The sequence below is a fragment of the Bufo bufo genome, chromosome 6 (assembly GCF_905171765.1).
Source record: "Bufo bufo chromosome 6, aBufBuf1.1, whole genome shotgun sequence".
NCBI lineage: Eukaryota > Metazoa > Chordata > Amphibia > Anura > Bufonidae > Bufo > Bufo bufo.
Genome location: NC_053394.1, coordinates 154963884 through 155108062, shown reverse-complemented (window position 1 = coordinate 155108062; position 144179 = coordinate 154963884). Strand labels below are relative to the sequence as shown.

Below are 144179 nucleotides of genomic sequence, written 5' to 3'. Positions count from 1 at the left end.
TGAACACCCTTCAATCCAGTAACTGTCCTCTTGATATCTTAGCCACAGATCTCCTGAGCCAGAAAAACATGAGGTGGTGCAGGTGAAGACAGCACAAAGCGGCCATGACCACCTGTCAATTTTGCATAACCCCGTGTCATCTCACCAATAGTTGGGGAGCCCTGGATGGATACACCTCTGGCGGGCTGCTAGCTGTAAAAAGTTTCCAACCATTATTGATATCTACTGCATTTGCACCTTTCTCTGAACTTGGTATAAATGGTGACATCACAAGAGTAAGCCATGAATTGTGACCCCCTTCTCAATGGCATCTTGGGCAGCAACTCACTGTCCTATTTGGGTTTCCCCGACCACATTTTTTCACCTTTGCTCTTGTTCAGCTATTGTGTTCTGCCACCCTCTAGTGGACATTTTCTGGTGTTGCTTGTCATCTTCCATGAATCTAATAATTTCAGTGGAATTATAGTTAGACATACGGGTTGAGGCCACTGTTTTTGCAGCAGATTAGAGCAGGTACATCTGCAGTGACCAGGGCTGCAGGGGCATGTGTGTGGGTGGGTGGCCCAATGTGTGCAATAGTCATACTCATGGTTTTATGAAGCTCCCTGGGCCAGTGTGCAATGAAGGGAAGGGATCACTAGTTCTTCCCTTCAGGGAACACTCTGGTTCTGGGGTTCTCCTGCCTGATGGCGGGTTGAGGTGCCCTTGATGTTTTACGGTGCGAGGCAGTGTCCTGGTTGTCGTGATGCCAGCACCTTGCGGTGCAAATGTAGGATACAAACAATGAGCCCAGTTTAACAGCAAACAATTCTTTACTGAAGCTTCGGATTCAGACAATTCAGGACAGGTCTCGCTTGTTATGGACCGCCTAATGTTACACAGAATGCAGTCTCCTCAGATGGTACAGGTCTCACAGCTGCACAGATAACCATAGGCCAAAAAAGAAAGAAGACAGACACTTAGAATTACACCCAGTATACAGGACAAGAGAAGTGGTACTGTGCAGTGTCCATATATACAGAATAAGAGCCGATACTGAGAATTACACCCAGTATACAGGACAAGAGAAGTGGTACTGTGCAGTGTCCATATATACAGAATAAGAGCAGATACTGAGACTTACACCCAGTATACAGGACAAGAGAAGTGGTACTGTGCAGTGTCCATATATACAGAATAAGAGCAGATACTGAGAATTACACCCAGTATACAGGACAAGAGAAGTGGTACTGTGCAGTGTCCATATATACAGAATAAGAGCAGATACTGAGAATTACACCCAGTATACAGGACAAGAGAAGTGGTACTGTGCAGTGTCCATATATACAGAATAAGAGCAGATACTGAGAATTACACCCAGTATACAGGACAAGAGAAGTGGTACTGTGCAGTGTCCATATATACAGAATAAGAGCAGATTCTGAGAATTACACCCAGTATACAGGACAAGAGAAGTGGTACTGTGCAGTGTCCATATATACTGAATAAGAGCAGATACTGAGAATTACACCCAGTATACAGGACAAGAGAAGTGGTACTGTGCAGTGTCCATATATACAGAATAAGAGCCGATACTGAGAATTACACCCAGTATACAGGACAAGAGAAGTGGTACTGTGCAGTGTCCATATATACAGAATAAGAGTAGATACTGAGACTTACACCCAGTATACAGGACAAGAGAAGTGGTACTGTGCAGTGTCCATATATACAGAATAAGAGCAGATACTGAGAATTACACCCAGTATACAGGACAAGAGAAGTGGTACTGTGCAGTGTCCATATATACAGAATAAGAGCAGATTCTGAGAATTACACCCAGTATACAGGACAAGAGAAGTGCTACTGTGCAGTGTCAGCATATACAGAATAAGAGCAGATTCTGAGACTTACACCCAGTATACAGGACAGGAGAAGTGGTACTGTGCAGTGTCCATATATACAGAATAAGAGCCGATACTGAGAATTACACCCAGTATACAGGACAGGAGAAGTGGTACTGTGCAGTGTCCATATATACAGAATAAGAGCAGATACTGATAATTACACCCAGTATACAGGACAGGAGAAGTGGTACTGTGCAGTGTCCTTATATACACAATAAGAGCAGATACTGAGAATTACACCCATAATACAGGACAAGAGAAGTGGTACTGTGCAGTGTCAGCATATACAGAATAAGAGCAGATACTGAGACTTACACCCAGTATACAGGACAAGAGAAGTGGTACTGTGCAGTGTCCTTATATACAGAATAAGAGCAGATACTGAGAATTACACCCAGTATACAGGACAAGAGAAGTGGTACTGTGCAGTGTCCATATATATAGAATAAGAGCAGACACTGAGAATTACAGCCAGCATACAGGACAAGAGAAGTGGTACTGTGCAGTGTCCATATATACAGAATAAGAGCAGATACTGAGAATTACACCCAGTATACAGGACAAGAGAAGTGGTACTGTGCAGTTCCATATATACAGAATAAGAGCAGACACTGAGAATTACACCCAGTATACAGGATAAGAGAAGTGGTACTGTGTAGTGTCCATATTTACAGAATAAGAGCAGATACTGAGAATTCTTATTTCATTGGTCACTTGGGGAACATACTACTTGGGGTACCATAGGGGTCATTGGTAAGGGAAGTCCAGGTAGCCTCTTCTTCTATCTATATGGACCCACCTTCAACATGGGGGCCATGTTCAGGTTTTTTCCAGGGCTACTTTAAAGGGATTCTGTCATCAGAAATTAGTCCTATAAGCTAAACATATGGCGATGTCCCTTGTAAAACACTGAATCCTAAAGTGAGTTTATCAAATGCCCCTGTGGCTCTATATTCATAAAAAAGAGGTTAATATCACCGGTCAATCACTTCAAAATGTGTCCGAGGGGACGTCTCATGGTGAAAGGTGCCCGGCTGCAGCCATATCGTTTAGGTGCCCAGCGCCGCCTTCTGAGCTGAAATCGCCGCCCTCCCTTTCATTCGATCCGCCTACCTCAGGTGACTAACCTTCCTTGTGCCCAGCCACGCCCGCCTGTGAAGGAGCCTAGCACCGCCTATGTCTCCTCCTTTCATCAACGATAGATAGCCGCGAGCTCGCGCATGCGCAGTGCCGGTATAGTGTTCCTTCCCTGTGCTGGCATCAGCCTCAGGGAAAGAACTGCGCATGCGTGAGCTCGCGCATCGCGAGATTACGGCTATCTATCGCCATATGTTTAGCTTATAGGACTCATTTCTGATGACAGAATCCCTTTAAGTTCCCAGTCCACCCTGGGGACTGGACAGGATTACCTCCCTTTGTACAGTTGCAAGAAAAAGTATGTGAACCCTTTGGAATGATAAGGATTTCTGCACAAATTAGTCATAAAATGTAATCTGATCTTCATCTAAGTCACAACAATAGATAATCACAGTCTGCTTAAACTAATAACACACAAATAATTAAATGTTACCATGTTTTTATTGAACACACCATGTAAACATTCACAGTGCAGATGGAAAAAGTATGTGAACCCCTAGACTAATGACATCTCCAAGAGCTAATTGGAGTGAGGTGTCAGCCAACTGGAGTCCAATAAATGAGATGATATTGGAGGTGTTGGTTACAGCTGCCCTGCTCTATAAAAAAACACACACCAGTTCTGGGTTTGCTTTGCACAAGAAGTATTGCCTGATGTTACTGATGCCTCGCACAAAAGAGCTCTCAGAAGACCTACGATTAAGAATTGTTGACTTGCATAAAGCTGGAAAGGGTTATAAAAGTATCTCCAAAAGCCTTGCTATTCATCAGTCCACGGTAAGGCAAATTGTCTATAAATGGAGAAAGTTCAGCACTGCTGCTACTCTCCCTAGGAGTGGCCGCCCTGTAAAGATGACTGCAAGAGCACAGCGCAGACTGCTCAAGGAGGTGAAGAAGAATCCTTGAGTGTCAGCTAAAGACTTACAAAAGTCTCTGGCATATGCTAACATCCCTGTTAGCGAATCTACGATACGTAAAAAACACTAAACAAGAATGGATTTCATGGGAGGATACCACAGAGGAAGCCACTGCTGTCCAAAAAAAACATTGCTGCGCGTTTACAGTTTGCACAAGAGCACCTGGATGTCCCATAGCAGTACTGCCAAAATAATCTATGGACAGATGAAACCAAAGTTGAGTTGTTTGGAATAAACACACAACACTATGTGTGGAGAAAAAGAGGCACAGCACACCAACATCAAAACCTCATCCCAACTGTGAAGTATGGTGGTGGGGGCATCATGGTTTTTCGGGCTGCTTTGCTGCATCAGGGCCTGGATGGATTGCTATCATCGAAGGAAAAATGAATTCCCAAGTTTATCAAGACATTTTGCAGGAGAACTTAAGGCCATCTGTCCACCAGCTGAAGCTCAACAGAAGATGGGTGTTGCAACAGGACAACGACCCAAAGCATAGAAGAAAATCAACAACAGAATGGCTTAAACAGAAGAAAATACGCCTTTTGGAGTGGCCTAGTGAGTCCTGACCTCAACCCCATTGAGATGCTGTGGGTGGCATGACCTCAAGAAAGCGATTGACACCAGACATCCCAAGAATATTGCTGAACTGAAACAGTTCTGTAAAGAGGAATGTTCAAGAATTACCCCTGACTGTTGTGCACGTCTGATCTGCAACTACAGGAAACGTTTGGTTGAAGTTATTGCTGCCAAAGGAGGTTCAACCAGTTATTAAATCCAAGGGTTCACATACTTTTTCCACCTGCACTGTGAATGTTTACATGGTGTGTTCAATAAAAACATGGTAACATTTAATTCTTTGTGTGTTATTAGTTTAAGCAGATGTGTGATTGTCTATTGTTGTGACTTAGATGAAGATCAGATCAGATTTTATGACCAATTTGTGCAGAAATCCATATCATTCCAAAGGGTTCACATACTTTTTCTTGCAACTGTATATGTGAACACTGAACAGTGTCACTGGCTTTTTGTCTCTATATTTTAGAGGTTTTCTGAGACTTTTTAACTTATATGACCTATCTTCTGGAGTCACAGTACCTGATCGATGGGAGTCCGACACTCAGGACTGCCACACAAGCAACTGTGTGACATCACGTTAATCAGTCACATGGCTTAGGCCTTATTCAAGTGAATGCAGCTGAACTGCTATACCATGCACAGTTGCTATACAATGTACAGTGCTGTGCTTGATAAGCTGCGAGAAGGCCGCGGCTCTCAGGGTTGCACCAGTGCCTTCTCAAACATTTGAACAGTGGGGGTCCCAGGTGTCGGACTCTCACTGATCAAATACTGATGATCTATCCAGTGAATAGGTCATCAGTAAAAAAATGTTGGAAAACCATTTTAACAATGGAAAGTATTACATGTCCTCTACAGTACATCATGTGTCACCTCTCCATATACTGCACAGAACCACTTCTCTTCTCTGGTATACTGGTGTAATTCTCAGTATCTGCTCTTATTTTATATATATATATATATATATATATATACAGTACAGACCAAAAGTTTGGACACACCTTCTCATTCAAAGAGTTTTCTTTATTTTCATGACTATGAAGGCATCAAAACTATGAATTAACACATGTGGAATTATATACATAACAAACAAGTGTGAAACAACTGAAAATATGTCATATTCTAGGTTCTTCAAAGTAGCCACCTTTTGCTTTGATTACTGCTTTGCACACTCTTGGCATTCTCTTGATGAGCTCTCTCTAACTTTCTCGAGTACCTCGTAGGGCCCCTCCCACCTAGCCAGGAGCTTACTGTCCACAGTCGGTACCAGAACCAAAACCCGATCACCCGGTTCAAGTTTCGGACCCGAGCCTGCCGATTATAGACCCGACTCTGGGCTCGTAGAGCTGCCTCCATATACACCCTAAAAAGAGGCAACACTGTCTCTATCCGTTCTTGCATCTGGGTAACATACTCAATAACACTTTTATACGGAGTGGGCTGTTGTTCCCATGCCTTTTTGGCTACATCCAAGAGACCGCGAGGGTGTATGCCATATAGCAGTTCAAAGGGCGAGAACCCAATAGAGGTCTGGGGTACATCTCGCACTGCGAACATGAGATAGGGCAGAAGAAGGTCCTAGTCCTTCCCATCTTTAGCCACCACCCTTTTCAACATATTTTTTAATGTTTGGTTTAACCTTTCTACCAGACCGTCTGTTTGCGGATGGTAAACGAACGTCCGTAGCTGTTTTATGTGCAGCAACTTACAGAGTTCCCTCATCACCTTGGACATAAAAGGGGGCCTCTGGTCAGCCAGGACCTCTTTAGGTAGCCCCACTTGGGAGAACATTTCATTAGCTCCTTAGCTATCAGTTTAGCTGATGTATGTCGCAGTGGCACCGCCTCCGGGTACCAAGTGGCATAGTCTAGGACGACCAAGATGTGTTGGTGTCCTCTAGCCGATTTCTTTACTGAGCCTACGGTGTCCCTAGCCAAACGCTCAAACGGTACCTCGATGATCGGGAGAGGTACCAAGGGACTACGGAAAAGGTGCTGGGGCTAGTTGCCTGGCAGGTCGGGCAAGACTTACAGTATTCGTTCACCTCCCTAAACACAATGGGCCAGTAAAACTGTTGTAGAATCCAGTCCTGTGTTTTCTGCATTCCCAGATGACCCCCGAGAACATGTTGGTGGGCTAACTAACACAACTTTGCGATAAGCCTGGGGCACCACCAACTGTTCATTGGGTTCACTCCGCAGCTGGTTTACCCGATACAACATATCCTGCTGAACCACAAAACGGGGGAACACTAACTCTGCCCCAGCTTGTTGTGGTTCACCATCTACTATTAATACACCTTCCCAGGCTCGGGATAGGGTGGGGTCCCGGTGTTGTGCAGTACCAAAATTATCCCCGGAGACATTGAAGTCTGCCAGCTCAGGCCCTGGCGGCAAGTCCTTTACGTCTCCCATTACACTCAGTGGGGTTGTCTCCCCCTCTTCCACTGAAGTGGCGGTCACCCCTACCGCTGGCCCTTCGGCCTCAGGTTCCCAGGGTTCTGGCCTTCCCTCGGAGCAAAGCCACTCTGCTGGGGTTACCCCTGTCTCATGGGTATCAGTCACTTTCATAGCAGGTCACAGTGCCGGGAAGCCTCTCCTTATTATAAGTTCGTAGTGTAAGTTTGTGGCAACTGCCACTTCATGAGTCCACCTGACGGCCCCTGTGGTTAGAGACACCAGGGAGGTGGAATAGTCTTTTAAGTCCCCATGAATACACATGACTCCAACTTTCCGGCCAGTATACTCAGCGGACCTTACCAGTGGAGCCCTTACTAGGGACACCAGACTCCCTAAGTCCAGCATGGCCTCCGCTGGAGTGTCTCCCACTTCCACCTGGAACAAGTGATTTAGAGTTTCTGGGGTACCCGCTGCACACAGCTTCCTGGCATATAATGACTAACGGAAGCTATAGTTCGTGTCCATGGGTTCCACCTGATGTGGACAGTCAGCTCGTACATGGCCAGGCTCCCGACACCACCAGCAGACTATCAGCGCCTTATCCATAGGGAGTACATCCTGGGCGGGTTTGGTTGACACAAGTTGCCTGGTCTGGGGTGGAGATTTACGGGATTTGACTGCCCCTCTCCCAAAAGAACCCCCCTGTAGATTCTGGGTAGCCTCATAGCATTCCACCGGGTCAACCATCTCAAGGGCATTACCTGGAGAGACCTGACCGATCCATTGCTCGAGAGGGGGGTGGCAAAGCCCTCCAGAACATATCAGCCAATAGTCTATCCAGCATGGCCATGGGACTCAGCACCTCAGGCTGTAGCCACTTTTGCAAAAGGTGGAGTAAGTCATAATACTGGGGTCTCGCGGGCTCAGCCGACTTAAACCCCCACTGATGTACACACTGGGCCTGGACCAAGACATTCACCCACAGTCTTGCCAAAATCTCACCCTTCACTTTTTGGTAGTCGTCCGGCAAGTCAAAATACACCCGCTGAGAATCTGATGCCAGGAACGGAGCGACGACCTCAGCCCACTGGTCTCGGGGTAGCTTCTCCCTTGTTGCCACTTTCTCGTACATTGCCAGGTAGGTTTTGATGTCGTCTGCGGGTGTCATCTTAGGAATTGCTGCAAGGACTGCCTTCCGGGCATAGTGGACGCTCGGGGTTGCTCCTGCTGTCCTCAAAGCCATCACGTGTTGTATTAGCAACTGGTTGGTCTCTTGCTGCTGCTTGTTAGCCTCCTGTTGTTGCAGGTTTGTCTCTCGCTGCTTCAGATTAGCCTCCATGAGGGCCTTCACAACAGCCTCCATTTTGTCATGGGACATGGGTTTTAAAATGCGAATCTCAGAAGTTTAGTAGTTGTTAGAAGGAACCGGCAACAATTTGATCTCCCGTGCAATCTGGTAGATTGTAGGAAGCAGGGTGATCAAAGTCGATAGTGTGTGTAGTGTCAGTACTTGTTCCGATTGACCGCTGGTACCTGATCCCGGTCTGATCAGGTACTGCGACCTGGGGAATCAGGCAAGATCGTGACACAGCCCAGCACAAGCCTCAGATCCCAGCACACAGACCTCCTGAGCTCCACTGTCAGACGGAGGTAATCCTTTCCACCTGGCAGTGCTAGCTGGTTTTTATGCCTGACAAAACTCGGCCTGGAACGTGGGGAGTAGTCACCCACCCAGCACTTTGACTACTCCCAGTAAGAGCCGTCCCGGATCAGCTATTACAGCCATGCTAGGTACCAAGGTGTCAAACAGCAACTTTTAAAAACCGGCTCTTACTCCATCGAGTCCAGGAACCTTGGTGACACGTACCTATCATCCACGATGATTCCTTGTACCTTCTTACAGATCTTATTCTATATATAGACACTGCACAGTGCAACTTCTCTTATCTTGAAGGCTAGGTGTACTCCTTAGTTTCTGATCTTCTTCTGTATATTTGGACACTGCACAGTATTACTTCTCTTTTCCTATATGCTGGGTATAATTCTCAGTATCTGCCATTATTCTGTGTGCATGGACACTGCAAAATACCACCTCTCTTATCATGTGTGCAAGGTTTGATATCTTTGTGGAGCAGATGTTTTTTGAGGCGTCGGGTGGAAATGAATATTCCAGATTAATTTCCTGTGGGAAAGAAAGCAATTCAGCCCAGATATCTTTGATATTTGGGGGAAATAGATGTGACTACATATTAGATTTTCCCAAGACGACTGTGAGAAGCTGCTACTGCTCTTTATGCTTTTATTCGTGGGGATCACATCCATCAGAATGTCACATCTGTACCTTTATTAATGGGATATGACTAATCTTGACACAAATTAATCACAGACTGATCACTGACAGTTACAGGGGGCAAATACTTATATCAAGCAGTTAGTCCTATTATACACTCAATCGATGACATAATCTAAAGAAAAAAACAGTAGTGCCCATACTATATTCTATCCAACATCTCCAGGTGTCCCAGTGGTATGTAGTTCACTAGATCGAGGGGGCTTTCACTGTTATGTAATGCAGTAGATCCCGTAATCCCAGTGGTTTGTGGTGTGCTACACTCCCAGTTGTATTTTGTGCAATAAACCCAGGGGTGCACCGCTAATGAGGCGAGGTGAGGCGATTGCCTCAGGCAGCACCAGGTGGGGGTCCGAGGGGGGCAGTGGAAGAGCCATGGGCCATTGTGGAAATGCTCATCTCTACATATTCAACTGCATCGCTGTACTCAGGACAGCAATACAGTTGAATGTCGCAAAGGGGCACGGGAGTGATGTCTCCCTGGCCCACAATTTCCTCTAATAGGCTTTAGTCCTGCCATATAGTATTGAGGAAAACAGTGGACACAATGTTAGAGGTGGCAGGATAGGGTGTTCAGAAGGTGGGAAGAGGATGGAAAAGTAGGAAACTAAAATGTCTGTTTGTCAAACTCTGCAGAGACAAGAGATGGCTGAAAGAAATCATTATGGTGGTCTGGTCTGAATGGAGAAGATAAAGAAAGAACATCTACATCAGATGACATGTCACTAGATGTAAGAGGTACAGGCCTCTGCCAGGCCTCTACTGCAACTGACTTCAGTTCCTGCTTGTTTTTGGGGCATTTTCCCTTCAGTTTTGTCTTCAGCAAGTGAAATGCATGCTCAATCGGATTCAGGTCAGGTGATTGACTTGACCATTGCATAACATTCCACTTCTTTCCCTTAAAAAACTCTTTGGTTGCTTTTGCAGTATGCTTTGGGTCATTGTCCATCTGCACTGTGAAGCGCCGTCCAATGAGTTCTGAAGCATTTGGCTGAATATGAGCAGATAATATTGCCCGAAACACTTCAGAATTCATCCTGCTGCTTTTGTCAGCAGTCACATCATCAATAAATACAAGAGAACCAGTTCCGTTGGCAGCCATACATGCCCACGCCATGACACTACCACCACCATGCTTCACTGATAAGGTGGTATGGTTAGGATCATGAGCAGTTCCTTTCCTTCTCCATACTCTTCTCTTCCCATCACTCTGGTACAAGTTGATCTTGGTCTCATCTGTCCATAGGATGTTGTTCTAGAACTGTGAAGCCTTTTTTTAGATGTCATTTGACAAATTCTAATCTGGCCTTCCTGTTTTTGAGGCTCCCCAATGGTTTACATCTTGTGGTGAACCCTCTGTATTCACTCTGGTGAAGTCTTCTCTTGATTGTTGACTTTGACACACATACACCTACCTCCTGGAGAGTGTTCTTGATCTGGCCAACTGTTGTGAAGGGTGTTTTCTTCACCAGGGAAAGAATTCTTCGGTCATCCACCACAGTTGTTTTCCGTGGTCTTCTGGGTCTTTTGGTGTTGCTGAGCTCACCGGTGCGTTTCTTCTTTTTAAGAATGTTCCAAACAGTTGTTTTGGCCACGCCTAATGTTTTTGCTATCTCTCTAATGGGTTTGTTGTGTTTTTTCAGCCTAATGATGGCTTGCTTCACTGATAGTGACAGCTCTTTGGATCTCATCTTGAGAGTTGACAGCAACAGATTCCAGATGCAAATAGCACACTTGAAATGAACTCTGGACCTTTTATCTGCTCATTGTAATTGGGATAATGAGGGAATAACACACATCTGGCCGTGGAACAGCTGAGAAGCCAATTGTCCCATTACTTTTGGTCCCTTAACAAGTGGGAGGCACATATGCAAACTGTTGTAATTCCTATACCGTTCACCTGATTTGGATGCAAATACCCTCAAATTAAAGCTGACAGTCTTCAGTTAAAGCACATCTTGTTTGTTTCATTTCAAATCCATTGTGGTGTTGTATAGATCCAAAAATGTTAGAATTGTGTTGATGTCCCAATATTTATGGACCTGACTGTATGTGCACTGTATTACCCTATATATTTGTAGCTCTGTATGTAATGTTTTCCAAGTATGTCTTTAACAATAGGGCTGGAAGGAAAGTTCAGGCAACAGAAAGGCTAGGTGCGCCCCGGAATAAACCCAGGGGTATCAGTGATATTTAGTAGCTCAAGTCACTACACAAAGTGGTCTCAGTGCTAAGCAGTGTTTTAGACCCACAGATTTCAGTGGTAGCAGACCCAGGTCTCCCAGTGGTACAGTAAATAGCAAACTAGACTTGGAGGTCCCAAAAGTAGGTAAAGTACTAGCCTTAAGTGTCCCTGTGTTATCTAGTGAACGAGCATATTGGAGGTACTGAGATAGGTAACCAACCTAGATCAAAATAATGGAAACTTTGCTCTCGCAATAATATTATACAGTCAGGTCCATAAATATTGGGACATCAACACAATTCTAAAATTTTTGGATCTATACAACACCACAATGGATTTGAAATGAAACGAACAAGATGTGCTTTAACTGCAGACTGTCAGCTTTAATTTGAGGGTATTTACATCCAAATCAGGTGAACGGTATAGGAATTACAACAGTTTGCATATGTGCCTCCCACTTGTTAAGGGACCAAAAGTAATGGGACAATTGGCTTCTCAGCTGTTCCATGGCCAGATTTGTGTTATTCCCTCATTATCCCAATTACAATGAGCAGATAAAAGGTCCAGAGTTCATTTCAAGTGTGCTATTTGCATCTGGAATCTGTTGCTGTCAACTCTCAAGATGAGATCCAAAGAGCTGTCACTATCAGTGAAGCAAGCCATCATTAGGCTGAAAAAACACAACAAACCCATCAGAGAGATAGCAAAAACATTAGGCGTGGCCAAAACAACTGTTTGGAACATTCTTAAAAAGAAGAAACGCACCGGTGAGCTCAGCAACACCAAAAGACCCAGAAGACCACGGAAAACAACTGTGGTGGATGACCGAAGAATTCTTTCCCTGGTGAAGAAAACACCCTTCACAACAGTTGGCCAGATCAAGAACACTCTCCAGGAGGTAGGTGTATGTGTGTCAAAGTCAACAATCAAGAGAAGACTTCACCAGAGTGAATACAGAGGGTTCACCACAAGATGTTAACCATTGGGGAGCCTCAAAAACAGGAAGGCCAGATTAGAATTTGTCAAATGACATCTAAAAAAAAGCCTTCACAGTTCTATAACAACATCCTATGGACAGATGAGACCAAGATCAACTTGTACCAGAGTGATGGGAAGAGAAGAGTATGGAGAAGGAAAGGAACTTCTCATGATCCTAACCATACCACCTTATCAGTGAAGCATGGTGGTGGTAGTGTCATGGCGTGGGCATGTATGGCTGCCAATGGAACTGGTTCTCTTGTATTTATTGATGATGTGACTGCTGACAAAAGCAGCAGGATGAATTCTGAAGTGTTTCGGGCAATATTATCTGCTCATATTCAGCCAAATGCTTCAAAACTCATTGGACGGCGCTTCACAGTGCAGATGGACAATGACCCAAAGCATACTGCAAAAGCAACCAAAGAGTTTTTTAAGGGAAAGAAGTGGAATGTTATGCAATGGCCAAGTCAATCACCGGACCTGAATCCGATTGATCATGCATTTCACTTGCTGAAGACAAAACTGAAGGGAAAATGCCCCAAAAACAAGCAGGAACTGAAGTGAGTCGCAGTAGAGGCCTGGCAGAGCATCACCAGGGATGAAACCCAGCATCTGGTGATGTCTATGCGTTCCAGACTCCAGGCTGTAATTGACTGCAAAGGATTTGCAACCAAGTATTAAAAAGTGAAAGTTTGATTTATGATTATTATTATGTCCCATTACTTTTGGTTTCTTAACAAGTGGGAGGCACATATGCAAACTGTTGTAATTCCTACATTGTTCACCTGATTTGGATGTAAATACCCTGACAGTCTGCAGTTAAAGCACATCTTGTTCGTTTCATTTCAAATCCATTGTGGTGGTGTATAGAGCCAAAAATGTTAGAATTGTGTTGATGTCCCAATATTTATGGACCTGACTGTACATGACTTATTTTATTAAAAAGGAACATCGGACAATCCCTAAAAAAGATGAACACTTTCAGTAACATCACCTTCTTTGACCAGCTGATTTTCAAAAAAGCCACACCATTAAGAGGTCTTGCTGGGTGCTAGCTATGTAACATATCAGTGTGCCTCATGCTAAGGGCCCCCTCAGTGCACTAGACTCAGGGGTCTTAACAGTATATATTACACTAAATCCAGATTTACCAGTGGTTATTTCATGCAATAGTCCCACAGGTCCCAGAATAACAGTTCTGTTTCTGAAGATTACTTGGAGCCAGCAACTCCTAAAGTCCTAACCTGTGACATTGAACATAAAAAATACCAATAACCGGTCCCAACACTGCTCCATTCTTGGCTGCTTCCGGTCACTACTGGGAGTGGCTTTGTCCTGTGACTGCTGCTTCCAGTCACAGGACTCAGTAGTCACAGTGGCTTGTACGCTACACCACTGCGACGTAGCGTTTAAGTTCTTGTGACCGCCAAGGGGACCAAGCCTTTTCCTGGTCCTGTGATGAGTGGAGCAGCAGCAGGACTGCAGATAGGAGAGCTGGATTTTTATGTTCAAGGGCAAGGTTAGGACCCCAGGAGGTATCAGCTCCAAGGCCAGGCAACCTTTTTAACACCCCTTTGCAAGTGAATACAATACCTCCAGAATCACATTCTGACTCAAGGGAAATGTTTCCTCCCTCAAGCTTTAATTTCTTTCTTTACAATCTTGTTGTTACAAGCTTCATGAGGGAAACTGTTCTGGATGTTTTTTCCTGAGATGCTCAGATTATTTTAGTGCGTTGACTCCATCCTGCTGGTTCAACCGTTGGCTGACATTATTGGTTGTTCTTGTGAGTATATGAAAGACTGAACACAAAAAAAGGTCCAGGACCAACTCACCTAATTATTACCTCCATAGAGGCTCACTGGCATGGATCCATACTGGATATGAGAAAGGAGAACCTTCAAAGTCTGATGCACCAGACAGAAAGAGTTATTCCGTCCATGTGTCTTCTGCTAGCTACATCACCATTTATATTTCAAAATAAGTGAAAAAAAAGTGGGTGATTTAGGGACAGCAACGTTTCAGCTCTCTCTATGGAGCCTTTGTCAATAGGCCTTTGTGAGTGTACCACGATAAATTTGCATACTGTATAAGGGCTGTGAGTGAGGGTGAAGGTAGTGATCCGCTATATGTCCAGTTCACAATTTCAGCCTGCATTCCCCTATGGGGTTAACAGTATGGAGGGAATAATGATGGAGTGAGTGGTGGTCATGTGCCGCGATCATGTGATCCTGAGAAGCGCATCCACCTCTCTGTGGGCTGGAGTGTGCGCAGTACTCCTTTACTGCCGGGTTGCCATCTTGGTTGTGGTTTCGTATGCCCCTTAGGTGTAACACTAGTCTCGCGGGAAGACAAGCATTCGACGCCCACGCAGTACGTTTTACATAACGCCGACCAGGTCCTGCCGCCTCGAGCTACATGTGAGAGTTTGTAATTCCCCTTTTTTTTTTTTATCACATAATCATGTACACTTGTGGTTGGATTTATGTTAGTGAAGGTTTTTTCATGACATGGATCGCACTAACTGTATTTTTATATGGAATATTAGCACTTTGCACTTTATATATCACTTTTATGAAATCATGTACACGTTTATGAAATTATTTTGGAATCATGTATTTTGACACTGATTTTAATTATATTGAGATCTAATTATGTAATTATTATATTTAATTATGTATGCTATATAAGCACTTGATTTTGCACATTGTAACATGGCTTGACAAATGCTCCATAGAGAGAGCTGAAACATTGCTGTCACATGGGTTAATAAATTACCCACTTTTTTTCACTTATTTTGAGTGCTGCCTTTTCCGATACATTTAGTGAGACCGTGGTCCCTGGTCTTTTGAAGGTATTGCACCGTCAATTTGTTTGTGTGCTGCTCTTTGATTTTTCTTTTGTACATCACCATTTAGCTTTCCGTTCTTCTAATCCGTCAGAAGAGAGAGAGAGAGAAAAAAAAAACAACAGGATCTTGTAAAAAAAAAAAACGGATCCTGTTGCATCAGTTATGCATAGGATTGCATAGGATCCATTTCTTTACAAGATACAGTAAAAAAAAAAAACTGATCCTGTTGCATCAGTTATCATCCGTTTGAGCCATTTTCATCTGAGATCTGTTTTTCATGTTTCAATGTGATATTTATTGAAAGATTTCTGCAAGTAATTGATATCAATACAGAATAAATTATGTTGTAAAAAACATAAGAAAAGGATACAACATTATTAGGCGGTATTCCTATTGAGATATATACATCAGTTAAACAGAAGTAAGTAGCATCAGCAGTTTACATAGCCAAAATGAGAGACAATGTTATCCGCTAAAACATCAAAGAAAAACTCCCAGTGAGGCGGACATCCATCATAAAGTAATGCAATAACGAAGATCTGTGGAGTGAGAGGAGGACAGCCATGGCTCCCAGAACTTTTCAAAAGTAATGAAAGTATCCATACGAATAGCTGTTAGCCGTTCATATAAGAGGATCCTATTAATCCTATCTAAGACTGCTTGATAACTAAGTGAGGAAGATCACCATTTGAAAGCTATGTGGATTCTAGCCGCCAAGAGTATGACTTGTGATAATTTAAATTTGGCATATGTTAGCCAAGGGGGTTTGTCTCCTAAGAGACAAATGGAGAGATGTAGGGTAGACACAACCCAATATGGACGTTAATAGGTTGCTAATTTGGCTCCAAAACCTCCTAACTATCGGGCACGGCCACCAAATGTGGAGCATTGTGCCATCCTCCTCACAACCCCGAAAGCATCTGGGAGACACCTCAGGGTAAATACGATGCAGTCTTGTTGGGACCAGATAGGTCCTGTGTAAGATTTTTATAGATGTCTCTGTTAATGTGGTTTGCCACGACCCCTTCGTAAGGGTCTGCGAACGCTGGCACCCTGGCACCATCTGGATAAAGAATATTCCATATGTATGTCCTCCTCCCACGCCCTCATATAGGGTAGCTTGGTCCCTTCTGGTAGTGCATTAAGCACCCCATAAATCTGGGACAACAGCCCTTGCTTGTATAATGAGTAAGTAACTCTCAACTCAAAAGGTGTGAAGTCTATAGTTTGATTATTTGCCTGTAATGAGTGTAGGAAAGAAAAAATTTGACTGGCAGTAAATTGATCCCGCTCAGGAGGAGAATATCTTTAAAGTTGGTTAGGGAAAGCAATTTACCTCTAATTAAAAAACTATGGAGAGTACACAGCTAATTAGAGATCCACCATGCGAAAGCATGTGTCTGAAGGCCAGGGAAAAATGCGGGATTAGCCACCAGGTATGTTAATGCTGAGAGTTTAGATTGTAGTGAAAACTTAAATCTAACAGATCTCCATAGGAGAAGGGAGTAATGTGACAAAATAGAATTAGTGCGGATGGCATCCGGCAGGGGGAGGGTAGACCAAGTTAGGGCCCTCCAAGTATAAGGAGCAATCTGGGATTGTTCTAATGAAATCCACGATGGATGTGTTTTAGGATCTAGATGGGTTCGGAACAATTGAGCCAGTCTGGCTGCTTTGTAATATTTTATGAGGTCTGGAACTTAAAATACCTCCTTGGGTTTTATGTCGGCACATCGTTATCCTAGATATTTGGGGGCGTTTATTTGCCCAGATGAATTTCATGATAACCAACTTGGAGAGCCCGTAGGTCGTTGGTAATGATTGGTACGGGGAGGGTTTTAAATAGGTAAAGAAGTCTAGGAAGAACTACCATTCTTATTATATGGATCCTTCCGACCCAGGATACTGGGAGAGCGTTCCAAGATGCGAGGTCTTCTTTAATTTTGCAAAAGTAAGTAGTTGGTTTTGTAAACTGAGTCAATTGTCGTGGGCACTTGCGTTCCCAAATGGGATATGATGAGATTTGTATTGGAATGGAAAGTTTTGTAATATGAGGGATTTACAGTTGCAAGACAATGTATGTGAATCCTTTGAATTATATGGATTTCTGCACAAATTGGTCATAAAATGTGATCTGATCTTCATCTAAGTCACAACAATAGACAATCACAGTCTGCTTAAACTAATAACACACAAAGAATTAAATGTTACCATGTTTTTATTGAACACACCATGTAAACATTCACAGTGCAGGTGGAAAAAGTATGTGAACCCCTAGACTAATGACATCTCCAAGAGCTAATTGGAGTGAGGTGTCAGCCAACTGGAGTCCAATCAATGACATGAAATTGGAGGTGTTGGTTACAGCTGCCCTGCCCTATAAAAACACACACCAGTTCTGCTTTTCAAAAGAAGCATTGCCTGATGCGAATGATGCCTCGCACAAAAGAGCTCTCAGAAGACCTACGATTAAGAATTGTTGACTTGCATAAAGCTGGAAAGGGTTATAAAAGTATCTCCAAAAGCCTTGCTGTTCATCAGTCCACAGTAAGACAAATTGTCTATAAAAGGAGAAAGTTCAGCACTGCTGCTACTCTCCCTAGGAGTGGCCGTCCTGTAAAGATGACTACAAGAGCACAGCGTAGACTGCTCAATGAGGTGAAGAAGAATCCTAGAGTGTCAGCTAAAGACTTACAAAAGTCTCTGGCATATGCTAACATCCCTGTTAGCGAATCTACGATATGTAAAACACTAAACAAGAATGGATTTCATGGGAGGATACCACAGAGGAAGCCACTGCTGTCCCAAAAAAACATTGCTGCACATTTACAGTTTGCACAAGAGCACCTGGATGTTCCACAGCAGTACTGGCAAAATATTCTGTGGACAGATGAAACCAAAGTTGAGTTGTTTGGAAGAAACACACAAGACTATGTGTGGAGAAAAAGAGGCACAGTAAACCAACATCAAAACCTCATCCCAACTGTGAAGTATGGTGGTGGGGGCATCATGGTTTGGGGCTGCTTTGCTGCGTCAGGGCCTGGACGGATTGCTATCATCGAAGGAAAAATGAATTCCCAAGTTTATCAAGACATTTTGCAGGAGAACTTAAGGCCATCTGTCCACCAGCTGAAGCTCAACAGAAGATGGGTGTTGCAACAGGACAATGACCCAAATCATAGATGTAAATCAACAACAGAATAGCTGAAACAGAAGAAAATACGCCTTCTGGAGTGGCCCAGTCAGAGTCCTGACCTCAACCTGATTGAGATGCTGTGGCATGACCTCAAGAAAACGATTCACACCAGACATCCCAAGAATATTGCTGAACTGAAACAGTTCTGTAAAGAGGAATGGTCAAGAATTACTCCTGACCGTTGTGCACGTCTGATCTGCAACTACAGGAAACGTTTGGTTGAAGTTATTGCTGTCAAAGGAGGTTCAACCAGTTATTAAATCCAAGGGTTCACATACTTTTTCCACCTGCACTGTGAATGTTTACATGGTGTGTTCAATAAAAACATGGTAACATTTAATTCTTTGTGTGTTATAAGTTTAAGCAGACTGTGATTGTCTATTGTTGTGACTTAGATGAAGATCAGATCACATTTTATGACCAATTTGTGCAGAAATCCCTATCCTTTCAAAGGGTTCACATACTTTTTCTTGCAACTGTAGTTGGGGGTGTAACATTGCATAGAAAAAGTTCTGATTTAGTATGGTTAATCATAAGGCCTGAGGCAGTTGAAAAGGATTCCAACATCTTCATTAGAGAGGGAAAGGATATAACAGGGTTAGTAATGGATAGTAGGAGATCATTTGCAAAAAGGTTCAGTTTATATTCCTTCCCTCCAACTGAGATACTGGTAATATCCGGATGGGCTCTTATGTGAATAGCTAGGGGTTCCATTGCTAAAGCAAATAATGCCGGGTTGATAGAGGGCACCCCTGACATGTGCCTCTGTGAATCCGAATAGGAGAACTATGTGTGGCTGGTAGTTTAAGGCTTGCTTCGGGTGTATAATATAAAGATATAGAGATTGGACCGCGGTCAAGAAGGGCCCCCAAAGCCCATGGAGGAGAGAACCTTGCATAGATAGTGCCAAGTCACAGTGTCAAAGGCCTTTTCTATATCCAGAGCTAGCACTGCTAGTGGGGTATTGGTTCTGTTAGCTCTTTGTATTAGATTCAAGATTTTTCGGGTGTTATCTGGGGCTTCTCTACCAGGAATGAAGCCCACTTGATCTTTATGTATGAGGTCAGCCTGTTAAGGCGGCGCGCTAGAATAGAGGTGAATATTTTGTTATCTAAATTGAGGAGGGAAATAGGTCTGTAATTGGAGGGCGACAAGGGGTCCTTGTTCGGTTTGGATATTACAGTGATTTTGGCAGAGAGGAATTCTGTCGGGGGCTTGGAACCCTGCATTAAATGGTTACACTAATGGGTGATGTGCGGGATTAGTAAAGGGGCAAATTTCTTATAGTACAGTGCAGAAAACCCATCAGGACCAGGTGCTTTGCCAAGTTTTAGGGTTTTGGTCGTAAATTCTACTTCCTCCTCCGTAACATCTTCGCCTAAACACGACGCTTCAGGGGTGAGTTTCGGAAGTGGGATAGAAGACAGGAATTCCTCCCCATTCCATCCAAAGTGCATCCCAGGATTGGAATAGAGTCGCTTATAGAAAGCATGAAACGTATCGTATATAAGGTCGGGGTTTGATGTGGTCTGTCCTGAGCGTGTATGTATTTGGAATACCTGATTGATTTTCTGTCTGGCTTTAAGTTGGCGGGCAAGCATCTTGTCAGGTTTGTTAGCATATTTATAATAGTAGGAAGCTGTCCAGCGGAGGGCTTTTTCTGTATTGTTAGAGAGTAGCATATTTAGTTGCAATTTAACATCTTTTACTGTTTTTAGAAGATAAAGTGAAGGGGATTGTTGGTGAGCTCGAACCAACCTGGCCAATTTAGCTTCTAAAGCAATTTGGGATGAATTCCTTTCCTTTTTTAATCGGGAAGCTTACCCTCATTAACCTCCCTCGCATAAAGGCTTTGTGGGTTAGCCACAACATCATAGGGTCAATGTCAGGGGAAATATTCTCAATAAAGAAATGTTTTAGTTCATCATGGAGCTGACCATACAAAGCAGGGCGTGTCAAGAGGGATTCATTCAACCTCCAAGAGTAAGGAATGCTGTACTTGCCCGCAGAGACAATCTCTGTCATAACCATGTCATGGTCCGACCATGATGAGACAATATGTCTGGAGTAGGAAAGATATGGAAGACAGGATGAAGTGACCAATATCATATCAATACGGGTGTATACGTTATGAGCCGGGGGAGTAATAGGTATAGCCCCTTTGTGGGCCGTTGTGTTCTCTTCATGAGTCAGCCAGAGACAAGGATTCTAAGACTTGACGTATTTTGGCTGTATGAGTAGATGGGCGAGGATGGCCAGGGGAAGATGAGCGATCCAATATAGGATTGAGGACAAAATTGAAGTCTCCGCACCATAAAAGCTTATGGTAGGAGAGGGGTTCAATTATGCAACTCATATCACTGAAAAAGGTAATAGGTTCGTCAGTTGGGGCATAAACGTTAACTATACATAAGATTTCCTCTTTATAATTGCCCGTTAATAATACAAATCTCCCATTTGGGTCAATGATAGATTGGGTTAAGGAAAACGGAAATTAGGTGATAACCCCTCTGCTTTTAGTGGAATACGTGGATGAGAAATACCTTGTATATTGCTAGTGGAAGTACTTCGGATGTGATGTAGGAGTGAAGTGTGATTCCTGTAGGCAGATAACTTCAGGTAGATGTTTAAGGTATGTAGAAAAAGCTGATTTGCGTTTTCTGGGAGAATTAAAGCCCCGTACATTATGGGTCAATATTTTACACATAATGAAGTGATATAGGACATTGCTAAATTTAACTGATCCTGCGGGAATCTATAGTGACAACAGGAATAACCCCCTTGAGTAACCGTTAAACAATAAAACATTAACAATGTTCTTGCAAGCACTACATAACATACAATGTGGCTGTGCCTAGCAAAGCCAGCAAGTAGTAGTGGGTTAGGTGAAGGGAGACGGTGCCCAAAAAGGGCAGACGGCTCCACTCCAGTCAACCCTGGTGGAGGAAGCAACATGAAAGTCCGTTGTGCCAAATCCCTGTAGTAAGAAGAAAGTGGAACATAAAAACAACAAAACTGGGGCAAAAGGACCCCCAAAGATTTATAGAAAAGGTAACACTTGCGTCCAGATCAGTAGATGAGCGCTGTCTTCTATCCCTGAAGAAAAGTAGAGACCATCTTGTAGTTGCATAGTCTCAGTTATCTGTCGATCTGGTTGTACGATGTGAAGAGGAGGGGACCTTGGTCCAGACCCTAGCCGGTCGTTGTGGCCTTGGTGAGACAGCTGGAATTTCTGAGCGCTCAAATGGGATTCCTGCCCGTTGCACAGCTTCAAAGCCTTCTGCCGGAGTATGGACTGTATGATTACGGGAGTTCAACTGGAAGGATAAGTTAAATAGGAACCCCCATCTATAGCACACCTGCGCATTCTGTAGGGCTAATGTCACCGGCCTCATCTCGTTGCGTTTGAGAAGTGTGGAAGGTGCTAAATCCGCATATAAGTGCACAGAGGAGGGGAGCCCCGGTAGATCAGACCGATTGCGCGCGGCCGCCAATACTTGGTCTCTCACCTCTGGATGGTGGAACTTGAGGACAACGTCCCTTGGTAGATCTGCCGAGCAGGTTTTATCCAAAGCTCTATGCACTCTGTCCATCCGTAACTGGGTCGGCTCAGCCTGGGGTAGTAGGGCCCCAAACAGAGTGTTCATGGTGTTTTGTAGATCCTAAAACGTTTCAGGGAGGCCTCTAACTCGCAGATTCCCTCTTCTGGACCTGTTTTCCAGGTCTTCTATTTTTAGCTCAAGCGCGGCCAACTGTGCAGCATGGGAGTTGATTTCCTCCCTGTCAGCGCCTAAGGCATCAGATATTATCCAAAAAGCGATAACGGAGGCAGCATGTCTGGTGAAAAAAATCCCTTTATTGGGAACTGCTTACATGAACAAACCTGTTAAAAGAGTTGCTACGTTTCGGCTACTGCATAGCCTTTCTCAAGCACCCAGATATGTCATCAGCCCGCGTCTCTAGCTCAGAGACTCGACTCCCCAGGTCCTGGATTTGACAGGAAAACTCCTCCACCGCCTGAGAGAGTTCTGACCTAAATAGGGAGGCTATGTTTTTGTACAACAATGCCTGGCCTGGATCAGGGATGTTGGGGTCAGACGAGTGTCTACCATCAGTGGAGTAGGCGGGACTGACCGGAGACGGTCAGGGTCCACCATAATAGTTTGTCTGATGTGCCGAAACATCTCTGGTAAAATCTGCGACGGGGCAGGCGTACCTGAGGTCTTAGCTCTACCTTTGGTGTAGGTCATCTTCGGGGTCCCCTGCATGTATTTTGAAGGCTGTTGGAGCCGTGAGGACGGCGCTAATACCGGGATGTTCTCGGCGCACAGAGCGGAGCTCACAGAGGCATGTCCTCTCTGCAAGCCGCGCGCATGCGCTCTGAGATCCGTTTTTTAGACAGAAACAAAAGTACTGCATGCAGGACTGGTTTGTTTTTTTCCCCCCGTAGTTTCACAACGGCGGAAGCCTTCTCCGGCACACTGTTCCGGCCGGGGAACAGCCTGCCAGATCCGTGCTACCGCTAGTGCACCGTGCCGCCGGAAGTCCGCTCTGACCCCATTCACTATAATGGGGGTGGGCCGGAGGTCCGGCAGCAGCATGTGCAAACATGCCAAGAGGTGGCTGGAATAAAACGACGACATGTTCCTTTGCAGGATGTCTGCTTTCCCGTTATCAAATCCTGAACATGTGCTTTTGCACTGGCTGGTGTAACAATGCTTTGGAGAGCGAAGAGAAATGCTTGAGGAGGAACCGCGGAGGGAGAGGATGTGGGTTCATCCTATTATTTCGCAGAGGGCTTGCAAAGGTCAATTTAGGAGTCTGCATGCAGACCTACAGTACATGAGAACCCTGCAAAATGTTATAATTATTGTCCCATGTCGATCACTACTTTTGATCGGCTTTTGGCGGAGTTGAGGCCTGGCTTGACCTTCATGGACACCAACATGCGGCGTATTGTTTCAGCTGAGGAACGGCTAGTTATGACTCTGAGGTATATAAATATTTGTGCACTTATAACCTCAGAAATGTCATTTATTTCCGATATATAGATGATTTGATTTTGCATATTAAATAAAAATAGTGGATGGTGATAGTGTTTTGACTGTTCCCTGATTGTTTTTATTTTTTGTTCACAGATTTTTGGCCACAGGAAAATCTTTTTCCTCGTTACATTTTGAATTTCGAATGGGGACCTCCACAATTGCTGGGATAGTGAGGGCAAACTGTGTCACCATTTGGTTGCGACTGCGAGGTGCTGTGCTGCCTCAACCAACAAGGCAGCAGTGGCTTTAGATTGCTAAGGGCTTCCTGGAGAGGGCACAATTCAACTGTATTAGTGCCCTTGACAGGAAGCACATACGGGTGAAGAAGCCACCGAACTCAGGGTCCCAATTCTATAATTATAAACAGTTTTTTTCTGTAGTTTTGTTGGCCTTGGCTGACACAAACTACGGGTTTATAATTGTAGATATCAGGGCCTATGGAAGTTCGGCTGATGCTCGCATCTTCCGGGCTTCCAGAATGGGTCGGTGGCTTCAGTCCAACCAACTGGACATTCCCCAGCCAGCAAATCTTTCTGGCTCCTCTGGGCCACCTGCACCATATGTTATAGTTGGCGATGAGGGGTTTGCCCCATCACCAAACCTCTTGCGTCCTTTCCCCAAGCAAGGATTGGATGAGAAAAGACGCACATTCAACTATCGGTTAAGCAGGGCCAGAAGGTTTGTGGAGTGTGTCTTCGGGATCTTAGCCAGCAAATGGCGTATATTTCTTTTGGCCATCCAGCAGGCCCTGGAAAATGTTAATCATGTTATTAAAGCGTGTGTAGTTCTTTATAACTACATTCGCATGTATGAGGCCACTCCTGATGAAGATGCGGACGTCATTAGAGCAGCAGCCCATGGAGACCCTCTCAACTTGGAAGAGCTGGTTCAGCAGGACTGAGAGTGAGTGAATTATTTTCAGACTATTGGTTCATTCCCTTTTCAGCAACAGCACTCTTCACGTGGAGCAACATATTTTTTTTTCTGTCCCCTCAAGCTGACTATACAGTGTATGTATCCTGTATGGATAATTTTTTTGTTAGTATTTTTGCTTTTTTTTAGTTAGGGACTCGCAAAACGATGAGGACCCTTGACGTGGGTTGTGAGCTTACATATTTCACATGCATAATGTAAGTTGAATTGTGTGTGAAATATAAACTAATCCGTCATTATTACAATATAAGAAGTCATCTTTAGAACTATATTTAAATCAAATTACAGTGTATATTACTTTAAAGAAAAAATAAAACCAATAACCTTTTTTGTCCTTTTTTTTTTTTAATAAACAAATAAAAACAATAGTCTGGTCGACAATGTAATGATAATTTATTACACTATAACCAACATAATTACAAATTATAATAACGTCCTGGTGTGGCCGGGGGACCTTGACATTGGGAGGGCTGGTAAGTGCCCTGAGAAGAGGGTCCTAAGTGCTGGAGTGGAGCAGCCTGAGATGCGAATGAAGCTTGGTGCATATAGGATGTCTCACCAATGTATTGCTGGCCATATTGTTGGGGTGGAGGGGAAAATGTTTGGTGAGGAGGAGGGCAGTGGGGAGGCTTGATGGGTATCTGTGGAGGAGCCCTAGGTGGTGGCCCATTGATGTTCCTATATAAGCGCCAGTTTTCTAGGGCCCGAAATACATCTGTGGGGTCATTTGGAGGAGTGGCTGCCTCCAGAACAATCCTAACTGCGCCTTGGGTCCGCATGTACAGATCTGGAAGCACTCTCTTCAAAAGAGGGCCCAGACTGCGACCATAAAGTACATAATGGTCATCCAGGCGGGCTTGTGAAAGATAGTTGAGCACCCGACTATTCACCTCCACTTCAGCTGATGGCAGTGACCGTTTTCGACATGGCGGCAGCTGAAGTGAAAGGTGCCGACTCCACTGCAGGAGGGATGTTGGGCATGGAGACGGTGGAAGGTCCTGCTTCGGCCATATCTTCCTTAGCCTGTGAAGGGGGATTCTCTGTCTCAGCTGCGAAAGAATGCTGCTGGACAGCCTGGTCACTCTCCTCCTCCAGGTTGTCCTCCGTTCTTCAATAGAAAAAGCATTAAAAAAAATTGATTTTGGGCAATCCGAGAATTTCCTATACATTACCAAGCATATATAACTATATATATATATATATATACACAGTACAGACCAAAAGTTTGGACACACCTTCTCATTCAAAGAGTTTTCTTTATTTTCATGACTATGAAAATTGTAGATTCACACTGAAGGCATCAAAACTATGAATTAACACATGTGGAATTATATACATAACAAACAAGTGTGAAACAACTGAAAATATGTCATATTCTAGGTTCTTCAAAGTAGCCACCTTTTGCTTTGATTACTGCTTTGCACACTCTTGGCATTCTCTTGATGAGCTTCAAGAGGTAGACCCCTGAAATGGTGTAACGGTCACGTACACACACACACAGGGGGGAGGGAAGTGACCACTGCGCTCCACCCTTACCCCTGGCCCTGCCTACTTGCCTTGCGAGTCCTAATGACAGGGGACAACTGGACGGCAATCCCTAACTTGGAGTAAGTGCAGGGATGACAGACAGACAAACAACAGGACGTGAACGGACCGAGTCAATACCAGGAAAGCTGCAAAGTACAAATGGAGCAAGCAGAGAATTGTCAGGAGAAGCCGGGGTCATAAATACCAGGAGAGCAGAGAAGTACAAGAGGAGTCCTAAGAGAGTAGTCAGGTGGGAGCCGAGGTCACAATACCAGGACGGATGCGCAGTACAGGAGGATCAGGCAAAAGGATGGTCAAGGAACAGGATCAGGTAAGTATTCAGCAGTCCAACAAATAGCCAGGAACCTAGAAATTAACAGGCAACCTGTAGCCAGCAGGCTGCCTGTATTTATAGTGGGGAGTGAGGGTCATGTGACGTGGCCAGCGTCACATGACCGACAGACCAACCAGTCGAGCACCGAGTGATCAGCTCGGCGCTCAAGGCAGACTTAGGAGCAAGGAGCCACCCAGCTAGTAAAGCCGCCCTGGGAATGAGGTCAAACACAGAACCTCATTCCAAAAGCTAAGCAACAGTTCTGCGGGCAATGGGGGACTGAGTGCACCTTCGGAACCCCGTGACAGTACCCCCCCCCTTTTACGAGGGGCCACCGGACCCACGACTTCAGGCGATGGCTTTTCAGGGTGTTCTAAATGAAATTTACGAACAAGTCTAGGAGCATGAACCTCCCTGGCAGGTACCCAAGATCTCTCTTGAGGTCCATACCCCTTCCAGTGAATCAGGTACTGCAAGGAATTACGCACCTTCCTGACATCCACTATTTTAGACACCACATACTCGACAGCATCATTAACAAGAACTGGCGGAGGCGAGGCTTTTGATGGTACTACCGGTTCAAAATATTTTTTAAGCAGAGATTTATGGAACACATTATGAATGTGGAATGACTCAGGCAGCTCCAACCTAAAAGATACCGGGTTAATCACTTCCGTGATCTTATATGGTCCAATAAAACGAGGAGCAAATTTTTTAGAAGTTACCTTGAAAGATAGATTCTTGGAGGACAACCATACTTTATCCCCAACCTGAAAGTTTACCCCCCTTGAACGTCTCCTATCGGCCTTGAGTTTTTGAGAACATTGAGCCTTTTCTAGGTTCGATTGAACCCGGGCCCAAACTGTGCACAGTTCGGAGGAGAGTTTATCAGCTTCAGGGTTAGAGGAGGAGACGGACGACCCAGAATGAAAACGGGGATGAAAACCATGGTTAAAAAAGAAAGGGGAGACCCCAGCAGAAGAATTGACACGGTTATTCAGAGCAAATTCAGCCAACGGAAGGAATTTTACCCATAATTGCTGGTCATCAGCAACATACAACCTCAGGAATTGTTCCATAGACTGATTAAGGCGTTCAGTCTGCCCATTACTCTCAGGATGGTAGGCGGAAGAAAAAGACAACGAAATTTTACATCTTTGACAGAAGGCCCTCCAGAATTTGGACACAAACTGCACACCCCTGTCCGAAACAATATTTTCCGGGATACCATGCAATCGAACAATTTCTTTCACAAAAATAGACGCCAGGGTTTTGGCATTCGGGAGTTTAGACAGGGGAATGAAATGGACCATCTTGCTAAACCTATCCACCACTACCCACACTACAGTCTTACCCTCCGCCAGCGGTAGGTCAGTTATAAAGTCCATCGAGATATGGGACCAGGGTCTACTGGGAATGGGTAGGGGTCGTAGGTTACCAGCAGGGCGAGTCCTAGGTGTCTTGGACCTGGCACAAACCTCACAGGCTGACACATAGGACTTGACATCCCTAGTTAGAGTGGGCCACCAATAAGATCTAGAAACCAGATCCTTAGTGCCCTCAACACCCGGATGTCCACAAAAGGCAGAATCGTGACACTCACCCAACAGCTGGAGACAAAATTGTACGGGAACAAACAACTTATCTGTTGGGGTGGATACCGGTGCCAGATGTTGTTCCGACCTAATGCGAGCCGAGATATCCTGGGTAAGAGCTGCTAAGAAGTTTTTTGCTGGTAGGATGGATTCAGGTGGTACCTCAGTAGGTTGAAAAGCCTGGAAGCTCCGAGATAATGCTTCCGCCATCACATTTTTACTTCCCGGCCTGAACGTGATGGAAAAATCAAAACGAGTAAAAAACAGAGCCCATCTGGCTTGACGGGGATTCAACCTCTTAGCAGACTCGAGAAACATAAGGTTTTTATGGTCAGTGACAACAGTTACACAATGCCTTGCCCCCTCCAGAAAATGCCTCCACTCCTCAAATGCCCATTTAATGGCCAGCAGCTCCCTATTCCCTATGTCGTAGTTTCTCTCCGTGGGAGAGAATTTCCTGGAGAAGAAGGCACATGGTCTCAGATTAGTGAGGCTGGCAGGACCTTGTGAAAGGACTGCTCCTGCACCGTCCTCGGACGCATCCACCTCCACAATAAAAGGTCTCTCCTGATCAGGCTGGATCAGAATGGGAGCGCTACTGAATGCCTTTTTTAATTTTTCAAATGAAGAAATGGCCTCAGTAGACCAATTCTCCAAATCCACCCCTTTCTTAGTAAGGTCGGTCAACGGTTTAGCAATTACGGAAAAATTCATAATAAATTTACGATAGTAATTGGCGAAACCTAAGAACCGTTGTAAGGCCTTTAAGGATGAAGGTCTTACCCATTCCTTAATTGCTAGTACCTTACCAGGATCCATCTTGAAGGCGTGAGGAGTCAGAACATGCCCTAGAAACAGAATCTCCTGCACACCAAAGACACATTTCTCTTGTTTAGCGGATAGCTGATTCTCCCTCAACAACTCTAATACTTGTCTAACATGAGACACATGGGATTCGAAGTCAGGAGAGAATATCAAAATGTCGTCAAGATAGACAATAACAAATTTACCTAAGAACTCCCTAAGAATGTCATTCATGAAGTTTTGGAACACAGCTGGGGCATTGCTGAGTCCAAAAGGCATCACCTGATATTCAAAGTGTCCTACCGGAGTATTGAACGCCGTCTTCCATTCGTCTCCCTCCTTGATTCGGATTAGATTGTATGCCCCTTTCAGGTCAATTTTGGAAAACCAGGTTGCCCCCAGGACCTGGTTAAATAAATCCGGAATCAATGGGAGGGAGTATCTATTCTGGACAGTGATTTTATTTAATCTCCGGTAATCGATACATGGCCTAAGACCACCATCTTTTTTCTTAACGAAGAAAAACCCCGCCCCCATAGGAGAGACAGAAGGTCTAATATGCCCTTTACCAAGGCTCTCCTTAATATAATCTTCCATGGCCTTGCGTTCGGGCATAGAAAGATTATAAATTCGTCCTTTAGGAAACTTAGCCCCCTCTACTAGCTCTATGGTACAATCATAAGGTCTATGGGGGGGTAGAACCGCCGGGGTTGGTGATGAGAATACATCAGAATATTCTCTAACAACAGAGGGTAAAGTATCAGACTTTACTGAGACCCCAGCCTGTACCACGGACAGGCACGAGTCACACTAAGGCCCCCATCTCACCAACTCCCCATTGGACCAATCTATAGTGGGGTTATGTAGTCGGAGCCAAGGCAACCCTAGTACCACCTCAGCAGGTAGGTTCTCCAGGACTAGAAGCGAACATCTCTCTGAGTGGCACACACCCACGGTTAGAGAAATCTCCGAGGTAAATAAGCTCACCGTACTACCAATAAGAAAAAGTAGCATCAATAGCCATGACATGGATAGGAGTTGGTAAGGCAAACATAGGAATACCCAATCTAACAGCATACTCAGAGTCAATAAAGCTAGCCGCTGAGCCAGAATCAATAAAGGCCTTACCCGGCCATTTATCTACTCCAAGAGAAATCGTAATGGGTACAGAAAGCTTACATTTAGAAAATTCAGGGTGTACCTGGTCTTTAGGTTGCCTTGCCTTAGGAGACTTGACAGAGAGGACCTTCTTAGGACACTGGTTGATCCAATGGTCAGAATCTCCACAGTAAAAGCATTCTCCACGTCTGCGGCGAAGATTCCCTCGGGTCATGCCAACCTGCATGGGTTCCTCGGTGGAGACCTCAGCATTGTCTCTGGGATAGGCCTCTGGCTGGACCACCATCTGGGAAGAGAACTGTTGTTCCTGTCGTCTCTCTCTAACCCGTCGGTCAAGTCGGACAACAAGGGTCATCATCTCCTCTAAGGTCTCTGGAAGTTGATAACTGACCAGAAGATCCTTTAATTTATCAGACAGACCTGACCTGAACTGACTCTTCAGGGCTGGTTCGTTCCATCCTGAGGGGACACACCACCTTCTGAATTGGGTGCAATAATCCTCCGCTGGTAAATTGCCCTGAACCAGTGCCTTTAGAGCCGTCTCGGCTACTAGAGCCCTGTCTGGTTCATCATAGAGGGTACCTAGGGCCTGAAAGAACCCCTCCACAGAATATAAACAACTGGCGCCAGCAGGTAAAGAGAACGCCCAGTCCTGGGGATCACCCTGTAATCGGGAAATGATAATGCCCACGCGTTGACTCTCGAGGCCAGAGGACACGGGGCGCAAACGGAAGTAAAGTTTGCAACTCTCCTTAAAAGAGAGAAACTTCTTCCGGTCTCCAGAAAAGGTTTCTGGGAGCTTAATCTGGGGCTCAAAATGCGGACTGGAGGCCTGAGGAGTGGAAGAGCCTTGCCCTAACTCAAAAGAGCTGAGTTTTTCCCCTAACTCCTGCACCATCTGCGTCAGATTAGAGACATAGTCAGTCAGGGTCACCAGAGGATTCATAATACAGTGGTTATTGGGCCTGTTAATCTGTAACGGTCGCGTACACACACACACAGGGGGGAGGGAAGTGACCACTGCGCTCCACCCTTACCCCTGGCCCTGCCTATTTGCCTCGCGAGTCCTAATGACAGGGGACAACTGGACGGCAATCCCTAACTTGGAGTAAGTGCAGGGATGACAGACAGACAAACAAACAACAGGACGTGAACGGACCGAGTCAATACCAGGAAAGCTGCAAAGTACAAATGGAGCAAGCAGAGAATTGTCAGGAGAAGCCGGGGTCATAAATACCAGGAGAGCAGAGAAGTACAAGAGGAGTCCTAAGAGAGTAGTCAGGTGGGAGCCGAGGTCACAATACTAGGACGGATGCGCATTACAGGAGGATCAGGCAAAAGGATGGTCAAGGAACAGGATCAGGTAAGTATACAGCAGTCCAACAAATACCAGGAACCTAGAAATTAACAGGCAACCTGTAGCCAGCAGGCTGCCTGTATTTATAGTGGGGAGTGAGGGTCATGTGACGTGGCCAGCGTCACATGACCGACAGACCAACCAGTCGAGCACCGAGTGATCAGCTTGGCGCTCAAGGCAGACTTAGGAGCAAGGAGCCACCCAGCTAGTAAAGCCGCCCTGGGAATGAGGTCAAACACAGAACCTCATTCCAAAAGCTAAGCAACAGTTCTGCGGGCAATGGGGGACCGAGTGCACCTTCGGAACCCCGTGACAAATGGTTTTCACTTCACAGGTGTGCCCTGTCAGGTTTAATAAGTGGGATTTCTTGCCTTATAAATGGGGTTGGGACCATCAGTTGCGTTGAAGAGAAGTCAGGTGGATACACAGCTGATAGTCCTACTGAATAGACTGTTAGAATTTGTATTACGGCAAGAAAAAAGCAGCTAAGTAAAGAAAAACAAGTGGCCATCATTACTTTAAGAAATGAAGGTCAGTCAGTCAGCCGAAAAATTGGGAAAACTTTGAAAGTAAGGGCTATTTGACCATGAAGGAGAGTGATGGGGTGCTGCGCCAGATGACCTAGCCTCCACAGTCACCGGACCTGAACCCAATCGAGATGGTTTGGGGTGAGCTGGACCGCAGAGTGAAGGCAAAAGGGCCAACAAGTGCTAAGCATCTCTGGGAACTCCTTCAAGACTGTTGGAAGACCATTTCAGGGGACTACCTCTTGAAGCTCATCAAGAGTGTGCAAAGCAGTAATCAAAGCAAAAGGTGGCTACTTTGAAGAACCTAGAATATTACATATTTTCAGTTGTTTCACACTTGTTTGTTATGTATATAATTCCACATGTGTTAATTCATAGTTTTGATGCCTTCATAGGCATGAAAATAAAGAAAACTCTTTGAATGAGAAGGTGTGTCCAAACTTTTGGTCTGTACTGTATATATATATATATATACTTAAGGGCGCAGGTCCATTAGGTCATGAAGGAACATTAGTTGTTCTTTAAACATATAGGGCCTTTTCTGAAGTGGGCCTGACCCACTACGGCCTTGATGGAGCATTTCTTTCCTGAATTGGCCCCGGCAGCTCATCCATCGATTCTTTACTTCAACTACAAACAATTTAACAAAACAATTTTTTTCGACATGAAATACGGTATCACTACCATGTGCTAACCTAGGGGTGTCATCAGTAGCATAGCACATGTCAAACATTGTTTTTGTTTAACATGTGTTATGTAATGGAGGACAACGTTAGACATGTGCTATGCTAGTTAACAGAAACTGAATATCACACATGTATATATACAGTGGCGTAACTAGAGTGTTATGGGCCCCAGTGCAAACTTTGGATTGGGCCCTCCCCCTTCCCCCAATTCATACAAAGAGGCGGCAATTTTTTTTTTTTACACTAAGCCCAATGCATGGCTACACTCACCCAGTCCTAACTAATAAAATCTGGTCCTACCTCATCCAGGGTGTCACTGGCGTTGGCGTGATATCCACTGGATCCAAGTGATGTCCACTGGATCCAGAACAAGGTCCCTGTGGTGATAAAGAAAAAAAGAATAATCGCATAAGGAAGGGATGGTGACTGCCCCTGTGAAATCACAAGCAGGGGGCGCTGTGCTGGCCTGTAAGACTTAGCCATGCCAATGTATAGCAGGGTAATCTAGGACATTTCCCCTAAGTGCTACCACACAGTACTAATGCCCACATTATTGCCCCTCACAGTAATTAAGCCCACCTTGTGGCCCCTTCACAAAAGTTATATCCTCCTTGTGGCCCCTCACAGCAGTTATACCCACCTTTGTTCCTGTCACAGTAGTTATGCCCACTTTTGTGTCCCTTCACAGTAGTTATACAATATATGTTCCCCCCTCACAGCAGTTATACCCACCTTTGCTCCTGTCACAGTAGTTATGCCCACTTTTGTGTCCCCTCACAGTAGTTATACAAGATATGTTCTCCCCTCACAGTAGTTATGCCCAGATATGTGCCCCCTCACAGTAGTAATGCCCAGATATGTGCCCCCTCACAGTAGTTATGCCCAGATATGTGCCCCTCACAGTAGTTATGGCCAGATATGTGCCCCCTCACAGTAGTTATGCCTTCATATGTGCCCCCTCATAGTAGTTATTCCCACATATGTGCCCCCTCACAGTAGTTATGCCCACATATGTACCCCCTCACAGTAGTTATGCCCACATATGTGCCCCCTCAAAGTAGTTATTCCAGATTAGGTGCCCCCTCAGTAAAGATGCCCATTTTTGTGCCCTCACTCTAGTTGTGGCTCCCCATTTGCCTCCAGTCTGCAGCTTTATGAAAAAATATATACTTACCTTCTTCCCTGATGACGTGCTCCCACACTCACATCGCGCTGCTGGCTGTGCTGGAGGCTGATTCCCGGGCTTTCAGCGCTCCTCCCACAGCCAGCAGCGCCATGTGCGGCCTGCAGGGGGAGGCCGGAGCTCAGAAGAAAAGTGAAGCTTAAAATAATAGGAGGTGACCTTAATGTCTCAGTGAACCCTTTACTAGATTCCTCTTCAAGTACTTTGACTAAGTCCCAGAAAACATTAACAGGTATCCAAAAGCTACTGCAAGATAATCACTTACTGGAGAACACTTAATACTACTGACAGGGATTATACATTCTTTTCAGCAGTTCATTGTACATACTAGGGGATAGATTACATATTGCTATCAGAGGCACACATACAGGGGCGTAACTAGAAGTGACTGGGCCCCACAGCAAATATTTGTAAGGGCCCCTCCAGCGCGCTTCGCACCTCCCTCCTCCTGTGTAAACCCCACTCCTTTGGCACAGTGTAGCGGTATACTGTATATTGTGTGGCACAGTGGATGCTATATGTGTATAACATAAACATATTTCATATGAAAACTTACAGTTACTTGACCCTTGGGGATCTCGGACGCCACTTCAACACTTGGCCGGGGGCTCTGTGGAGCTGATGTTGTGCTTTATCCTAATGAGAAAGATTTCATAATAAGGATTTGGAGAAGGGGCAGAGGGATAGCAGAGCAGGGAGAGGCTGGTGCTGCTACTAGGGGGTCATACCATGGGGGAGTAATAAAGCCCACTATAATGCCCCCCCCCCCAGTAGTAATAATTCTCCTTATAATGTGACAGTGCAAAAATACCCCCTTGTAATGCCCGCAGTTGAGCTAATGTCCTCATAGTGCCCCCATAATGTCCCAGTATAAAATACCCCTATATAGTGCCCCCAGTAAATTCCCCCATAGTGCTCCTCTCCCCCCTTCCTGCTAGTGCCCCCCATAATGTACCAGTATAAAATGCCCCATATATAGTGCCCCAGTAGATGCCCCTCAGTGTCCGGCCTCTGATAGGCTGCCGGCCTAGTGTCCCCCATAATGCGCCCCAATAATGTGCCAGTAAGTGTCCCCATAGATGCCCCCCATCACGTGCCAGTATCAAGTGCCTCTCTCCTTCCCCCCACATGTCCCAGTATCATAGTGCCATCTCCCCCTCCCATGTGCCAGTATTAAGTGCCTCTCTCCTTCCCACCCCCCATGTGCCATTATCATAGTGCCAAACCCCCCCATGTTCCAGTATCAAGTGCCTCTCCCCCCCATGTCCCAGTATCATAGTGCCATCTCCCCCCCAAAAAAAGTGGCAGTATCAAGTGCCTCTCCCCCCATGTGCCAGTATCATAGTGCCAAACCCACCCATGTGCCAGTATCAAGTGCCAACCCCCCCCCACATGCCAGTATCAAGTGCCTCTCTCCTCCACCCATGTCCCAGTATCATAGTGCCATCTCCCCCCCCCCAATGTGCCAGTATCAAGTGCCTCTCTCCTTCCCACCCCCCATGTGCCAGTATCATAGTGCCAAACCCCCCCATGTGCCAGTATCAAGTGCCTCTCTCTTCCCCCCATGTCCCAGTATCATAGTGCCATCTCCTCCACCAAAAAAAGTGCCAGTATCAAGTGCCTCTCTCCTCCCCCCATGTCCATGTCCCAGTATCATAGTGCCATCTCCCCCCCCCCACAAAAAAGTGCCAGTATCAAGTGCCTCTCTCCCTCCCCCCCCCCATGTGCCAGTATCAGGTGCCAACCCCTCCCCCCCCCCCATGTGCCAGTATCAGGTGCCTCTCTCCCCCCATGTGCCAGTATCAGGTGCCAACCCCCCTCCCCCCCAGGTGTCAGTATCAAGTGCCTCTCTCCTCCCCCCATGTCCATGTCCCAGTATCATAGTGCCATCTCCCCCCCCCCACAAAAAAAGTGCCAGTATCAAGTGCCTCTCTCCCTCCCCCCCCCCATGTGCCAGTATCAGGTGCCAACCCCTCCCCCCCCCCATGTGCCAGTATCAGGTGCCTCTCTCCCCCCATGTGCCAGTATCAGGTGCCAACCCCCCCCTCCCCCCAGGTGCCAGTATCAGGTGCCAACCCCTCTCCCCCCCATGTGCCAGTATCAGGTGCCAACCCCCCCCACCCCCCAGGTGCCAGTATCAGATGCCAACCCCCCTCCCCCCATGTGCCAGTATCAAGTGCCTCCCGCTCCCCCATGGAAGTAACAGTCGAGTATTAAAAAAAATAAAAATAAACACTTCTACAGTACTTACCTCCATGTCAGCCTCTTCCTGTGTCCCACCCTGTATGTCCATATATGGAGTCAGTGCTTGTATTTCAGAAAAGTTTCTGCTGGGATTCGAACTCACGACCTTCTGTATCAGAGGCAAAGCACTTAACCACTAGACCATAAGATCTGCCTTGCTGCTGACTGAAAAAATATGAGACTTCTACTGTTATAGCTGGCTAAGTGTACATCTATACACATGACAGCTGCTCATATATAGAGATATAGCAGAGCTGAGTGTGCTGGGACAGCTGTCATATAGAGATATAGCAGTGCTGGGTGTGTTGGGGCAGCTGTCATGTGTATAGATATACACTTAGCCAGCTATAACAGTAGAAGTCTCATATTTTTTCAGTCAGCAGCAAGGCAGGTCTAGTGGTTAAGTGCTTTGCCTCTGATACAGAAGGTCGTGGGTTCAAATCCCAGCAGAAACTTTTCTGAAATACAAGCACTGACTCCATATATGGACATACAGGGCGGGACACAGGAAGAGGCTGCATCGCATCGCTGACATGGAGGTAAGTACTGTAGAAGTGTTTATTATTATTTTTTTAATACCCGACTGTTACTTCCATGGGGGAGCGGGAGGCACTTGATACTGGCACATGGGGGGAGGGGGGTTGGCATCTGATACTGGCACCTGGGGGGAGGGGGGGGTTGGCACCTGATACTGGCACATGGGGGGGGGAGAGGCACCTGATACTGGCACATTATCAGTTGTAATGCAGCATTGGCTGTGAGGGTAAATGCTTTGCCTCTGATACACTGATACATTGGAAAAAAAGCAAAATGAAAAGTCAGTCCTGTGTCCCAACACCGACAAATTACTTGCGCTGCTGCTGGTCCCGGAGTAGTGTGGTAGGTCATACACACTGGTGAATACAATATGAAGGGTTTTGGAACCGCGCTGCTCTGGACCAAGTCTCCCGATAAACGTGGATGGCAGAGGATGAGCCCCTTTCTCCCAACACCCAAAGGATCCAATCTTCAAAAGATCTCCTCCTCTAAGGGTTTAAATGGGATAGGCAGAATAGTGAAGCACCCTTTGCAATTTTTTCTTAAAAGGTTTTATTATACTCACAAGAGTTGGTAGACAAAAAGCATATAATACAAGATATCAGAACGTCAGGTTCCTGCCCGACCCGGGTTTCGCTGTCTCGCTTCCTCAGGGGCATCTGCTGTGCATGCTTGCACTCCGGCCCTTAAATAGCCCAGCTGCTCTTAATCAGTTAACCAGTAAGGTTCCGGAACATGCAGCAGTTACTAAAACAGTTGTACATCTCACATACTTAATTTGTCATTGTTGTTCCTTTATGCTTTCACAAACACATTAGATATAAAAATAAGGAAGGTTCCTTCCTCCTTTATGAGAGTCATAAATTCATACATAAAACATATAAAACATTAATGAAATAAAAATAGGGGATCAGTTCCCTCTATTATAAATTAAACAAACCACATTTCTATCCTTATGTTGCCGCACCATTGCATATTAAATTGCAGCCTAATTCGCATTATAACATCATATAACCAAAATCTACATTACCGTTCCTAGTATCCACCCACTCCTAGTGCATAATGTCAGTATCCCCCGCCCATTCTTACTAGCGTCATCCAGGTATCCCTTGCCCCACCTCCCTCCTCTGTCATAATATCATGTGACAGCACCGCCCAATAGAACGGTCCGAATGTCATGACGTCACTCACAGGTCCTTGAGAAACCAAATAAAGGAGGACAGATGCCAACATGGGTACAGACAGGCTACTGGCTACTGATGACGCTAGTAAGAATGGGCGGGGGATACTGACATTATGCACTAGGAGTGGGTGGATACTAGGAACGGTAATGTAGATTTTGGTTATATGATGTTATAATGCGAATTAGGCTGCAATTTAATATGCAATGGTGCGGCAACATAAGGATAGAAATGTGGTTTGTTTAATTTATAATAGAGGGAACTGATCCCCTATTTTTATTTCATTAATGTTTTATATGTTTTATGTATGAATTTATGACTCTCATAAAGGAGGAAGGAACCTTCCTTATTTTTATATCTAATGTGTTTGTGAAAGCATAAAGGAACAACAATGACAAATTAAGTATGTGAGATGTACAACTGTTTTAGTAACTGCTGCATGTTCCGGAACCTTACTGGTTAACTGATTAAGAGCAGCTGGGCTATTTAAGGGCCGGAGTGCAAGCATGCACAGCAGATGCCCCTGAGGAAGCGAGACAGCGAAACCCGGGTCGGGCAGGAACCTGACGTTCTGATATCTTGTATTATATGCTTTTTGTCTACCAACTCTTGTGAGCAGGGCCGTTTCTACAGCCGGGCGAGGGGTGCAACCGCACGGGGCGCATGTCTCCAGCAAGAAGAGGGGGGCGCCGTGGCCCGTGGGCATCTATTTACTGGCTGCAGGCTCGGCTGTCCTGTAAGCTGTAAGGGGCAGGGCCTGGCAGCATGTCCGGAACGCCCCAAGACCAGTGCGCTGTGCGGGGTGACGTCATAGGCAGCGCTGCTGCGTGCGTCCATTACTTCAGGCGGGAGCAGAAGAGCGAGGCGGATGCCATTTTCTTAGTCTCTCCAGTCTGTCTGCTCAGTCACTCACTGCACTGGCACAGAATCCTCCAGGATTTCAGCCTCCGGTCCTCCACCAGCAGATTCAGTCAGGAAGTGGCACTAGGCTAGCCCAGGCCCCCCAGCAGGTTAGGTACAGTTAAAGAAGTATTAAGTTAAAAACAGACAGTATGGCAGGCCTATATATAGCTGCATAGTACATGTGCATATATATAATTATGCTCAGTGCTTTTGCTGTATATATAATTATACTCAGTCTCAGATGATACTATAGATAATATACTGAGTATAATTATAATTTATATGTACAGTTACAGCGCTGAGCATAATTGTACATATGTACTATTCATATTCAGCTGTATAAGCCTGCTATATATATATATAATATGGAAAAACGAACTGCACTCCAAAAAATAAATCAAAAAAAGATCATTTATTGACCCTTCTGGTTCAACGTTTCGGCTCTGAACCTAGAGCCTTTCTCAAGCTTGAGAAAGGCTCTAGGTTCAGAGATGAAACGTTGCACCGCATGGGTCAATAAATGATCTTTTTTTGATTTATTTTTTGGAGTGCAGTTCGTTTTTCCATATTATCTTGGGGCTTATGGTCAGTCCCCATTGAACATTGCACCCGCCTAAGCACTTTTGTCCAGTGCCGCCATTTCTCTTTATATATATATATATATACATACACATGGATGCTGCATAGCTGACACGTATATTGTCAGTAATAAATATATATATATCAGCTATGCAGCATACCCCCTTAAGGACACAGGGTTTTTTCATTTCATTTTTGCGTTTTTGTTTTGCGCTCTATGCCTTCCAAGAGCCATAACTTTTTTATTTTTCCGTTCACATAGCCATATGAGGGCTTATTTTTTGCGGGACAAGTTGTACTTTCCAACGCCATCATTTAATAATGCATACGGTGTAGTGGGAAGCGGGAAAAAAATTCCAAATGGGGTGAAATTGCAAAAAAAAAAGCAATTTCACCACAGTTTTACGGGTTTCTAAATTACGACGTTTGATTTGCGATAAAACTGACCATTTAGTTTTATTCTACAGGTCAGTACGAATCCGGCGAAACCCAATATGTATAGCTTTTCTTGCGTTTTGATAGTGAAAAAAAATTCAAAAGTGGGAAATTTTTTTTTATTTTTTTGTCGCCATGTTTTGACCGCTATAACGTATTTGTATATAAGTGTATGGCGTTGTATGGGGGCTTATTTTTTGCGGGGCGATCTTAACTTTTAGTTGATACCATTATGGGGTGTGTAGGACTTTTTGATCGCTTTTTATTTAATTTTTTTTGAGGAAATGAAGCGTCCAAAAACGGCAAATCGGCCATTTGGGCGCTTTTTTCCGTTTTTCGGTTTACCGTATGGGAAATATATTTTTATATTTTTATACTATGGGCGTTTTCACACATTGCGACACCCATCAGTTTCCACTGATCCATCCACATCACTAACCTTGGTTAGTTAGAAAATTGAACATGTTCTATTTTTTTGTGGTGCAAGAGCATGGTGAGAAACCACACAGAAGCACTCCATAGTGCTTCTTGGAGGTTCTGTGCCTCCGTTCTGCACCATATCTTTCATTTGTGATGCGTAGCACAAACTGGTGGGGCTGCAGCATTTTTAACCTGGCCAACAGCAAGCATTCATGGTAGAGCAGCTGGCTCTGTAGCCTGCATTACTAACATAGTGAACAATGGCTTAAAAAACAAAACAAAATTGTTGGTTTTTGTTTATTTGCCACCAAAGAAAGGGAACAAAAAGCATGATGGACCCCAAAATGAAAACTACACGGTGTCACTTAAAAATCAAGCCCTCACACAGCTCCGTTCTATTCTACAAAAGTGAGCTAGGTTACAATACCAGGCAAAGCCCATGGACAAATCTTGGCAAAAACGTGTTCATTTTAGATAATTTCTGATCCTAGTGGAGGCTGCTGGACTGTATAGTTCAGCGGTGGGAGAGAGAGTTGGTGGTAGCTGAAACTCAGTCTGTGGGAAGGAAGCATTTACATATCCACGTGTTCTTTCTTGTTCTGTATCAGGAGTGGAAACACAGATCTGCAGTAACCTAAGTACGCCAGCTGGACGGCACATTCTGGACTACGCCAACTGGACGGCACATTCTCAACTACTCCAACTGGACGGCACATTCCGAACTACGCCAACTGGACGGCACATTCTGAACTACGCCAACTGGACGGCACATTCCGAACTACGCCAACTGGACTACCACTTCACAGTAAGAAAAAAATCTATTGCACAAAGTGGATTTACACACTGCAACTAGCAGCAGATTGTCAGTAAGGCTGGTTCCTTCCTGACAATCTGCTGCTCATTCAGTGTGGAGATAAAGCTCTGTATTTACACACTTAGTGGAGGCTGCTGGACTGTATAGTTCAGCGGTGGGAGAGAGAGTTGGTGGTGGTAGCTGAAACTCAGTCTGTGGGAAGGAAGCATTTACATATCCACGTGTTCTTTCTTGTTCTGTAACAGGAGTGGAAACACAGATCTGCAGTAACCTAAGTACGCCAACTGGACGGCACATTCTGAACTACGCCAACTGGACTACAACTTCCCAGTAAGAAAAAAAATCTATTGCACAAAGTGGATTTACACACTGCAACTAGCAGCAGATTGTCAGTAAGGATGGTTCCCTCCTGACAATCTGCTGCTCATTCAGTGTGGAGATAAAGCTCTGTATTTACACACTTAGTGGAGGCTGCTGGACTGTATAGTTCAGCGGTGGGAGAGAGAGTTGGTGGTGGTAGCTGAAACTCAGTCTGTGGGAAGGAAGCATTTACATATCCACGTGTTCTTTCTTGTTCTGTAACAGGAGTGGAAACACAGATCTGCAGTAACCTAAGTACGCCAACTGGACGGCACATTCCGAACTACGCCAACTGGACTACCACTTCACAGTAAGAAAAAAATCTATTGCACAAAGTGGATTTACACACTGCAACTAGCAGCAGATTGTCAGTAAGGCTGGTTCCTTCCTGACAATCTGCTGCTCATTCAGTGTGGAGATAAAGCTCTGTATTTACACACTTAGTGGAGGCTGCTGGACTGTATAGTTCAGCGGTGGGAGAGAGAGTTGGTGGTGGTAGCTGAAACTAAGAAAAAAATCTATTGCACAAAGTGGATTTACTGCTCATTCAGTCGACATTGCATTTACACACGACTGTCTCTTCTCCTGATATAAGAACGAGCTATCGCTTTTTCTCTTAAGCCAGCATTGTTCTCTTTAGGCAGACGACTGTATAGACAACACTAGCTGCTGACAACTTTGATTCAGGCGTCCATACCCCTCATCATTTTAAACAGGGATTCATCGCATGATCTGTTGCAACTTTACACTGGCCGATTATCTGGAACAAGCGTTTCGATGAATGCTTGTGGCAGGTGGTTGGCCCAATGTTCAAGCAGTGTAAATACACCTTAGTGTAGCTACAGACACTTTTTAAAGAAATACCTAAAATGTCTGTCCATGAATAGAAACTCCACCGCCCGTACCTATGTGATGAAATATGGATATGATTGTAGGCAGCTCAGTGTTTTCTTATAACACATATTTGTACTAAAACAAAAATAGCAATGCAAATACAATTGTATATAATTAGGCTGCTTACACCCATTCTGTTTTTGGTGAGTGATTGTGAGCCAAAACCAGGAATGAATGTTACACAGAGATAAAGGTATAATAAAAAAAACTTTGCCTCTGTTCTATGTTTTTGACCCACTCCTACTTTTCACTCACAATCACTGATGGAAATTACAGACCAAACACTGATTTTCAGATGTTCAGAAATTGGCATTTTTATTGTTAAAACAAAAGGGCATGTACAACTGTAGTTACCAACACTTTTTGTTTTTTTCAAAAGCAACACAAATGGCCCCACCAAAACTTTCAGGAGCACAAAACAGAAAGAAAAGAAAACAACAAAAATTTGAAGATGAAAAAGCTGCAAAAACAATGGCTATGTTTTTAAAAAAAGATGCAGAATTAGCAAGTACAGATCTACAGTGTACATCAACTGAAGATCTGTCTATTCAGCAAGAATTTACTATAAATGTTCTTTCCCAACACAAAGAAGGTTGTTCTGATGTTTTACAATCTGAAGATGAAACCGTAGACACTGTCATAATACAGCCTACAACATCTACAGAAAGCCCTCAGGTTTCACAGTCTCAAGGCCATACTGAGTGTGCGCAGGAAAGTAGTGAAGAGTCAGACACCCCGGTTGCTGGGAACACTGCCCATTTGGATAGTGTGACCACATATCAAGATGTAGGACTATGGCCAAGGATAATCAACAGTAGATTAAGAGACCTTATTGTACTACAAGGACCACAGCCTCTGCCCCCTGCTAATTTTGTTTACCCAAAAGATCATAATAAGCGGCATTTTTCCGGTTTCTATGGCTTTTTAGTTTTGCCAAACAAGGAGCAGGTGCCTAGGCGATGGGTTCAATATTCTTTGTCTACCGACAGAATTTACTGCTTTTGCTGTAAGTTATTTGACCCCAGTCCAAAATCAAAATTTGGAATGGAAGGCATTAATAAATGGCAGCACATTGGCGAATATCTAACAATGCATGAATCTTCTCCTGCCCATATTTCTAGCCATCAGAAATGGATTCATGCAGAAAACAATCTGAAAAAGGTACAAGGCATTGACAAAAATTTACAAACCCAGATGAATCAAGAAACTAAACGTTGGAGAGATGTTCTTGAAAGAATTATGGCAGTTACACAATTTTTGGCAAGCAACAATTTGCCATTTCGTGGGTCATCAAACAAATTAAATACTCCGAATAATGGCAACTTTCTTGGTCTTATTCAACTTTTGGCTAAATTTGAACCAGTGATGAAAGACCATATACAAAGAATAATGTCTCAGCAAACCTTCGTCCATTACTGTGGTAATGTTATTCAAAATGAAATTATCATTTTAATGGCCTCTCAAATTAAAAACAACATATTACAAAATGTAAAGAAAGCTAAATACTTCTCTGTTATTTTGGATTGCACCCAAGATGTTAGTCATATTGAACAACTATCATATACCCTAAGGTTTTTAGATCTCGCAGGAGAAAAGCTATCAGTAGGTGAACATTTTATTGGTTACCGACCAGCTAATGATACCTCAGGTGAAGGTCTGAGTAATCTTCTCTTTGATGAGATATCAAATTGTGGCCTTGATATGGACAACTGTAGAGGCCAAGGGTATGATAATGGGGCCAATATGATTGGCATTAACAAAGGTGTGCAAACCAGAGTTTTAAGAGAATACCCTCGAGCATTTTTCAATCCATGTGGTTGCCACAGCTTGAATCTTGTAGTGGCAGATGCATCCAAATCATCTGTTAAGTCTGTGAACCTTTTTGGCACTCTGCAAAGGCTTTATAATCTATTTGCTTCTTCGTCTAAAAGATGGTGTATAATAAGTGACCATGTAAAAAATATAACACTTAAGAAAGTGTGTGCCACACGCTGGGAATGCAGAGTTGAAAGCTTGAAAGCTGTCCGTTACCAGTATACTGAGATTTATGAAGCTCTTATAGATTTAGAGGAAAACACTGATGATCCAAAACTTTCATCTGAAGCTAAATCCCTTTCACTTATGCTGCAGGACTTCAGTTTTCTTTTGACAGTTGTTATTTGGTATGATGTGCTATTTCAAGTGAACATAGTCAGCAAGGAAATGCAGTCTAGAGATATGGAACTAACTCGTTGCAACGATTTACTGAAAAATTGTACTCAGTATGTCAGAAGTTATAGGTCCTCAGGCTTGAATTCTGCAAAAATAACTGCATCAGAAATTGCTCTGGATTTGGGCATTGAAGCATGTTTCATTGTGAAGAAAAGGCCAAGTAAAAAGAAAAGAATGTTTGATTATGAAAGTCAGGATGAACCTGTTACAGATCCAGAACAGCATTATAAGGTGTCTGTCTTTTACCCCCTGATCGACAACATGACTGAATCCTTAGAGACCCGTTTTTTACAGTTATCCAGACATAATAAGCAATGGGGTTTTCTATATAATATTTTAGATTTGCCAGTAAAAGACAAACTTCTAGGTCTATGTAAGGACTTGGAGCAAATATTAAGCCACACTGCTGAGGATGGTAGACTGCAGCATGATATAAATGGCATCCAGCTATGTGAAGAGCTACAGCATATCCAACCAACTATAAGCAAAGATTCTATCAGACCACTTGAAGTTTTGCAACACATACAAGATACCCAATGCCATGACCTATTCCCAAATATATGGATTGCAATGAGAATTTTATTAACCATTCCAGTGACAGTTGCAAATTGTGAAAGGAGCTTTAGCAAATTAAAGCTAATAAAAACATACTTGCGTTCTACTATGTCTGAAGACAGGCTATCGGCTCTAGCAATCCTATCTATTGAGAGTGAGATGGCAAAATATACAGATTATTCTGCAGCAATAGATGCCTTTGCAGCAGCTAAGTCAAGAAAAGTGAACTTTGTTTAAAACTAGATATCTTGATGGAAGATCAACATAATGAAGATACCGGTAAGAGACATATCAATTCTATTGGTCTTTGCTGAAGATTGGTCTACGGTAAGCATTTTTACATAGTGTCATCTTTCCTTTATTCACAGGTTCTTGCTTGTTCTGCATCAGAAGTGGAAACACACAGATCTGCAGCAAGTTAACTACACCATCTGGACAGCACCATCTGGACAGCACCATCTGAACTACACCATCTGGACAGCACCATCTGAACTACACCATCTGGACAGCACCATCTGAACTACACCAACTGGACTACAGCTGCACAGTAAGAAAATGTTTTTAGAATAAGTTTTGCTCCAGGCACTTTGTAGATAAAGACCAAAATACCTAAAATGGTTGTCCATGATTACAAACTCCACCACCCTCACCTGTAATGAGATATGGATTTGATTGTAACTCAGTTCCATTCAACAGAACTGAGCTAGGCTGCGATACCAGGCACAGGCCATGGGCAGGCAAAATCTTTTCTGTTCTGTGTATGCTATGCAACATTGGTTAAGTCATTGTTATTTAATGTTTGGGGGGGGGGGGGGGGGGCGCTTTTTTAATGTCCGCCCTGTTGGTAAAATAACCTAGAAACTGCCCTGCTTGTGAGTATAATAAAACCTTTTAAGAAAAAATTGCAAAGGGTGCTTCACTATTCTGCCTATCCCATTTAAACCCTTAGAGGAGGAGATCTTTTGAAGATTGGATCCTTTGGGTGTTGGGAGAAAGGGGCTCATCCTCTGCCATCCACGTTTATCGGGAGACTTGGTCCAGAGCAGCGCGGTTCCAAAACCCTTCATACTGATACATTGGAGGTTGTGGGTTCGAATCAGGAGACAGTAAGATTAGATCACATTAGCGAGGGGTCCTGGTCAGCCGCTGCTGCTGTGAAGGGGCCCAGAACAGTAAGACAAGAATCGATATTTAACTAACTTGAAAATAAACTGTCACACACGCTGCCGGGCAGCCCGGGCCCCGAAGCAGCTGCTTCCCCGGTAGTTACGCCACTGCACACATAGATATGTTACGCCGTTCCACTATTAGTCTTAGATCACGCCCCAGTGACAAACTCAATCACCTTTCCTAACTTGCCAACTCAAGAATGGATATGGTGTTTAAATGAGACCCTTTTAGATACAGATAAACATTGATCAGATATCTCCTGTAAATTAACTCATTACTTTCAAGACAACAATTCCCATAGTCTGGGAAGCCCACAAGGCATTTATACGTGGGGAATTTATAGCGTTAGGTTAAAAACTTAAAAAAGACAGACAGAAAAAGCTTAACTCCCTGTTGTGTCAAATTGCATCTATAGAAACTATTCAGAAAAAATCCAAAATGACACTAGCCCAAGAAGAACTCCTTTCTTTAAGGCAACAACTGAAAGAGCTTCTTAACATAAAATGCGCAAAAGCTTAGCAATATGCCAAATTTAAGCAATACATACATACATGGAGACAAAGGAAACAAACTGATGACTTATCTTATTAAAAAACGCAATGAAACAAAATACATTCCTACCAGTAAAACAAGAATGGGATCGATTGTTTTATCCACAAAAGACATAGCAGAAGAATTATGAGCTTATTACACAAAATTGTACAACCTAGATACCACTCATCACACCTCACCAAAAAGGCATCAAGACACTGACAGAAAAATTCATATATACACGTTCCTCAACACCCTTAATCTCCCTACACTAAATGCAGACTTATTAATGCTATCACCTGGGCCAAGCGACAAACCTTGCCCCTTGTACTTTAAGTACTGATGCCGAAAAGGCCTTCGATAGGGTTGACTGGCTTTATATGCAGTACACCCTACCGGCCTCCTTTATTCAAGCAGTTATGTCCCTATACCACCAGCCTAGTGCTAGGGTGAGAGTTAATGGAACCCTATCAAGATCCTTAAATATCACTAATGGAACACGCCAGGGGTGCCCACTTTCCCCCTCGCTGTTCATACTGGTGATGGGAACTCTACTACAGGCTTTCCGAGATAACCCTCTTATAAAAGGTTTATAAGTGGGCAAAGTGGAACATAAATGTGCTGCTTTTGCAGATGACCTCCTGCTATTGATTACAAACCCTATACAGCCATTCCCACAGATTCTAGATCTCTTTAATACATTTGGCTCATTATCTCAATTTAAGATAAACTATTCCAAGTCTGCGGCTATGGGCGTTTCCCTCTCGGCTCCGATGGTCTATTCTCTTAAATCCTCTTTACCTTTCAAATGGAGTTCTGACTCTTTGCCATATCGAGGAATAGCACTCACTAATGACCCTACAAGACTATACAAATCCAATTATCTACCCCTTCTGAAGAAGATTAAAAAACAGTTACATTCTTTGGCTCTGCCATGGGTGTCTTGGATAGGACGTAAAAACCTTCTACAAACATATTGTTCCAAAGCTCCTATACTTATTACAAATGGTTCCCATTCACCTTCCAAAATCCTTTTTCACACAAGTCACCTCTGCCTTCATAACCTTCCTCTGGAAAGGTAAAAATCCAGAAAAGCATATAATAAACTGATAAAGGATCGCCCCCATGGTGGTTTTGGAATGCCTGATTTACGCCTCTACCATAAGGCTATACAATTGAAAAGGTGGCTACAGCTATGTGTCTCAAAATATAGGAGGTTAGGATCCAACATCGAGTTAGAGCTTTTATCAGACATACAAAACGCAGTACTGGGGTCTTGCTGAACCATCCGGTAGTTCCAGAGGGTCTCATTAAAGTTATATACTTAACTATACGCACCACCCACCCTGACATTCCCCTCTTCTCTAACCCCCCGAAGAACCTACCAGCAGAATTCATTCCCTATTTACTACAACCGTCCACTTCTCACGCCCCTCACTTTTGGAAACTTCTGAAAGACATCTCAATCTCATCACTTATGACAGACATCAAAGCTAAAGAGGACATACCCCTTTTTTGTTCCCATATTATTAAAGATGGTAACTTTTTAGCCAGGCAAGAACTTAGCAAGAACCATTTCACTTTTGTACAAATCACTGATTTCTATAACTGAGGGAAGTAAACCTGCATACATCAGAGCTTGGGAAAGAGACTTAGATAGGACATTTACCTCACAGGAAGTTGACCAAATACACCGAAGGTCCCATGGTTTTTCGAGATGTATAAAGATTCAAGAACATTATTACAAAACCATGACCCGTTGGTATAATGATCCAAATAAACTATTCCGAATGGGGTTGTCTGGGTCGCAGACATGCTGGAGATGCCAAAAAGATAAAGGCACCTTAGGCCATATTATGTGGTACTGACGTCTTCTACGTCCCTATTGGGAGCAGATTGAGTGAAGGACCAATGAGATATGTGGGTCCTCGATCCAGCTCTCCCCTCATTAAGTATTGCTCTGGCTTCCTTAAAAGTATTGGCAACCTACACTGTCAGACCTACCGACTCTCTTAATTCAGGCAGCTAGGTTACTGATCCCATGGCACTAGCTACAGACAAGCCCTCCCACCTTGGAACAATGGTATACAAAAGTAGACCAGATATATTTGATGGAGGAACTAGCAAGCTGGGCAACCAGAAAACACTCAAAATTTGTTCAATTATGGGCACCGTGGCAGGCATTTCGCCACCCCCACATGGGATGACTATGTACCCCACCTTTAGATCACTCTATATCCATTGAACATAGAATCCTGTGAGACCCACATAACTCGATAACTTCCTATAAATATGATTCTAGACTATACAGGGAGTGCAGAATTATTAGGCAAATGAGTATTTTGACCACATCATCCTCTTTATGCATGTTGTCTTACTCCAAGCTGTATAGGCTCGAAAGCCTACTACCAATTAAGCATATTAGGTGATGTGCATCTCTGTAATGAGAAGGGGTGTGGTCTAATGACATCCACACCCTATATTAGGTGTGCATAATTATTAGGCAACTTCCTTTCCTTTGGCAAAATGGGTCAAAAGAAGGACTTGACAGGCTCAGAAAAGTCAAAAATAGTGAGATATCTTGCAGAGGGATGCAGCACTCTTAAAATTGCAAAGCTTCTGAAGCGTGATCATCGAACAATCAAGCGTTTCATTCAAAATAGTCAACAGGGTCGCAAGAAGCGTGTGGAAAAACCAAGGCGCAAAATAACTGCCCATGAACTGAGAAAAGTCAAGCGTGCAGCTGCCAAGATGCCACTTGCCACCAGTTTGGCCATATTTCAGAGCTGCAACATCACTGGAGTGCCCAAAAGCACAAGGTGTGCAATACTCAGAGACATGGCCAAGGTAAGAAAGGCTGAAAGACGACCACCACTGAACAAGACACACAAGCTGAAACGTCAAGACTGGGCTAAGAAATATCTCAAGACTGATTTTTCTAAGGTTTTATGGACTGATGAAATGAGAGTGAGTCTTGATGGGCCAGATGGATGGGCCCGTGGCTGGATTGGTAAAGGGCAGAGAGCTCCAGTCTGACTCAGACGCCAGCAAGGTGGAGTACTGGTTTGGGCTGGTATCATCAAAGATGAGCTTGTGGGGCCTTTTCGCGTTGAGGATGGAGTCAAGCTCAACTCCCAGTCCTACTGCCAGTTTCTGGAAGACACCTTCTTCAAGCAGTGGTACAGGAAGAAGTCTGCATCCTTCAAGAAAAACATGATTTTCATGCAGGACAATGCTCCATCACACGCGTCCAAGTACTCCACAGCGTGGCTGGCAAGAAAGGGTATAAAAGAAGAAAATCTAATGACATGGCCTCCTTGTTCACCTGATCTGAACCCCAATGAGAACCTGTGGTCCATCATCAAATGTGAGATTTACAAGGAGGGAAAACAGTACACCTCTCTGAACAGTGTCTGGGAGGCTGTGGTTGCTGCTGCACGCAATGTTGATGGTGAACAGATCAAAACACTGACAGAATCCATGGATGGCAGGCTTTTGAGTGTCCTTGCAAAGAAAGGTGGCTATATTGGTCACTGATTTGTTTTTGTTTTGTTTTTGAATGTCAGAAATGTATATTTGTGAATGTTGAGATGTTATATTGGTTTCACTGGTAAAAATAAATAATTGAAATGGGTATATATTTGTTTTTTGTTAAGTTGCCTAATAATTATGCACAGTAATAGTCACCTGCACACACAGATATCCCCCTAAAATAGCTAAAACTAAAAACAAACTAAAAACTACTTCCAAAAATATTCAGCTTTGATATTAATGAGTTTTTTGGGTTCATTGAGAACATGGTTGTTGTTCAATAATAAAATAAATCCTCAAAAATACAACTTGCCTAATAATTCTGCACTCCCTGTAGTATATTATGAAAAGAATAGAATGAGTCACTTCCTTCATTGTAGTAGTTCCATTGATCCTTTACTGTTCTTTATTTGTCTTATGTTTGATCAGAGATTATCCGAGGCTATTCGTATTCGTCCTAGTTGTAAGGACATCCAATATAAACTCTCTTTTCCCCCCTCCCCTTTCCCCACCATACCTTGCCCCCTCCCTCCCACTCCACTTCTTCTCCCGACTCTGTTCACTATTGTATTATCTTACACTGTTATGACTATGAAGATGTGTAATTTTTTTTTTATTGCTTGTAAAACATTGTTAAAGTTATCGTCAATGTGAGTGAAAACCTTAATAAAAAGAGTCTTGTTAACAAATAAAGAGGAAAAGTGAAGCAGGGAATGGAGAGGGCTTCCTGCTTCACTCTGGAAACAACAGCCCAGCAGTGACAAGAACTGCCAGGTGAGTGCACGCCCCCCCCCTTGCCTCTGCGCCCGGGGCGCATATTATACGTGTTTGAAGAGTGCTCTGACGGGGCCCGGCATTGTCACTGTACTTCATGCCAGGCCTGTCAGAGCACTCCCACTACATGTGAGTGCAGCGGGCCCACTCCCCACGCCGGGCCCGCTCGCGGTCGCACCCTCTGCGACTGTGATCGTTACACCAATATGAGTTTAGGTAAGTGCACTGTCCATATATATATATATATATATATATATATATATATATATATATATATAAAAGAACGATGAAATGAGGGCAGCACTCCGGTCTTGTGGTAAAAAAGGTGGATTTTATTACACCCAACAGAAATGCAGCATTTCAGCTCTCTCAATGGAGCCTTTGTCAAGCTGACAAAGGCTCCATTGGGAGAGCTGAAATGCTGCATTGCTGTTGGGTGTAATAAAATCCACCTTTTTCATCACAAGACCAGAGTGCTGCCCTCATTTCATCGTTCTTATTCCACTGTTCCAGGTCCAGGGATTAATCGTGGGACTTGCACCTGGCATACCTATAGAGTTCTGCTGCCTTTTTTTCTTTTTAAATATATATATATATATATATATATATATATATGGACAGTGCACTTACCTAAACTCATGTGCTTTTGTTCATGGGTTTTTGACCACACATTTGAGAACACCTCCTGTGTTACTTCCACCCAGGCGGCATCCTTTTTGTATTTGTCATGATAGTTTCCCGACCTGGTGTCCCAAATGCAGGTCCTCTCCTGGACCATCACTATTAGCTACTCCACATCCATAGGCTTGGTGGGTTGCCTTGGCATCTTGGCTGTGGCTCAGTAAGGGCAGCAATATGTCCAATAAAGCAGCTCCGCACAGGTAGCAGGAGCCAGACACAGAAAATGCTAATTTCCTGTGGAATCTACTTTCAACTGTTGCTAAGTAACATGCGTTAAAAATGGAACGCAACACATTGCATCCGGATGCAATGCGTTATTCCCGCAGCCCCATTCATTTCTATAGAGCCAGGGCTGCGTAAAAAAATACAGAATATAGAACATGCTGCGATTTTCACGCAACGCAGAAGTGATGCGTGAAAAAAACTCGCTCGTGTGAAAGGGGCCTTAGAATCCAGCAAATCCAGTAAAAGTTTTATTATGTTAGGCACTGGATTCTAAAGGTTTTCTTGCTTGAAGATCTTCTGTCAATTTGGAACCCTCCTCCCCCTACAACATGGGGCCACGTTTAGGTGTTTTTTTCCAGGGCCTCTTTAAGTTCCTAGTTCGGCTCTGGCTGGTGATTAACTAACTCGCTAATTTCAGCCTCTTTAAAAAATTAAAACACAGACAGCACTCCTGTTTAGGATAAGCAATGGGTGAATGTCTCCAAGGAAAGTGGTGAGCTTCCCTTAATACAGGCATGCTCAACCTGCAGCCCTCCAGCTGTTGCAAAACTACAACTCCCATCATTCCCGGACAGCCTACAGCTATCAGCCTACAGAAGGGCATGGTGGGAGTTGTAGTTTTACAACAGCTGGAGGGCCGCAGGTTGAGCATGCCTGCCTTAATAGATCAGAAATCCAGGTATCCAAAGAATGATGAGGACAGCACGTCCTTCTTGTGAAGTTTATTCCAGATGCAATGTTTTGGCTGCACAGCTTTTTTCAAGCTTGAAAAAGGCTTTACAGCCGAAACGTTGCATCTGGAATAAACTTCACAAGAAGGACGTGCTGTCCTCATAGTTCATTCTTTGGATACACAGATTAGGGCCTCTTCAAACGGGCATGTCCAGTGCGGAAAACACGCTCCTAGGATCGCATGGCATTAAGCCTCATTCACACGTCAGTGTTCCATGTACGTGTGCTGTGCGTGTTCTCCATGGACAGCACACGTACCCATTCATTTTAATGTGTGTATTCACACATCGTTTTTTTTCCCACGGCTCGTGTTTTTAGCACAGATGCGTGCTCTATTTTGTCCGTTCACAGACGCGGATCCATCACGCTAATTATAGTCTATGCCATATCCGTGTTTCACGGATCATTAGGAAGAGATGGTTTGAAAATTGTTTTTCAGCTGTGCAGTGTCAGTGAAACACGGATGAGACACGGACAGCAAAAAACGGACACACGGACAACAGATCCATCACGGACATCTGCACAGAGGCATCACTAACCACCTTTTCACGGATTTAAGCGCAGACACGGATGTGAATGAGGCTTTATACTGATTTATAGTGCTGTGTGTCTCCGTCTGACCTTGCTTCTACATAATTATACTGACAGCATTATGTCGGTATAATTCTGTAGAAGCTAGGTGAGGTAGATTTATAGTGCACGTAGTGATCAATAGGACCACTAAATATCTGACTAGGGACCTTCCCTAAAATGTAACCTTTATTTCAATTAACTAATAACAATAAATGTAGGGAAAAGAAAAATCTAAAACTATCAGCTGATCTTTATTTTTACAATTATTGATGAGGCCACTTATAATACAACCGCGATTAGAATGGAAAATATAGAGTGCTGGCTAAATAAAGCATGCGTGCTTAGGAATAGGAGAAGAGTGTAAATTGTTACTTTCTGGAGATTGAAAGTAGCACGCTTGTTGACAACTGCAATCTTGTATTAAGCACAATATAGTTAGTCATCTGGCTGATAAAAGCACTTGATGATAAATCTAGTTATTTGTATTGCTCAGTCCCTGACATACAGGGTTCATTCACAGTCTAAGGGCTCATGCAAACAGCCGGTGCCCGGCCGTGGACATATTGCAGCCCGCTTACTGAGGGTCCGCAATACACAGGCACTGGCCGTGGGCACCCCGCATCACGGATGCGGACCCATTCAGTTGAACGGAAGCACGGATCGGAAGCCCACGGAAGCACTACGGAGTGCTTCCGTTGTGTTTCTGTCCGTGCCTCCGCACCGCAAAAAAAAAAATAGAACATGTTCTATTTTTTTACGGTGCGGACAGATCACAGACCCATTCAAGTTGAATGGGTCTCGATCCGTCCTGGCTGCCGCACGGATGTTGCCTGTTCATTGGGGACTGCAAATTGCAAGTTTCACCTCTAGATGCGGCTTCTTCTAAATCATTATAATGCCATGCGATCCTGTGAAACGAGCAGTGTCCATAACAGGAAGGCTCCCACATAGAATGGGTTTTCCACACTGGACACGCTAGTCTGAAAGAGGTCTATCACTGAGCTATAGACATGGACTTAACACACTTTTTCATGGACCCACGCAGGCAATTATTTACCCAACACACCTACTCATAGATTACTCAAAAAACAGCATTCACCATGTATTGAAAGTTAATACAAGCCACTTACTAATGCATTGTGATTGTCCACATTGCTTCCTTTGCTGGCTTGATACATTTTTCCATCACATTATGCACTGTTCTGGTGCAGATTACAGTGCAATGGTTAGTTGCGCTGCAGTCTGCAACTTTTCTCTGCTCACGCCAGTTCTAAAAAAGTGGGCATGGTGTGGGCCGGAAAGGGCTGGCAGGCCCCTCTCATTCATCATTTTCTACCCCTGTTTTAGGAGTAGGAAATGGTCTAAATGTAAGGCTACTTTCACACTAGTGGCAGCTTTCTCCGGCAGGCTGTTCCGGTGGGTGAACTATAATGGGGGCAGGCCGGAGTTACGGCAGCAGCACGGCAAACATGCCGAGAGGCGGCCGGAATAAAACTACGACATGCGGCAGCAGGGATCCGGCAGGCTGTTCACCTGCCGGAACAGCCTGCCAGAGAAGGCTGCCGCTAGTGTGAAAGTAGCCTAAGCTAGCTTTGTTTTCTATCACTCAGCCAGTTACTTACCCATATACTGACCATTTTCTCCCAGTCTGAGTATTCTCATTTTATATACTAACCTTTTATGTGGTACAGTGTCAAATGCTTTGGAGAAGTCCAGCTATACGACATCCATTGATTCGCCGCTGTCAAGTCTAGAACTTGCCTCCTCATAGAAACTGATTAAATTAGTTTGACATGGACCTAACACATGCACTGATGGACCACGCAGCCATGGACACTCCTAACCATGAATGCATAAAAGCAGGTATGGGCCTAAGAGATCTACTCACGGAGCCATGAAATGCACTTCTGAAAGCTGCACATGGACTCCTGAAGGGAGACACCTATTCATGGACCCACACAGGCATACATGCACGCTGCACCTAAAACACCTAAATATGAATTCACAAAGGCACACCTAGACATAATGTAGCTGCTCATGAATCCACATACTAATGGGAGGAGCCTTATGTTCTTCATGTTCTCAGTAAAGCCTACCTCCCAACCATCCTGGATCTGGCGGGACAGTCCTGGATTTCAGTGGCTGTCCTGCGGTCCCTGAACGGCCGAGGTATATACCGCTCTCAGCTGATTGTAGCGGTGAAACAGGGAGTCGTCCGCTTCCCACTTTACCACTCCTCTCAGCTGCTAGCGCTCCACAGAAGCAGCACAATGCAGTGTGACAGTATATCATTCTGCTGTTGGGGAGCACTCAACATCAGAGGAACCAGGTGAGTATTTACAGGTTTTTTTTTTTACTTCTTGTGAAGGGGGACCATGTCGGCATGACTACACTAAGGGGGCCCATTTGGGCTTCACTATTATAAAGGGGGCACAGCTGGGCAAACCTACTCTGAGAGGGCACATTTGGGCATAACTACTCTGAGGGGTCACATCTTGGCATATCCACTGTGAAGGGGACACATATCTTGGCATAACTACTCTGGGGGGGCACATCTGGGCATAACTACTATGAAGGGGACATATCTGGGCATAACTACTCTGAGAGGGCACATCTTGACATATCTACTGTGGAAGGGGCATATCTTGGCATAACTAATCTGAGGGGGCACATCTGGGTATAACTACATTGAAGGGGCACATCTTGTCATAACCTTTCTGAGGGGGCACATCTTGGCATATCTAATGTGAAGGGGGCACATGTGGGCATAATTAATGTGAGAGGGCACATACCTGCACATAACTACTGTGAGGGGGCACATCTGGCCATAACTGCTGTGAGGGGGCACATCTGGGTATAAGTGCTGTGAGGGGGCATATCTGGGCATAGCAACTGTGAAGGGGGAACATATCTGGCTATTACTACTGTGAAAGGGGCACAATGTTGGCATTACTACTATGACAGGCACAATTTGGGCATTACTTCTGTGAAGGGGCACATATGGGCATTACTACTGTGAAGGGGCACATATGGGCATTACTACTGTGAAGGGGGCACAGTGTGGGCATTACTACTATGTGCTGGCAGAAAGGGGGAATAATTACTATGTGGTGGCATTGAGGGGAATGGGCGTATAGTTATGCTTTAGGCAGAGTTAGAGGCGTGACCTGGTATGAAAAGAATGGCCTCTCTTTACAATATTCAAAAGTTGGGAGGTATGGTAAAGAGATCAGTGGAACGCATTCATGGCATACGCTGGGGCCCCTCGGCTTGATGCCTGAGCAATGGAGGCTCCAGCTTCCATCAGGGATGGACTGGGACAATAAAGTGGCCCTGGACTTCAGCCAGACCGGCCCACTTTATTTTTCCCAAACACACTCAAAAAAAAACATAAGTAAAAACATTCCACTGTAAGTATAAACAGGTTTTTTATTTTTACTCTTAATTTAGAAAAAAAAATCCCCCTCCATAATGGTGCCATCCACAGATCCCCCCCATAAGTGTCATCCACAGACCCCCCCCCCATAAGTGTCATCCACAGACCCCCCCCCATAACAGTGCCATCCACGGATCCCCCTCCCTATAACAGTGCCATCCACGGATCCCCCTCCCTATAACAGTGCCGTCATCCATAGATCCCCCTCCCCGCCACTCACAGTAGTATACATTAATAAATCGGTATCCTGCAGGCTGCAGACAGTAACTTTAATTTTAACACAGCGCTCATCTCTTTACTACCTTACATTCAGCTCCCTCCAGCCTCCAGTAACAAGTGCGGGCGGCAGCGCTCACTCACTGACGTCACGCGCCTGCGCCGCCTAGTGGGAGGAGCAGGCGTGTGACGTCAGTGAGTGAGCGCCGCCCCCACACTGCCTGCTGTTACTGGAGCTGAGTCAGTGTAAGATAGTAAAGAGATGAGCGCTGATTTTAAAGTTAACACACTGACAGCAAAAAAATTAAAATGGCTCGGGACCGGCCGGGCCCCCCGGGGTCCGGGCCCCTTACTGGGGTATCGGCTTTACCCCCCTGATGGCGGCCCTGGCCGGCCCATAATTCGATCGGCCCACCGGGATTCTCCCGGTACTCCCGATGGCCAGTCCATCGCTGGCTTCCATAGACATGCAGCTGGACATGAGTCCATGTGCATGGAGAATCAATAAGAATTATAATGTGTCTGGTACATGAGATTAATGTTACCTGTCTGCTTCAAAGCAATGTCTCTACTGGAAAGGAATGTGCTGTGGAGGCAGAGAGGTTCCTGGCTGTCATGTCTCCTGCTGCAGAGTCACTTCCCGGACTGAGAGCCGAGGAATATCCCAAAGTCCAGAGTGAAGAAACCAGCAATGTTCTAGGACACGAAAATCTTGACTCTGATTCAGTGTGTGATAGTGACCCGTCTCCTCCACTGCAATGTCTCACAGATGTCTAGGCTTAAAAACAGGAGCAACGAGATTCTGTCAACTACATAAATCAATGTGGAAATGTTTCTTTTCATTCAATATACAGATTAGTAATAATCTACATACACAGAGTGTGCATAAATATCACATTACTTAGATCATGTTACTAATCTTGAGTTACATCCTGTATTATACTCCAGAGCTGCACTTACTATTTTGTTGGTGGAGTTATTGTGTACATACGTTGCATTATTCTGTACTAATCCTGAGTTATTTTCTGTATTACACTCCAGAGGTGCACTCACTATTCTGCTGGTGAAGTCACTGTGTGCATACATTTGATTACTTGTCCTGCCCTTATGCTGTTACATCTTATATTATACTCCAGAGCTGCACTCACTATTCTGCGTGTAGAGTCCTTGGGGGTGATTTATCAAAACTAGTGTAAAGGAAAATTGGTTTAGTTGCCCATAGCAACCAATCAGATTCCACCTTTCATTTTCCAAAGGAGCTCTGAAAAATAAAAAGTGGATTCTGATTGGTTGCAAAGGGTAACTAAGCCAGTTTTCCTTTACACCATCCACCATATTACATTATTCCGTACTAATCCTAAATTATTTCCTTGTTATACTCAGAGCTGCATTCACAATTCTGCTGGTGGAGTCCCCTTGTACTTACATCACATGTTTACAGTGTTGAGATGCAAGGACTTATGGTCCTGGAGTACAATACCAGACACAAATAAGAGTTTGGAGTCTCCTTTTTGTTTGTTTCCTGAAATATTATTTTTGTGCCTGTGTCACCATACTCGATTGGCAGATTAAGAATTCAGCAGACGCGAGGCAGCCGGGGGCGCACATAAATATTATTGTCTATAGGATTTCATGTGTTTACTGACACAAAGCAGCAACTGAAGCCGCAGATAATCTGCTCCGCAGGAAGGGAGGAAGGGACCTATGCGCAGTTTCTTAGGTGAAGGTTATGGGGGGGAGCAGGGTGCCCAGTCTGCTGAGATATGTACCGTAGTTTTATGAATCTACCCCAACATCGTTGATCTGATGCACACTACACACAAGAAGCCACTTTTAAGGAGGTGACATTATGGAGCTCTGTTCTCAGTTGCCTATGTGTGTGGGTGGAGGGGTGGCAGGGAGGGGCACATCTACAGGAAGTCCTCAGTAATATCAGCAAAAACTACAGATGCCCCTGAGGCCTCTTGCACACGAACGTATTTTCATTCCATTTCCGTTCCGTTTCTTAAATGTTTCTTAAACGGAACTATTCATTTCAATAGGTCCACAAAAAAAACAGAAGGTACTCCGTGTGCATTCCGTTTCCGTATTTCCATTTTGCTAAAAGATAGAACTTGTACTATTCTTGACCGCACTACTGACAAGAATAGTACTGTTCTATCAAGGGCCAGTTGTTCCATTCCGCACAATACGGAATGCACAAGGATGTCATCTGTATTTTTTGCGGATCCGTTTTTTGCAGACCGCAAAATACATACGGTCGTGTGCAAGAGGCCTTACTGTCCGCATTACGGACAAGTGTAGTGTCCCACTACGTAAGGGTGGGCACTACTAAGGATCATGTTGCCCCACCTCCTGTGGGAAATTGCTATTGTATTTTATATTGCATTGTAATGTATAATTGAATGATTTTCCTAAGTTATGACGTAAAGTCATGATTTTATGAAAGACACGGAGGCGAGTATTGCTTTAACCCTTTCTTTACTGAAATCACAGCAGCAAAGAATTCAATAACATAATCATCCAATGGGCAAATAGCCCCTCCTCCTAGCCACAGTATAAAGGGAAGTCCTCTCAAATCCTTCTTCCTCTTTCTTTGTCTTTACAACACCTCCATCCAAAAGAAACTGGAACATCCGGAACCGATCAACTCCAACGTAGAGCCAAACTCATCTCCAAACCGAAAGCCAGAAACTGACAGCGACAACATCCGTATAAGCAGGAAAAACGCCTCCTATCCGAAAGTGAACGGCATCATCCTTCAAAAGAAATAAAACAGCTAATAGCACATGTAACGCAATAAAGCATCTATTTCTTCAATATCAATCTGGAACAGACGTACAGATATAAATAATGACATAGATAATTAAATAACCTTAAATAACCGATAATCATAAATGTGACAGAAAACTCCTGGGGGGGAATAAATAAAACATGGGAGGGGCAATACTCGCCTCCTTGTCTTTCATAAAATCATGACTTTACGTCATAACTTAGGAAAATCATTCAAGACACGGAGGCTCCTATTGCTAGTTTAAAGCCGATTTACAATAGAAGCGAAAACATGAGGGTCCGGCCTAAAATAGAATTCCCTAAAAGTAGAGACTCGAGACCAATCCGCCAACTTCATGACATCCTCCAAGCACGCCCCGGACATAGCCAAAAAAGTGGCGGAAGCCCCCCGAACGGAGTGTGCAGTAAAATTAGAAGTGTCTATACCAGAGAGAGACAAAATCCATTTCACCCACCGTGACAGAGTGACTGCAGAAACCGGAGCATATGGTCTACGGAAAGAGATGAACAACTGTGAGGCCGAGGGAGATCGTAAGGACCTAGTCCTGGACTCATACTCCTTCAGACATGTGACCGGACAGAGCGCCACAGATGAAGGAAACGTAGGATAAGACACAAAAGTGATATTAGTCTTCGTACGTCGCAAAATATGGAATGTCACTCCTTCCGGAGTGAACGACCGAGCGGCATGGTCCAACGCTCTGACGACCGAAACCCTCTTGCAGGAAATAAGGCAAAAGAGAGTAACCAACTTGGCAGACAGCTGGCGAAGAGAAAGTTCCTCATTGGTCTGCCAAGCCGAAAGAAAAGACAAAACCGTGGAGACATCCCAAGAGCTAGTAAAACGAGGTCTAGGGGGCCGAGCGAGACGAGACCCCTTAAGCAACCTACACACCAGAGGGTGACGTCCAGCAGGGAAACCCTCAAAACCCCTATGCCCGGAGGAAATAGCCGATCTAAACACATTGATGGTGCGGTAGGCTTTACCTTCCTCATAGAGAGAAGCGAGGAATTGAACCACATCGTTCACAGCTGCCGTAGTGGGATCCAGGTTCCGAAGGAGGCACCAACCAGACCAAGACTGCCATGCTGGCTCTTCTGGTTCCCGGGGCCCACGCGCTCTCCAACAGGAACTTAGCTGTTTCCGAAAGTCCTTCTGTCTGCCAGGACACCCCGACACTCTGCAGGCTAGTAGACGCAGCGAACCCTCCAGGACCAGTGGATGTGGCTGATTCAGTGGACCCAGCAGGAGAGATGGACGGATAGAAAGCAACAGGGGCACATCCACCAGTAACTCCAACAGCTGTGGGAACCACGACTGAGTGCTCCAGAACGGAAGAACCAGGACCAGCTCCGAGGCTTGGAGACGTATCTTGGCTAAAATCCGCGGAATAAGAGAGAACGGTGGGAAAGCATACATCACGTCTTTTGACCATTGTTGAAGGAAAGCATCCACCGCTTCCGCCGCCGGGTCCGGTCTCCAACTGAAATACCTGGGAAGCTGGGCGTTCCAGCGAGATGCGAAAAGGTCGATCGAAAATGAGCCCCAACAGGACGCGATGGTGGAGAAGACTTCCACATCTAACCTCCAGTCACTGGAATCCGAAATGTAGCGTGAGCTCCAGTCGGCCAACGTGTTGTGTAGACCAGGCAGATATTCCGCCACCACCAAAATGTCATTGGTCAGGCAATACTCCCAGAAGTCCTTCGTCAAGTGCGTCAACATCGTGGAACGGGTACCTCCCATGGAATTGATGTAACGAACAGCAGAGACATTGTCCATCCGAAGACGAATACATGCTCTGACTCTCCCACTGGTGAAACTGCGTATCGCAAAGGAACCGGCTAGTAACTCCAGAGCGTTGATATGTAAATGGGACTCTACTGCAGACCAGGGGCCTCCTGTGGAAACACCCTCGCAGTGGGCGCCCCAGCCGTGGAGGCTGGCATCCGACTCCACGACAATATCCGGAGAAGGACCAAACAGGGCTCTGCTGTTCCAGGCGGAGAGGTTGCTAATCCACCATTCCAATTCGTCACTCGTTTCCGAGTCCAAGGAGATCAGATCCGCATAGGTTGCACCGGCTTGCAGGTGAGCGATCTTGAGGCGCTGCAGGGCTCGATAGTGCAGTGGCGCCGAGAATATCGCCTGAATGGAAGACGACAGGAGACCAATCACTCGGGCCAGATGTCGAAGCGAAATCTGTGAGAAGGTCAGCGTGCGTCGCAACTCCTTGCGGATCGACTGCACTTTTGCAGGAGGAAGGCTGAGGGTTAAGGAGACCGAGTCCACCATTGTGGCGAAACCAACCTCGCCACTGGGTTTTGGAGGGGCCTGGTTGCCAGCCTCTTGCCCCAGGATTATGGGCCCTCTCATCAGCCCATGCAAAACTTAAACCCCATGGCGATTTGACTGTGTTTGTGGCATCTGAGCGCTCAGATCCAAGCCATATGGGGACATGTGGGGTTTTGAGGTGTGTGACAGAACCATCTGTCTGTGTAATTGTATTGTATGTTATGTGATAGTACCCAGATAGCTAATACTATTGTATTTGTGTATTCTGAGTGCTATTCACCTAATGATATGCACTCAGACTTGAGCTATCTGGGAATATGTTAAATGTCTGTGTTTGCTGTGAGGGTGTGACATTGTGTGTTTGGGTGGTGATTCCTGTCCTGTTGTTCCCACATGTGTATTGGTGATTTCCCTTTGCCCTGAGAGATAATTGAATTGCTCCTCGGGTGTCTCCAGGGCAGAGAGGAGGAGACCATGATGCATTGTGGGGATGTGTTGTGTCTGTGTATCCTGAGTGCTACGTATCTGTCCTGTGTCACAGTCTTCCTCCTGGTCCCCTAGGGGCGTGTACACCAGATGGGGACCTGCATAAATACGGGCGGGTAGCCCTCAATAAAGTGTTCCTGTTTTTCACTCAACATAGAGCCTCGTCTTATGTGTGTGGGGATTGCTATACTTGTATACTCCCCTGGCTATTACTCCTAGCTCTTGTAAGAGCTGTTCCTTTTCCTGGTTACTGTCTGCTGCTTTTTGAGTCACCGCTTGCTGTCAGTGAATTGACAGCCTTATGCGCAAAGATGGCCGCCTAAGCTGACTGGAATTATCATTGCGGCATCGCTGTGTCCATCTGGCGCGAAAAAGAAGAGGAGGTACCGCCCTACCTGCAAAGAAGATACCGCCTACCTCGAATCTTGAAGCTCCGAGAGGCCGTGCCTATCTCCTGACGCTGCGCGTGGGACCTCCGCACGATGTGATCACGTACCTCGCGAGACTTGGACTGCGCATCACCGGAGTAAGTAAAACTTCGGTATCAACTGGCCCCTTTGTATTCAAGTACCGGGAAGATTCTGATCCTTGCTGGGAGACTGGGGGGAGGTCCCTCGTTAGCAGTAAAGGACTTGATCCGGGGGAAGCACATCCAATTTGTATTTCGGCCTGCTCCGCCGCTCCTTAAAGGGCCATACCCTCAGCAACGGTCACCCTTAGCAACGGCCTGAGAGAGCGAAGTCCAGAGTGAGTCTGCCTACAGAACTTGCCTCCATAGACCACGCCATGTTCGCATCTGAGGAAACGGGGCAGGTGGCCCCCAACGAGCCTTCTGTAATTCACGCAGATGAGAACAGGGCACCCGCCGCTGCAGCAGCATCCAGTCTAATGCCGCTGACCATGCCATATTACTTTGGGGCCCCCTGGTTCCCGCGATACTCCGGGGAAGCCCACAAACTGAAAGACTTTAAAGACCAGATCATGGCCTTATTCCGGCTCTATCCTATCTCCGCGGAGCAACAGATGGAGATCCTCTTAGCGCAGTTAGAAGGGGCCGCCCGCAGGGAGGTCATGTCATGGCCCACCCCCAAAAAAAATAATATGGGACAGATCTTTGATCGCCTCGGCACCACGTTTGAAGCCAGGACGGTGTCGGAAGTTAAGATGCGATTTTTCAGCAGAAAGCAACAGCCCGGTGAGTCACTCCGTGATTTTGCTTTGTCCCTGCAAGAGACCTTGAGGGCCGTGGTCCAGGTGGACCCCCGGGAGGCTGAGGACCAGGATCGGACTCTGAGAGAGCAGTTCATTGCGGGTGTAAACGCTGAACACTTAAAGGGCCAGCTGAGGATGCTGTCGGCCCAACACCCCAATTGTGCGTTTTTGGATTTTAAAGAGCTGGCCATCAGTATCCTGGGTCAAAACCCGCCCACAGGGCCGGCGGCCTCCCTTGAACCTCAGGCCTGCCAGCCAAAAATTATTGATGGGAAACCGTCCGGAGCCAGCCAAGCTACCCAGGCTCCAGTAACAGATGTGGTGGCAGCATTTATGGAGCAAGTTAATCATCTCACTAAGAGCCTGGAAAAGGTGTGCAGGAAAATAGAGGAATGGGAAAGACCATTGTTATTGGAAGACGAAAGCCCCCTACCTCAAAGGCTCCTCCCGCCTGCATATAAAGAGGTCTACCCCAAAGAACCAGATGGACGACCGAGTTACTGGTCTAAGAATCGCAAACAGCCTGTCTGCACCTATTGTAAAAAATATGGCCATACTGAAACAACGTGTTGTCACGGATGGTGTACAGGAAACAAGATAATACAATACAAACAATGACTCACTGGACCCACAACTAAGGAACAAAAGGGAGACCCCTGCAATCGACCTGCCGCTCTCCCTTATTGCTCAGCCTATGCGACCACCCCAAAGGTGGATGGGCGCATATCCACGTACCTCGGCTATCTTAGACCTGAAGGCCCTACAATAGTGAGGGGACACGACCACCGGCTCCCTACACAGACACGGAGGGAGTCAGGGTCACCTGGATCCAGAAAACAGAAAATCATAAATACATAAACAGAACTTATCTTGCAGACGACTGTGGACAGGGAACTGGGAACTGGGAACTGGGAGCTGGAAACTGGGAACTGGGACAGCATGCACACACACTCCAGGAAGTTGTATCAGCCGCACACTACTGCCTTATGGGTAGGAATTTAAAGGGAAGTAATCAGTCCGACTGCATGACAGCTGAGATAGACTAACGAGGTGAGGAACAGAAACCAAAACAAAGAAACTCAAGGAGGAGGATCTGGACGGCTCCTGTCAGAGCTTCTCAGCTGTCTGGTTGTGACAGTACCCCTCCCTCTAGGAGTGGACTCCGGACACTCAGGGCCCACCTTCTCAGGATGGGACCTATGGAAAGCCCTGATGAGACGAGAGGCCTTAATGTCCGTCACTGGGACCCACATCCTCTCCTCAGGACCATAACCCTCCCAATGAACAAGGTACTGGAGGGAACCGCGGACAAGACGAGAATCCACAATCCTAGAGACCTGAAATTCAAGATTTACATCAACAATAATCGGAGGAGGAGGCAAAGGCGAGGGTACAATAGGTTGAACATAAGGTTTCAATAAGGACTTATGGAAAACATTATGGATCTTCCAAGTCTGAGGAAGATCAAGACGGTAGGCAACAGGATTGATGACAGACAGGATCTTGTAAGGCCCAATAAACCTAGGACACAACTTCCAGGAGGGAACCTTCAATTTGATATTCTTGGTAGACAGCCACACCAAATCACCAACATTCAGGTCCGGACCAGGCACACGTCTCCTATCCGCCACACGCTTATATCTCTCACTCATGTTCTTTAGATTATCCTGAATCTTTTGCCAAATAGATGACAAAGACGAGGAGAATCTGTCCTCATCAGGCAAACCAGAAGAGCCCTCTCCAGAGAAAGTCCCAAACTGCGGATGAAACCCATATGCACCAAAAAATGGTGACTTATCAGAGGACTCCTGACGACGGTTATTTAAAGCAAACTCAGCAAGGGACAAAAAAGAACACCAATCCTCCTGATTCTCCGCCACAAAACAGCGCAGATATGTCTCCAGATTCTGATTGACACGCTCTGTCTGGCCATTCGACTGCGGATGGAAAGCAGAAGAGAATGACAAGCGAACCCCCAAGCGAGAACAGAAGGCCTTCCAGAATCTGGAAACAAACTGCGTGCCCCTATCAGAGACTATGTCTGAAGGAATCCCATGCAATTTGACAATGTGGTCAACAAATGCCTGCGCCAGCGTCTTAGCATTGGGCAAACCAGGAAAAGGGATAAAATGCACCATTTTGCTAAAACGGTCCACCACCACCAGAATCACAGACTTCCCCGAGGAACGAGGCAAGTCCGTTATGAAGTCCATGGACAGATGTGTCCAAGGACGGGAAGGAATGGGCAAAGGAAGGAGAGGACCTGATGGCCGTGAATGAGGGACCTTGGCACGAGCGCAAGTCTCGCAAGCTGCCACAAAACCCTCAACCGACTTACGAAGCGCAGGCCACCAGAATCTCCGGGCAATGAGATCCAGTGTGGCTCTTGTCCCCGGGTGCCCAGCAAGGACCGTATCGTGGTGTTCTTTAAAAATCTTGTGTCTCAAAGCGAGAGGCACAAACAACCTCCCAGGAGGACAAAGATCAGGAGCTTCTGACTGAGCTGCCTGCACCTCTGCCTCCAATTCAGGAAAAAGAGCAGAGACCACCACACCTTCAGCCAAAATGGGACCCGGGTCTTCAAAATTCCCACCTCCCGGGAAACAACGTGATAGGGCATCTGCCTTCACATTCTTAACCCCAGGGCGGAACGTAACAACAAAATTAAACCTTGAAAAGAACAAAGACCATCTGGCCTGTCTCGGGTTCAGACGCTTGGCTGACTCCAAGTAGGCCAGATTTTTATGGTCAGTAAACACGGTAATAGGGTGTCTGGCTCCCTCTAGCCAATGGCGCCATTCCTCAAAAGCCAACTTGATGGCCAACAATTCCCTATCTCCCACATCATAATTTCTCTCTGCGGAGGAGAGCTTCTTTGAGAAAAAGGCACACGGTTGCCATTTGGCAGGAGAGGAACCCTGAGACAAGACCGCACCCACCCCTACCTCAGAAGCATCAACCTCAACTATGAAGGGTAACGAAACATCAGGTTGTACTAGGATGGGAGCGGAAGCAAAACTCTCCTTGATATTAGAAAAGGCCTTACGCGCCTCTACCGACCAGGAAGAAAAATCTACCCCCTTTCTGGTCATATCAGTGAGTGGTTTAACAACAGAGGAATAATTCAAAATAAATTTCCTGTAATAATTAGCAAAGCCCAAAAAACGCATCAGCGCCTTCTGATTCTCAGGAAGCTCCCACTCAAGCACAGCGCGAACCTTCTCGGGGTCCATGCGAAAACCAGAAGTAGAGACAAGAAACCCCAGAAATTGGATCTCTGGAACCACAAACACACATTTTTCCAGTTTCGCGTATAATTTATTCTCCCGCAGGATGAGCAAGACCTGACATAAGTGTTCCTTATGAGTCTTGAAATCAGGAGAAAAAATCAAAATGTCATCCAAATACACTAATACAAATTTTCCCATTAAATGATAAAAAATGCTGTTGACGAAATGCTGAAAAACGGCTGGGGCATTCATCAAACCAAAAGGCATAACTAAATTCTCAAAATGGCCCTCAGGGGTATTGAAAGCCGTCTTCCATTCGTCTCCTTCTCTGACCCTAACCAGGTTGTATGCCCCTCTTAGGTCTAATTTGGAAAAGACTTTCGCCCCAACAACCTGGTTAAACAAGTCCGGGATCAGAGGAAGCGGATAAGGATCACGAATAGTGATACTGTTCAGCTCCCTGAAATCCAGACAAGGTCTTAAAGAACCATCTTTTTTCTTAACAAAGAAAAAACCAGCGGCAACAGGTGACTTCGAGGGTCGTATGTGTCCTTTTCTCAGACTCTCAGAGATATAAGCACGCATAGCGACCCTCTCAGGTTGGGAAAGATTGTATAAACGAGATTTAGGCAGCTTGGCGCCTGGGATGAGATCAATAGGGCAATCATACTCCCTGTGCGGAGGTAAACCCTGAACTCCACTCTCAGAGAAGACATCCAAAAATTCAGAGAGGAAAGGTGGTACAGTTTTAGTAGAAACCTCAGAAATAGATGTTATGAGGCAATTCTCTCTGCAAAAGTTACTCCAACCATTTATTTGCCTCGCTTGCCAATCAATGGTGGGGTTATGTTTAGTGAGCCAGGGTAGCCCCAACACTAGAGGAGTAGGCAAACCGCTAAGGGCGAAACATGACACATTCTCAACATGAGCATCATTCACAATTAAACGGATATTGTGAACTATGCCCTTTAATGATTTCTGAGAAAGTGGAGCTGAATCAATAGCAAAAACAGGAATATCTCTTCCCAAAGTGCATACCTGGAAACCATGAGTTATTGCAAATTGATTATCAATGAGGTTGACAGCTGCTCCACTATCCACAAAAATCTCACAAAAAATGCTCTTGCTCTCTAGCACCACCCTAGCAGGCAGGACAAAACGGGAACTACAAGCAAAAGGAAAACCTTCAATTTCCGCCTCAACCCTGCCAATAGTAACAGACGGAACATTCTTAAAAGATTTCTTCCTTTTTGTCTCTTTATTACTCCCAGAAAACTGCCTGAATCTCCTAGAGGGACAAACATTTGCCAGATGATTTATACCTCCACAACAAAAGCAAACCCTCCCCTGCGGGCTGAATCTTCTATTGTCAGAGGCAATCAACCCCAGCTGCATGGGCTCCTGCTCAGAAGGGGCTGACAGCGACTGAGACCCCTGTGCACAGAATGAGACCGCTGCACTGTCCCGGGACTGAGTATGACAGGAAGGAGAGATCTCTCCTCTCTCTCTAAGACGCCTGTCAATACGAACAGCCTGAGACATAGCAGAATTCAAGGAGGTAGGTCTTTCATGAAAGGCAAATGCATCTCTCAATCCCTCTGAAAGACCATAGCAAAATTGACTTCGGAGTGCAGCATCATTCCAACCCGTATCTGCTGCCCATCTCCGAAATTCTGAGCAGTAAATCTCTGCGGATTGTTTACCCTGGCATAACAGACGTAGTTTAGACTCAGCCAGAGCAATACGATCCGGATCATCATATATCTGACCCAGGGCTAAAAAGAATTCATCCACTGAACGGAGGGGCCGTGCCCCCTCCGGCAGCGAAAAGGCCCAGGACTGAGCGTTACCCCTGAGCAGCGATATAATGATACCCACTCTTCGTTCTTCATCACCAGAAGAATGGGGAAGAAGGCGAAAATGGAGTTTGCAAGCCTCTCTAAAACGTACAAAATTCTCACTACCCCCGGAAAACGTATCCGGGAGTGAAATCTTAGGCTCAGCACAAACTCCATGAACGCAAGCTGAACCGGTCACTTGAAACTGAGAAAAAGTCTTACGGAGATCAGCTACCTCCAAAGCAAGACCCTGAAAGCGTTCAGCCAAAAGTGTAACCGGATCCATGCTTGAGACGGTTTTGGCGGCTGATAATGTCACGGATGGTGTACAGGAAACAAGATAATACAATACAAACAATGACTCACTGGACCCACAACTAAGGAACAAAAGGGAGACCCCTGCAATCGACCTGCCGCTCTCCCTTATTGCTCAGCCTATGCGACCACCCCAAAGGTGGATGGGCGCATATCCACGTACCTCGGCTATCTTAGACCTGAAGGCCCTACAACAGTGAGGGGACACGACCACCGGCTCCCTACACAGACACGGAGGGAGTCAGGGTCACCTGGATCCAGAAAACAGAAAATCATAAATACATAAACAGAACTTATCTTGCAGACGACTGTGGACAGGGAACTGGGAACTGGGAACTGGGAGCTGGAAACTGGGAACTGGGACAGCATGCACACACACTCCAGGAAGTTGTATCAGCCGCACACTACTGCCTTATGGGTAGGAATTTAAAGGGAAGTAATCAGTCCGACTGCATGACAGCTGAGATAGACTAACGAGGTGAGGAACAGAAACCAAAACAAAGAAACTCAAGGAGGAGGATCTGGACGGCTCCTGTCAGAGCTTCTCAGCTGTCTGGTTGTGACACGTGTTGGCAGTTAAACGGGCCACCCCCGAGGACGAGGACCACCGCTCGGGAGGTAGAACAGTAGGTCCAAAGGATCCAAGTTGGATGCCCAGGTACGTGGGATCTCGTTCAAAAATTAACATATACATTAACGGGATACCTAATGAAGCCCTGCTGGATACTGGGTCTCAGGTCACCACCATCCAACGACCCACCTTTGACAAATTCTGGGATTCAAGTCTCCTCACCCAGCCACCGGAATCCTGGCTCGATATCATTGCTAGCAACGGCAAGCCGGTGAAAGTCCATGGGTACTGGGAACCTACCCTCCAGGTGGGAGAAGCCACCTTACCACAGCAAGGTGTGATTGTGGTGCAAGCCGGAGATAAAGGGGGACACCCCGTGATCTTAGGGACTAATGTCTTTAAAAATTGTTACTCTGAGGTACTTGAGGCCCTGAACCAATCCATACCCTCAGCTTCACCTGCTTCTAAAAGAGTCATTCAAAAGACTATCAGTGTGCTGTGTGCTCAGCAAAAATTTGCAAATGGGAAAGGAGAAATCTGTACTGCCCGGATCCGGGATAACCGGCCTGTAATCCTGCAACCGAATTCCTAGATCATTTTGTGGTGCCGTGCTGTACTAAGGATCCAGGGCCAAGACTTTCAAGCCCTGGTGGAGCCTATCCAAATTGAAAATCATCCCTTCGTGCGAGCAGCCAAGACCCTGGTGACCGTATCTCAAGGTAAAGTGCCTGTCCGTTTGATTAATTTCAGTGATCACTCTAAGCACTGCCCTGTTGCTCAGCTTTTCCAGGTATCCTTCCAGGATGTTATCCGTCTGCCTGCCATGGAGACGTCTCAAACCGCACAGAGCAGCAGCGTCTCTGCCAACGCCTCTTCAGTATCCTGGTGGGAGGAACTTTATCTGGGGAATGAATCCACCCCGAAGGATCAAATAGAGGGAGTCCTGAATCTGGTGAAGGAGCACCACCAGGCCTTTAGCAAGCACTCCACAGACTATGGAGAGGTCAGTGTAATTAAACACACCATACCTACTGGCTCTCATCCTCCTATCAAGGAGAGATACAGACCCATACCGCCTACTACCTTCCAGTCCGTAAAAGAGATGATACAGGAAATGAAGGACTCTAACATAATCCGGGACAGTGACAGTCCCTGGGCTGCACCCCTAGTTCTTGTTCGTAAAAAAGATGGCAGCATTAGGTTCTGTGTGGACTATAGAAAAATCAATCAAATCGCCCACAAAGACGCTTATCCGTTGTCACGCATTGAAGAATCTTTGACTGCCCTGGGGTCATCAGCCTGCTTCTCAACTCTTGACTTAACCAGTGGATACTGGCAGATGCCTAAGGCCCCAGAAGACCGGGAAAAGACCGTTTTCACCACACCTATGGGCCTGTTCGAATTTAACTACATGCCTTTTGGACTGTGTAATGCTCCAGGGACGTTCCAGCGGTTGATGGAGCGTTGTTTAGGCCATAAGAACTTTGAAACTGTATTGCTATACTTGGATGACGTCATTATCTACTCCAAGACATATGAGGATCATTTAAAGCATTTGGCCGAAGTGTTTCAAGTCCTCGCTAAATATGGCCTTAAAATCAAGCCGTCCAAGTGCCATCTGCTGAAACCAGCTGTGAAGTACCTGGGCCATGTTGTTAGTGCAGAAGGAGTCCAGCCTGATCCTGATAAACTTGCTGCTGTCTGCAATTGGCCTACTCCCACCACCGTGAAAGAGGTGAGAAGTTTCCTCAGTTTCGCAGGGTATTACAGACGCTTCATCCCGCATTTTGCACAGATTGCGGATCCGATCTAGGAACTCCTGAGGGGGCATCCCAAAAAGAGTCCAAAGACTCCTATCCCTGTTGAATGGAGTGAGGAACGGGAAATTGCCTTTCAGCTCCTAAAGAAGAAGCTGACCGAACCCCCTGTCCTGGGTTACCTGGATTATCAGAAGTCATTCCACCTCTATACGGATGGCAGTAAAAGAGGCCTGGGAGCCGTGTTGGCTCAGGTGCAAGACAACAAAGAGAGGGTGATTGCCTACGCCAGTAGATCCCTTAGGGGAGCTGAGAAAAACGATCAGAATTATAGTTCCTTCAAGCTGGAGTTCCTTGCTTTAGTGTGGGCTGTGACTGAAAAATTCAAGGACTACCTTGCTGCTACTCCGTTTGTTGCCTTCACTGACAACAATCCCCTGGTGCATCTGAATACAGCCAAGTTAGGGGCTCTTGAGCAAAGATGGGCCTCCCGCCTTGCCAACTATGACTTCACTGTGAAATACCGGGCAGGTCGCTCAAATGATAATGCTGATGCCCTGTCTCGGCTTCCCACTACAGAAGCACCTGATGAACCAAAAGATGCCTGGGAAGAAGTGGAGATGCCAGCGTTTTACAACAAATTTGCTCAGCAAGATAATGTTTACACTGAAAATCACTCAGCTGCTGACCCCTCTCCACCGACTAATCCTGAGTCCAGGGGCGAACAAGAAAGGTGGATTAAGCTCCAGTCAGAAAGTAGAGTCCAGGTGCAGGTGCAAGACAACAAAGAGAGGGTGATTGCCTAGCCAGTAGATCCCTTAGGGGAGCTGAGAAAAACGATCAGAATTATAGTTCCTTCAAGCTGGAGTTCCTTGCTTTAGTGTGGGCTGTGACTGGAAAAATTCAAGGACTACCTTGCTGATACTCCGTTTGTTGCCTTCACTGACAACAATCCCCTGGTGCATCTGAATACAGCCAAGTTAGGGGCTCTGGAGCAAAGATGGGCCTCCCGCCTTGCCAACTATGACTTCACTGTGAAATACCGGGCAGGTCGCTCAAATGATAATGCTGATGCCCTGTCTCGGCTTCCCACTACAGAAGCACCTGATGAACCAAAAGATGCCTGGGAAGAAGTGGAGATGCCAGCGTTTTACAACAAATTTGCTCAGCAAGATAATGTTTACACTGAAAATCACTCAGCTGCTGACCCCTCTCCACCGACTAATCCTGAGTCCATGGGCGAACAAGAAAGGTGGATTAAGCTCCAGTCAGAAAGTAGAGTCCTCGGTGAACTGCTCGACTTCCTTACTAGTGGAAGAACTCCTGAGAGAGTCCGCAGGAAGAGTGCAGACCCAGAACTATTGAAATTGGGCAGACATCGCCACCAACTCTTCCTTCAAAAAGGCCTGTTGCTAAGAAGGAGCCTGGATCCAGTGTTCTGCGATAGGGTGTACCAGATCCTCATACCACGTTGAGATGCTAGTCTTGTGTTAGAGATGTATCATAACCGGTCCGGACACTTCGGCGTGCAGAAAACTGAGGCCACCATTCGCAGAAGGTTCTATTGGATTGGGATGAGAGAAGACATTGAAAATTGGTGTCGGGAGTGTACTGCCTGTGCTGTCGGGAGAAGTGAGCGCCATGACCAGAGAGCGCCTCTCCACCCTATCGTGAGTAAAACTCCCCTGGATCTTGTTGCTATTGATCATGTGAAGTTGGAGCCAAGTCGCTCAGGTTATACTTATGCCATGACTATTATTGATCACTTCACTAAGTTTGTTGTAGCAGTGCCTGTGAAAGACCTGACAGCCAAGACTGCGGCGGAAGCATTCTGGAAGCATTTCCTCCTGCCCTACGGCTGCCCAGAGAGAATCCTCACTGACCAGGGGTCTGCGTTTGAATCACAGTTGTTCCAGGAGTTGTGCCTGCTACATAATTGCCAGAAGGTCCGGACCACAGCCTATCATCTGCAAGGTAACGGACTCTGTGAAAAAATTTATCAAACTCTCATCGAAATGTTGAGAGCAGTGCTCCCTGAGACCAGGGGTAATTGGCCTACTCTGCTGCCACAACTTATGTACACAAATAACAATACAATTCACTGCTCCACCGGGTACACGTCTTTCTATTTGATGTTTGGCCGTCAAGGGAGGCTGCCTGCTGATCACTCCCTGGACGTGCAAATATCTGATGTCATCAACCCACTACCAAAGACTGATTGGGTGGTGGAGCATCAAAGACGTCTTCTTAATGCCAAAGAGATTGTTCAGGAGTGCATGGAAAGTGCCCGAGAGCGGCAGCAGAGAGACTATGACCTGGCTGCTCATGCGGAACCTCTTGCTATAGGAGACGTGGTGTGGTTGAAGAATAACCACCGAACCAGCAAGCTGGACAGTAAGTGGGAGAGGGCTCCCTATGTCATAACTGCTATTCCTAATGCTGAGACCCACGTGTACCAAATTTCCAGGGAAGGTAAACTCTCTCAGATCGTACACAGGAATCGTTTAAAGCCCTGCATAGAAGAAGAAACTGCAACAGAGGACATTGAGCCAGAGTCTCCTGAGCCAGAGTCGTCGGCCCAACCTGTTGATCCTATGCAGGCCATTGAGAATCTGTTACATGACAAGGAGCCACTTCATTGGTTCCTCACACCCTGGTTGAACTTGGTGGTACCGGCTCCAGTTCCTGCTAGTCCTCGACCCCAGGATGACCTGTCCCAGGGTGTACCAGAAAGGGCTCCAGAGCCTGTGGATTCCTCTGGCCCCCTTGAGCCAAGGCAAGAAGAGTCTCTGCCAGTAAGGAGGTCCACGCGGCCTACTAAGAGGCACCCACCTGTGAGATTCGGAGACTACATTGTTGATCAGAGTCACTTCACCCGGGAAACCCCTGTTTAACTGTCTACAAGACCCGGGTACGGACTCATGTCGTTCTTTTGAGCCTCCAGGAACTTATGTTATATTTGCATATTTTATTATTATGGACTATCCTGGTTATTCCTGATACGCTGTACCAGGTCAGCACCCCTGTTCCCTGTACTATCCTGCGTGAAGAGAACGACGCCCCTTTTCACCGCACTTGTTCCTTTGCCAGCGGAGCTGCCTGATATTTTCCTCGCAAATGTAGTGTTTGTTGTATATGCCTGCTTTGCATTTCTGTCATTCAGGTCACAGTTTCCAGCTAGGAGGGTCCCCTGTGTTGCACCGAGGATGGGCAACCTCAAAGTAGCGGGGTATGTAGTGTCCCACTACGTAAGGGTGGGCACTACTAAGGGTCATGTTGCCCCACCTCCTGTGGGAAATTGCTATTGTATTTTATATTGCATTGTAATGTATAATTTCATGATTATCTCCTGTACCAGACCTTCTAGGGGTGTAGTTTCTCCTCCTAAGCTGTAGAGGGAGCTAGGGAACCCCCTAATATATATAGTTAGCCTCAGACAGGAAAGAGTAGTTCAGTCCAGTCCAGGAGGCTAAGTAGCTCAGTCTAGCCTGCCTGAGTTTCCCGAGTAAGAAAAGCTCAGAAGTTAACCCAGGAGAAGAAGTTGCCTCCTGAAGATATCTAGCACCTTGAAAAGTACAGTGCAGAGCCACTTTTATCCAGCTAAGTAGAAAGCTGAAGGGCAGAAGGATATTTACAGCAAGAGGATTTACACCAGAGGAAGGTTTCCCTACCCAAGGATAAATCCAGCTATAGGGCATACGGGCCTTGGAGAAAGCCATACAGGATCTGAGGAAAATACAGCCTGATCTGTAAGTGTTATTCCCTCTGAGTATCTTGCAAAGACTTTGCCTGCCACTTATGTAAAGCCTGCCTGTGACCAACATTGTACATGTGGAACTAACTGAAACCTGTAAATAGTTGAACTGTTCAGTAAAAAGAAGTTCTGGTTCACTGCAACTTTGTGTACCTCAATTATTCCTACAACAAATCGGTGTGCCACCGTTACCGTCACTGGCGTCACGAACTATAAGGGATCTTGCCACCGGCACATTAAACTTCCAACACCCAGGGCACCTCACCTACCACCTGGCCTGGTCCCTATACCCAGAGGATTTTTGTGCCAGCCTCTCCATCACTGCTGTACGCCTGCCCAGGGTAAATAAAAACTGAGTACCAAGAGCAACCCTCGGTTTGTTAACTACCCCTGTGACCTCATATTCGCTCACCCAGCAGGACTGGCGCACTGCACAAGGATAGTACTTTTCTATGAAGGGCCAGCTGTTCCGTTCCGCAAAATACGGAATGCACACGGATGTCATCCGTATTTTTTGCGGACCGCAAAATACATACGGTCGTGGGCAAGAGGCCTGACATAGATACTTCCCAGGACAGGGGGAAGGAGGGAGAGTGGATTGGGAGCCACAATTTATGGACATGAAGCTTCCACTGCACACATCAACATTTACCTGGGTAACAGTTCTGTTGGGACATCTGATCGGAGGATGTTTGGCAATATTGGCCTTAGGGACATTGATCTACGGACACTATAATCTTGAGAAGCACTGATCTGAGGAAGCACTGATCTCAGGCAGCATTCAGAAGTAACATTCTTGGGAATCACTTATCTGAGGAAGCAGGATGTTGGGGAGCATTGATCTGAGGGAGAACTGATCTTGGCAGGCACTAGTAATGTGCAGGATATACATAGGTATAGTAGTTCATACCTTTTAATTGATGACTGAAATGATGATGACTGTGATGACAAGGTGATTGGATATGGACAGCTGAGGATAGGGATGCCAGAAATCTTTCATTGTCAGCGCTGAATCTCCATCCGCTATGTTAATGTTTTTAGATCCTGTTCTTTAATTGTGAGATGACGTTAGACAGCACCAACAATATAAATGTCTTACTATGAATGAAAGGAGGAGGAGATGCCACTTCTAATATTCATAACTCAGGGTCTCCTGCACTGATAACAAGAAATTCAGTTGGATATGTTTATTGACATAGGGAGAGGGGGAGAACCAGCCGAAGGATACTTCTGGCAACACTCATCTCTTGGTTGAAGAAAGGAACTGACATGATAAAAGTGCAGTACCTCAGTGGGACATTGCAAAAGGTTAATTATTGTCCATTCAGTTAACCTACAGTTTCTTAGTGCAATGTTATGATTTATGATCACAAATGTTTGTTTTACCTGTGTTATTCAAGCTCAATGGTAAGTGTACATGTAAGAAGGAGGTTAAACCTTTGTTTACCTGTTAGGTTGCCAGGGTGATGGACCCAGGTCCACCCCAGTTAGTATGAGAGTCTACAGTTTGCAGAGAAGGAGAAAACGTGTGTAAGAAATCTCTACAAGCAAGGCCTCAAGTTTCAGAGAACAGCTGTATTTGAGACTTCATGAAACATCAAGAGGGTCTAGAACCTGCAAGGCTGTGTAGGGTAATGTCGGTGAGGTACAGACTGTTTATGGCATGCGACCATTGTGGGAGGCAAATCTAGCCCAAACACCTACCATGCAGGGATCCAGGTGGTCCTCTCAGTCCAGGATCTGCACCTCTCAGTCCAGGAATTGCAGAAGGAAAGTTACCAAGAGAGAGAGACTGGGAGCACTACAACCTCCACCGTAGTTGCCTATACACTGCTGCCATTGAGAATACAGCAGCTGTGTGAAATACCTCTGAACTGTGACTTTACTGGTACCTGCACTACTGCTCTCATCATCAGCAAAGAGACTATACATTATACCCAACGGGCCTGATTACTGCCTCCATACTCTGCCAGTCCTGCACCTGCACTGCTGCTTTGCACCCAAACAAACATCGAACAAACGCCAATTGCATGCCAACTACCGCTAGTCAAGAGTCCCAATACTAGGGAGTGTCCTGATGGAAGAATAAGTGCACTCTCCAATGCACGGCCACAGGGGGGACTGCCGATGTGAATGGTGAGTACTACTACCCCTTTCAGGGCCACAATCACTACCCCCTTCATCCCCGCCCTGTGCCTCCCCAACACCTGAAACCTTTTTTCACCTGTAGAGGACATTATAGGGCAGGGAGGTGCCATCATAAAGGTTACATCTTGGTTATGTCCTTGATATCAGCAGGATCTGATAACAATTCTCTAAAGTACATCGTAATTTATCCTCCAATATAGGGATTATCACATGAAAAATATTCTACAGTTTTCAAACCAGCACCTGGATCGGATTACTTTTGTAATTGCATGTAATTAAAAATTTCGCATAGCCAATAAGTTATTCAATAAAATCTGTATAGCGCCACCTGCTGTTTGTTTTTTGTCTTATTTCTTTGTCCTGTTCACTGAGATGGCCGCACATGCTCAGTTTCATTCTTCAACTGCCTCCTGATTTGTTGTAGGGAGAGCATGGACACGCCCCCTTAGCTACAGCAGAAAAGACACTCCCCTCGAGAGGTCAGCTTTATGTAGCATAGCAATAAATGGGGGATCTCTAGATCCATGGGAGGTACATGGCTAGTTCTTGCTTTGTTGTTACATTTACATCTTTATTTAGGAGATCCAGCTGCCTAATTTGGCGCAAATTCTGGCTGTTGACTGGACAAAAAAGCGCTGCATGCAACGGTTTTTGTCTGGCGAAACCCAGCATTTATGCTGGAAATCGGCTACATTACCGCCTAAACAGCCTGCCGAATCTCCTAAATGGAGATGTGAACACGGCCTAAGGCCTCATTCACACATACGTGGATTTTCATCGACCACGGTCCGTGAAAACCCGGCCTGCTGTCCTGCTGACTGCAAGGCATCATTGGTTGCTATAACGCCATATTGATCATACGAGTGTATAACTGTACAGCGGCAGCAGCATGAATCGCATGGCGTCATAGCAGCCAATGACGCCGTGTGCTCGTGCACTCAGCAGGACGGGTTTTCACGGACCGTGGTCCGTGAAAATCCACGTATGTGTAAATGAGGCCTTAGAAAGACATTGTCATCTACTAGATTTTGTATGATTTTAATTTTCTTATATTTGTCATGGGGTAACCTCTTTAAGGGAACAGTGGCACCAACAACCATGAACGCCCTGGTACTGTTGAATCTCCTGTGATGAAGAGCATGTGTGATGTATGTAGCGTGCCCATCCCCCAGTCCCATACACAGGAATGCTGGTCTGTCTCCATGAGAAAGGTGCTCCCCCCATATCTCCTCATTAGAAGAGGCCCAGACTAACAACAGTCAGACATAGGGTTAACCTTGGGGAACATGTTGCTTTTTAATTATAGGGGTTATGGACAGTTTGCTGGCCTCACATATCTTGGCTACAGCCTGGTGGATCTGGAGATGCTGATAAGGACTAATTAGGCCACACACCGGGTTCTGCCTCCTCCTCCCATGTTCCCTGCAGTTTCAATAATGCTGAACTACAAATAATACAGTTATTACAGAGTCCCCCCATACTGAACGCTAGAGCGCTGGTATATATGGATGAGTAGTGTAATAGCCACTTTTTATAGGACTGTGAGGGAAGAACTCGAGGGAACCTATATGACAAAATAACTGCTCAAGAAGAACGTGGACCTCCATGTACAAGACAAAGTCATGTCCATCATGCAATCTCTCTGCAAAGTCCTGTTGGTGTCTCCCTAATCTGGCTAACAGAGCTAATGTCCTGGTATCTTGGATGAGAGCTCTCCTTAAATGACCTACGCCAAAATAGGTTAAAGTACTGTGGTCACGTAAAGTAGAGGTAAAACCAAACACCTTGAAGCAATGTCTCCTAAAATATCATGATATTATTATTAAACATATCAAATAAACTAGATCCAAGTCTTCCCAGAGCTTTAACCATATTCAGCCGCTCAGCCCCCCCCCCCCCCCCCCCCCTGCACACCATGGAACAATACGTCCATTAGTCTGGTATCAATTGGATTTAAACGGTGACAGATTGTCAGATTTTCTAGATTATTATAAGGTTCGTTTTTCATATTCTGACTATAGACATTTAGGTTGCTGCTCATCCCAGTATGGTTATAGAGAGGGAAGCGCACTGTGGGGGTCATGAGTCCGGATGAGAAGTCTCCATCAGTGGAGCAGATGAAGGGCAGAGGTTGGCTGTGAGGGTGGACCATTGTCTGGTTGTAATTTTAGAGCTGAACTTTTGCTTAATTCTTCCACAAAGTGATGTCAGGAGATCAGATGCTTGTTTAGTCCACAGTTTATTGTTTCTGTAAACTGTTAATAGAAAATAGAAAAGAAGCCATATACATCTTGATCAAGGAACGAATTCCCATATCTACGCTGTACATGCTGCAGAGAATGTGGCTGGCAGACCCCTGAGCACATATTCACTAGGCTGTGGAATCACATGCTGGACAAGATGCTTGTAAGGGCTCATTCACTTGAATACGGGGGGCTTCCGTAGTGTTTCTGGTAAGTAGCAAAGCCGGTCAGCACTCGCTCAATGCACGCTCTACGGGAAAAGGAGCCACCTCCACAGTCAAGATGTAGTAATGAATCCCAGCAGCTGTGTCTATGCAAATTCAGTTTATTCCAGAATATATTCTAATATGTCCTACAACCAGGACCGGTTGTAGGACATATTAAGATATATTCTGGAATAAACTGAATTTGCAAAGACACAGCTGCTGGGATTCATTACTACATGTTGTCCGTGGTGTTTCTGGCCATGCCTCCGCACGCACTACTTTTTTGCGGTGCGGACCGTTGGATGTGGATCGTGGACCCCATTCGAGTAAATGGGTCCGCGATCCACATGCGGATGCCCCATGGTCGGTGCCTGTGCATTGCGGACCACAATTTGCGGTCCGCATCACGGGCCCGGCCAGCACACGGTCGTGTGCATGAGCCCTAAGGGGATAGAGCGTGTCTTTTGTCATTGCTTAAGCCTCATTCACACGTTCATGTCCGTGATCAAATCTGTGAGAAGGTGGTCAGTGATGCGACCGTGAAGCTGTCCATAAAGGATCCGTGTTTGGTCCGTGTGTCCGTTTTTTGCTGTCCGTGTGCCATCCGTGTTTCACTGACACTGAACAGCTGAAAAATAATTTTCAAAGCATCTCTTCTTAATGATCCATAAAACACGGATGCAACACGGATGTTTTTACAAACCCATAGACTGTAATAGGCGTGATGGATCCGTGAACGGACAAAATAGAGCATGTATCCGTGCTAAAAACACTGACCCACAGACCGTGCTAAAACACTGATGTGGGAATACACACATTAAAATGAATGGGGACGTGTGCTGTCCGTGGAGAACACGTACTGTACAGGACATGTCCGTGGAACACTGACGTGTAAATGAGGCTTTACTGTCTTCTGGTATTCCTGCCTGTTAGTATTACGTGTGCTGCAGTTTATGTTTATACAGACTTCATGTTGGTGGAGACTTGTAATGTGATTGGAAGAAGTTTGTGTGATTATAGTGCTGCCACTTCTGTGGTGACTGCGCTGCCATTTCTGTGGTTACCTCACTGTCATTTCTGTGGTGGCTGTGCAGCCAGCTCCTGAGGAGACGGTGCAGAGGATGGTAGTGACCCTAATAAGATGTTGTGTCATGGTGTACTCCCTCGGGCTGTTGCTCCCTGGGGATTGGTGCATTGGAAATGTAGTTTGAAGAATCAGGCCAGAAGTAATCATATAACAGTCTCTTTAGTGCAAAATATAACTTATCCAGCAGCAGTAAACACAAACTGCAGTTTCTGGCATCAGATAAGGAGGTATGATGGCAGGTTGGATGGCAATTGATTGGCACTAGTTGAGATAGGTGTCCACTGTAAGATGCAGACTTGAACTTTGTCTGGCCTAGTGGTGGTTTAGATGATGGGTGTCTGAGCTGTAGTCCCTCACCTTGCAGCAGTATCTGTAAAGCTGTATTTTGCTGATCACTCTGCTGTCTTGTCTTTCTGATGCTTTCTGGAAGCAGAATTTTCTGATCTCCCTGGAGAATAATATTGTGCTTCCTCTCCTCTCTAGCTAGACTAGAACTGTGCCTTTTGGCAGGAAGCAGGGCCAGCCCACTCCTACTAAGAGGGGAGAGTGGTTATCCCCGTTCCTGCCAACCATTGCCCCTATGGCCTCTTCTGCTGGGATGAATGGACAAAATACATACATAACCATATACAACATTTGCAGATACCGCCAGGTCTGGGGTACTGCAACTGTGATGCCATTTCTGCATTGAATTTGCTGCCATTTCTTTGGTGACTGCGCCGCCATTTCTGTGGTGACTGTGCTACCATTTCTGTGAGCAATTCCTGTGCTGCCATTCATGCAGTGATTGTTCGGCCATTCTGTGGTGACCATGTTGCCATTTTTCTGACGTACATGAGTACACAACTACTCCTGATTACAACATTTGATGAGTAGTGGTCATCCATCTGGAACATGTGAGGAATGTAAGGGAGGACAGAGCTCTTCATCCCGCTACATAACCCATCTCTGAAGCTGGAATACTCTGTACCTCTTTAGATAAATCATCCTGCTCTGCTTTAGATAAATCTTTCTGCTCGAACTGCTCTGTATTCAGCAGTGTACACAGATCTCATAGGGCCCCGTAGCAAAATATATTAAGGGCCCCCTCTCAACTACTCTTAACCATGTCCTGGCCAGACATTCCTCTAAAGACCTATATCCCACAGTGGACAGTACAGCCATAATTGCCAGATTACAGTCATTAGCCAGAGATTTTAGAGCAAGATAGTATACCAAGTGCTATTATTTACCACATCTGTGAAAAGAACTTGCACTCTAAACAGAATATTGTTGGATGTACTACAACTCCTATTTTGCACTCAAGTAAAAAGAGACCTTTATTCTTCCTGTGACCAGGTTTCCTCACTCCTACCACACCATATACTCGTCATTGCACTACTACACATCCTGCCAGGCACCCATACAGCCATTAATATCAAGGAAACCTCAAACTACTATCGGGCAGGAGCCCCAACTCCGAGGGAAGAATGACTGCGCCCTCCTCTCACTGCACCAGCCCTGAGGAAAATCACTGCGACACATCCTATAGTCGGAGCCACTACCACTCCCATCCTCTGCTCCGGCTGCTCAAGGGCTTGCTGCAATTACAAAGACTGGCTTTTTAAACCAGTCTTTGTTTCCCCTTTGAGCTGGCTGAGGATGCGCCTAATTTACAGCGTGCGCCTTGTCAAAAGTTAGTTACATCCTCCTGCTGTGTGCACCTATCATGAAAAACTACTCCACTCCCTGAATGGAGTAGTTTTTCAACTACTTTTATGCCTCAAACTGGTATCAATGTAAGTAAATATGCCAGGGCCAATGGCACAGCCCCATCCCGACCCCACCACTCCCAAATAGTGAGGACTGTGCAAAAATGCACATTTGACAAAATAGTCACACGGGCATAAAAAAAAGTTGCAAAACGTTTTTTGTGACTTTTTTTATCACAATAATTGGCTTGGCACACTTTGTAAATGAACCTCAGTTTGTTTTTTGGAGTGGGGAGGGAACGGGAGTGCCTGGAGTAAACCCATGTAAACACAGGTAGTACATAGCAACTCCGTGCAGGTGTTTCCTTTGCTTGTATTTAAATCTAGGACCTCGCTGCTGTAAGGTACCAGCTGATCATGCATCCACCGTGCTGTCACATCTACTGTACACATTGATTCAAGATTCTGTATTATACATTTCAAGACATGAACTGGAACCACTGATTCAGGGTCGTATGTTATAGCCACCAAGAAATCCACTGCGGCCACTAATGCAGAATACCTTTTTACAGCCAACAAGGCAGGATCCTGAACTGTATGCTCAAACTAGCATTATGCAACCCCTTGACCTACACCCTTGCACTTTAGCCGTGAAATTGAAATCCTCCTGCCATTTCATCTGCTTATATATGCAACGGGCGCGACCCAGGTGTAGGAATGCTGAGTGGTATAGTGCGGCCTAAAATGTCTCTTTATGTGTGTCACGGTGCTCCTACCTGGATACGGCCGGACCCCAGGCTTTGGCTCCGAAGCAATAAATATGGGGAATAATTGAGGGATAAAAGAATAACTGGAGTCCAGACCTTAAGATGAAGTTCAATGGCAGCTTTACTTTGCATAAACGTTCTCCAGAATGGTTTACAGGCTTTATCTTGGTTCCAGCAGGCTTTAGCATGAAACTGGCAGGCAAACTCCACTCTGCTATATCTGTTTCTCTCTGACTCTGCTGTACTGACAGGCTGGTTGTATAACTTAGCTCCTTCTGTATGCTGCTCTTCTCTTTTTAGTCTGACTCTAGGTTATGCCAGGAGACTTTCCTCCTGGCTCCCGAGGCTTCAGGCTTTAACCTCCATGGCCAGCAGAGCTTAAGGTGCTCTGGCTGCCGTGGGTACATCCAGCAGAGACGTGCCCCTGCACACCCTTCCCCTAGCTGGGGGTAAACTAGATTGCCACTGAAACTGGTCCCTACCCTTCCTGCAGGAAGTAGGACTTGCCCACCTCTCTCCAGAGGGGGGTTGGAATGGAAGCTTCCATTCTATCTAAGTATAGCTCTGCCGTGTTTTCTGCCACCTGCTGGTGAACCAGGCACATTACATGAACAGTTACATAACATTAGAAATGCACAGTGTGGAGGACCTGGAATAAATGCATAAGATGACATGAGGTTAGACCAATAAAGACAGTAGCAAGGTGCAGGAGTGGTAACACCACTCTGGGGTGTTACATATGTAACACCCCATAGTTGTGTTACGAAACTCTTTTACCCTGCTACAACCTGTTAAGAGCTTTCACATTGTCATCTAATGTAATTTCACATAACATCCTCCCAAATGTGCATTGTAAGTCTTGTCAAATATATGTTGCTGCAATGCGTTAGCAAGGAGTTAAGCCAGTTTAGTGTTTCTAGGCTGGAATAATTCATTCCAGTTTAGCTCCCCCCTTATGTGAGCAAAGTGGGCTGCGCCCATATCCTGCCTCATGGGGAGGGAAGGAAGTTAGAGTTAGTGTAGCCCACCCCCTGCTAGGGGTAGGGTGTGCATGGTAGGAGCTCCCAGTTATAGGGATCCAAGCCAGCATCTTGTCTCGGCTGAGACATTGATCATCATCCAGTTACAGGAAGAAACTATACCCTGTGAAGATAACTGTGAGTACTGACCAGAGACCCAGGAGAAGCCATATTCCTCCTCAGCTAGTCAGTCCCCATACAGCAGAAGATAGAAAGTGCAGAAGCCAAATTTCTGCCACATTACAGAGCTACTAAGCAGACGTCCTTTTCCTGCAAAGCTCCAGGTACATGAGAGAGCAGAAGCATAAATTCCTGCCAACCATTGCCAATACCTGCTGGGACCTAAGACTAAAACTGTATTTTGCTTGGATGAAAGCTACTCTCAGTAAATACAAGTTTGAACTTTACCAAAGGTCTGGATCTCAATTACTTCTGCAAATTCCTCTATTACTCCTACTAGCACCACACTCATTTTATTGCTAGTGAGCCAGGATCCAGGAGTCCAGCCGTACCCAGGTAGGAGACACCGTTACCACTACCATACAGAAACATTACACCACTCTGGCATTCCTAACCTGGTACGTGAGTTACAACATCCTTAAAGGGCCCTGCAACAGTACCCTGCACACGCTGCAATTAGCGTCACAAACAAAACTATAGACTATCACTTACACCTGACCCAGCCATTGAATATATTGGCGTCAGAGTGCATACCCCGGTCCAGCTCATTGCACATATACACCTCCTCCTGCCATTTCATTTAATCATGTCCACCCTCCTCCTGCCATTTCTTCTGCTCATGTCCACCCTCCTCCTGCCATTTCATCTGCTCATGTCCACCCTCCTCCTGCCATTTCATCTAATCATGTCCACCCTCCTCCTGCCATTTCATCTGCTCATGTCCACCCTCCTCCTGCCATTTCATCTGCTCATGTCCACCCTCCTCCTGCCATTTCATCTTCTCATGTCCACCCTCTGGTCTTGTATCAGGGTATCTTTATTATTTTTATTTCCTTATTTTGTGCTTGTTATTGGATCCCACAGATCAGATCACTTATCACTTATAACTTCCTCCGCAGGAACTTTTACCTCTGGAATAGGGCTGAACTGAATCCAGTCGGTCATCTATACTACCACCGTAAACAATTGTGGACTCCTCTGAGAACTTTTATTCTATTTTACTCTGACCACTGGGAGGGGGGCAGACTGGACACTGGACTGGATTTGCCCCTAGTCAGTGGGCAGCTTTGGGCCAGTGAGCAGCAGCAGAGGTTATAGCTGCTGCTGAGTGACTGGCCCCTGATGTTAGCCTCCTCCCTCCCCACACAGGATATAAATGCAGGCTGCCCCTCATTCTCCCAGTACAATGATAGCTGCACTGCTTGTCGCAATCTCCCTCACAGCCCTCGTCTGGGCAGCTTTCCTCTGGAGACGCAGGTGAGTCCACAGTATTCTCCTCCAGGGTCATAATGTAGCCTCCTATCCCACTGCAGCTTTGCAATATTCCCTGTCTTTGTCTTTACTAGGTCCATTCTAAACTAATATATAAATGTGTATGTGTGTGTGTGTGTGTGTGTGTCTATGAATGTCTATACCGGTATAAAAAAAACTCTAAACTGACACTTAACACAACTAAAGCCACTGAAAAAAAGTTAGCTGAGTGTGTGTTTTTCCTGCTTATATACATATGTGTGTGTGTGTGTGTGTATATGTTATATATATATATATCAGCTGTGTGAATAGGTTGCAGCGCTGGTGCGAGCATTGCATCCTCACTGTTTAACTGCATACTGTCTACCTTGTAGCAGTGGTGCAGTGTAATTACACCTGCTCATCCCGTTCACTTGGAGCACTGCACAACTCCTTTTAATTAGAGCCCACTGTGGCATGTCTGGCCACCGCAGCGCACATCTGCCATAGGGTACTTTGAGGGTTTTATCACAAAATCCTCATGTGAACCTACCCTAAGGCCTGTGGCGTAACTAGAGTCTTATGGGCCCCAGTGCGAACTTTGGAACTGGCACCCCCCCCCCCCCCAACACCACCCCCATCACCACCATTTTTACAAAGAGGCGGCAGATTTTCTTTACCCTAAGGGCTCTTTCACACGAGCGGATGCCGTACCGATAATCCGCTGCGTGAAAAAGAGCCAAACCCCTCTCCGGACAGCGGAGATCCGGAAGCAGTAACATGATTGATAATGCTCCGTGCCTCTCTGTGACCTTTTTACTACAAAATCACAGTGAGATAAAGTTGTCACTGTGATTTTGTAGTAAAAAGGTCACAGAGAGGCAAAGAGCATTATCAATCATGTTAATGCTCCGTGTCTCTGCTGTCCGGAGCGCGGCTTGGCTCGCTTTCATGCAGTGGATTACCTGCACTGGATCCGCTCGTGTGAAAGAGCCCTAAGCCCAATGCATGGCTACACTCACCCAGTCCTAATAAAACCTGGTCCTACCTCATCCAGAGTGTTGCTGGCGTTGGCGTGAACAAGGTCCCTGTGGTGATAGAGAAAAAAAAATAATCACATAAGGAAGGGATGGTGACTGCCCCTGTGAAATCACCAGCAGGGGGCGCTGTGCGGGCCTGTAAGACTGAGCCATGCCAATGTATAGCAGGGTAATCTAGGACATTTCCCCTATATGCTACTACACAGTACTAATTCCTACATTGTGTCCCCTCACAGTACTAATGCCCACCTTGTGGCCCCCTCACAGTAATTAAGCCCACCTTGTGGTTCACCTTTGTTCCTGTCACAGTAGTTATGCCTACTTTTGTGTCCCCTCACTGTAGTTATGCCCAGATATGTGCCCCCTCAGTCGTTATGCCCAGATATGTGCCTCCCTCACAGTAGTTATACCAGATTATGTGACCCTCAGTAGTTATGCCAGATATGTGCCCCTCACAGTGGTTATGCTCTTTTGTGCCCCCTCAATCTAGTTGTTGCACCCTTTTTGCAGTTTATCAAAAAAAAAAAAACATACTTATCCTCTTCCCTGATGATGCGCTCCCACACTCACATCGCACTGCTGGCTGTGCTGGAGGCCGATTCCCGGGCCTTCAGCGCTCCTCCCACAGCCAGCAGCGCGATGTGAGGCCTGCAGGGGGAGCGCCTGAGCTCTGAAGAACAGTGAAGCAGGGAGCGGAGAGGGCTCCCTGCTTCACTCTGAAAGAACTGCCGGGCCTGGTGAGTGCGGACTCCCTTCCTTGCCTCCCCCCTCATGCTTGAAGAGCGCTCTGACGGGGCCCAGCATTCTCACTGTATTTCATGCCAGGCCCGTCAGAGCGCTCCCATTACACGCAAGTGCAGAGGGCCCCATCCTCCTGCCGGGCTCCGTCGTAGTCGCACCCTCTGCGACCGCGATCGTTGCGTCGCTGCCTAAGGCTGTCAGTACATGATCAGATCTTCTGATGCAATTTTGAAGTGAAAACCAGGTATAGGTTCACAAGAGAACTAGAATCTGCCTGTAAGGTCTGGTTCACCAGTCAGTATCGGTATTTGGTCAGTGATTTCCATCAGTGATTGTGGGCCAAAAACAGGTGTGGGTCAAAAACATAGAACAGGAGCAAATCTTTTAAGTATACTTTACATGGGAATCGCTGGTCAAACATTAAAAAAGCACTGGGGAAGATTTATCAAAACTGTCGTGATGGAAAACTGGCTTAGTTGTTCGTAGCAACCAATCAGATTCCACCTTTCATTTTCCAAATGGGCTCTGAAAAATGAAAGGTGTAATCTGATTGATTGCTATGGGCAACTAAACCAGTTTTCTCCTGTACCAGTTTTGATAACTCTCAATCTCTTTGCGGGTAATTTACAAAGACCGTTTTTTTTGTTTGTTGTTTTTATTTTTTTTTCCTGTTTTTTCCTGTCATGGCTCGCACCTAATTTATGATGAGGGTGTATGTCCGTCAGAGTGCGCCTGTTGAATAAGACTACTCTTCTCCCTGAGTTAAGTAGTTTTATGCCATAGTTTACTCCTGTTTTCAGGATGGTTACTGTGATGCCAACTATGTTATTTGGGTCTGGTGGGGGAGGGGCTTGCCAGAGCCAGAAGATTGGCCCCAGCAAACCCCACCACCACGCCCAAATATCATAGTTGGCATCACAGTAACCATCCTGGAAGTGAACCATAGCATTATAGCATAACCTTTATAGCAGTGAAACAGCGGGTCACCGCAGGTGTATAATAATCATCACACACCACATCCTGTCTACCTGGTGGATACTGGCAGTGGTAGTATCGTCATTATTGACTTTTAGGTTGATGTGTTTTGTGCCCAGGCGGAGTGGCGAGCCACCTCTAGACCACGGACTCATCCCATGGCTGGGACATGCCCTGGAGTTTGGAAGAGATGCAGCCTCATTCTTAACACGTATGAAGGCCAAACATGGCGACATATTCACAGTAAGTAGTAGTCACCCAACCTCCACCTGCCACTGACTCTGCCTATAGGACTCTGCTATATGTCTTGACTCTGGAATATGTCCAGAAGTTGGAAGCTTCTCCTCCAACCCTTAAATTCTATTGATGCAGCTTAAATCTTTGTGCTAGAATGCCAAAAGAGGACTGTTCACACATTAAATGCTCCTGGAGAAACACACAGTTATCCTTACTGGGGTATTCACATCCTGACATTTATGGATCTCTGAAACGTATGGAATTTCCACCTTTGCGGTCCATGTCTGTTAAGAAGGGAGGGAGGGGGTCCCTACACACTCTGACACTGGCAACACTGACTGGAAAATGTTAGAATGTGCAGTGTCATTTGATGTGAAATACAATTATTTACTAAAACAGACCTATCAGGAGAGGTGACAGGTGCTCTTTAAGTAAGTGCTAGGAATGCATATCATATGTGACCATACTATGGTACATGGAGTCTTGGTATATACATGGTCAGGCACAGCTTATAGTGTCTCCCCAACGGTGGGAAGTGACTTTGAACACTTTTACTTTTGACTATGCGCTGTCCCAGCTGAAAGTCTAGATGCCAGTTCATGCGTATTAAGCCTTATTCACCCGTCAGTGTTTTGGTCAGTGATTTCCATCAGTGATTGTGAGCCCAAACCAGGATTGGAGCCTCCACAGACATAAGGTATAAGGGAAAGATCTGCACCTGTTCTGTGTTTAGAGCCTCACCTGGTTTTGGCTCGAAATCACTGACTGAACACTGACGTGTGAATGAGGCTTTATCCCACAGAGAAGTACATGCAGTGCCCCGGAGGACCACTGCAAGGGGTTAACACTTGCTATTTAGTTAAATGTGTTTTCTGTGATTTAGAGCTCACAAATGTTTTTTTTTTCCATGTCCGCATGGCCGTTTGACAAAAAACTGAACATTTCCTATTATTGTCTCCATTAGGGACAAGGATAGGACAGTTTTTTTAGGGGCTCGCCCTTCTGTTCCGCAAAATGCGGAATGCACATGGCCGGTATTCGTGTTTTGCTGATCCGCAATTTGTGGACCACAAAACATCCAACTGTCATGTGCATGAGCTCTTAATGTTATTCCAAGAGTATCACTATTCAGTTTATTGTGCTGGGCCTGCCCCCTCTGAGAGGAGCTGTGCGGTATGATGAGGCTTACTCCAAAATACCTCCATCCTTGCATGCTGGGAAAAGTTACTATCCTAAGAGATGGAAAGAAGTATATAATATACTGATTGAGGGCCAATTTAACGGACTGGTCGTAGGACAGACAGTAAGTGCAATTCCTTGTATATGGCAACAGGCCTTGCTGCTAGAGAAAAGGGTTATCCACCACCATGCTTTTACAACGTATTAGCTACTTGTTGGAGGATGTACTCTCCATTTACTTCTGCACAGCCCCAGGGAGCTCCAAAGTGAGGACAGCCACTGTGAACCACTACTACTCCTATCTGTGCCACCACTACCACTCCTATCCCCATCACAGCTCTCCTCCGCGGGCTGCCTTCTGCAAACACCATATATTGTAAGAGGGCCAGGGTAGACATGTTCTATAATTTCGGAAATGGCCACACTGATATGCCAAAAAGGTGGATGTGTGCATGGCCCCCCCCCCATAGAAATGAATGCAGCTACTGTAGCAAACTAAAGAAAATATTTTCTTGTCCATGAGGCCTTAGTCTATGGATGAGTTATAACAACCACAATGAATAAGCATAGAGAAGTAACAACTCATGCTTGTTACACAATACATTACCAGTAACAATGTTAAAAGTGATCTTCAGAGTGGAACCAGGGATAATATTGTTTCCCTTTTAATGTTAACAAACCACATCCCTTTTAGCATAGGCTCGCCCCCTTAATGTGTATTTGGATGCCAGGGTTGCATCTGATAATACAGCATCCTTGTGCCACACACAGTTAGGAATGATCTTCAGAAGTTGCCAGGAGGCTTCTCCAACACTACGAAGTTTGACCAACTGTTCTGGGAATCCGGGAGGTCTCCCGTCTCTCCAGGAACCTCAGCAGAGATGGGAGAGTTGGCAAGTATTTATGAAAGTCTTCATAGCACTGGAATGAAAACCATTGAGAAAACCAGGAAAGGTAAATCCGGTCAGGAACCAGGCGGTGTCTGCTAAGAAAACATATGATAGGCTGTTTAGAATAATTTTTTATTTAGCAACTTTAATATTCAAAGAAGAGAAATTATCTCACCTCTTGTTCCACACAGTGAGGGAGAATTATCATAGTCCGGTGGCATATGCTATGATAACGGGCTATGATAACCGGCTGCTACATCTAATTTATGACAGCGGTCTGTAAGCCTCAATTGAAAACAAAAATCTGGTGTTGAAGATTATAAACCTGGTGGGGCAGTGGGCCTTGCCCCCTCCCTGCCCTCATCACACCCCCTTTTCAAGAAATTGGAAAGGCTGGCGAAGAAACACCACTTGTGTAAAAAAATTTTGCTCAAGTGGCATATCATAATGATAAATCTAGCTCAGTGTTTTTCTCTATATACCGATATGCTCATGCAAACCATCTGTGGTGACATGCACTGGGATATCTCATATCTATAAGTGCCTATCAAAAGTGTAACCGGTACACAAGGTTGATCCCTAGAGGTATCTGCGGCAGTGCCCAAAGAGATGGAGGTTTCTTAGTAAGGACACCAAAAAGTTAGTTGTTAGAGAGGATATCAGTGCTTTTGACCATGCCAAACTGCTGCCAACACTAAATAAAGGCTGGGCAGAGCAGTACAAACATACCTGTTGTGGAGCTTGTATCATCAGTAATAGTGTGAATATGAAGTTTTAATCTGTCAGATTGTGCTTTAGGAAATGCCCAGGAGGATTCATTGTGAAGTGCTTTCTGCACTGAACTGCTTCACATCCCCACCCCTCTAAGTGACTTTTATTTTATTTTTTAATGCTACAGTTGTCACTCAGAGCAGAAGGGGGCTGTGAATCAGCTCAATGCAGAGAGCACTTCACAATGAAATCCTGCCCTGGTTCACTGGACAGGGTTTGCCAATGCAAAATCTGGCAGAATAAAACTTCATATTCACATTACTCCTGATAATAAAAGCTCCACAAACAGTCTGTTAATCGTGTTCTCCACAGCCCCTACCTTCTGCTGACAGCAGTTTATCATTGTCAGAACTGCTGACAGATTCACTTTAACAAGTCTGCAATGAGACTGGTAAACCACATTGACTTGTATGAATTTATAAACTGTTTACAAAATCTTGGGCCAATTAAATCGGACCAATGTTTGTTTCCTTCTGTTTGCAGCTTCAAGGTCATGTCTAAGCCTCATTGTTGCCCATACAGTGCCCGCATCACAGTATCACTGACAGAATGTTACAGTTGTACAGCTCCTTTAAAGAAGCACTCCCACAAAGTTTTTGTTCTCCGATGTGTTAGAAAGCTACATTATATAATCTGTAGTGAAGGTAATTACAGTGACTGTATTTGTGAGTTATAACCTCCCTTTTGATCCTCAGCTGTGTCATGTGACCATCACTCTGCCTCTCCAAATAACATAGCATTTTATGTGTGGACCGAAAGACAGTTTACTATGAGACAGACATTAAGGCTCCTTACGAATAGAGAATGAATAGAGAAACTTACTTCCTGTACTGTGTTGGTTGGAGAAGCAGAGTGTTGGTCAAATGACCCATCAGAAGAGAGGTTATAACTCACAAATACAGTCACTGGTATGACAATGCCTTCCCTACAATTTACACCATGTACCTTTCTAACAGGTCAGAGAACAAAAAAATTTTTTGGGGGGGAGTGCTACTTTAAGGATAGAACAAACATGTAGGGGTCCCTGAGGAGAGTGGTTAAAATTAGCCTGATATACCTCCTCCTCTAGACATCACTATGTACATGCCACATGTGACACATAACACTGTTGTGCTGCTTTATAATGTAATCTTAGTGTAGTGAGTGCCATTTTACCCAGCATGGCACACTGGTGAATATGGCGCAGTAGGAGGTCGGTCGTATGGAGTGTTGTTATAAAGCTATGCCCCATTTCTCAATATGAGATGACATGTCAGCACGTCTACTGGCCACAATTGTTACTGGCATCAGGTATATATTGGGTTGTGTGTATGTGGAAGGCAATGGCTTCATGTAATGGAAAAATCCTGAGATGCAGGAAATAAGACCAGTCACTTGTGAGGAATGTGGCGAGCTTAAGATGAGATTAGTGACAACGAAAACACGGAAATCCTCCACGCAAGCATGAGGTTATGGATATTATGGATTATAGTGAGTACACAGAGAGGGGGATGTGAAGGCGATCGTAGACCTCACTTCTCCAATCCCTAACCTAATATTTCCTGATATAAACTGTAAACCGAATAACCCTTATATACAATATCCCTATATCCTGTCTCATAACACACATAGTGGACTGTCATCATCACACTGCTCACACAACAGACCCTCATCTCTGCACCAATGGACACTCGGCATCATACTTCTCACACAGGGAACCATCACCATCATACCTCTCGCAAAGTGAACCCTCATACAGTGGACCCTTACTACTCCACCTCTCACACAGTGGTCCCTCACCATAATACCCCTCACACAGGGTCCCTTAAATCATGCTACTCACAGAGCAGACCGTCGCCATCATACCTCTGAAACAATATACCCAGAGGCGGCTCTAGACTTTGTGAGGCCTTAGGCAAAACTCGAACATGAGGCCCCCACAAAGATTGTTGGGATGCTCGTGATCTCCTGTACGGCGCCCCGCCTCAATCCTCAAGAAATAAGCTGTGTCAACCACCGCACGGAGCGGTGGTGTGGTCAACACTCCCCCTCCATGTATCTCTATGGAAGACTCGGAGATACACAAGTGTTGTATCTGCGGCTCTCCCATAGATACATGGAGAGGGAGTGTTGACCACCGCTTTGGGCACAAGGAGATCCGGAGTACCATACAGGAGATCGTGGGGGATCCCAACGGCCAGACCCCCCTGATCAGACACTTGTCTCCTATCCTTTGGATAGGGGATTTATTTTCCTATCCCGGAGTACCCCTTTAATATGCAGTGACATCACAGTAAAGGGTTAATATGCACAGTGACAACAGAGTACAGGGCTTATATTCACAGTGCATATTAACACTTTGCATTAACCCTGGCCCAGTTCTCTAAATCAACCCTCCCCCACACACCGCATTGTGCTGTACTTGCTATACAGCAGCACTTACCTGTCACATCCAGGGCCTCCAGGTGACGTCTCCTCTGATGTAGATCTTCTCTATCATCATCTTCTCCATTCAGTACAACTTCTCTCAGCCGCCTCGTCTCTGCAGAGTGTGACACACAGACATCTTTGCTTCCTCACTTTTCTATTATCATGCCCCAACCTCGAGTCCCAACAGTGTTATCCTGCTGCTCACTGTGCCCCCAAATACTATCCTGAAGAAATATTAGTGCCCCCCATAGTAATAGTACTCCTCATAGTCCCACCAATAGTAATTCCCTTCTAGAATGCTCTCATTAGTAATACTACCCCCCACATTGCCCCCATTAAATAAATTGCCCCCACACTGTCCACATTAAATAATTTGCCCCCACACACAGCCCACATTAAGTAATCTGCCCCCCACACTGCCCCCATTAAGTAATTTGTCCCCCCCACACTGCCCCCATTAAGTAATTTGTCCCCCCACACTGCCCCCATTAAGTAATTTGTCCCCCCACACTGCCCCCATTAAGTAATTTGTCCCCCCACACTGCCCCCATTAAGTAATTTGTCCCCCCACACTGCCCCCATTAAGTAATTTGTCCCCCCACACTTCCCCCATTAAGTAATTTGTCCCTCCACACTGCATCACAAATTTGCCCACACACTGCTTCATATTATGAAATTTCCCCCCCACCTTGTACTTGTCCGCTGATCTGCTAGGCTGCTGTGCGGGCATGAGTTCAACTTCAGTCACTTGACAGCGCAACCCCATCCTGTGGCGCGTAATCCTGCGAGACCTGTGATCTCCCGCCGGTCTCGCGGGATTACGCACCACACGACTGGGTTGCGCTGTCAAGTGACTGAATTCATGACCGCGCAGCACAGCAGCCTAGCAGATTAGTGGACAGACAAGTACTAGGGGGTGGGGAATAGCATTCGGGGCCTGGAATGTTTTGACCTAAGGACGCTCCCACCCGACACCGCCGCAAGTACTTGTGGCGGTGTTGGGTGGGAGCCAGAGCGAGGCCCCCACCAGCGCGAGGCCTTAGGCGGTGGCCTAAGTGGCCTAATGGAAGAGCCGCCTCTGAATATACCTTAACCATCATACTCCTCCCAAAGAGATTATCCCTCACAAGCGATCCTCACCATATTATCCCTCATACTGCAAACCTGCAGGAGGCCCAGGAGAGTCTTTTCCCTGGTGGTGGTTGTGATGCCCTTGCTATTGATGGGTGTTGGGTTGTAAGGCATGAATGTCTGGTGGTGCAGTACAGTATAAGGCCTAATTCACATGTCGGTGTTTGATCAGTGATTTCCATCAGTGATTATGAGCCAAAACCACTAGAGGAGGCTACACAGAGATCAGGTACAATGGAAAGATTTGCACCTCTTCTCTGTTTTTGACCCGCACCTGGTTTTGGATCATAATTCCTGACCAAACACTGACTGTGTGAATTAAGCCTAATGTGGTGGTAGTTCAATGATGAAGCTGGCTTTTGGTGTAAAACAGTTTTACTGGAAACTTTGGCAGATCAGAAATATATGTACTTGCAAGAGTAAGCACAGTCTCTAAACATTGAACAAGATAGTTTTCCCAAGGTTGCATATAGGGTAGGTGAAAGAGATCGTATTCGGACCCAGTGGCGGATTATAATAGGGTTGTTTGGGTCGGTAGCCCCGGGCCCGGCATCCCTGGGGGGCCCAACGCCGACCCGAACGCCCACATACTGCGGCGGGGCACGGGAGCGAATAGTTCCCTGCCCCGCCACCGATCACCGCCATAGGCTTCAGGCCTCGTAGACCTGAGGCCTATGCGGCAGTGAAATCTCGGCGCAGGCGTGCGTGATGACGTCATTGCGCGCCTGTGCTGGGAGGGACGCAGGACAATGAAGAATGTGCGCCTGCCTCACCATGCCGGACACAGGTAAGTATAGCTTTTAATTTTTGTTTTGTTTCTGTGCGTGCCAACTTTGGGGGGGCAGTGTGGTAGCAAATCAGTTCGCGGGGGGCAGATTATTAAATGGGGGCAGATTATTACTTGGGGCAAATTCTTCATGGTGGGCAGTGTGGGGCCAAATTACTTCAGAGGGTGCAGTGTGGGGGCAAAATACTTCATGGGAGTGCAGTGTGGGGGCAAATTATTTCATGGGAGTGCAGTGTGGGGGCAAATTATTTCATGGGAGTGCAGTGTGGGGGCAAATTATTTCATGGGAGTGCAGTGTGGGGGCAAATTATTTCATGGGAGTGCAGTGTGGGGGCAAATTATTTCATGGGAGTGCAGTGTGGGGGCAAATTATTTCATGGGAGTGCAGTGTGGGGGGCAAATTACTATATGGGAGTGCAGTGTGGGGGGCAAATTACTATATGGGGGCAGTGTGGGGGAAATTACTATATGGGGGCAGTGTGGGGGAAATTACTATATGGGGCAGTGTGGGGGAAATTACTATATGGGGCAGTGTGGGGGAAATTACTATGTGGGGGAAATTACTATATGGGGCAGTGTGGGGGAAATTACTATATGGGGCAGTGTGGGGAAATTACTATATGGGGGCAGTGTGGGGGCGTTTCTATTAGGGGACATTATTTTTGGGGACACTAGACAGGCATTATTACCTGGAGCACAATATAGGTTGTCATTACTGGGGGCACTCTAGGGGACATTATAATTGCTGTAGACACTATAGGGACCTCTGGGTCAAACGAGGGGGAGAGGAAAGAGAAGATCTACATGGCAGGAGATGTCACTGGATGTAACAGGTATGTGATGTTGTATTCCCCTATATGTAGAGCGGGCTCACCACTGTGACCTGTGTCTCATCTTCCTCTCCAAGTCTTTTTTTTTTTATCATAATCGCATGCATTTTAAATTTGGCAACTAAAATTTTAATTTGTCACCTGCAGTCCTATGTAACAGCCCAGATAACAGTGATAACTTTCTGTGTGCAGATAATGTAGTAGATGTTCCATGCAGTCCTATGTAACACCCCACATAACACAATAGTTCACTGTGTTATGTGGGGTGTTACATAGGACTGCAGGTAACATCTATGAAATCTGTACTCAGAGAGTTATGAGATGGTGGGGGTCTGACTCCTGGCACCCCCACCAATCAAATGTTTGAGGAGACCGTGATGTTAAAGTGAGCACTGCAGCCTCTTTGCTCCTTACCAAGCACAGCTCTGTCCATTTGATAGCACTGCGCTTGGTATTACAGATCAGACCCAATCACTCAGATAAGACAGAGCTGCACTTAGACCATGTGATGTCATATGGCCTAGGAAGAGACTTTGGCACTTACGAAGCACCGCAGCCTCTTCATACAGAGAAAAAAACTAAAACTAAAACTAAAATGGAGGGGGAAGGGGGCCGAGTTGGGTAGACAGCCCCGGGCCTATCGTGCACTTAATCCGCCCCTGTTCGGACCCCTCTGTGTCCCTTTCCAGATAAACAATGCATTTGCAAAAAAAAATCTCAGTCAATGGCACTACAATAACCAGCTGTAGCGTATAGTCTTTTAACAGATGGCCAGTCTGTCTCTAGGGTATGGATGGGAACCTGAGCCAGCTCAACCAAAATGCAGTAAAGACCACATCCTGGCTTCTTGTCCATCATGCACTCTCCCTTGAAATGGCTGCTCAACCTTTTATTAGTCTGTTCTTCTGCACTTCAGAATCTGACACTTATTACAGTCACTTGGCTCACAAGGCTGGTGTATCCCTGTCTGCTGCTTGTCCTCTCACACACTGCACACAGCCCCCAGCTGAGAAGGGTGGGACCAGCCCACACCTACTAACTGAATCTAAGACTGGAAAATGAACTCCTCACTCCATATACACGCTTAAGGAATTACAATGCATTACATAGTACCATTAACCCCTCTAGCAAAGAACCACTGAGTCATTGCAAATTCTCACCATATTATACTTTACACAGTGGTCCCTCCCCATAATACCCCCCTTACAATGGACCCCTACCGTCATATCCCTGACACAGATGCCTCTCACCTTCACTTAATGAACCTTATAATCCTACCTTTTACACAGCAGACCTTCATCATAAAAGCTTATTTTCCTTAGGTCCAAGTTGCGGGAAAATTTCTGACAGTGCTGCTGGACCCACACTCCTATGATGGTGTCGTCTTGGAGTCCCCTGACAAGCTCAGTTTTGGCAAATATGCAAAGATATTAATGGAAAGGATGTTCGACGTCCAGCTCCCAGATCACAATCCTGCTGCAGAAATGAAAATGTTTAAAATGTAAGTATGATGTAACAGGGATAATTGCAGCTTCATGTCCTACTGAGATGTTTTCTGGGTGAGGGAGGGTGTACAGAGAACAGTATTTGGCTTGCGGTACGGGATTAATGATTCAGTCATGGTGACAATTGCAACAGATAAGAAAGGAAATTGAGCACCTTTTGTCTTCCATCTCCCTTGTAAGGAGAGCACTGTGTATAATGGTGGACGTGTGTGCGAATGCCACATGATGCACAGCAGAATGGAGACGGTATGGCAGGGCTTGTGCCATACAATTAAAAACCACTCATCTCAGTAGCTGTTTAGTTTTATAAATTGCTGCAGATACAGTACAGACCAAAAGTTTGGACACACCTTCTCATTCAAAGAGTTTTCTTTATTTTCATGACTATGAAAATTGTAGATTCACACTGAAGGCATCAAAACTATGAATTAACACATGTGGAATTATATACATAACAAACAAGTGTGAAACAACAGAAAATATGTCATATTCTAGGTTCTTCAAAGTAGCCACCTTTTGCTTTGATTACTGCTTTGCACACTCTTGGCATTCTCTTGATGAGCTTCAAGAGGTAGTCCCCTGAAATGGTTTTCACTTCACAGGTGTGCCCTGTCAGGTTTAATAAGTGGGATTTCTTGCCTTATAAATGGGGTTGGGACCATCAGTTGCGTTGAGGAGAAGTCAGGTGGATACACAGCTGATAGTCCTACTGAATAGACTGTTAGAATTTGTATTATGGCAAGAAAAAAGCAGCTAAGTAAAGAAAAACGAGTGGCCATCATTACTTTAAGAAATGAAGGTCAGTCAGTCAGCCGAAAAATTGGGAAAACTTTGAAAGTAAGGGCTATTTGACCATGAAGGAGAGTGATGGGGTGCTGCGCCAGATGACCTGGCCTCCACAGTCACCGGACCTGAACCCAATCGAGATGGTTTGAGGTGAGCTGGACCGCAGAGTGAAGGCAAAAGGGCACACAAGTGCTAAGCATCTCTGGGAACTCCTTCAAGACTGTTGGAAGACCATTTCAGGGGACTACCTCTTGAAGCTCATCAAGAGAATGCCAAGAGTGTGCAAAGCAGTAATCAAAGCAAAAGGTGGCTACTTTGAAGAACCTAGAATATGACATATTTTCTGTTGTTTCACACTTGTTTGTTATGTATATAATTCCACATGTGTTAATTCATAGTTTTGATGCCTTCATAGTCATGAAAATAAAGAAAACTCTTTGAATGAGAAGGTGTGTCCAAACTTTTGGTCTGTACTGTATATCTGAAAATATCCCATGTTCCTCAAACCTGATGAAGTCTGATTATACTTGTGTTCCCAAGAAAACATGGCAGACTACCAGATGGATGGAACCAAAGATCATAGGTGATGCAGGGACGGGCTGTAACTAGCAACATGAAGTCCTAAAGTAGGAAGCTGCAGTCACTGAGGCCCCAAACTTGGCTCAAGTCCACATTTCTAGCACCACAGATTTCATGTACTGCGTGAAGGACGCAAGAAGTCTACTCCATCTGGAACTGCGATGGTCTGTAATATACACGGAGCTGGCTTAATAATCAATATCCTGAATCTAGTGGCTCCATCATAGCAGGATAGTGTCCACCATACAGACAGACTGTCCCCACAATCATAACCATAAATAATAATGACTGCCCCTCATATGTAATAAAGGTGAACACCCTTCAATGATGGCATAAACCACTCATGTAGTCATGACAACTGCCCCTCTCTGTCCCCTGGTGTGTAGCTGCATTTTGCTCTCTTTTCTAGGCACCTGCAATACCAGAGTTTGCAGCAGCTGACCAGTGCAATGTTCAGCCATCTTTCCTCGGTCCTAAACAGTGTGCCAGGGACAACTTGGAGGGAGGAGGGTCTATTACAATTCAGCTACAGCGTGATGTTACGGTACAGTCAACAGTTCTGATTTTCCTGATATGGCTTAATTAGGGGATGCTGCAGATGACATAATTATATTGGGGTCTCTTTGTCTCCCAGATCTGGATATCTGACCCTCTTTGGCTCAGAGTCAATGCAAGGCAGCGAAGTGGATCTCCGGCATTCACTAGACATCTACAATGAATTCAGGAAAGTCGATCGGCTGCTAATGAAGAGCGCCCGCGGCCAATTATCTGTCCGTAAGTTAAAGTAGTGACACACAAGACACCGGTTTAGTCCTCATGTGGCCATGCCGCAGTCGCACCTCTTACAGGGTCAAGAGCAGTTCTGTCAAAATTCAAATAGGACGGGAGTTCTATGGGCCCACCAGAGGAAATTATTCTCAGGGTCTAACCTGTATATTATCAATAAAGTCTAATAGGTTTAGAATCAAAGAAATGGAACCTAGTGGTAAGTGATTGGCTCCAAATGGGATTTTTCTCCTGGACCTTTGAGACTCCCTATGGTTTCAGAGACTGGGTCCACAGGAGGATTCTCTGGTACTTTGGTGGGCCAGTCCAACACTAACTGTCACACTTCATACAGGAGCAGGATGCAATGCTGGTACACTTCATAGCAGAGTAGCACTGACATACTTCATACAGGAGCATCGCTGCCACATATAAGAGGAGAGCACTTCATACAGGAGCATCGATGGCACAGATAAGAGGAGAGCACTTCATACAGGAGTATCGCTGCCACATATAAGAGGAGAGCACTTCATACAGGAGCATCGCTGCCACAGATAAGAGGAGAGCACTTCATACAGGAGTATCGCTGCCACATATAAGAGGAGAGCACTTCATACAGGAGCATCGCTGCCACATATAAGAGGAGAGCACTTCATACAGGAGCATCGCTGCCACATATAAGAGGAAAGCACTTCATGCAGGAGCATCGCTGCCACAGATAAGAGGAGAGCACTTCATACAGGAGTATCGCTGTCACATATAAGAGGAGAGCACTTCATGCAGGAGTATCGATGGCACAGATAAGAGGAGAGCACTTCATACAGGAGTATCGCTGCCACATATAAGAGGAGAGCACTTCATACAGGAGCATCGCTGCCACATATAAGAGGAGAGCACTTCATGCAGGAGCATCGCTGCCACAGATAAGAGGAGAGCACTTCATGCAGGAGCATCGCTGCCACATATAAGAGGAGAGCACTTCATGCAGGAGCATCGCTGCCACAGATAAGAGGAGAGCACTTCATACAGGAGCATCGCTGCCACATATAAGAGGAGAGCACTTCATACAGGAGTATCGCTGCCACAGATAAGAGAAGAGCACTTCATGCAGGAGCATCGCTGCCACAGATAAGAGGAAAGCACTTCATGCAGGAGTATCGCTGCCACATATAAGAGGAGAGCACTTCATACAGGAGCATCGCTGGCACATATAAGAGGAGAGCACTTCATACAGGAGTATCGCTGGCACATATAAGAGGAGAGCACTTCATACAGGAGTATCGCTGTCACATATAAGAGGAGAGCACTTCATACAGGAGCATTGCTGCCACACATAAGAGGAGAGCTTTCACTTCTCATACAAGAGCAGCAGTTTCACATCTACAGAAGCAGCACTGGAGCAATAATGTCACTTTACACAGGGGCAGCACTAACGCACTTCATACGGGAGCAATGCTAACACACATTTTGTAAATAAAAGAGAAAGAATGAACCGCACTCATCAAGTTGCAAGTCTATGGACTTGCGCTGTTATATTCATGCAGGATCAATGCTGTCACGTCTTAAACAGGAGCAGCGCCATTGCACTATGCAGGAGCAATGCTGTCACTTCTCACTTAATACACATGCAGTACTGACACACTTTATACAGGAGCAGTGCTGTCACGTAACAAAACAATTATGCAAATAGTATTATAGAGCAGCACACTCAGACCTCTACGACCCCACCGGAATGCACCAGCCGAACCACGACCACAGATCCTCAGTGGTCCATCGAGTAGCACAAAACAGAAGGTGACTGCAGCATCTCCAGTGTATTCCTTTTATTGGACAAACCTTACAGAATGCGTGCTGCCAAAGCCAGACAGCTACGTTTCGGCTATATCTTAGCCTTTATCAGGCCTTGATAAAGGCTAAGATATAGCCAAAACGTAGCTGTCTGGCATTTACTGCACGCATTCTGTAAGGTTTGTCCAATTAAAGGAATACACTGGAGATGCTGCCGTCACCTTTTGTTTAGTGTAATAAAACAATTAGTGACCATGTCTGGATACATACATGGCACCACCAACTTCTTACAATCAAATGTTTCCAGAAGCATCGCAAACAGTTGCTCAGAGCTAATTAAAACAGCCTGGGGGTCATTTAAAAAAAAATTGTACTCCAGTTTTTGGCGTAAAAATGTTGCACAACCCCTTTTGTTGCAACTTTTTGAATGTCTGTGGATCGAAATTTTGACGTATAGGAGTGGTGGGTGCATGCCAGGGTCCGGGTTTGGACTTCAGCCCTGAGAAATTTACCAACATTTATGCCTTGAAGCAGGTGTAAATGTTGTTGAAAAAATACTCCAGCCAGTGGCTGGTCTAGTTTTTCCGCCAGACACACAGGCTGCTGAAGGTGCATCTAACTTATGATGCTGCGCATGCCATCAGTGTGCTTGTGCTTGCACAATATAAAAAAAAGCTCAAGCCTATGTGCACTCCCAAGGCTCCAGTCACCAGAGAGGCCGGCATTTTTTCCTATAGTGTGCAAGCACGACCACCACTGATGGATTGCAGGGTGGTCGCAACCATATAAACGAGCAGTGTATAATGTGATGGAAAAATGAATCTAGCCAGAAAGGAAGCAATATGGTTAATCGTAATAAATTAGTAAGTGGCTTGTATTAGCATTATTGATTTATGATGCTAAGTTATGTGACCCCGGCAGTGCTGGAAGTTCAAGATGGGTGCTGCGCTGCGAGTCCGGAGCGTGACACTCGCTTGTCTGAAAGGGACCTAACTCTAGTGCACGAGAAACCCAGTGATTCTTCAATGGACCCTTTTACAGTGTTTCTTCCTGGCAGGTCTGCAGCATCTCAAGTGAACAACCATGACAGAAACCGCTCAGTGTCAAAATCCGCTGTGTGAATGGCCCCGAAGGGTATGATCACAATTAAACTAATGGAGACCGCCCTGTTCAGTCAGTCAACATTGTTAATGGCCACGCAAGTACTGAAGGTGCCACTTGGCCATTAACCACTAAACTGTGCCATTTTCACTAGTTTAATTAGAGCTTACCATGGCCTGTACAGGCCGCGTGGCAAACAGGATAAGACCGCGCTGTGCGGTAACCTTGCAGCTCTTAGGCTCCATTCACACATCCGTGGTGTGTTGCGGACCCGCAAATTGCGGATCCGCAACACACCCGCCCGGCACCCCTATAGAAATGCCTATTCTTGTCCGCAGCTGCGGACAAGAATAGGACATGTTCTATCTTTTGCGGAGCTGCGGACCCGAAGATCAGGGCCGCGCTCCGCAAATGTGGATGCGGACAGCACACTGTATGCTGTCCGCATCCATTCCGTCCCCATAGAGAATAAATGGGTCCGCACCCGTTCCACAAATTTGCGGAACGGATGCGGACCCATTTGCGGACGTGTGAATGGAGCCTTACTGTGTAACTGCCATCTAAGCTCCCACAATGCACTGCTCTCTAGTAACAGAAAACCAGCAGAACTGTGAATTTCTTATGACCATTCACAGATTTCAGTGCAGATCCCGTACCAAAATCTGCCTCAAATCTGCATCCCATGCATGTGAATGGAGTTTCTGCACCCTCGTTCACATGCAATGAAAAGCATCTTCATAGATTTCTGGCTGCATGGTGGAAAAAATCCTCTGTGAAAATTAGTGATGTGTGACTTATTTTGGATGAATCGCAAATGACTAAACCCCATTGGGCCAATCCTTGCGAATCTGCAACAAATCTGTGGCAGAAACACGAGGGTAAAAAGATTTTGTTGCAAAAATACATAATGAATTCGGATCTGTGAACATCATACCCTTAAAAGTCACCCCTACTAATGTGATATTTTTGGGGCTCCCCTTTAATAATACAATCATATAAAAATGTGATAGAATAAAAGCACCAGATTCTGTGGGATTCCACACTGTACGTGTCCTTTCAATATTTGTTCTCAGTATAATAATATTGGAATAACAATAATCTGCAAAGTCGTCCCCCGCCCCTGTCCTACCTGAACGGGTCAGGAGAGGGGCCTCCTTGACCCTGGTTGATTTGAGATCTTGTCTTGTGCAGTGGAGAAGAAAGAATTCAGTTCAGTGAAGGAGAATCTCTGGAAGCTCTTAGACATAGACAAGCTCTGCAAAAAGCCTGGGAGAAGTAAATGGCTGGAAAGCTATCAGCGCCACCTGCAGGAGCTGGGAGTACCTACAACAATGCAGAGCAGGGCCATGCTCCTCCAGCTGTGGGCCACACAGGTAAGATGGAAGGAGCTCTTGAATGAAATAACCATAAATTAGCAATATTAAAGCTGATAAACAGGAATGACAAGCACACAATGACAATTCTCCTCTACCTTGGTGACACAAGAATCAGATTCTTGTGCAGCCCATGTGCATAAGAAAGAAGCTAGTGATGATGGCCGTGTATAATATCCAGTGTGTGTATATTTACCCTTGTTTTTTTTGCGGGACAAGTTATACTCTCTAATGCCATCATTCAATTCCACCACAGTTTTATGTTTTGTTTTTTTCCAGCATTCACTATACAGTCAAACTAACCCATGCCCTTCATTCTCTGGGTTAGTACGATTACAACAATACTACATTTATATTGTTTTTGTTGTGTTTTGATACTGAAAAAAAAAGAAAAACTTTGGGCAATTTTTTTTTTTCTCTGTTCATTGCCATATTCTGACCCCATTACTTTTTCTTTATAGTTATGTCTACTGAGCTATGTCGGGGCTTTTTTTAAAAAAAATTTATTAATACCATTTTGAGCTATGTATGACCTTTTGATCACCTTTTATTAAATTTTTTGGGGGAGGAATTATTTGGGTGCTTTTGGACGAGGCAATGCTTATACTTTTTTTCAAATTATTATTAAAATTTTGGGGAAAGGAGGGTGATTTGAATTTTTTTATTTTTTTATATTAAAAACTTTAACTTTTTTATTTTACTTTAAGTCACCCTAGGGGACTATAACAAGCAATTATTAGATTGCCATTTGTATTCTGTAATGGTATTTTATCCATTACAGAATACAGCATTCAGTATATTCCAATGCAGTGCTGTCACCTGCAGACCGCAGCCTATCACTACAAGGTAACAGCATCCCCGATCTCAGCCAGAGGAAGCTATTACCGGAGCGGGAGTGCACAGTTCCCGCATTTTCACCACTCGGATGGCGCTATATGTCCATAATCAGCAGCTAAGGGTCTTGATCTTGAGCTGCGGCTGCCCCACGGACCGCGTTCGTGCATTGCGGCCCGCATTTTGCGGGCCGCAGCACGACCACATGGTGCACACGTTTGTGTGCAGGGGGCCTTACTAAGAGACCTGTGCCTCTTAATAAACTGGTTGAATCTTTCGCCAGTAGGCATTTTACTAAGGCTCCCAATATTTTTCACATACAATGGACTTTTCTGGGCAATTGTAACTTGAACATAATAATTCCAACAGGATGCTACAACTTCTCTTTTTACTTCAGTCTCAATAAATACATCATATACAGTGAATAAAAAATACCTTGCAAAATAGTCCAAATATGCAGAAAATCCTGTGAAGGCCCCAACTGTCAACAAAGGTAATCCACAAGACGGAGGTGAACCAAGAGTGATCACATGTAGATGTGACATTTTGGGATCTGCCACCAATCACCATTAAAAATTATATAAGAACCTTATATCCAGAAAGAGCAACAGATACAATTAACACATTCCAATATATCTAATAACTATTCTGATTAGTTAATAAACACCCATCACTCCCATTAAAGGGGTTTTCTGGGATTAGAATATTGAGGACCTGTCCTCAGGATAGGCCATTAATATCTAATTGGTGGGGGTCAAGATCTCCTCTGAGCGCTGCAGTCTCTTCCTAGGCCACTGACGTCACATTCATTGGTCACGTGGCCTAAGTGCAGCTCAGTCCCATTCAAGTGTAAGGGCCTGAGCTGCAATACCAAGCACAGCTGCTATCTAATGTATGATGTGAGAAGGCCACAGCACTCGCCTCTTCACACAGATGATTAGTTTGAAGTGCTGGGTGTCAGACCCCCACCAGTCAGATAGCGATGTCTTGTTCTGAGGCTAGGCCATCAATATCAAACTTCCAGAAAACCTTTGTCTATGAGGTGTAGATTTCCAACCTACCACTAGGTGGTGATCCACCAACACATATACTACCATTCTACACTCACCTAAAGAATTATTAGGAACACCATACTAATACGGTGTTGGACCCCCTTTTGCCTTCAGAACTGCCTTAATTCTACGTGGCATTTATTCAACAAGGTGCTGATAGCATTCTTTAGAAATGTTGGCCCATATTGATAGGATAGCATCTTGCAGTTGATGGAGATTTGAGGGATGCACATCCAGGGCATGAAGCTCCCGTTCCACCACATCCCAAAGATGCTCTATTGGGTTGATATCTGGTGACTGTGGGGGCCATTTTAGTACAGTGAACTCATTGTCATGTTCAAGAAACCAATTTGAAATGATTCGAGCTTTGTGACATGGTGCATTATCCTGCTGGAAGTAGCCATCAGAGGATGGATACATGTTCTCATTTTGTTTACGCCAAATTCGGACCATTTGAATGTCTTAACAGAAATCGAGACTCATCAGACCAGGCAACATTTTTCCAGTCTTCAACAGTCCAATTTTGGTGAGCTCGTGCAAATTGTAGCCTTTTTTTCCTATTTGTAGTGGAGATGAGTGGTACCCGGTGGGGTCTTCTGCTGTTGTAGCCCATCCGCCTCAAGGTTGTGCGTGTTGTGGCTTCACAAATGCTTTCCTGCATACCTCGGTTGTAACGAGTGGTTATTTCAGTCAACGTTGCTCTTCTATCAGCTTGAATCAGTCGGCCCATTCTCCTCTGACCTCTAGCATCCACAAGGCATTTTTGCCCACAGGACTGCCGCATACTGGATGTTTTTCCCTTTTCACACCATTCTTTGTAAACCCTAGAAATGGTTGTGCGTGAAAATCCCAGTGACTGAGCAGATTGTTAAATACTCAGACCGGCTCTTCTGGCACCAACAACCATGCCACGCTCAAAATTGCTTAAATCACCTTTCTTTCCCATTCTGACATTCAGTTTGGAGTTCAAGAGATTGTCTTGACCAGGACCACCCCCCTAAATGCATTGAAGCAACTGCCATGTGATTGGTTGACTAGATAATTGCATTAATGAGAAATAGAACAGGTGTTCCTAATAATTCTTTAGGTGAGTGTATATAACCATCCTGTATAAACTCTTGATGGATCACCACCTAGGGGCAGGTTGGAAATCCACACCATGTAGACAAACTCCGTTAATATAAGCTAGGGTGTTTATTGAATAATGAGAATAGCTATTAGATACATAAATACGGGAATCTGTTAACTGTATCTGTTGTTCCTTTGTGTGCATATGAGGGTTTCATGCAGTGTCAAGTAATTTTAAATGGTGATTGTTGATTCAATTAACATCTTTTAAATTGGATTGTTGCATGCACTACACGTGTTTGAGGAAGGACCCAAAACACTGCATCTACTTGTGATCACTGCCAGCACTGTGCTGGGAACATGCCCACAGAAGGAGGAGCAGTTAATCCCCAGTGTCAATGGATGGAATCCTCCATTAGCGGCCATGTTCCCAGCACGTATAAACATGAATTATTCATACAGTATTAAACTATTGGACATATTACAAACTGCACATGTGCTCGTAACATAAAGTGGCCAACCCTTCTAACTATTGTAAGGGAGGGTCCCAAAAGGGCAGCAATATTGTGAGGGTGTACAGGGTTGTAACTGTGAGGGGGCATACCCATACCTCCCAACTTTTAGCACACCACTGCTGGGCCACGCCACTAACTCCACCCAAAAAATAACTTTACAAACCCAATCCCTGCCCCTACATAGTAATTATTTCCTATTTGTGCCAGCACATAGTAGTAATGCCCACATTGTGCCCGCTTCACTGTAGTATTGTCCACATTGTGCTGCCTTCACAGTAGTTATGCCCAGATGTGCACCCTTCACAGTAGCCATGCCCACAGTGTGTGCCTTACAATAGTTATGCCCACATTGTGCCCTCTTCACAGTAGTGATGCTTACATGTGCCCCTTCACAGTAGCTATGCCGAGATGTGCCCCGTTCACAGTATCTATGCCCAGATGTGCCCCTTCACAGTAGTTATGCCCAGAAGTGCCCCCTTCACACATGGGCGTCCGCAGAAATTTTTCCAGGGAGGGGGCATAATTTTATTGACATTCATGCTCTGCTTGTTTCTGAGAATGTAATGAAGGGGAGGGTCATATTCATTATCACAAAGTATAATAACGCATGAGCTGTGCAGTGACTGATCCAGAGCCTGGTCTCGGGAGGGGCACTTCCAGATTATTTTCTGTCCGCCGCCACAAAACAATGGTGCTTATAGAACAGACTACACAGTGTAGAGGTATACTGTATATTGTGTGGCACAGTGTATGCTATATGTGTATAACATAAACATATTTCACATGAAAACTTACAATTACTTGGCTTGGCCCTTGGGGATCTTGGACACCACTTCAACACTTTGGCTGGGGGGCTCCGCGGAGCTGATGTTGTGTTTTATCCTAATAAGAAAGATTTCATAATAAGGATTTGGAGAAGGGGCAGAGGAATAGCAGAGCAGGGAGTGGCTGGTGCTGCTACTAGGGGGTCATACCATGTGGGAGTAATAAAGCCCACCATAATGCCGCCCAGTAGAAATAATTCTCCTTATAATGTGACAGTGCAAAAAATACCCCCTTGTAATGCCCCCAGTTGAGCTAATGTCCCCATAGTGCCCCCATAATGTGCCAGTATAAAATACCCCTATATAGTGCCCCCAGTAAATGCCTCCATAGTGCTCCTCTCCCCCTTCCTCCTAGTGCCCCCCATAATGTACCAGTATAAAATGCCCCAGTAGATGCCCTCAGTGTCCCCCATAATTTGCAAGTATAAAATACCCCTTCTTAGTGCCCCCCGTAGATGACCCCATAGTACTCCTCTCCCCTCCTCCTCATATTACCCACCATAATGTGTCCCAGTATAAAATTCTACTGTACAGAGCCCCCCGTATAAAACACCTCTTCTTTGCGGCCTCAGTAGATGCCCCTATAGTGCCCCCAATAATGTGCCAGTAATGACAGCCCCCCATCATGTGCCAGTAATGACAGCCCCCCCATCATGTGCCAGTAATGACAGCCCCCCCATCATGTGCCAGTAATGACAGCCCCCCCATCATGTGCCAGTAATGACAGCCCCCCCATCATGTGCCAGTAATGACAGCCCCCCCATCATGTGCCAGTAATGACAGCCCCCCCATCATGTGCCAGTAATGACAGCCCCCCATCATGTGCCAGTAATGACAGCCCCCCCATCATGTGCCAGTAATGACAGCCCCCCCATCATGTGCCAGTAATGACAGCCCCCATCATGTGCCAGTAATGACAGCCCCCATCATGTGCCAGTAGCCAGAGACCCCCATTATGTGCCAGTAGCCAGAGACCCTCATTATGTGCCAGTAGCCACCAGTATTGTACACAAAAAAAAACGAAACACTTATACTTACCTCCTTGGCAGCGATGCGATGCAGGCCTCTTCCGGCCTGTGTCCCGCGCTGTATGGCTCAGGCGGCGCGATGACGTCATTGCGCCGCCTGTGACGGCCTCTGATAGGCTGCCGGCCTAGTGCCTGCAGCCTATCAGAGGAAGGGAAAGGGACACGCCTCTCTCTCCCCTGCCTCAGCACAGTCATCTGTATCGCTGTCCTGAGGACGGTGATACAGATGACTATGGAGATGAACGCTTCCACAATGGAAGCGTTCATCTCCCTGTGCTCCGCCGCCGCACCCCCACTTGTGCCTCCTGACAGTAGTTATTGCCAGATATGTGCCCCCTAACAGTAGTTATGGCCAGATATGTGCCCCTTCATTGAAAGTAAAAAAAACTAAAAACAGTAAATACTCACCTGGTTCCTCCGACAATCACAACTCCTCACCAGCAGAAGGATACTGTCACACATCGCACTGCTGTGTAGGAGGAGCAGAGGCTGATTCCCGTCTGGCACCGTTCCCCCCTTACAGTCCAGCAATGAGATGTGTGAGGCCATCGTGGTGCGCGGTGGCTGAATGGTGAAGCGGGAAAAGGACTGCTCCCTGCTTCACCATTACAATCAGCTTTCTCTGCATCCTATGGACACAGAGACAGCTGGACATACCTGAGCCGTTTTGGGACCATGGGACAGCCACTGAAATCCGGGACTGTCCCGCCAGATCCGGGACGGTTGGGAGGTATGCATACCTACTGAGAGGGGGCATAGTGTGAGGGTGCACAAAGGGGGAATAACTACTGTGTGGAGGCACTATGGTGGGCCCAGTGCAAAAAAGTTATAAGTATGCCCCTCTATGTATTAAACCGGCCCTGACATTGAGTAATGGGAGCCTTATGTAAGTAGATGCATAAAGGTAATCCGCTGATCATTGGTGACATTGATTCCTGACCCAGTGTAACCTAAAACCACACTCAACATACAATGCCACTGCTGATCTGTTATGGGTTGGACGATCCAACCCATTGACCTGGGCAATTTACTGGTAAAACACCAGTGTTAGGCTGGGGCTTACACAACGACATGTATAATTATGTAATACTAGTTCCAGTAAGTATGTTTACCTATTTTTTATCTCCAGTTTGTATATTTACCTAGTATGGAATCTGTTCTTTATATTTACCTGCTATTATATCCAATTGGTACATTTATAGTATCCAGTGTGTATATTTACAAGGTATAAAATCCAGTTTGTATAATTCTCTCGTACATCATCCAGTGTGTATATCTCCCTAGTATATCCAGTGTGTACATTTATCCATTATAAAATCTCCTGTATAATATACTAGTATCAGGTCCAGATGTGATTCTTGTCCCATTATTGCTTTTTAGGGGAACTCAGGCCCTGCTGCCTTTTGGCTCCTACTCTTTCTCCTGAAGAACCCTGAGGCTATGGCAGCCATTCGAGCTGAACTGGGGAATCTGCTGGAAGGCCATGAGATTAGACACCTAATCAGCCAGGAGATGTTGGACTGCGCCATTGTCTTTAGTGAGTATCCCTTCCCCCATATCAGATACTCCCCCAGTATAATAAGTGGGGGACATTCTATAACTGGGACAGGTCTATTCACCCCCTTTCTCCAAGAAACCCCAGAATGTGGGACGCTTATTGGGGATGCATTCATTAACTCATAAAGCACCTAAAGGGTTTTGTGGTACATGGATATTGACATCATTAGGAAAATCTGTCAATATCTGAGCGGCAGATTTCTGACACTGTGCACCTCCACTGATCAGTTATCAGGCATCCGCCACCAACGGAAACTATAGGTGCATTACCACTTCTTCACCCTGCTACTGTCTCTAATGGGCTAGTGTCACGTCATTTAAGTATTAATTTCCAGGTTCCGCATAATGTGCATTCATAATCTTGTTATGTAACTATTCAAGTGTAATATGCCTGGTTCACCAGCAGGTGGCAGCAACAATAGCAGAGCTACAGAGAATTGAGCTTTTCCTTCCATTCTAACACCCCCCTCTATGGTGTGATAAGCGTGTCCCACTTGCTCCAGGGAGGGTGGAGTTCTAGTTAGGAGTCAGTTCCGCTTACCCCCTTCTAGGGGAAAGTTCAGCTTACCCCATGCTAGGGGAAGGCAGCAGGTGCACATCCCTGTTGGACGAGCCCTGTCTGAACCAGCTGGAGCACCTTCAGCTCAGCTGGACATGAAGGCCGAAGCCTGAAGCCTCATAAACCAGGAGTAAAGTGTTCCCTGGACAAAGCTAGAGACAGACCAGATTAAAAAGTTAAGTACAGCACCCAGAGGAAGCTGAGTTCTATAGCTATCCTGTTAGTACAGAAGAGTCAGAGAGCAACTGATGTAGCAAAGAGGAGTTTGCCTGCCACACTTCATGCCAAAGCCTGCTGGGACCAAGACAAAGTTTGAAGACTGTTTCCGATGAACATTTATTCAAGTAAAGCCGCTGTTCAACTATACACAAGGTCTGGACCCAATTTATTCTTCATCCGCTACTACTGCTACCCCTTTTTCTGCTTTCGGAGGGCAACGCCTGGGGTTCCAGTGTATCCAGGTAGGAGCACCGGGACACATGCACAACACCTAAGGGACATTGTAGGTTACCCTACACCACTCTGGCAATTCTACACCCGGGTACCATCCACAGTATTACTAAAAGCGGGCCCTGTGCCCTTGTTGCTTCACTGCAACTGGCGTCATGACAAATATGTACTTTAAGGGACCCTAGTATATACAGTGGATGGTACCAGAAGCCTAAGGTTCCACCACTGTGTAGTGGCCGTGCTGTGGTCCTGTAGCTCAGCTGCCATTCAAGTTGACTGTATGGTTTCTGGCACCATTGGCTGCCAGAAACAGCTGATCGATGGGAATGCCGAGTGTGGGACCCCCACCAATCTGAGGTTAGGTCATCCATATCTAAGTCCTGGAAAATCTCTTCCTTGAGATCTCATCACATGTCTGAAGTCTGTAGCTGCATTCCCTCCTCATGATTGTTAGTGCAGAGTTGCAAATTAGCTCTCTTTCCAAAAAAAGAAAAGAAAGCTGTGCCACCAGTTGGAAGACAGCTATCCTATAATTCAATGTTAAACCTTTTATTGTATATAAACAAAACGAGGGTTAGCAAGATAATTTATCCTGCGCAGTGAAGGCTCAAGTTCGCAGGGGCGCATATACCTGCTGTTGTGAGGTTCAGCTGAGGCTAATGAGGCCTATAATGGGTCTTGAATGCCTTAGATAGGGACCGAATCACTGCCTGGTGTTCATGCAGTCCTGTATGGACGGCTGATGATCGCCCACATGCTAGAGTGACTTTCAATTATGGATGACTATCCGCAGCTAAATCGGCGTTGCCGAGCTTGTGCCGCTTAGATGAAAGTCTAAAATGGCGCCGAGGCTGCGAGTGATGAGGCACGGCAGTGGAGCGGGGAAGCGGTACGTCAGAGAGAATGACTCACCAAGCCTTCACTTAGAACTGGCGTTTCCCGATGGTCAGTCCCGGAGATGTCAATGTATCCGGTCGGGTTCGCAGGTAACTTGGCCGCAGCTTTGGACGAAGGCCAGGCTGGGGATTCGGGCTCCCAGCTACGCCCGATCGGGCCAGAATTCGTTCTCGCGATTCCCGGCAGATAGAGTCACCGGACAAGTGTAGCCTGTAGCCCGTGTGCTGCTGAGTTGAAATTTATAAGTAAGGTGTAGCCTGGAGGAGTTGGAGCGCAGAGATGTCTCTGGATAGAATTGAGAAGCCAGAGCTCAGTGACTTTGCTTCCTTCTCGGATGGCTGTAGGACACCCCCCCCCCCCCCCCCCCCCAATGTTCAACCTTTTAAACAGGCTCTGAGACATAATGTAGGATTATAGCCAAGCTAGCACCTTATCTGCAGATAGCTGTTTCAAAGTAATTGTACCTTATCCTTGTAAAGCAGAGAGAACAGCTGTCGGCAGAAAAGGCACTGACTTGGCTGTAATCCTACGTTGTGTCTCAAAGCCGGTTTTAAAAGGTCAAAAATTGACTTGTAGGATAGATACCTACCAACTGGTGGCACCAGAGGCACAGTATTACTTTCTTTTTTTAAAGAGAGTTATTTGTACACCTGTTTCCCAGGGGAGCATTGCACAGCCTACAGGACTTCTCACGCCTACCAGTCACTTTCCACAAGGAGAAATACACGTAGACTAGTATGCCCCAGTTCAGCATTGTCATGGGGGTACCTCATCTTTAGCTCCATCCTGCCTGGCCTGCACAGTAATAGCTATTACTGTTTGTTTGTGGGGACATTGATGTGGAAGGGGACCCAACAGTGCAATTTCAGGCTTTGGGCTCTGTTTCAGTGATCACTGACCACCTTCTTTCTGGAACAGTTTGATTGGCTGATGGAAGTTTGTCATACAATCTGTTCTCAGTATTATAAATGAAGAAACAAATATGCTGGCTCACCCCACAATAACAAGGAAGGTGCTACTAAGTCCTATTGATCCACCACGTCAACCATGGAAATTACATCAAAACAGCTAGTATGGACCGAGCACTCCCATCCAGATTGCAAGGTAAAATAACATAAACAATTTATAAAAAAAATCCTAAAACATAAAGATTAAGGAACGTTCATTCCCGCAAGAAGCCGAGGTAATCACTACAAATTCAAACAATGTTACTGCAGGCACATACAGTTGTATATAGGATGGCAGATAAAATGTCTTGCTCTAGACAAAATTGTATTTTGTCTACTTGATATCGCAGGATAGTCCTCAGTGGCACATATAGTCCCTTTTAAAGGGTATATTCCTCAAAAAGCAAAGTAATGACATTTCTACAGAAAACCGAAAATGTGATTTGACCCGTTTGTACAAGCTCAACCACAGCATGTGCAAATATACTGGCATAAATGTTAGTTCTATAACATAATGTGGTACGACATAGAGTCCGGCTCTCTGTGGCGTCCCACTAGGCCTGGACTGCCAATAGCACGATTACCTCTCCAGATCATTTTCGTATTCGTTTCTTTTCCAACAAGCAGAGCAGGTAAGAAAGTTTGTCCGTGTCCTCAGCAATCGTAGGACCTGTGGTGCATCACATGCTGTGTCACGTGACGTGAGCTTGAGGGTGGATTCTTCCAGGTGGAATATTCGTTTGGCTAGCCAACAAAGTCCAGTAAAGGATTAAACTTCATAGAAAGTTCATAAAAAGTCCTTCTTGAGTAGACAGTACACTACATATAACAGTACAGACCAAAAGTTTGGACACACCTTCATTCAAAGAGTTTTCTTTATTTTTCATGACTATGAAGGCATCAAAACTATGAATTAACACATGTGGAATTATATACATAACAAGCAAGTGTGAAACAACAGAAATATGTCATATTCTAGGTTCTTCAAAGCAGCCACCTTTTGCTTTGATTACTGCTTTGCACACTCTTGGCATTCTCTTGATGAGCTTCAAGAGGTAGTCACCTGAAATGGTCTTCCAACAGTCTTGAAGGAGTTCCCAGAGATGCTTAGCACTTGTTGGCCCTTTTGCCTTCACTCTGCGGTCCAGCTCACCCCAAACCATTCGATTGGGTTCAGGTCCGGTGACTGTGGAGGCCAGGTCATCTGGCGCAGCACCCCATCACTCTCCTTCATGGTCAAACAGCCCTTACTTTCAAAGTTTTCCCATTTTTCGGCTGACTGACTGACCTTAATTTCTTAAAGTATTGATGGCCACTCGTTTTTCTTTACTTAGCTGCTTTTTTCTTGCCATAATACAAATTCTAACAGTCTATTCCAGGGCTGGCCAACCTGTGGCTCTCCAGCTGTTGCAAAACTACAACTCCCACCATGCCCTGCTGTAGGTTGATAGCTGTAGGCAGACTGGGCATGCTGGGAGTTGTAGTTTTGCAACAGCTGGAGAGCCGCAGGTTGGCCATCCCTGGTCTATTCAGTAGGACTATCAGCTGTGTATCCACCTGACTTCTCCTCAACACAACTGATGATCCCATCCCACTGATGCCTTCAGTGTGAATCTACAATTTTCATAGTCATGAAAATAAAGAAAAACTCTTTGGATGAGAAAGTGTGTCCAAACTTTTGGTCTGTACTGCATATATATATATATTTTACTAGCAGAAGGAGCCGGCATCGCACGGGTATATTTCATCTATTTAATTTTATGTTTCCGTGTGTCTTAAAAGATATTGACAATTTCCCCCATAACAGTGACCTCTACAGTACTGTCCCTTTAACAATTACCTCCACATTGCCCGCCCCCCTTTAGCATTGACTATCCCTTTAACAGTGACCTTTATAGTGGCCATCCCTTTAACAGTGACCTTAACAGTTCCCGCCCCTTTGACAGTGACCTCCTTAGTGACCGCCCCTTTAAAAAGTGACTTTCACAGTGACCGCCCCTTAACAGTGACTTTCACAGTGGTCGCCCCTTTAACAGTGACTTTTACAGTGACCGCCCCTTTAACAGTGAATTTCACAGTGACCGTCCCTTTAACAGTGACTTTCACAGTGACCTCCCCTTAACAGTGACTTTCACAGTGACCGCCCTTTTAACAGTGACTTTCAAAGTGACCGCCCCTTTAACAGGGACCTTCATAGCGCCCGCCCCTTTAATAACAGTGACCTCCACTGTGCCCGCCTCCTTAAGCACTAAAGAAAAATGACTTGGTTGTTATGGAAACCTGGAGTAAAACTGTGTTTATGGCAGTTGGGATTTGAAGAGAAAGACTTGCAGGCTTGTATTGGCTGATGCAGGTCATTTTTTGGGAATATCTCATGAACAGTACGTTCTAGAGAGCTGAGACCCGGTCTAAAAACTTCCCGGACACCTGATGTACCTGTGTGCCAGATTTGGTGAAGATCGGTCCAGTCGTTTGGTCGTGCATAAAGAACGTGCAAACAGACTGACAGACGTCTAGACAGACAGACAGAAATTCATTTTTATATATATACTAGCAGAAGGACCTGGCTTCGCATGGGTATATTTCATCTATTTAATTTTATGTTTCCATGTGTGGTAAAAAAATATCAACAGTTTCCCCCATAAACAGTGACCTCTACAGTGCCCGCCCCCTTTAACTGTGACTTTCACTGTGACTGCCCCTTTAACTGTGACTTTCACTGTGCCTGCCCCTTTAACTGTGACTTTCACTGTGCCTGCCCCTTTAACTGTGACTTTCACTGTGACTGCCCTTTAACTGTGACTTTCACTGTGACCGCCCCTTTAACTGTGACTTTTACTGTGACCCGCCCCCTTTAACTGTGACTTTTACTGTGACCGCCCCTTTAACTGTGACTTTCACTGTGGCCGCCCCCTTTAACTGTGACTTTCACAGTGGCCGCCCCTTTAACTGACTTTCACAGTGGCCGCCCGCTTTAACTGTGACTTTCACTGTGACCGCCCCTTTAACTGTGACTTTCACTGGGACCTCCCTTTAACTGTGACTTTCACTGTGACCGCCCCTTTTAACTGTGACTTTCACAGTGACCGCCCCTTTAAGCAGTCAAGAAATATGGCTGGGTTGTTATGGAAACCTGGAGTAAAACTGTGTTTATGGCAGTTGGGCTTTGAAGAGAAAGAATTGCAGGCTTGTATTTAGGGGGTGGGGGGCAAATTTTTTGGGAATATCTCAGTTACGGTACGTCCTAGAGAGCTGAGACCCGGTCTAAAACCTTCCGGGACACCTGATGTACCTGTGTGCCAAATTTGGTGAAGATCGGTCCAGTCGTTTGGTCGAGCATAAAAAACGTCTAGACAGACAGACAGAAACTCATTTTTATATATGTAAGAGATAAGAGATATATCTATAGTAATATCCACACAGTACAAGTCTTTGTTTATGCACCATCCACACATTGCACACAGGACTACTGTATGTTGGATACACACTGAACATGCAGTACTGACAAACTGTACTGCAACAAAGACCTTCCCTCAGACATTGTTAATTTTGCAGCAGCTTTTTAGATAATCCTGACAAAATTCTAGTCCCTTGTTTGATTAACATCTGCTCCCTAGACTTTCTGTGGTAGAAAAGACTCACTTACCCCTTGGGGTCACTGTATCTTCTGCGGTGGTGGTATGCCTGCCCCTGCATACGTCACAGGTGATAGATAATATTTCAGTTATATTCAATCTGCATCATTAACCCTTCACTGAGAGAGACTCATGTATACTCTTTCCAGACAGCGCCTTGGAGGAGAGCCTGCGCTTGACCGCTGCCCCCTTCGTCACTCGAGAAGTGTTGGTTGACCAACTTTTAAACCTGGCAGATGGCAGAAAATACACCCTGAGGAGGGGGGACAGACTGTGCCTCTTCCCCTATGTCAGTCCACAGATGGACCCAGAGATCCACCAGGAGCCGCAGGTAATCAATGCATAACACACTTTAGCTAGGCCAATTGCAACATCTCCTCTGCGTGCCGATTGTCACCTGCTCCCTCCACATAGCAGCCCCCCATAGACTCATAGCCAGTCCTAATGATCCACAACTAAGCAAGAATTTGGGACCAGTCTTACAAGTGTGACCTGTCCATCTGGGCCTACATAAAATTTACTGGTCCCTACTTCTGTCAGGATATACAGTAAATGCAGCGGCAGAGGGGGCAGATAGTTCTATCATCATGCCTAAAGTATATGGGAGATAAACAGAGCACCAAGATAACTGCTTTCTCTTTACAGATGTTCCGGTATGACAGGTTCCTCACTGTGGACACTTCTCAGAAGAAAGATTTCTACAAGGCCGGTAGGAGAGTCAAGCATGTCAGCATGCCCTGGGGCGCCGGAAGGAACATATGTGTTGGGAAGTTCCATGCAATCAACAGCATTAAACTGTAAGTAAACGTGCTAAAATTATGGTTACCCTGTGGCTGCCACTTGATGCTAGTCCCTCATTATAATAAATATGCAGAAACATGCAGAAACATAATATCAGAAAATTAGACAAAGCCTTCAACCCCATGTATTCCTTCGACTCTCCCCAACAGATGATGTTGGGGGAGAAAAAGATTGAGCAAAATCAATATTTCCCTTGATCCTTTTTTTCTACCAGGAGATACGCTGCTGGCAGCAGCTTTCTCTGCTCTTCTCAAAACCTTTCTCTTGACCCTCTCTCAAAAGTTTAATATCTTAGTACCACAGGTATACATACGTTCAATAACTTTGGGCGCCAACTGCACCACTAGTTATCCCCTTTGACTCCACCTCTGAGAACGGCAGAGTGTGGTGTCCCCATGATTCTGCATTCTCACAAAAGCTACATGATTCCCTAATGAGGAAGGTCCTAAACTAATCGAACTGACTCCCTGGGCCATTTATCCCCATTGAGGAGCAGAAGACATTTGGTCTACAAGCAGCAAATCCAGCCTGGTGGAGGAGCAGAGCCAGGGTGGAGAACATCTGGAGGTACTGCAGTGGCCCAGTAGGAGCCGGAGCAAAGGATGGGAGTGGTATTGGCTCCACCGGTTTACAGTCAATCACAATGGCATTTCTCACTCCTTTGCTCCCTAGGGTCGTGCAGTGGAAGAAAGGCACACCCTTTCTTCCCCAGGCCCCACCATGATGTTGGGGCTCCTGCCTGATAATAGTCAGGGTGCAAGGCAGGGTGTGTAGAGTGCAATGGCCAGCGAATGGTGCAGAAGTAGTAACCAGGCCAGATATAGCAGAATAAACGTCTTTCTTTACTGAAGTGCAAAATAGGATATGTAGTACATCCAGCAATAGCAAAACACAGTTCCCCTCTTCCCAGGTCATGGCCAGATGTGAAGAGTGTCTTAACAGTGTGCCTCACTACAGTAAAGTTTCAACAGTTTTTAGTAGCAGGTTACCTGCCTGACTCCAATGCTCGGTCATGCAGATTCTAAGTTCTCTTGTTCTCTCCTCTGTCTTATTGGTTTTCTCCTTCTGCATCTGATCATGCAGAGATCGATGAGTCTCCGTAGTGTTTTTGGGCCTAAGAGAAGCGAGCATATGTCACAGCTTCTTCTCTCTGAACTTCAGTCTAGACTGACCAGACTAAAGGTTAGGAATGGGACCAGTCCACACCTAACCTCCTGTTAACCAAGCTGTTTGATATCCCTTAAGGACTCAGCCCTATTTCACCTTAAGGACTTGGCCATTTTTTGAAAATCTGACCAGTGTCACTTTAAGTGCTGATAACTTTAAAACGCTTTGACTTATCCAGGCCATTCTGAGAATGTTTTTTCGTCACATATTGTACTTCATGACACTGGTAAATGAAGTAAAAAAATAAATCTTTTTTATTTATAAAAAAATACCAAATTTACCAAAAATATAAAAAAATGCAAATTTCCAAGTTTCAATTTCTCTACTTCTATAATACATAGTAATACCTCCAAAAATAGTTATTATTTTACATTCCCCATATGTGTACTTCATGTTTGGATCATTTTGGGAATGATATTTTATTTTTTGGGGATGTTACAAGGCTTAGAAGTTTAGAAGCAAATCTTGAAATTTTTCAGAAATTTTCCCAAAACACAATTTTTAGGGACCAGTTCAGGTCTGAAGTCACTTTGCGAGGCTTACATAATGGAAACCACCCAAAACTGACCCGATTCTATAAACTACACCCCCTCAAGGTATTCAAAACTGATTTTACAAACTTTGTTAACCTTAGGTGTTCCACAAGAATTAATAGAAAATAGAGATACAATTTCAAAATTTCACTTTTTTGGCAGATTTTCCATTTCAAATTTTTCCAGTTACAAAGCAAGGGTTAACAGCCAAACCAAACTCATTATTTATGGCCTTGATTCTGCAGTTTACAGAAAACACCCCATATGTGGTCATAAACGCTGTACGGGGCACACGGCAGGGCGCAGAAGGAAAGGAATGCCATACGGTTTTTGGAAGGCAGGTTTTGCTGGACTGTTTTTTTTGACACCATGTCCCATTTGAAGCCCCCCTGATGCGCCCCTAGAGTAGAAACTCCAAAAAGTGACCACATTTTACAAACTAGGATAGGGTGGCAGTATTGTTGCACTAGTTTTAGGGTACATATGATTTTTGGTTGCTCTATATTACACTTTTTGTGAGGCAAGGTAACAAGAAATAGCTGTTTTGCACGTTTTTATTTTTTGTTATTTACAACATTCATCTGACAGGTTAGAATATGTGATATTTTTATAGACCAGGTTGTCACGGATGCGGCGATACCTAATATGTACTACTTTTTTTTATTTATGTAAGTTTTACACAATGATTTCTTTTTTTAACAAAAAAATCATGTTTTAGTGTTTCCATAGCCTGAGAGCCATAATGTTTTCAGTTTTTGGGCGATTACCCTTGGATAGGGTATGATTTTTGCGGGATGAGATTACGGTTTTATTGGCACTATTTTGGGGTGCGTGTGACTTTTTGATCGCGTGCTATTACACTTTTTGTGATGTAAGGTGACAAAAAATTGCTTTTTTGACACTGTTTTTTTTTTTTTTTTTTTTTCGGTATTCACCTGAGGGGTTAGGTCATGTGATATTTTTATAGAGCAAGTTATTACGGACGCTGCAATACCTAATATGTATACTTTTTATGTAAGGTGACAAAAAATGGTTTATTTAGCACAGTTTTTATTTTTTACGGTGTTCATCTGAGGTGTTAGGTCATGTGATATTTTTATAAGCCGGTCGATAAGGACGCGGCGATACCTAATATGTATACTTTTTTTTATTTATGTAAGGTTTACACAATATAATATTTTTGGAACAAAAAAAAAATATCATGTTTTAGTGTCTCCCATATTCTGAGAGCATAGTTTTTTCAGTTTTTGGGAGATTATCTTAGGTAGGGTCTCATTTTTTGCTGGATGAGATGACGGTGTGATTGGCACTATTTTGGGGTGCATATGACTTTTTGATCGATGCTATTACACTTTTTGTGATGTAAGGTGACAAAAAATTGTTTATTTAGCACAGTTTTTATTTTTTATCTTTTACGGTGTTCATCTGAGGTGTTAGGTCATGTGATATTTTATAGAGCCAGTCAATACGGACGGCGGCGATACCTAATATGGATACTTTTTTTTATTTATGTAAGTTTACACAATAACAGCTTTTTTAAAACCAAAAAAATGATGTTTTTGTGTCTCCATATTCTGAGCCATAGTTTTTTTATTTTTTGGGCGATTGTCTCAGAGTAGGGGGCTAATTTTTTGCGGGATGAGGTGACGGTTAGATGGTTGCTATTTGGTGGGCAAACGCCTTTTTGATCGTTGCTGTTGTACTTTTTGTGATGTAAGGTGACAAAATTTTTTTTATTTAGCACAGTTTTTATTTTTTACGGTGTTCATCTGAGGGGGTTAGGTCATGTGATATGTTTATAGAGTCGGTCGATACGGACGCGGCGATACCTTTATGTAACTTTTTATTTTCCCTTATTCTTTACCATTTTTTTTTTTACTTTATTAGGGGAAAAATGACGTTTTTGTTTATTTTTACTTGAAACTTTTTTAATTTTTTGGGGGGGGAAACTTTTTTTTTTACTTTTTTTTTTGTCCCACTTTGGGACTTCAACTTTTGGGGGTCTAATCCCTTTTACAATGCATTCCATACTTCTGTATTGGAATGCATTGGCTGTATGAGTTATACTGTGTGTATTACTCATTACAGCTTCCAGCCTGTAAGATCCAGGGGGCTGCATCTCACAGGTCGTCACCGGAAGGCAGCGCAGATGCCTAAGGAAGGCATTGCGCTGCCTTCTATGCCATCGGGTCCCCCCTACAGCCGCATGGGGACCCGATGGCACCGCTGCCCGCCGCCCGCCGGATAAGGTAAAACCGCATGACTTCCCCGGCGTTGTGACAGGATGCCCGCTGAATGATTTCAGCGGACATCCTGTTCCGATTAACCCCCGCTCGCCGCAATGTAATTTTAAACTTAGGACGTACCTGTACGGCTTGAGTCCTTAAGGACTCGGCAAATATGGCGTACCGGTACGTCTTGAGTCCTTAAGGGGATATATAGCTACACTAGGTACAATACATAAAATGAAAATACATAACAGTATCTTACATAACAAACCATTTTAAGATACCCCCTACTCTCGGGTACTGCAGTAACAGGGGGCAGGACATCCTCCACAGGAGCCATGGAAGGCATCTTACACCAGGTCTACAAGCAACAGTCCAAGTTGGTGAAGTAGCACAGCTGATGAAACATATGGAGGTAATAGAAGGCAGGATGTCCACCACCAGAGCAAAGGAATAATCTTCACAACATCTCTACAAACAGCATTCCAGCCTGGTGCAGCAGGCAGGATGGGGAATATCTGGAGGTAACAGGAGCAAGAAATTCGCCATCAGAGCATGGAAGATACTCACACCAGGTCTAGAAAAACAGTCAACAAAGTGGCAGGAGCAAACCCGGAGTGTAGAGGTTAGGTGTAGGCTTGGGTCCACCCCTAGCTCAGTAACTCTTGTGTTAGTGCAGGAGCTCCTGAGGAGCGGAGCATAGGATGGGAGTTCATACTGGTCCTGATTGAAGTGTCACTGTGTCACCTCAGGCTGTTGCTGCCTGGGGATCGATGCAGTGGAAATGTACTTTGAAATATGAGGCCAAAAGTAAACGTATACCAGTCTCTTTTATAAGTGCAAAGTCTAACTTCAATACATTCAATAGCAGCGTATTCCAAGTGCAATTTTCTGGCACCAGTAAGGAATATGGAGGCAGGTTGGATGGCTGAATATTAGCACTTGTAAGTGTAGATGTCCACTATCAGATCCAGATGCTAGCTTTAATTGGCCTAATGATAGTCGGGTTGATTGGTATCTTAGCTGTAGTTACTCACCTTCAGCATTGTCTTTTATGCAAGTGTTAGCTGTCACACTGGTGTCTGACTTCTCAAGGATTTACTTGAGGACATATTTTGGTATTCTCTTTAGAGAATCTTCTTAGAAATAGGAGCTCTGCCATATCCTTCCTCTCCGCTCTGTCTCTGGACAGGCACTACCCCTCCTGGCAGGAAGCAGGACATGTCACACTCCTATCAAAAGGGTAGGAACAGGGTGTTTAGCCCTGTTCCCTACCAACCATAACTTTAAATGGTACTAACAGCCAAATAACACGGATGTGACACGGCGTGTGCATGAGGCCTAGGCTGCTAAAGATTTTACTGCACTGAGAGAGACATTGCTAAAGCATCCATCACCTTTAGACATGGTTCTGGAAAGAGTACTACAGTCCTCATCCTGGCCTATATCCATACATTGCTATCAGGGAAGATTTGCACTGTGAATTGTTTGAAACTGTTTGAACCGTTGGGTGTGCTCCAACTCTTATTCAAAAATTTATTAAAGAGATGTTTATTTGCTACAACTGGCCTGCTAACAGACTCTAGCACCAAACGCGGGCCAAGCACCTACGTCTCCTGCCTGCATCAGTACAACCCTCATTACACCAAGGGCTGCTGAACTAACATCAGCCAGAAGCCCCCCATATCTGGGAGTGCCCCGAGGAAAGGAAGGGTGTGCCCTCCTATGACTGATGGCCCTAAGAGTATCGATTTGAGGATTGCCACTGTGAATGATTATTAGAGACACTACCACTCCCATACTTTGTTCCTTTGGGGTTTGCGGCAAGAGCCCGCTGTGCCACTTACCGGTTTGGCTTTGGGCCAAACTTGGGAGCGGAATCTAAGAGTTCCCCTGGTCTTCACCCTTTATCCCGCTCCAGGATGCGAAGCTGGTCTTAGCTGCAGGGGAGACACCAGGTCGCTACCGCAAGAGTCAGATGAAGCAGAGCGGAGTTGGTGATTAAGCAGAGCTGGAGCTGTTAGACAGTAAAGCTGAATAGCTCAGGTTCAGCAGGTGTAACAAGCTGAACAGCAGACAGAGGCGTGGTCGACAATCCAAATCATACACTTTAGATCAGCGAGGTACAGGAGGATCAGCAGAGACAAGGTCAGGATACAGGCAGAGGTCGGAAGCAGGATAACAACACAGGAACAACGAGCTGGAAACCTTCGCTGTAGAAAACTACATATTGCTCAGGCATCACAGAAAGGGGGAAGCACCCTTATAAAGGTGGTGCCTGGCCGGCGTTGGAGAGAAGGCAGAATCAGGGGCGTGCATGCACCTTAAAGATCAGGATGCATGCTGCTCCTACAAGGTGCAACTGAAGCTGTCGCCGCCTGCGACAGTGCAGGAAAGTGGGTCCGGAGCCTGTAGCGGAGAGGAGGAGCCTTGTGTGCAGTTCGACTGAGGTACATAGCAGGATGCGATGCACACTGGCGGCTGCCAACTGCCATTGTTACAAGCACCACCCTCACCAAGCAAACCCATCCTCCCAAATGCACAACCCTAACTATGCACACCACCTTCACAATATGCACATCACTCTCAGTAAAAACAATACTCTGACAAAGAGTGCTATCCTCACTAGACCCCCCACCTTCTCTTACAGAATGCCCTCTTCAATGCACCACACTGCCCTTACTAAGAGCACCACCCTTACAAAGCACACTATCCATCAGAGGTTCTGGACTATCCATTTTTGTTACATTTTGGAATTGAGGCTTCTGTGTCTGATAATTATGGGAAAGGGCTTTGAATGTCCTCTGAATGTTGTGCAGTCCCTTACCTTATCAATGTCACAAGCCACCTCAGGGACCTCCACTAACACATCTCTCTTCTTCATCAGGTTTGTTTGGCTCATGCTCCTCAATTTTGAATTCGAATTGAAAAACCCACAAGAGACACTGCCTGAGTTTGACAAGAAGCGATATGGATTTGGGGTTGTCCATCCAGAAGGCGATGTGGTCTTTCGATACGCAGACGATATAAATAGGTATCTACCAAGTAATAAGGACATGAGATGTTCCTGTCAGATCAATCTGGCAGTCATTGAACGAGTCCCGATCCAAAATCCATCAGAAAGACAGTACCATGCATATAGTCAGAATGGACAGCTGTTATTAGGGGTGCTCCTGTGTTTATAGGAAGGGCATCACTGGACAACATCTATGGAGTGGATTCTCAGCACTGCAGGACACGGCCCTTCCAGGAAACACTGTCACAATGAGATTACCCTTCCATCACTCACTAGAGAATTCTTTCTAAATTGTCTTTAGCCATAAGATTTTGATCAGTGATTGACTGCACTGTAAATCATCCATGTGATCATTCATATGAACAATTGCACCAGTAACATGCAGACTACTGGCTGATGAGGCTACTCAATACATGACACACACCTCATCTGGTACACGATATATAATCATACTAGGCTCCAGTGCTATACATGAGGTGTATGGGCAGCAGTGCCTTGGAGGCAGAGAAGAGTAGTGCTCTGCTAGAGAAGAACCAGTATCTGAAGCCCATTGGCAGCAGAACCAGAGCATCCCTTTCAACACAGCCAGGAGCCATGGCGAACGAGAGGTGAACAAGGTCAATGAGACCAAGTAAAAAGACGTAGGGAAAGACGCCGCTGTGGTTCTAGGAGTGGGCTTGTGAAAATTGGCAAATGATTGGCAGAATTCAGATAATCATGCCATACACATCTAGTTTTAGCCGATCATGGTCAAATTTTCTAACGTAACAGACCAAATTTCTGCGACCAGCCATAATGAATGATTGTTTGCATAACATTTTTAAGTTATGGTCAGCTGAAATAGCCATTTCATCTAACTTTTAACATATACAGTATGTGTTTAGGAGCTTTAGTGTAACTACCAGAAACCTGCAGACAGACTTGCACTATGTCCCTCTTAGACTACTTTCACATCTTCAGCTGGGTGATCCGGCCGGCAGTTCTAGCAGAGAATCCCGGGAATCGTCGGATAAAAAACACTGCATGCAGCGGTTTTTTGTCCGTCTGATTTTCTGCATATTATCGGATCTCTGTCAGACCCTATTCTAGTCAAAAAGGTCCAGCGGACAGGCGCAGTATGACAACGCCAGATCCGGGAGACGCTACAGGAGCAGCCTGCTGGAGCCTCTGCTGTGGATGACACTAGCCTTTGTCTTACTACAATTGTGTTATGTCCACTATGTCAGAAATCCAACCAACTGGGGCTGCAGTGGCAGCGATGGAGTTCAGCAGAGAGGAGTAAACTGGCACTGCTTCCTCCATATTGTACAATGCTGCACCCTAAGCAGGAAGTGTGCTGAGACATGCCAGGACTGTTTAACAATCAGCATGGCCCAGAGACCACCATCAGTCTCTAAATAGACGGCAATAATACATGCCATACTGCCATAAGAGAAGTCTGTATACAAGAATGGAGAGGTCCTGAAAAATCTAAGCGTGTGTGGACATGGTGTTGTTCTCCGCTCATGATATCTCTTCAAGACTACTCTTTGACTTCTCCAAAATTATTAACATTTTCCTACTTGTGACATTGTTTTCTTCAGTTTTAACTATGTATGTGCCACACTGTAACTTTATCTTTTTAAATGTATTTTTATACTTTTGTATGAAATTTTGGAAGCATGATCATTGCTTTGTGACTATACCACACACTCGTTTTTAATAAACAGAGTTTAAAATAAAAACTTAACATTGCCACAAATCAATGGGACTAAGGGTTGGGAGGATGAGGGGTTCACTGAACTGGTCACTCAAGGAATCTAGTGCAAACCAATATTAATTTCATTTATGGTTAAAAAAAATATGTAACCCTTTCTCGCTGATAAGGTACAAAGAGCTCCACTCAATGAGCAGCTTATGTAACATCATACTGGTCACCATATGGAAGTGAGCACAATCCAAATGGAGGATCTTAGGCAGGAGCGTGGTGGAGAGCAGATGGAGAGGTCAAGATAACCAAGGGTTAATACTGGAGGCAGGCTGGGTCTGGGTTAATACTGGGGAGGCAGACTGGGTCAAGCACAAGTACCACAAAACGAGCACACTACAGTTTTATTTAGGAAGACGACAGTAGGGTAGGAATGTCAGAAAATGAAGAACAAGGCAGAGTACCAGGTATGAGGAGGCCATAGTCTTACGCGATCTTGCAACTTTTCCATATATATATATATAATATGTGCAGCTGTGACGACATACAGAAATTTACTTACACAATTTCTTCTTTTCTAGTCTAAGCAGCAGCAAATATACAGGGGCTAATTCCCTGTGCTGCGAGTTAGGAATGGTCCCACAATTAAAATAATCATATCCCTTTAAAAGAATTAAACCTCCCTCCTCCACTGTGTGGTTTTTAAAAAAAAAATCCTAAGCAAAAAAATGCTTAAAACAATATATATATTTATGGTCAGGGCTAGGACAACGTCGGCGTACGCAGAGAAACCTGCCCTGAACATAGTGGCTGAATTGCCGGGAGCCACGGCGCGGGTACACCAGTGAGAAAAAGGGGGCATACCTGATGGAAGCCTGAAAAAAGGGCGGGAGGGAGGGGCGTGAGGCTCGGGCGCCTGGCTGAGCGAAGGTAGGTGAATAAATAGCCAGACGCCCCTCCCACAAATGCAGGCTGGTAACAGCCTTACAATTTATGGTCAGGGCTAGGACAACTAAGGAAATTGTGGAGACCGCACACCTGAGTATAATGGTGGGTGCTCGCAGAGGACTTCAGTCGCAGAGTATATGAGATAATCCACGGCACACCAATGTCTTTTGCTTTGCAAATTTATTATTGGTACAAAAAAGTATTCACAGATTTTGTCAATATATGACTGGTCGCGCCATCATAATGATATCAGCATAAATCACATATCTTTGTAGGCCATAATGTGTCCCAACGTTTCGGTCCTGTCAAAGACCTTTCTCAAGGGATCTGTAAAGGAGTATAAATATAACGTTTTTATTGGCGTCTAGATGTGCCGACCATAGCATACTGTTGACATATAGTAAGGGAGGAAACAAATAAGAGAATAGGAGGAATTGTACACATACATATATGAGTGTGTATGTGCGTTTCTGCACACACACACACACACATACATGCACATACACATACATATGCATACATACAGGTCTCAGATTATGACATTGGTAAAAAAGAGAGTAAAGGGTAGGTAAAGTAAGAGGGATACAGGACAGGTAAGGCAAATGCTGTCTTTGTTAAAGGAGAACCTAGTGATCAGGACTGGGCTGTAGCATGAACTATTACTGATTGGTGGGGCATAAAACTGAATCAAGGATCTGTAATGATAAGTTAGATTGATGTGGTAAGTATCACAAGAATTGTCTGTGCATGAATAGAGCAGCGAATTAAATCTAAGTACCTAGTGCATAAATGGCATGGATATGTAGCATAGATATATGGCATATAGACTCACCATGGCCGGGTAGCAAATGGCTTGATGCAGGCGCTGTGGTCTCTCTGCGTCTGTTTGGATTTTATGCTAGAGGACCGGAAGTCATGCGGGCGCTGTGGTCTGTGACCGGGTTCAGTTGGTCACATGATCGCTGGTGACGTCATGTGAGCCGCGTGACCGCGGCCGCAGTATGCGCATGCGCACTAGGTGCTGGGGCAGAGAAATGAAAGATAGCTTTATTCTGGGATGTGTAACCTGTTGTGCCTAGGAAAAAGGAAATAATTGGCGGGGGATCGCTCTGCTGGTAGATTAGAAGGAAGAAGAGGAGTTGTAGAGAAAGATATTGAGAATATTATGAAATAAAAAGTATATACAGTTCTATGCTAGAGCTATGATTGAAATGAATGGGAAAGGTTTTCTCTGGTGAAAAGGGGTCACATACATATATAGAAGGAATAATTTAAAGTATAATTAAGTAATTGCTTCTGTTCTCGTCGTGCTAAAATATGAGGAATAAAACAAGAAACCGCACAATAGACAATAAAACAAAAAACAAAAGACAAAAGGCGAACAAATCACATTATATAGTTCTAGGTTCCATAGATAAGTATCTAAGCATATACGTATCTATATGTACTATAATCTTATACTATATTATACTATAATATAATCTATGATGAGAGAGAGGGGGGACAGAAAGGGAGAAAAAGGGGGAGGGGGAGGGGAAGAGGGGGAAGGGTGGAAGGAAAGTACGGGGGAGGGGAAGGGAGGGGGGGGGGGTGGGGGGGGTGGGGGGGGGGGGGGGGGGGGGGGGAGGGGGGGGGGGGGGGGGGAAAGGTTTTTTTCTCACCAACTTGTATATTGACTATGAATATATCCGACTAGGGAGCCTGAAATAAAGGAGAAGTATATGCATATTAATATCAAAGAAATAACATTATGGCTCCATAGCAGTCCACAATCCGAAAAATAAGAAAAATGTTTAAAGATTGAGTGTTTAAAGATCACAGTAAAAGTCACATTCCCGGTTAAGGCCTCTCGGGGATAAAGTGTCCAGTCGGTGAATCCAGAAGCTTTCTCTTTTGTTTCAATGTTTTGATCCTGTTACCGCCTCTCCGTGGGGTATTAACTTGTTCCAAAACCTGATAGCGTAAGGAGGAGATCTGGTGGTTGTGCTCCTTAAAATGTGCTGGGATTGGTAACAAAAACTGTTCAGTCCTGATGGTGGATTTATGTTTAGAAATACGATTCCTTATTTGTTGCGTGGTTTCACCCACATAGCAAAGTCCACACGGGCATTTAATTAAATAAACGACAAATGAGGAATCACAGGTATAGTATCCTTTGATAGGAAATCTTTTGCCAGTGTGTGGATGTGTAATAAAGTTGCCCTTGATCACACTCGAGCACTGGGCACAGTGTAGGCACGGGAAAGTGCCGTATTTTGGATTCTGTAAAAAACGCTGTTTTGGTATTTTATTTAAAGGTCCAATATCTGCACGGATGAGGTGGTCCCTAATGTTTTGTGATCTTTTGTAACAAGTGATGGGGGGAGACTGAAACTCTGGGATCTCGGGGTATGCTTGTGACAGTATAGACCATTGTTTTCTGATTGTTTGTTGGATTTTTGGGGCAAGGGGGTGGTATGTGAGGATGCATGGTATCCGTGGTGAGGGAATGGTAGTTTGTGAGGTAGTTTGTTTGCATATTGTCGGTTTGTTGGTAATCAGTTGGTCAGGGTAGCCTCTCTGTCTGAATTTGATTTCATATCTGATTGTCTCTGTTGTAAAGTTGATGGATCTGTTACTATTCTTTCTAACCTTGTGAATTGAGATTTAGGGAGTGATGCTTTGGTGGCTCTAGGGTGGTTGCTGGTGTAATGTAGTAGGCTGTTCCTGTCTGTTGGTTTTATTGTAGAGGTCAAATTGAATGTGACCAGATGGATCCTTCAGGACTAAGGTATCTAAAAAGCTGATTTTCTCGGTATTGGTTATGATAGTGAAACCAAGTTCTGGGTAGACATTGTCAAGGTGGTGATGAAAGTGCAAAGCACTCGATAAGGACCTCTCCACAAACAGAAAATATCATCGATAAATCGGAGCCATATTTTCGCATGTCTTGAAAAGATGATGTTTGTAGACAAACTGTTCCTCAAAGTGGATCATGAAAGCGTTTGCATAGGGCGGGGCTACGTTTAGCCCCATCGCGGTACCCCGTTTTTGAACATAGTACTGATCCCCAAAGAGGAAGTAGTTTCCTGCAACACTAAGGTGAGCAAGATAGCAGAATTCCTGTTGTGTGGGGATTAAAGTAGAGGCAGTAGCCAAGTAAGTGTGCTGGGCTTTGATGCCTTTATCATGTTCAATGGACGTAAAAGGCTGTTGACATCCATAGTCAACAGAATGGTATCTGGTTCTGGTTGGATCTGTTTAATTTTGGAGATGAAGTCATTGGTATCTAATAAAAATGATCGTGACGTCTTGATGAGTGGGGTAAGTATACGGTCTAGGTAAATGGAGAGGGGGGACAGGATAGATTCAGTGGAGGCAACGATTGGTCTTCCAGGGGGGTTCTCGAGGTTCTTGTGTATTTTGGGCAAGATATAAAAAACTGGGATTATTGGATGTTGTTTGGTTAAATAAGTTGTTGTTTTGCTATCAATTATGCCTAATTCTTGATAGTGCGATAAGGTGGACTGAATTTTTTTGGCTAACGTGAATGTTGGGTTGGATGGTAATGGCAGGTAGGTAGTAGAGTCACTCAATTGTTTTTGCACTTCAGTAATGTACATGGACTTGTCCATGACTACTATTGCGCCGCCTTTATCAGCAGGTTTGATAATGATGTCCTGGTTTGTTTGTAATTCCGTGATAGCCCTTTGTTCTTCTATGGGGAGATTATTGGTGTGTTTAAATTTACCAGTCTGTTGGGCCTTGATGATCTGTTGAATGGATTGGTATGTGAAAGAGATATAGGTTTCTGCTGGGTGGTAGGTTCTGGGAGGCATGAATGTGCTTTTTAGTCTCAGATCTAAGTTCTTCAATGATAGGGGGTCTGAAATGCTGGCTTGTGATGGGATTGGTATGGGATCTGCTTGGTTGAAATGTGCTTTAATCTTATGTTGCGAAAAAATCGCTGTAATTCTAATTCCAAATGAAATGTATCAAGAGGAGTGGTAGGACAAAAGGTTAATCCTTTTTGTAAGACTGCGATATGTGCTGGAGATAGGTTCATGGAGGAAATATTGACAACTAAGTTCTCAACTTTACCTGAGAGCGAGTCTGGATTCTGTTGTCGGTGTCTGTGCCTTTTGCCCCTCCGCGTTCTTTTCTGTTGTAGCGTTGGCATGTCCGTCCTCGTCCTAAAAAAGGTTGGGAGTTGTATTGGTTGTAGGATCGGTCGCTTTCGGATCCGGAGGAACTTGCGGAGAAGTGTTGTTGGCGGTTGTCTCGTGGTGGCCGAAAGTTGGGATCCCTCCACCTGTAGACTCGATTGGAGCGATAGTCTTCCGCGTCTCTGATTAACTTTGTTCTTTTCCTATTTTCTATCAGCTTCTGGAACTCGGAAATCTGTTTGGTAGTTTTCTCCTTTAGGTTTGTCCACTCCTCTTGTGGCAATACTGTTGAGAGTTGGTTTTCTGTGGATTCAATCTGTTTCGTTAATTCGCCAATTGTTTGATGAGCCTTGTCTATGGTCAGGAGCATTAAATCAAAAGAGCACTTATTAAGTATGCTTTCAAAACGATTGCAAAAATCAGGGTCATCACGAAAAAGTGTGGGACGCAAATGGGACCGTAGTCCCCTCAGTATGCGACCGCTTTTGTGATACTCGGTGAGTGTACTGCAATGTAACTGCAGTGAAACCAGTCTTCGTTGATCACGTGTGTAATCTCTGGTTTTCCATTCCTGTGAGGGAATTTGTAGAAAATCATTACCCAGTTGTACCTGGGCGATGATATTGGTAGTTGCTTCAAGATCATATGAAAACGTGTTCTGAGACATATAGTCTGGGTGCTGGATCCACACGGAAGTCTTCAATTAAGGAAATTGTGGAGACCGCACACCTGAGTATAATGGTGGGTGCTCGCAGAGGACTTCAGTCGCAGAGTATATAGAGATAATCCACGGCACACCAATGTCTTTTGCTTTGCAAATTTATTATTGGTACAAAAAAGTATTCACAGATTTTGTCAATATATGACTGGTCGCGCCATCATAATGATATCAGCATAAATCACATATCTTTGTAGGCCATAATGTGTCCCAACGTTTCGGTCCTGTCAAAGACCTTTCTCAAGGGATCTGTAAAGGAGTATAAATATAACGTTTTTATTGGCGTCTAGATGTGCCGACCATAGCATACTGTTGACATATAGTAAGGGAGGAAACAAATAAGAGAATAGGAGGAATTGTACACATACATATATGAGTGTGTATGTGCGTTTCTGCACACACACACACACACACACATACATGCACATACACATACATATGCATACATACAGGTCTCAGATTATGACATTGGTAAAAAAGAGAGTAAAGGGTAGGTAAAGTAAGAGGGATACAGGACAGGTAAGGCAAATGCTGTCTTTGTTAAAGGAGAACCTAGTGATCAGGACTGGGCTGTAGCATGAACTATTACTGATTGGTGGGGCATAAAACTGAATCAAGGATCTGGGTAATGAATAAGTTAGATTGATGTGGTAAGTATCACAAGAATTGTCTGTGCATGAATAGAGCAGCGAATTAAATCTAAGTACCTAGTGCATAAATGGCATGGATATGTAGCATAGATATATGGCATATAGACTCACCATGGCCGGGTAGCAAATGGCTTGATGCAGGCGCTGTGTGTCTCTGCGTCTGTTTGGATTTTATGCTAGAGGACCGGAAGTCATGCGGGCGCTGTGGTCTGTGACCGGGTTCAGTTGGTCACATGATCGCTGGGCTAGGACAACTTCGGCGTACGCAGAGAAACCTGCCCTGAACATAGTGGCTGAATTGTGCCGGGCGCCACGGGCGCGGGTAAACCAGTGAGAAAAAGGGGGCAAAAAACAACAGGTAGGTACAACACTTTTATTACAAATTACAAAGCCAGTGATTGAAAGGCATGAGATATCTCGACTTGAGGATTGGGTATATACCTGGTAAAGCAGGAGGATCGCCACCGCCCCATGGACCGGGTGACGTGGGCTGGCACCTGATGTCGAGAAGCAGCGGAGGCCGCCCCTATGCGAAATGAGTGCCCCGAAATTACCTTGGGGTCATAGCCTAGTCCCTGGGCGAGGGCACGGATATACGATATAAACTGAGAGGTGCTGAGAGGCTTGCCTGCATGCGGCAAGAGTGGGCTATCGGGCAATGAACCTCGGATGAGTGCTGTCAGTTGATGCAGCACTTGAACTGGGCACCAATTGTTCAAGGTTGGGTAGAACTTAACCTCAGAGGGGGGACCCGTCTGATTGGTTTTGGTGGAGGGTAGGAGGAGAGTGTAATGGCCCTGGCCCCATGACAGATGTTGCTTCAGAGGATGGTTTTTACGATTTGGACCGGCCAGAACCTCTCCGGGCCGGAGGAACCCATAAAAGGTGAGATACATGGCCGCTTTCAGAATCAGGCTAGTGGAGGGCCCAAAAGGATTACCATCCAATGTCGAGGAGAGATCCCTGAACAATTTGCTGGATACTGGTTGCCTACGGCTCACAGACCCCTTCCCCTCCTTTTGAATGCCCCGGAGGGTGACTTTAATAGCTTGGATGGAAAAAAAGGACCTGTGATGAGGAGTAGCCAGCATAGCGTGATGTTGAAGTCCGGCTAAATAAAGTCTGATGGTACTATATGACAGAGAGAGATGCGAGTGACAATAGGCCAAGAAGGCCATGATGTAGGAGATTTCGGAGTGTTGACCCCTCGGATGACTCTTAGAGAATTTATCAAACGCTCTTAGGCCAGCCTGATAATTCCTTGCCGTATTGCGTGACAACGATTTGGCGACCAGACCCTTGGCCTCCTCTAAGAGCGAATCTAAACCAGAACGAGGGCGCTGAATTGGGGCACCGGCGTGCCTGACCGATCCGCGTCGGGCATTTTCTGAAAGAAAATCGCAAAATTAGCACGGGAAAGGGCGTCCGCAGCCCTATTCTGTTCGCCTGAGATGTGTACGCAGCGCATGTGAAAATTGTGGTGGAGGGATAACCACACTAACTTGCGCAACAACGCCATGATCCTGGGGGACTGGGCCCTGCCCTTGTTGACAATGTCCACCAAGGTCTGACTATCTGTAATGAACGTCACAGAAGTGTTAGACCAGTGGTGACCCCAGACCTGAGCAGCCGCCACTATGGGATACAGTTCCAAAAGGGGGGAGGATTTTAGAGCTGCAGAGTCTGAGGCTAATTCTGGCGGCCATCCGGCAGCCAGCCAATGAGACCTGAAAATGGCAGCGAACCCGGAGGAACCGGCGGCGTCGGAGAAAACCATGGGGGAAGAGGAATCCCACTGCGGAACGAACAAAGAAATGCCATTTCAGTCAGAGAGGAAACTGCTCCACATGTCGAGATCTGCAATGGCCTGGCTGTCCAGATGGACGACAGAATCCTGCTCCGGGGCAGAGGGCAGGAGACATAACAACCTGGAAAGGAAGGCCCTGCCTTGAGGCATAATTCTGGAGGCGAAGTTAAGCATCCCCAGCAAGGATTGGAGCTCCGCCCTGGTCAGTGAGTGAGACTGAACTGCCTGGGAAATGGCTGAGCGGATCCTGAGCAACTTCTCGCTGGGGAGGCTAGCCTCCATTTTAACGGTATCTAAAATGATGCCCAGGAAGGTGACTGTGGTGGCCGGACCCTCAGTCTTGGCCGTGGCCACGGGAACCTGGAGTCGGGAAAAAATATCCAGAAGTGAATGGGGAATGGAAGGGACCTGACTGTGCCTTTCAATGAGGAGAAAGTCGTCCAAATAATGAACGACCATGGATAAGCCACCGTGATGGTTGAGAATCCAGTGCAGGGCTTTGGCAAGTTGTTCAAAAAGCCAAGGGCTGCTCTTGGACCCAAAAGTAAGCTGGTTGGCAAAGTAAAATTTATCTGCCCACTGGATGCCGTAGTACTTCCAAAGCTGCGGGTGTATTGGAAGCAGCTTGAAAGCATCGGTAATATCTACCTTGGCCAACCAAGCCCCGACACCTGCTTGAAGAATGTACTGGATGGCCTCGTCGACTGAAGAATACTGCATGGAATATTCCTCAGACGGAATGAGTGAATTAAGACTGGGAATGGAGGACATATGAGGCGCGGAGAGGTCATAAATGAGACGTTTTTTATTGGATGAAAACTTCGTGACAAGGCCGATAGGGTTGATGCGCCACGACTGGAACGGGATCTTTAGGAAGGGACCAATGACGAACCCTTTGTCGACCTCTGCCTGAATGAGGGTGGTCACCGCCTCAGGGTCACTGGAGGCGGATAGCAGATTGGGGCCCATCCAGCAGCCCTGAGGGCGCGTGATAATGCCGGTGGGAAACCCCTCTCTGCACCCATCCAATAAGAAGGTGACAAAGGGACGATCTGGGTGGCCCTGCAGGAGTGCAGCCAGTAGCTCCAAGTTGAGGTCGGCTAGTCAGGAGTCCCTGGCTGACTTCCTGGGACAGGAAGGACGAGGGTGAGCCCGAAAACAAAGAGAGCAGATGTGCAGTGCTCGGCACGCATTGAAAGCACAGCCCTTGGCATTAAAATTGTTGCACACCTGGCTACTACCGAGGTACACAATTGGCCTGCCCAGTTTATCTAATAACGAGGAAGACCTGGAGGACCCGGAAGGACCTGGAGTGGGTGCTGACTGAGGATCTTGCACCGGATTAGAGCACCATTCCGTGGAATGAAAGATAGATTGGCAGATGGCACACAGGGGAGCCTTCAGACCTGCAAAGTGCCGGCAGAATAACTCCATGTCCAAGTCTGCCCAGTTGGACATGAACTGAAATTGATTCAGGGCCGCGGCGGCTTTGGCAGAAAACGAACGATGATAGTCGTAAAATGCCGAGCCGCCGTACTTGTGCCCCAAATCCGCAATCCGGTACAAGTAGGTGTCTAATTCTTCCCTGCGATTAGGGTGAGCGGAGCACATTACATCCCTGTAGAGGCTGAAGGCCAGGACGAACTCGGAAACCGACAACTTCCTATTCAGCCGAGCATCCTTGGCCTTCAGAATCACGGAAACCTCTCCGCAGTTAATCACCCGGTTTTCGGAAATATCCTGGGAGGCAATCAAAATGGATGCCAAATTTACGTCCTTGCCTGCCAGGATATCCTTCTTAATATGCTCTGGAACGAAATGGGAAGGAGCAATTTGGGAGGTGGCAGAAGGCCTACCTGCAACGTCCGGAGGAATGGCAGGAATGACTGCCGAACCTGGATATTGCGGTGAGGCTGCTGGCCTGGATTCTAAAAACCCGCGACCCAATTCTGAATGTCCGTGATGAGCTAACGAGTCCGGCGATGGACGACTGGATCTGAGCTAGAGCCAGCCGGATGGAGTCGTTATTGGACTGCTCAGCTGTCGGACACCGGAGGGCATCAGGAGCCGGTATAATTCGGCCTTGCGGGCAGTCGCGGGATGCCGAATCCCCCTGCGATTGAGTTCGGCGATCAACTTTGGCACAGTTCCAACTCCTTAATGTTGTGTTGCTATAATGCCCCGAGACGGACGATCCTGGCATGGAGAGGTTGTCCTCCATATCGGACATGTGAGACATGATGACCTGGGAAAAAAGGGGAACTTATGTCTACCGGAAAAACAAAAGAAGCACAGGCGGAAGCGTAATAGCGGCCGAAACGAAAGTGAGAGACTGAAGCGTGTAAAAGTGACCAACGGAAGAACCTACCTGACGAAATGCGAACGGATTTGGAAAGACGGCTTCCAAAAAAAAAAACCAATCGTTTAAATGGAACTAATAAAAAAGAACGACTTGAGTATCAAACTGACAGTTAACCCTGCCCCAGTGACCGTCTCTGAGCCGTCTTACCTGGAATTGCCTCGAAATTCCTAGACGAAACGAAGGAGAGGAAGGAAAAATAACAACTGCCCAATCTAAAAGAAGGAACAACAGACATCAGAATAGATGTAAAACCCTGAGAAAACAAAGACAAAACCTGGGCGATCCAGGAACATGACAACCTGGGCGATCCAGGAACATTGACAACCTGGGCGATCCAGGAACATTGACAACCTGGGCGATCCAGGAACATTGACAACCTGGGCGATCCAGGAACATTGACAACCTGGGCGATCCAGGAACATTGACAACCTGGGCGATCCAGGAACATTGACAACCTGGGCGATCCAGAACATTGACAACCTGGGCGATCCAGGGGACCCTGGAAAACGGAAAGACCAGGAGACAGAAGCAGATTGAGACAGAAAACTAAAATCGCTGACGTGCAGATGGAAAAAAATCGCTTCTTCCAAAAGGATACCCTTTCCCTCTTTTTTTTTTTTTTTTGACGGCCCTATGTATAGCTGCTCTGTGTTTAAACGGGCACATACATTTAAGGGGCGGTGCTTTAGCCCGCAAGGTAATCTGCTGTGGGCTGGAGAGCACAAATGAAACTGCGCCCCCCCTGAAAATCAGTGAGTACTACCTGCATCATAAAACCACAATTTGACAATACCTCCTGTGCTGGAAAGCCCTTGGAGCATAAATGGTTTCCAGATAAGATTCTAGAATCAGTATCATTGACACTCTTCCTGAGCGGCATGTGACCGGCAGATCACTTAAACTAGGATGCCGCTCCCCCAACCCAGCCGCCTGTACTTCTGTGAGCGGAACATACTGGGGGAGAGCGGCATTTAACTTCGCACCCCCAGGGGCTAGAGACCAGGTCGGGCGTGAGGCACAGCTGGAACGGAGCCAGCTGAGCCCCAAATACTGTCAGCTAGCGTGTGGCAATGCGAACGTCGGCGGCACGTGAGCACAGTATATACCGGAAGCAAAGACACGGGTCGAAGAAGAGCGCGATACCGCAGTGATGCGTGAGGCTCGGGCGCCTGGCTGAGCGGAAGGTAGGTGAAATAAAAGCCAGACGCCCCTCCCACAAATGCAGGCATGGTAACAGCCTTACAATATATATACAGTACAGACCAAAAGTTTTGGACACACCTTCTCATTCAAAGAGTTTTCCTTATTTTCATGACTATGAAGGCATCCAAAACTATGAATTAACACATGGGAATTATATCATTAACAAACAAGTGTGAAACAATTGAAAAATAGTCATATTCTAGGTTCTTTAAAGTAGCCACCTTTTGCTTTGATTACAGCTTTGCACACCCTTCGCATTCTCTTGATGAGCTTCAAGAGGTAGTCCCCTGAAATGGTCTCCAACAGTCTTGAAGGAGTTCCAGAGATGCGGTTAGCACTTGTGGCCCTTTTGCCTTCACTCTGCGGTCCAGCCTCACCCCAAACCATCTTGATTGGGTTCAGGTCCCGGTGACTGTGGAGGTCAGGTCATCTGGCGTAGCACCCCATTACTCTTCTTCGTCAAATAGCCCTTACTTTCAAAGTTTTCCCAATTTTTCGGCTGACTGACTGACCTTCATTTCTTAAAGTAATGATGGCCACTTGTTTTTCTTTACTTAGCTGCTTTTTTCTTGCCATAATACAAATTCTAACAGTCTATTCAGTAGGACTATCAGCTGTGTATCCACCTGACTCTCCTCAACACCACTGATGGTCCCAACCCCATTTATAAGGCAAGAAATCCCACTTCTTAAAACTGACAGGGCACACCTGTGAAGTGCAAACCATTTCAGGGACTACCCCTTGAAGCTCATCAAGAGAATGCCAAGAGTGTGTCAGAGCAGTAAATCAAAGCAAAAGGTGGCTACTTTGAAGAACCTAGAATATGACATATTTTCAGTTGTTTCACACTTGTTTGTATGTATATAATTCCACATGTGTTAATTCATAGTTTTGATGCCTTCAGTGTGAATCTACAATTTTCATAGTCATGAAAATAAAGAAAACTCTTTTGAATGAGAAGGTGTGTCCAAACTTTTGCCTGTACTGTATATATAGTATGTGAATTCCAGCAGCACTCACTTTAGAGATTATCCGGTGCAAGCGTCTCGCCTTTGACAACAGGCTTGTATATTCAAGCACTTGGCACTTGTCTTGAGAAGGATCCCCGGAAGGGGATTGAAACGTTGCCTATTTGTGTCACATGTGTGAATAAAGACACTGCTTTTTTTACAAGAAGAGTGCTGGCGTTGATTTTCTATGAATATATAAATATATATATATATATATATATATATATATATACAGTGGATCGAAAGTTTGGGCAACCCTTGTTAATCGTCATGATTTTCCTGCATAAATCGTTGGTTGTTACGATAAAAAATGTCAGTTTAATATATCATATAGGAGACACACACAGTGATATTGAGAAGTGAAATGAAGTTTTATTGGATTTACAGAAGATGTGCTATAATTGTTTAAACAAAAATAGGCAGGTTCATAAATTTGCGCACTGTTGTCATTTTATTGATTCCAAAACCTTTAGAACTAATTATTGGAACTCAAATTGACTTGGTAAGCTCAGTGACCCCTGACCTACATACACAGGTGAATCCAATTATGAGAAAGAGTATTTAAGGGGTCAATTGTAAGTTCCCCTCCCCTTTTAATTTTCTCTGCAGAGTAGCAACATGGGGTTCCTCAAAACAACTCTCAAATGACCTGAAGACAAAGATTGTTCACCATCATGGTTTAGGGGAAGGATACAGAAAGCTGTCTCAGAGATTTCAGCTGTCTGTTTCCACAGTTAGGAACATATTGAGGAAATGGAAGACCACAGGCTCAGTTCAAGTTAAGGCTCAAAGTGGCAGACCAAGAAAAATCTCGGATAGACAGAAGCGACGAATGGTGAGAACAGTCAGAGTCAACCCACAGACCAGCACCAAAGACCTACAACATCATCTTGCTGCAGATGGAGTCACTGTGCATCGTTCAACCATTCGGCGCACTTTACACAAGGAGATGCTGTATGCGAGAGTGATGCAGAGGAAGCCTTTCTCCGCCCACAGCACAAAAAGTGCCGCTTGAGGTGGGCTAAAGCACATTTGGACAAGCCAGCTTCATTTTGGAATAAGGTGCTGTGGACTGATGAAACAAAAATTGAGTTATTTGGCCATAACAAGGGGCGTTATGCATGGAGGAAAAAGAACACAGCATTCCAAGAAAAACACCTGCTACCTACAGTAAAAATATGGTGGTGGTTCCATCATGCTGTGGGGCTGTGTGGCCAGTGCAGGACTGGGAATCTTGTCAAAGTTGAGGGACGCATGGATTCCACTCAGTATCAGCAGATTCTGGAGACCAATGTCCAGGAATCAGTGACAAAGCTAAAGCTGCGCCGGGCTGGATCTTTCAACAAGACAACGACCCTAAACACTGCTCAAAATCCACTAAGGCATTTATGCAGAGGAACAAGTACAACGTTCTGGAATGGCCATCTCAGTCCCCAGACCTGAATATATTTGAAAATCTGTGGTGTGACTTAAAGAGAGCTGTCCATGCTCGGAAGCCATCAAACCTGAATGAACTAAAGATGTTTTGTAAGAGGAATAGTCCAAAATACCTTCAACCAGAATCCAGACTCTCATTGGAACCGGAAGCGTTTTTAGAGGCTGTAATTTCTGCAAAAGGAGGATCTACTAAATATTGATTTCATTTCTTTTTGTGGTGCCCAAATTTATGCACCTGCCTAATTTTGTTTAAACAATTATAGCACACTTTCTGTAAATCCAATAAACTTCATTTCACTTCTCAAATATCACTGTGTGTGTCTCCTATATGATATATTTAACTGACATTTTTTATCGTAACAACCAACGATTTATACAGATAAATCATGACGATTAACAAGGTTGCCCAAACTTTCGCATCCCACTGTATATATTTGGTGTGAAAGAGACATGCTGCTGCTTGGTCTACAAGAAGGAAGAATTGGGTAAGAAATTGACACTTTCCTCACAGCAGCAGATACATAAGAGAATGTAGCAATACCACTCAAGGGTGCAATAACGCAGAACGCAAAACTAAATGTTCAAAACTAACTTCCTCTGAAGCTCCAAAATCAATTCTATAATACTTAAAGCGGGTTGGTGTTGCCGTATGTCATACTGGTCCCCTTACAGAAAAGGATGGAGGATATTTTTGGCCCTGGGGGGTATGCATGGCCCCCCACTCTAAGTTGGTGGAAGGAATCAGGCGGACACACACATGATCTATACGAGTGTATTACTGTACAGCAGCGGCGGCATGAAGCGCACGGCGTCATAGCAACCAATGACGCCGTGCGCTCCTGCTGTCAGCAGGAATCCCGGCCGGGTTACCACGGACCGCTCTCGGCCACGGAACATGGCCGTGTGCATGAGGCCTTATACCTTATGTCTGTGGAGGCTCCAATCCTGGTTTTGGCTCACAATCACTAATGGAAATCACTGACCAAACATTGATGTGTGAATGAGGCCTTAGTCTGACTTCACTTTGGTCAGTTATTTCCATCAGTTATTGTGAGCAAAAACCAGGTGCAAGGCAAAAGAAAAAAAAAGAATAGGTGCAGATCTTTACATTACACCTTTTAGTTTACATTCCTGGTTGTGGCTCACAATAACTGATGGAAATAACTGAAGTGTAAACTAAGAGTCCATTCACATGCCCGTAGAATGGATCCGCATAAGTTCCGCAATTCTGCGGAATGGGTACGGACCCGTTCATACTATATGGGACAGGAATGGACGCGGACAGCACACAGTGTGCTGTCCGCAACCGCATTTCCGAAGCGCGTCCCCCGATCTTCCGGTCCGCGGTGTGCTATTTTTGTTCGCAATTGCGTAAAAGAATAGGCAGTTCTATTGGAGTGCCGGCCGGGTGTATTGCAAATCCGCAATACACTACGGACGTGTGAATGGACCCTTACAGTTACAATAGTCTTTGACAGGGAGCAGGCTAAGGGGTCACAGTCTCTCAATAAGGGCACAGACAACAGGATATATTGGTTAAGGTCTCTTTGAGTGGCAACAAATACATAACTTTTAACTAGTAACAACTCCCTCACACTATGGCTTACTTTGCACTCAATTATCCAGTGTGGCAGCATTTTCTTCACTTATTTACCATGGCTTTGTTTCCGTGTGGGTGCAGTATGACACGATCCGCACCGTCTCTAACAGGTGCTCCCGGTTTGCGGTATCTGACCCTCCTGGTATCTCATGACACACACAGTCCCAGGTTGTGGTATCTCACTTCACAAACACTGTGCACACAGTCTCGCGATATTGCTTACATACTGCAGACTGGTCTCTGTCTCAATTTGGGCTTTTTACAGGTCCCCAGCTGCTTTCAGGATGCACAGACTACTCTGCTTCTCTGTACCCTTCATGTATGGCTCCAAATCTCTGTGGTATTTGGCTTCTATTCCCCTAGCAATTTCCTGAGGTGTTGCACCCTTCCTTCCAGTAGCAACCACCTCCGCTAGTTCCCACAGAAATACCCTGGATCTGTCTCCAGCAGCCGCCACCCCGCTCTCTCAATGACCTACCTCACAGACACTGAGCCCATGGCATGCATACCACCTTTATTATAATCTCAGCCATGAGCTTCTAATAAAAGCTCAAGAACCTGGCAAGGACTGGCTCATCCAGACCTCACGTCAGCACAAAGACCTTTGCTAATTAGATCAGCCAATCCGAAGGCATTGTGCAGTGAGCCGGTGCAGAGGATGGGAGTGGTAGGGAACCTGATGAATTGTTGTATCACTGTGTATTCCCTCAGGCCATTGCTCCCTGGGGATCAGTGCAGTGTAATTGTAATACTGAAGAACTAGACCAGAATTAAACGTAACAAAATCTTTTTACTAAGTGCAACTTAGACCTTCAAATCCATTAAATAGCAACAGACTTTAAGTGCAAATCTTATCTGGCACCAGTGAAGATTATGAAGGCAGGTTGGAGGGTGGCAATTTAGCACTTAGGTGGTACTGGCCTAGTAATGCTCTTGGTGATGAGTGTCTTGGCTGTAATCCCTCACCTTGCAGCAGAATCTTTAATGCTAGCTGTAGCAGTTCACTCAGCTGTCTAGCATCTCAGGACTTCACTTGAGGCATGTTTGAGTGGTTCTCTCAGGAGAATCCTATTTTGGAGCAGGAGCTCTGCAGTCAGCTTCCTCTCTCCTCTGTCTCTGAACAAGAATTTCCTCTCCTGACAGGAAGCAGGACCAGCCCACTCCTACCAAGAGAGGAGGAACAGGGTGGATAAGCTTG

At 45.4% G+C, this 144179-nt stretch overlaps 1 protein-coding gene across 3 annotated transcripts; it reads left to right on the top strand.

Annotated features, from left to right (window-relative positions):
* Positions 1-85372: 85372 nt before the first annotated feature.
* Positions 85373-127131, top strand: PTGIS (prostaglandin I2 synthase). Of its 3 annotated transcripts, none has more exons than XM_040436450.1 (10): positions 85373-85443; positions 88292-88415; positions 97729-97907; positions 99686-99820; positions 99911-100050; positions 104122-104303; positions 111005-111161; positions 117819-118000; positions 118315-118466; positions 125286-127131. In XM_040436450.1, the coding sequence occupies exons 1-10, from the start codon at positions 85373-85375 to the stop codon at positions 125581-125583; spliced, it is 1620 nt and encodes a 539-aa protein (XP_040292384.1). In that variant the 3' UTR covers positions 125584-127131. The 3 variants fall into 3 exon arrangements, with proteins under 3 accessions (XP_040292384.1, XP_040292385.1, XP_040292386.1); XM_040436451.1 differs by lacking the exon at positions 85373-85443 and adding an exon at positions 90360-90542 and having other exon boundaries at positions 88289-88415; XM_040436452.1 differs by lacking the exon at positions 85373-85443 and adding an exon at positions 90283-90542 and having other exon boundaries at positions 88289-88415.
* The last annotated feature ends 17048 nt before the right edge of the window (positions 127132-144179 follow it).

What these genes read in the sequence shown, in the direction of transcription:
- PTGIS (XM_040436450.1), top strand. Translation starts at nt 85,373, where the DNA reads ATGATAGCTGCACTGCTTGTCGCAATCTCCCTCACAGCCCTCGTCTGG. An exon ending in AGCTACAGCGTGATGTTACG is followed by an intron (nt 99,821 to 99,910) that starts GTACAGTCAACA and finishes TTTGTCTCCCAG; the next exon opens with ATCTGGATATCTGACCCTCT. An exon ending in AGATCCACCAGGAGCCGCAG is followed by an intron (nt 118,001 to 118,314) that starts GTAATCAATGCA and finishes TTCTCTTTACAG; the next exon opens with ATGTTCCGGTATGACAGGTT.